The following is a 117,280-nucleotide window of genomic DNA, read 5'->3' as shown; positions in this document are numbered from 1 at the left end:
TATTGTACATAACATATCAATTGTAAAGTGTAAAATAAACATCACTATATGTAGCTGGTTCTTCATTACATCAACCCTTCAGCTACATAATAAATCAGAAGGTTGCGTGTTCAGATCACGTCGGGGTCACCAATTATGTAGCTGAAGGGTTGATGTAATGAAGAACCAGCTACATATAGTGATGTTTATTTTACACTTTACAATTGATATGTTATGTACAATACAGACGGGCTCGCGAGCTTTATATAATACAATGCTAGAAGATGTTGACGTGACGAGCGGATGATAGGGAATGTGGAATCTTGTAACGTGCGTGACCAGGAGGATTCCCCACTGCGTTCCAAATTTGAATATTGTTGTGTGGCAGCTGCGAAGTTTTCCTAATAGCTGCCAGCCAAGTAACGGTAGAGGTTGCACCTCTACACAGTGCAGTGTCGCAATAGGTTTGTTATCTAACTATTTAGCATAAATTGATTATGGTGTACCTATACCTATTTAACTTCACCACCATCACCCCATCACCGGCTCACTACAGAGCACGGGTCTCCTCTCAGAGTGAGAAGGGTTTTGTTTAACTTGTGGTTTTGACCATAGTCTACCACACTGGCCATGTGCGGATTGGTAGACTTCACACACCTTTCAGAAAATTATGGAGAGCTCTCAGGCATGCAAGTTTCCTCACGATGTTTTCCTTCACCGTTAAAGCAAGTGATATTTAGTTAATCAAAACGCACATGACTCCGAAAAGTTAGAGGTGCATGCCCGGGATCGAACCCCCGACCTCCGATTAGAAGGCGGACGTCCTAACTACTAGGCTATCACAGCTTATATAGGATGGCTGGTATAGGATAGGTCTGCTCTCAGAGTAGGGTCTCCGCCATGGTCTACCACGCTGGCCATTTGCGGATTGGTAGACTTCACACTTCCTTTGAGAACATTATGGAGAGCTCTCGGGCATGCAGGTTTGCTCACGATGTTTTCCTTCACCGTTAAAGCAAGCACAAATCGAAGCTCAGCTGGGGGCTTAGCTCTACTAGAGATTTGATAACTGCATTATGAACTTGTGAGTCTTTGAAATGTTTTTGGTGGGGTAATAATTTCAGGAAAGAGAAAATCAGATAGCGCCATCTTTGAGCATTTTCATTAACTATAAATGAAAATTTTTTTAGTCGGCCATAGAAACGCCATCTAACGAGGGAAATTGTAACCATTATTGTTCCAGAAGTTGCGTGTAGATGGCACTGTTAAAAGAAAAAATTATGAAAAGAAAAACATTATTAATTAAATCGTCTAATACTAATTATTCAAATTGAAGTGTCTGTCTGTAATTTCGTAAAAAGTGATCCTGTAAGGGTTCCTTTTTTACGGTTAAAGAACTTTATTCTCACTAAGAATTAAATTCACTTACATGAGAAATTTAACAAATTAACAGTAGGTATCTTATCCACACTTCAACTGCGACTTTATACAAAACAAAGTGGGTAGAAATAAAATTATCACAAAGTAAGCGAGTCGATCGAGTGCGCGAATGGCACGGACATAACATGGATTATTAGAGACTAGATACCGCTGGCATAGTAGTATTTTCTGTACCTATGTGTATGTATTATTTATAGTAAAGGGCTTATAATATGTAAATGTACACAAGTATGTATATTTAAGTATATTTACATGTATAATATGTATTTTATTTTTATTTTTATAGTCGTGTATGTGAGTTTAGTATACAAGTAGATATTAATTATATTTATATATAAATATAAATGTAGCAGAATATGGATTTTTTTATGTTAAAGTTATTTTTGTTAATGTAATTTATGAGTTTTTTATAAGTTTAAAAAGACTGTGTGTTTTATGTCACTGGGGAGCTTATTGTATAATTGTACGCCTTCAAACAAAACATTTTTCATCCCGTAGAAGTGCTGGAATCCCACTTTTCGGTCGTAGTCTTTAGTACTAATTATTGGTTGTAGTTTTTGGCGGCGCAGAAATTATTTTAGGCACACCTCTCACATATTTTATTATGAGATTTGTTTCGCCATTTCTTGTTCGAGCCTCAAGCTCTTCTTTAAGACGTTTCATATATGATTGCTGCTGAGATGTTTGATCGGGGTAAATTTTGTTCACGTCATTCTTCACGCTTGATTTGTTCCGAAGTATATACAGGGCTGTTTTTGGGAGCTCAAAACATACTTTGATTAAATGGTTTTTATCTGGATTGTATTTTCCTATCCGATAAACTTTTTCAGGCTGAGGGCAATCTGTGTATATAGTTTTTAAAATATTCCAGGAAGCGTTTCTATCATGAATTTGTCTCTCTTTCGGGTCAGTACAGGTTGATTCAGCTATGCCTGACACTAATATATTTCGTGATCTCAAGTTTCGCTCGTTTAGTTCTGTAATAATTTCTTCTTGTGCTTTCACTTTCGGGCTTGCGTCCACACTAATCATCTTCAAGTCTATGTTTTGTATTCTAGATTCTAATAACTCAATCTTCTTCCGTGTAGTATTATTCGAACTTTTAATATTCATAATTTCTAATTTCAGTTTGCTTTGTTCTTCAATCAAGAATTCAGCCGTAGATTTTATATCATTGACTTGATTTTTTATGACAGAAACATCTTCACTTATTTTAGAGAAATTGTCTATTTGCATGGTGTTGTTAGATGTGAGGTACGTCATCATTTCTGACATTTGAAGGTGTAGTGCTGTCATTTGTTTACTCAGTTCAATGAACTCATGTTTTACATCCGAAAATTCAGCCTTTAATTCTTCATTTTCTGCAATAAATTTGCGCTTATTTCGAACTGTAACTTGAGACAATTCTGATAGCTGGGAGGCATTAATTTTGCTTGGTAAATTTGGGTAAGATCCGCTTCGCGCAGATGCCAAGTCACTTCTAGTCGGAGATCGGTCGGCGCTCATATTGATCTTTGTTTTTACTCACGTCAGTACAGCGGCGTCGCATGCGCTTGCCAGGTGTGGGAGCGAGACGGTGCAGAGACGGGTCGTACAGAGCCCGTCTTGTTTACTCCAAGTGTCCCCCGCTACAGCTTCGCAGAGCGATTAAGTTGTATGATACTTAAAATATGCACACCAAATACTGCCTTGTTACTGAAGTTTTAGAGATGAAAATTGTTTGTCACCACTTTTCATAATTCATAATTTCATAATTCATAATTTTTTATTGCAAAAAATACACGTGAAGTGGTGTTACAATATTTTTTTGGAAACAGTGTATTACCAAGTATGGCGTGCAATGTTATTAAGTACAATAATGTCAATAATATATACCTAATTTAAATAAGTCATCAATAATTAGTATTTAAAGGAGAATATTGAGTACGAAACAAAATAAAATATTGCGATTACAAAATGTCAATTATTAAAATTAATAAAATATTATTTAAACAGACATCAAAAGTGGAGAAAAGTATGTCAACATGCTGTCATTAAAATTATTATTAGTTATAGTACTTAGATTAGTAATTGTTAACAACAAACACTTTATCCGCCAAATTATCGTTCTTTGAAGTTTAAGAAGTCATTAACCGAGTAAAAACAATGAAATAATAACCACTCGTGTAGCTTCCGTTTAAATTTAGGAAGTGTCATTTCTTTCATGGCCGTTGGTAGATTATTGAATATTTGAATCGCCATACAAAATGCATTTTGTCTATATAAAGTTAGTTTGATTCTGGGTACAAGCAGTCAACTTTGTTTTTGTTTTCGATTAATTTGTAACACGTCCGCACTGTAAGCTGTGTTCGCAGCGAATTTTTAGCTTTTAGGAGTGATTTCCATTCTAAATAATATCGGTCCCGGCTGTATTCACCTGTTTGTGCGCGAACGGACTCCCTTGAAAAAGGACCCCGGATGGGTTCGAAACTAGTCGGGCTAACGTCGACTAAACACTTGAGTACAGCCGGGACCGATATTATTTAGAATGGTTCCTTTTTTCATTTTGAGGTACAGAACCTTAAAAAACCCCTTCTCACTCTGAGGGGAGACCCGTGCTCTGTAGTGGGCTGGGGATGAGTTGCTCATGATGATGATAGTTACAATAGATTATTGTAATGACATTGTAATAAACAAAAATTACAATAATCTTTATTATTGCTACCTAACACCGATGACGGATGGTCGCGAAACTAATGCAAAGAATAAGTAAATCAGACAGATAGTTTTATCTTTTTTAGGGTTCCGTAGCCAAATGGCAAAAAACGGAACCCTTATAGATTCGTCATGCCTGTCTGTCTGTCCGTCCGTATGTCACAGCCACTTTTTTCCGAAACTATAAGAGCTATTCCCGAGAGTCCCGCAAATTGCTATTGTGCTGGAACCATGTCTCATTAACATCAAAATGACGTCAGTTTGACGTCAGCCGAAAATATACCATTCAGCTGACGCTACTACTACTAGTGCTGACGTCACTAAAATGGCGGCCACGCGCATCAGCGATTTGCGGGACTTATATTATTGTGTGATTTATTATTGTGTTGATATGACATCAATTAGTTCTTCTACAGAATTCTTCACTGATGAATATTTGCCTAGTCAAAGTCAAAGTCAAAGTCAAATGATTTATTCAAAATAGGTAATAAGCTACTGTATAATCTGTGGGTATTTCATAATCTATGTCTGATAACTTTATTGGTCTTTATCAACAGCAAAGCAAGAGCAAAGCCGACAATAACAGGAGCTTAGTGATGCGAAAGATATAAGTATATCGATAATAAAAATCGATAAAATCTGGCATACCTACCCAGTTTTTTATTTTTAACCTAGACCATAATATTTTGGAACTGATCTACTACTTAAGTACCTACTTAGTAGATAAGTTTATTAATCTTACTTTGAAAGTTGAAAATACTAATTATTTGTTCATAAACACATTTTTTTGTGATGTAACCACAAATTCACGGGTTTCGAGTTTTCCCCCTTACGTGTGCTATTTGCCAAATTTCATGATAAGTCAACGTGAAGTGCCCTAGTTTCTTGATAGATACGACAGACAGACAGTTAGATAGTGACAGACAAACAGACAGAAACGATATCTAAGCAAAGTGTAACATATTCTATTTATTACATTACATTTGTAATCAGTTGTAAATACCGTAGTAAACTCATGCCCTATAGGTGCTGGACAGGTAGATTATATCGATATTCCAACAATCGATCAATGTACACCAACAAGTAAATCGATATACCACATGTGTCCATCCATCTCTAATCAGTCGTGCCCAGTCGTGCATTCTGTTCGGAAGTAAGAGGACGTGTTATTGTAACGATAAGCAAGAATTTAATTCTACCGGTCAGTTTTAGCATTTTATCGATATTCTAGCAGATTATCGATATATCGCGGGTGCGGTTCGTCGCCTCTATCTAATCAGTCGTGACCTCTGTTCGGTAGTTAGAGGACGTGTCAAGTGGTGTCAATATGCAGGAATTTGAAGCCACTGGTGAGTTTTAATATTTCGCCAACGGCTTCCTGAATGCGAAGCTGTGGTAGCCTAGTGGTTAGGACGTCCGCCTTCCAATCGGAGGTCGGGGGTTCGATACCGGGCACGTAATTAAACTATCACTTGCTTTAACGGTGAAGGAAAACATCGTGAGGAATCTTGCATGCCTGAGAGTTCTCCATAATGTTCTCAAAGGTGTGTGAAGTCTACCAATCCGCACTTGGCCAGCGTGGTAGACTATGGCCAAAACCCTTCTCACTCTGAGAGGAGACCCGTGCTCTGTAGTGAGCCGGCAGATGGGTTGATCATGATGATGATGATGGATTCCTGAATTGAAAAATAGTTTTCACACGCCCGCTTTTTGAAAGCCCTATCAAGCGATACTCCTCACTATGAGACAGACGGGGAAAAAAAACCGACAGTGAGAGTCAGGCTCGCGTACCGAGAGTTCCGTACTACAGTCGTATTTTTTCGACATTTTGCACGATAATTCAAAAACTATGATGCATAAAAATAAATAAAAATCTGTTTTAGAATGCACAGGTAAAGCTATTTCATATGATACCGCATTTTATATAGTTGAAAATTGAAAATACTAATTATTAATTCATGACCACAATTTAATTTTTTTTGTGTGATGTAGCCACAAATTCACGGTTTTCAGATTTTTCCCCCTATAGGGGGAAAAATCTGAAACCTATACCTACCTACCTGCCTCATGAATTTAAGTGTGGATGTTTAGATGTTTGGATGTTTGTTACTCAACCACGCAAAAACGGCTGAACGGATCTGGATGAAATTTAGAATGGAGATAGATTATTGCCTGGACTAACACATAGACTACTTTTTATCCCGGATAATCAAAGAGTTCCCGCAGGATTTTGAAAAATGTAAATCCACGTAACTCTATATTTCTTTCTAGAACACCAGCATACCAGATACAACCCGCTCAAGGACGAATGGATCCTGGTATCCCCACATCGCTGCAAGCGTCCCTGGAGTGGTCAGACCGAGCAGGCTCCTGAGGAACAGCCTCCTGACCCCAATAACCCCTTAAGGGCGGGGGCAGTCCGGTCTAGTGGACAGGTATATAGTAAACTTGGATTCAACACTCTCAAAAGCAGCCGAGAAAGAGGCGACCTAATTGAAACTTACAAAATACTAAATAAATAATTATTTTATTTTATTTATTATAAAGTCCCAAACTTTGAGAGCATGTTTCCGACAATGAGCAATCTTAAGTAGATTAAGGGGACATGGTATGAAGCTACAATATCAATTGTCATCGTCAAACCCATTAAAACACTTTCTGACCAACAGAGTAGTTTCCAAGGGCGGATCCAAGGGGGGGGTCACGGGGGTCATGACCCCCCCCCTGGGCTGCGTCCAGGACCTAGGTGGACCACTAATTAAAATTGTTAAACATAATGTTTTTTTATATTTTTATATACCTAGATATGTAAGTTCCTTCAATACTTAATCAATTTAATATAATATTTTGTATGATGGCAAAAACATTATGTTCTTGCGAACAAACGCATCCAAAATATGAATTTTACCGCGCCACCGCTACCTTTTATCGAGATGTCACATTTCGTGTGTCGTTCTTCAATTATTGAAGAACATCACACGGCACTTGCCCAGGGCCCACGATCGATTGGGGCCCAGTAGTCCCTGCCAGATCACCAAACTATAACAGACCAACCGATATTTTAATACCCAAAAACATATTTATTTCGATAAAATCAACGGTCAAAAAAGCCATCTCAAACAAAGGACCGTAGAGATTGTTAAATAGTCTTATATCCGATCTTTATTGCCTTTACGCAAATGATAGAATATTTCATTCTTTTTCACACTTTTTAAAAAATTTCCGACAGTAAAAACCTCTAAAAGTAAAAAATAATATGTATTATATACCTATAATGTATTGGTCGGATTGGTCCTTTACGTTTATTATTTATTTATTATAAGTATTGATAGTAAAGTTTTTATTATCCAAGCACTCGTTGCATCTGGGGACCCCTAAAGATAATAGAACTATTCTTTATACAACAGATGACTTTATAGTTTTTAGTACAAAATTTTTGGCATTTATCTATATCGTAATACAATATTTCTGACATTTATCTTTTCTTTTTTGTAAATAATGACATAAATTTTGCGCTCGCTTCGCTCGCACGTACGGTTCACTACGATTAAAAATCCCTTCCGAGATGCAAGCTATCACTGAGTAGTACCTACCTACCTACATTTGGCCGTGAAAAAGTACCTAACAAGATGATAGACAGACAGAAAATTTCGCGCTCGCTTCGCTCGCGCTTTTGCTCTGTATTTGTTGTTGCCCGCCCGCAACCTTGTCCGCATTGATTTAGGTTTTCAAAAAACCGTAGGAACTCTTTGATTTTCCGCATAAAAAGTGTATGCAGGTTTCCGGGACGAAAGCTTTCTCTGTGTAGTACCTGGTCAAAAAGATAGACCGTCAAATGGTAACAGATAAGTAGATAGACACGCTTTCTCATTTATAATATTAGTAGCTACCTTATGATTTTTTCGTAAATATATGAAAAATTTCGCGCTCGCTTCGCTCGCGCTTTTACTTTATATTGGTTAATGCCCGCAACTTCGTCCACATAGATTTAGTTTTTTATAATTTCCGTGAGAACCCTTTAATTTTCCGGGATAAAAAGCCGTTTCCGAGTGTAAACTATCTCTGAATAGTACCAAATTTTGATTTAGAATATGGACTTTGAAAAGGTAACAGATAGATAGAAACATTCGCATTTATAATTCGTCTTGAACGTGACTTATCTGCTTTCTTTGCCTATTCCAAGAAAATAGTACCTACTCTGTCAACATCATAGGGGCCCCGTTATTCTAATGTGCCCAGGGCCTCCAATAGGTTAAAGACGGCCCTGCGTGCGGGTGTGCGGGGCGTCCCCCCCCCAACCCCCGCTCGTCATACCCCGATTACCAACTCGACCTGTCGCAAGAGGTCGAGATGTTGTGACTTGACCACGACTATGTGACCCCCCCCTGGCACCAAAGCTGGATCCGCCCTTGGTAGTTTCCATATGGAATAAATTGCCTAAGGATGTGGTTATGTCAAGTTCTGTTAACCAGTTCAAGAATAGATTAGACAATCATTTGGAAAACTCTAAGCACTTCTGCAAGCTGCAGCAAGCAAAGCTGCTTAGTCTATTTTAAAAAAAAACCTTGCAACTCCTGACTCCTGCAACTCTTCAAGTCTATCGACAGTGAATTAATACGGGAACGGACAAAACAGTGAAAAATTCCTTTTTAAGTCGCACTTTATTTTTTGTGATATTCGTATTTATCGTAAACTTTTTTTTTTCAGAAAAATCCAAAATACACATCAACGTACGTGTTTCCGAACGACTTCCCAGCTCTTTTGGAGCGAGTGCCGGAGCCTCCCGCTCCAGAACATCCGCTGTTCCAGGTGGCGCAGGCTAAAGGGACTTGCAGGTATAATATCATCATCATCATCATCATCATCGTCAAATCATCACCGGCTAACCACTGTGCAGTGAGCACGGACCTCGTCTCATCGGCGGGGAACTACAACCGGCTACGGGAATTCGCGCACCATTGGCATAAGAGGCGAAGCAGCTCGGAGCGTACAGGTGCCAGGCCGGCACCACGGAGGAGCAGCAGCGGAGATCACAGCTGTGTTAGTGACGTCTAGCCCCCAAGGGGGGAGAGTGAGCATAAGGGACAAGGAAGAGACAAAAATAATTTGTAGGGTCAAGAAGGCGCCCCGGGAAAATGCCAAGAGCAAGTACCGAACGGGCGCCCTCCCGCGATTCGGCCCATATAACCGAGAGGTTGGTGGGGCCATGGGAGGTGGAGGGTTGACCATGTGCAGTGAGCACGGGTTTTCTCTCAGAATGAGAAGGGTTTGATGGCCATATAAGATTGGTATAATGTACTACTAGCTATTTTCTGCTAATCGTCGAGCTAGGAGACTTATAGGCGAAGATTCACCACTTTTGGGGAAGCCTCAGAGTCTTGATCACCGCCGAAAAGTTGCCTATCGGTGTTTTACAGGATATATTTCGGAGAGTGTGCTCAGGAGCTGTTCGATCTTGTCCCGCCCTCACCTTTCTACCACCGTACCGCAAGACACCGGGCGAGTTTCCACCCCTATGTCGTCAACATTCCATCTTCGCGTACGAAACGCTTTGCGTCGTCATTCCTTATACGCATGGCTAGGGTCTGGAATACTCTTCCTAGATCTGTGTTTCCTGCCAATTATGATCCGGGTATCTTTAAAACAAGAGTGAATAGGCACCTTCTAGGTAAACGCGTTTCATCTTAGGCCACATCATCACTTCCCATCAGGTGTGATCGTGATCAAGCGTGCGCCTATTATGAATTTAAAATAAAAAAACTGGAATGAACGAGCGAACATTCTCTTCAGTTATTGGCTGAGCAGTGCGCATTGTTGTCCATATAAGTAAGCGAGGCAGTACATAGCTTGGCTTGGTATGGTACACTGATTTTGTCAGAACAACTTCCACTGAGGAGCTTTTCAGGCAACGTCCGAGAAAATTTTCATAGATGGCGCTGAAAACTTCCATCACTGAAGATGAAAAATAATACCTATATCTATATCATCTATGCTTTAAATTTTTAAATTTAAATCGGATGCGAAATTAATTAATTACTTCTATTATTATAATTCACAGATTTTGTGGGGAAGAAACGTAAGGAAAATTGCAGTGCACGCTAGCTCTTATTCATCTACATATTATGTCATTGATTGACACGACCCAAACATTAAAGCATAGATCATAGAGATATTGGTATTATTTTTCATCTTTAGTGGTTGTAAAATTCAGCGCCATCTATGAAAATTTTCTCGAACGTTGCCTGGAAACCTCCTCCTTAATCCGTTGTTTTTTTTTTTCATTTCCAGAGTAATGTGCTTCCACCCGGATTCGGCCATGACGATACCACTTATGTCCGTCAAAGAAATACTGGCAGTTATTGAGGAGTAAGTACCTAGGCTAAATATTTGGAGACAGATTGTCGATTTTTTTTTATTTTTTTATTTGATTAAATTTTTGTGAAGGCGAATAAATCGACAATCGATTGTTCGATTCATTCGATTGTTTTTTTGCAACAATCGCCTATTGCTAATGCACGCTAGTTACGTCATGTTACCTTACGTCAAGTTACATATTTCAGATGGATCAATCAGCTTCAAGAGCTAGGTCGTCGCTACACATGGGTGCAAATTTTCGAAAATAAGGGTGCAGTCATGGGGTGTTCCAATCCACACCCTCACTGCCAAATATGGGCGTCCAGTTTCCTACCGAATGAGCCAAGGGTCAAAGAGAGGTAACCTTCTGTTCTCTTCTATGGAGCGTTATTTTTGACCACCTATGAATTATGGTAGGTGGTCAAAAAAGGGACGATGCCTTATTGTCTACTAGTCAAATCGGCTACTTTTTTATCCAAAATTATGTATTTTTTTATCAAACGTCAAACGCTCGCTTAGTAAGGAGAAACATACATTGACAGGGGGCGCTGTTGGAGAACAAAGGCTTACACTACCTTCAAACAAGAACAAAGGGGACATTTGACGACAATGTTAGTTCCAAAGAATTTGTAAGTACTACTTCGTGTTAGTTCCCATTTTGTCCACGCGGCCAATGAGCCTTGTCACACTGTAGATGTGACGTCATACAAATTTGTAAGTACTACTTCGTGTTAGTTCCCATTTTGTCCACGCGGCAAATGAGCCTTGTCACACTGTAGATGTGACGTCATACAAATTTGTAAGTACTACTTCGTGTTAGTTCCCATTTTGTCCACGCGGCAAATGAGCCTTGTCACACTGTAGATGTGACGTCATACAAATTTGAAATAACTAATATGGCGTATTTTTTCAGGAATGTGGTTTTTACGAATTTTCGAAGACCCTCTATTTATTATTTACCTACCCACTCAGAAAGAAATTTATTTTTGACATCCCATTCAAAATCCGTGATAAAGCCGTGATAGCCTAGTGGTTAGGACGTCCGCCTTCTAATCGGAGGTCGGGGTTCGATCTCGGGCACGCACCTCTAACTTTTCGGAGTTATGTGCGTTTTAATTAATTAAATGTCACTTGCTCTAACGGTGAAGGAAAACATCGTGAGGAAACCTGCATGCCTGAGAGTTCTCCATAATGTTCTCAAAGGTGTGTGAAGTCTACCAATCCGCACATGGCCAGCGTGGTAGACTATGGCCAAAACCCTTCTCACGCTGAGAAGGAGACCCGTGCTCTGTAGTGAGCCGGCGATGGGTTGATTATGATGATGATGATTCAAAATCCTTCATGAGATTAGCTCTTGCCTCTTTCAAACAGGCAACTGCAGACTAACTTCATTCTTACCAGAAATCTCCTTGACGACCTCCCTGGCGCAGTGGTGAGCGCTGTGCTGTGGTCTTAATAGTGGGAGGTCCCGGGTTCGATTCCTGGCAGGGGTTTGCAATTTTATAATTTCTAAATTTCTGGCCTGGTCTGGTGGGAGGCTTCAGCCGTGGCTAGTTACCACCCTACCGGCAAAGCCGTGCCGCCAAGCGATTTAGCGTTCCGGTACGATGCCGTGTAGAAACCAAAGGGGTATGGGTTTAATAAAAACTGCCATACCCCTTCTAGGTTAGCCCCCTATCATCTTAGACTGCATCATCACTTACCACCAGGTGAGATTGCAGTCAAGGGCTAACTTGTATCTGAATAAAAAATAAAAATAAAAATAATGAATGTACTTATTGTTTAAGGTGCCAAAAGGAATACTACACAAAGTTCGGAAAACCTTTGCTAGTGGATTATTTGGTACAGGAAATGAAAAAGAAAGTGAGTTTTTTTTTACTTTTTAGGGTTCCGTACCTCAAAAGGATAAAGGAACCCTTATCACTTTGTTGTCTGTCTGTCAGGAACACCTATAGAGTACTTCCCGTTGAACAAGAATCATGAAAGGTAGGTAGATCTTATAGCACAAGTAAAGGAATGAATCCGAAAACCTTGAATAAAATAAAATAAAAATCTTTTTTATACGAATAAACTTTTACAAGTACTTTCGAATAGTCGAATGCATCTACCACTGGTTCGGAATGCCTTTCCTACCGAGAAGAACCAGCAAGAAACTCGGCGGTTGCTCTTTTCAAATATTTGATATAGGTCCAAGATTATGCCATGTATAAAATAGTATTTGCAGTCCTGTGCGTTGCTGGAACGAGCTGCAGGTCAAATCCACACTCTTTTATATCATTTAGATAATCTTCAACTGTGTAATATGCTTTTTTCAGGAGCATATTTTTAATAGATTTTTTAAGCTAGTAATAAGTAAGTACTAACATAGGTTAAGGAATTGTTTCTGTACTAACACACAATTATGGGTGTACTTATGCCTGCAATAAAAGTTTATTTATTTATTTATTTATTTAAACTTGTGCAAAGGTAAGTCCAAAATAGTTGTGGTTTTTTGGGAAATGTGGGAATTTGTGGTAACATCACAAAAAAATGTGTTCATGAAAAAATAATTGGTATTCTCAATTTTCAAAGTAAGATACCAAGTGGGGTATCATATGACTATAGGTACCTGTACATTCTAAAACTGATTTTTATAATATTTTTATGTTTAATAGTTTTTGATTTATCGTGCAAAATACCGAAAAAATACGACTGTAGTACGGAACACTGGGTGCGCGAGTCTGACTCGCACTTGAAATATTTTTTTGCACTTGACCAGTTTTTCTTTCCTTTCCTTTCTTTTATTTCCTTTGACTTAACAATATGTACAGTACGCGGCCGAAAGTAATGTACTTCGGCTTTTAGAATGACTTTTCGGCATTATAGAGCGTTGTCTCTGTCACTCATACCTAGGTATATGACGTTTTGGAGATCTCAACGACCGAGACAGTGCTTTACAAATATATTCTGCTAATCTGCAAATCTGCTAATCTCCTAAAGGTCGATGTACATTACTTTCGGCCGTGTGCTGTAAACAGTTTGTCGTTTTCAGGAGCGCATAGTAATCCAAAACTCTGAATGGGTGGCCTTAGTTCCCTACTGGGCAGCGTGGCCGTACGAAACTATGCTTCTGCCCATAAACAACAGACCACAGCGAATGTCTGACCTGAACGAAGACCAAAAGACGTCGCTGGCTGAGATCATGAGGCAATTGTGCACGAAATATGACAACCTGTTCCACTGCAGCTTCCCTTACAGCATGGGCTGGCATGGTGAGTGTCTATCTGGTGATGGCTATGCGGCCGCGCAATTGGTTCGTCATTCAACGACTCTCTTTCGCGAACGACGCGACTTCCTCCGCGTGGAATTAGGTTTTTAAAAATCCCGTGGGAACTCTTTGATTTTCCGGGATAAAAGTAGCCTATGTCACTCTCCAGGTCTTTATCTATACCCATACAAAAAAATCACGTCAATCCGTTACATTGTTGCGACGTGATTGAAGGAAAAACCAACAAACCAATAAACCAACAAACAAATACACTTTCGCATGTATATTAAGGGTACCTACTGATTTATTTGTTTCAGGTGCCCCCACCGGCCCAACGCGCAAGCCAGGAGACGCCCCCCACTGGCTCTTCCACGGCATCTACCTCCCCCCACTGCTGCGATCTGCCACCGTGAAGAAGTTCATGGTGGGCTATGAGATGCTGGCACAGCCGCAGCGAGACCTGACTCCCGAGCAGGCTGCAGACAAGCTGAGGAAGTGCGATTTGCTGCATTACAAGAACCAATAAATAGCTCGTAATGCAACTCACTCTGTCGTCCCTTCATTCATCTTCACCTTTTATTTTTTCTTCGAGGGGCAAATCTAAAGATACCCAATCGGGTTATGTGGGATTTCTACCCACTAAAACCCCCCTCGGTGGCCCTCTTCAGCACGTTATTGAGAGGCTCCGGGAACTCTAAAGAACGTACGCCGGTGCCTCTCTCGCGCGACGCCCGTTGGACACATCCTGGAGAAAGTGCAGCCACTCGCGACCTCGAAGTCCTAGCGCCAGGGACTATTGGTCAGACGGATCAGGACGTTGATCAACGCCGCCCTGATGTCTCCGCCTTCGAGCAGGATCAGCTCGCTCATCGCTCGGTCATTCATCTTCACCCACTCGACTTTCGTTTTGCTGCAAGCTGGTGACAAGCTAAGGGAGTGCGACCACTTGGTGCATTATAAGAACCAATAAATAGCTCGTAAAGCAGCTCACTCTGTCGTCCCTTCATTCAGCTTCACCTACTCGAGTTTCGTTTTGCTATGGGAGACGCGCGCCGGCTCGCTGCACTCAGGGTCTTCGCGATCTTTCATCGAGAAGATCGCGAAGAAGACCCCACGGTAGAATGACAGCTACAATGTCACGACTAGCTAGTACTTCTTTATTAAATTGGGTATTTTCCTACTTTTGAATTTGATAGATATTATTACTTTATTATAAACTAGGATAAAAATAATGACGTACCTACACTGAAAAAATATTAAAATCCAACAAAGATTTACAAAGTTACAGTCGTTTTAATTTTGGAGTGAGAGGGTCTTCTATCCCTTTCTCGCAAAACGAAAATTTGTATGAAACCGCACGAAGCTACTATGGCATTAGTAGGTGTCACGTCAAACTGCTGTTATCGCTATCTTTGTCTAATCAGAAATATTTAAATGCTTATAACGTTTTTGTTATTTGATCGATTTAATTAGTTTTTTCAGTTTACGTCATTATTTTTATTCTAGTTTACCTATAATAAGGTAATAAAAAATTGGAGTCAAATACCCAATTATCAAAAAACCAACATTGGTAAAGTTCCTGCATTAAATTGTTTTGTAACAGATTATTCTTTTATTCAATGCAACCTTATGACTCGGAGGAACCACTGGTAAAAAAATACTCGTGGTACCTTTTAGGGACTAGTTATGGGAGGAAGCATGGGTAAACAGTTGATTATGACGACATTAAATTAAAATTAAAGCTTCTTCAGAAACCACTGGATTGATGTTGGCCGTTTTTGCATTCACACAGAACTTTATACCTACTTTAAATGACAGTACAAAAAGCTGTAGGCATACAGTTTATATGCACATATAACCATTGACTTATAGTATCATTATCACTGCATATAACGCGTAAAATTAAACTTAACACGTGCTATTTTAACTTTTTGTGTCAAATTTCGTGTCAAAAGTACGATTTTAGGATTTTAGCCCTTATTTTAGCCCCTTGTTTTAAAAATGAACCGTAATTTTGACATGTCAGTTGACTCATAGAAGAGTTAGGTAAAATGGCGCGTGAGGAGTCATTTTTTATGGATTATAAATATTTTTTTGGCTGACATACATAAATGTAAAAGCCTGTTAATATAAGATTTGACAAAAAAAAATTGTATAATTCTTCTCATCTTAGAGCAGGCTCTTGAACAATTTTTATAGTTAGTAGACAGCGGCACAGTTGTGAGTAGCAAGTCGTTCTAGCAGAAATCAAGGAATATTGTCATGGAACAATCTTTCTTACTTTTCCTTCTTTACGTTTGATGTTTTGTAGGTGAGTGGTGACCTTGGATATGGTGGTGACCAACACACAAGGATATGTGCGTTAACCTTTATAAAAGTTATCTATAGTAGATGTCAATGGAACGTCATTTTGGCTACTAACTGTCAAATTCACAATCACCGAATAAAAGTTCACAACTTCACAATCAAAGAGAATATATTCACTACGTTTTTCACAATCAAATAAAATGGCCGAAGGAAAGCCATGAAGTTTCCATTGTTGGTAAAATAATTTGGTGCAAAATGAGTGAAATAAACATAAATATTGAAGGCTACAATGTGAACGGAATATGTGTGGGGTGTCTGAATTACAATAGAAAAATGTTTTATAAGGAAGAAGTAAAACAATGCTACAAAATATTGGCAAACATCGATGTAAGTTAATCAATTTATATATCTTCTTTTGGTAAATAATACTTGTATAAACATCAGAAGTTACGTAATTAGTTGTAAAACTGGAAAATTACGTTTTGCGGTACTAATGAAAGACTTTTCAGTCATGTTTTCGTGTTTTTTTGGTAAAGATAAGAACAAAAATCTTTAGATCGGCCATGATTGGAAAATATTTTTGTACCTTTTTTGACTCTCAAAACTGGTTTATCACCGAGTTTTCAAGGTCTTTGAAAGATGTTTACAATTTTTTATTAAGTAACATACTAAACCATGATGGAATTTTTCTTTTAAGAAGTAGATTATGTAGGTAACTTCAAGGCATCTTCTGAGCAAGCACGCTCCAATATATCCCTAATCTATACCAAGTGGGGCATCATATGAAAGGGCTTTACCTGTGCATTCCAAAACAGATTTATTTTTTATTTTTAGGCATAATTAAGTTTGATTTGAGTCTGACTCAGACTTGGCAGGTTTTTTAAATAATCAAAACTTTTTCAAGGTTCCTGACGGGCTAACAATTCAGGTGTGCTGGGAGTGCCTGGCCATGATCCAGGGTGTTCTGAAGTTCAGACACCAAATAATGAACTCTTTCAACATCCTGATAGCTTATTCTAAAAAGGTATATAGTATCAGTCATTTGACCTATATATAACTAGATGAAGGTTTTAAAAATCCCATGGGTACTCATTGATTTTCCGGGATAAAAAGTAGCTTATGGCACTTTCCAGTTCTTTAACTATACCCATGCAAAAAATCACGTCAATCCATTTGCTCCATTGCGATGTGATTGAAGGACAAACCACCAAACAAACACACTTTCGCATTTATAATATGGGTACTGATGGAAGTTGCCATGTTGACCGCAACTCTGTGCCCATAGGCAAGGCAAGGAAAGATTGTAACGGTTGCTGGAGTCGACCGTGTGTAATGGGTCCTTTTTTCCACGCACATGCAAACTGTGGAATCAACTCCCTTCTGAGGTGTTCCCTTTAGATTACAACATATGCATATTCAAGGAGCGGACCAACAAATTCTTAAAAGGCCGGCAATGCATCGGCGGTTCCTCTGGTGCTGCAAATGTTCATGGGTGGCGGTAATCACTTAACATCAGGTGACCCGCCTACTCATTTGCGAGCAAACAAGCTCTCTATTAAAAAAAAGGGTCTTCATGTTCGGCCATGAGAGTGGTGACATACACTCGACCAGTTATTTCTATTTTCAGCAATCATTTCTCAATTCGCCCACCGATCTGTCTAGTCACGCAATCCAACGGCTCTCAGTGAAGACTTTCGAGGTTTTTTCTGAACTACCCCCCAAATTTGAAACCCCGGTGGAAGAAATCAAATATGAGGTAGAAAAGACTGAAGAGCAAGAGATTGGTAAGTAAAAGGGCCTATTCATGGGAGTCATCATCATGATCAACCCATCGCCGGCTCACTACAGAGCACGGGTCTCGTCTCGGAGCGAGAAGGGTTTGGCCATAGTCTACCACGCTGGCCATGTGCGGATTGGTAGACTTCACACACCTTTGAGAACATTATGGAGAACTCTCAGGCATGCAGGTCTCCTCAAGATGTTTTCCTTCACTGTTAAAGCAAGTGATATTTATGATTCTGAAAATTTATTTTGTACTTTATATTTATTCTTTTAAATAGATTTCCAAAAATTAGATTTAGGTTTTTAAAAAACCCCTGGGAACTCTTTGATTTTCCGGGATAAAAAGTAGCCTATGTCACTTTCCAGAGCTTAAACTATACCCATGCGAAAAATCAAATCAATCCGTTGCTCCATTGCGACGTGATTGAAGGACAAACCAACAAACAAACACACTTTCGCATTTGTAATAGGGGTAGTGCTAGACGTCCACGGCTGGACATCGGTCTCTTGCAGTAGGGCTCCCTGCAGACTCGTTTGCTATTGTCCGTCCAACTTGTGGGGGGGAGGATGGGGGGGTCTTCCAACGCTGCGCTTCCCAGTGATTTTATACATCTTCTTAATATAGAAAATGCAAAAAAAATCTACCGTTGTTCGTTATAGACTTTGAAACCATCCAACCGATGTGTCTCATTAGAAAGGCAATAATGCGAGGGTGCTTTCAGAGGTTTTTGCTTTTTTTGAGTGTAGTAGCACACACTGGGTTACCACTTTTAGATCTTTATTCTTTTATAGGGTTCCCAAAAGATGTTGAAGACCCTGACCTTCTGATAGAAGTAGAAGTAAAGGAGGAGTTGGACGACACACAATCGGACCTAGTACAGTACTGCTTAGAGGATTACCCCCAGGACCAGACCCAGCACAGCTCTGACGATGACCTGGCCCTCTCCCAGTTGAAGACAGAAGATAACAAGAGAAAGAGAGGCAGAAAGAAGAAAGTTAAAAAGAAATCTGATAAGGTTTGTTGAAATTTTATGGGTTCCGGGGTTTTAGGTTTTTTAGCAATTTTGTTTTTATTTTATTTTGTTTATTTGAAAGTAATCAACAGCCTAATTACATAACTATTTTTTAAATCTAAATCTAGTTTTAACAGAAGGCCACAAGAGATTACTTAAAATTATAATGAAAACTATTTTAACAGAATAGACTTACACAATAAATAAAATACAGAATAAATGTATACACAATAATTACAACAGTGTGTGTGTGTGTTTGTGTGGTGTGTGTATGTGTGTGTGTGTGTGCAATTTTAGGGTTATCTGTACTTCAAAAGGAAAAAAGGAACACTTATAAGATCCTATAGGGCAGGGTACTTCCCGTTGACCTAGAATCGTGAGATTTGGCAGGTAACAATATCTTTTAGCACAAATAGAGAAATCCAAAAACTGTGAATTTGTGTTTAATATACAATACTTGTATACTAATATTATAAAGAGGTAAAGTTTGTAAGTTTGTTTGTAGGAAGTAATCTCTGGAACTACTGAACCGATTTTGAAAATTCTTTCACCAATAGAGAGCTACATTATTCCTGAGTGACATAAGCTATTTTATTTTAAATGTAAAAAAAAGATCCCTACAAAATTGTAATAAGCTACCCGTGCGAAGCCGGGGCGAATCGCTAGTATTATATAAAACAGGAATATTTTTAACCTTGTATTATTTCATATATTTCACAGGCAAAAATAAGCAGCAGAAAGCTGAAAAACCTTCCAGAAAACCTAGTTAAACTGCACAATATGGACGAAGAGGAGATGTGGCGCGTCAGACAGACTGACGCGGCGAGCGATGCGTTTTTACGTCTGAAAAACAAGTGTGTGCACTGCCTTATAGGCTTCAATACGACTAAGCAGATGGAGACGCATATGAGCGGCAAACATGCTCCGGTGAGTAAGTTTCGACATTTTATGAATAAAAATTATTTATTACTAGCTTATGCTCGCGACTTCGTCCGCGTGGACTACAAAAACCTCAAACCCCTATTTCACCCCCTTAGGGGTCGAATTTTCAAAAAATCCTTTCTTAGCGAACACCCATGTCATATTATAAGCTATCTGCATGCCAAATTTCAGTCCGATCCGTCTAGTAGTAGTTTGAGCTGTGCGTTGATAGATCAGTCAGTCAGTCACCTTTTCCTTTTATATATTTAGATTTATTTATTTATTATTCTTACTCCCTGAGTAAGTAGAATGGTGAAAATTTTTAGCTGGTAATAAGTAAAGCAGGTGATGCATATGAGGTGTAAACGTGCTCAAGTGAGTAAGTAAGTAATTCTCTCTCCGGTAAATAAAGAACAGCAAATGTGGCGCGTCGGACACACTAGCAATCTATCACAATCACATCATATCTATAGACACAGATAGATAGATTTGGAAAGAAAGAAAGATTTATCTTTTGAGACAGAATATATAATATGCTTTTGACTGAAATTATTTTTTGTTTTTCAGAAATCCGAAAACGACTACCAGTGTGACATTTGCAAAGCGTATTTTATTACTAAGGATAACATTAAAATACACAAAAAACTACATCTAATAGCTTACAAGTTAGTAAAATTGTGTTATACCCCACTTACTCGCCGGAGTATGCATTACTTACTCCGTTGAGTAAGGAAATAGGTTTTGAATAAGTAGAAACGTGCTCCGATGAGTAAGTGTCGACATTTACATGAAAAACTACATCGCAAGGCTTGCAGGTTAGTAAAATTGTGTTATACCCACTTACTCGCCGGAGTATTCATTAATAACTCCGTTGAGTAAGTTATACACACTTTCTCGCCGGATTATTCTATTGTCTGATGCATAAGTAAAAAGATTTTGTAAATAAGTAGATAAAGATGAGTATTAGCGGGACACATGCTCCGTTGAGTAAGTTTGTAATGTACGTACTTTGGCCAGCAAGCGTGCACATTGACTTATGCCTGTGCGTAAGTAAAGATGTTTTTATGAGATGCTTGTGAGTGAGCGACATGCTCCGTTGAGTAAGTGTCGACATTCTTATTTTGCAGATGTCGCGAATGCAATCTACTGACTACGGTGAAAAAGATCATGTTAGCGCACGAGTGCGCAAAATATGCCATTGAAGCCGTTAATGTTTGTCCGGACTGTCCTGACAAAACCTTTAGGTAAGCAAGGATCACTTTCACTACCCATATTATAAATGTGAAAGTGTGTTTGTTTATATTTCAAAAGAATAAGACAGCATTTTCGATAACTACGGTGAAAAAGATTGTTAGCGCACGAGTGCGCAAAATATGCTATTGAAGCGGTTAATGTTTGTCCGGACTGTCCTAAATCTGTTTTAGAATAATATACAGGTTTCATATTATGATACCCCTCTTGGTACAGTTATCTTACTTTGAAAATTGAAAAAACTAATTATTTGTTCATGAACACATTTTTTTGTGACACACACACACACATTTAAGATTTACCGGCGGCATGCGCTTTTCATGTTTATCCAAATATTTAATCTATACTATTATTTGTGTTTCTAGTACAAAAGCCAAGTTACTATACCACAGAAGTGTGACGCATCAAGAGAAACCGCAATGTGATTGCTGCGGGAAGGTCTTTGCCAACAAAATGACCCTGAAGTACCATCTCAAGTAAGTATTCAACTTACATACATTTTAGGGTTCCGTACCTCAAAAGGAAAAACCGGCAAAGTGCTAGTCAGACTGGCCCACCGAGGGTTTCGTACTACAGTGGTATTTTTTCGACATTTTGCACGATAAATCAAAAACGATTATGCACAAAAATAAGTAAAAATCTGTTTGTGTTTTACAGGTAAACCCCTTTCATATGATACCCCACTTGGTATAGCAATCTTACTTTGAAAGTCGAAAATAGCAATATTTGTTCATGAACACATTTTAATTTTTTTCTTGTGATGTAACCACAAATTCACGGATTTCAGATTTTTTCCCCGAATGTCTGTTATAAGACCTACCTACCTACCAAATTTCATGGTTCTAGGTCAACGGGAAGTACCCTGTAGGTTTCTTGACCGACGGACAGGCAGACAACAAAGTGATTCTATAAGAGTTCCGTTTTTCCTTTTGAGGTATGGAACCCTAAAAATTACAGTGTTATTTCTTGTACGAAGATACGGAACCCTTTGTGAGCGAGTCCGAGTCGCACTGGACCGGTTGGTTTGACTTGTTTCAGGATTCTACCACAGAACAAAGACGACAAACCAAAGGAGAAGCTGGTGATTCCTTGCAAGGGATGTGATAAAGTGTTCTACTCCAAGAAAAGCTATAGAGCTCATGTGTGAGTACTAATTAGATTATGTATTTGGAGCCACAGGTAGTATAGATATATAGTAGATCATTATCAACCGATAGACGTCCACTGCTGGACATAGGTCTCTTGTTGGGACTTCCAGACACCACAGTCCAGCGGCTCCCTGCGACTCGTCTGATGTCGTCCGTCCACCTAGTGGAGGGCCTTCCAACACTGCGTCTTTCGGTGCGAGGTCGCCATTCCAGTACCTTGGGATCCCAACGTGTATCGATTGTACGAACTATGTGCCCTGCCCATTGCCACTTCAGCTTCGCAACCCGTTGAGCTATGTCGGTTACTCTAGTTCTCCTACGGATCTCCTCATGTCTGATTTGATCACGTAGAGAAACTCCGCACATAGCTCTCTCCATCGCCCGCTGAGTGACTCTGAGCTTTCTTATGAGGCCCATAGTTAGCGACCATGTCTCGGATCCATGTCATCACTGGCAACACGCACTGTTCTATTGAGCTTCTTTTAAAAGGCAATATTTTGACTTTTTCAAATAGCAATATCTTGGTTATTTCAAATAGCAATATTTGGATTTTTTCAAACGGCAATATTTTCCAGTGTGATCCACGACGGGCTCAGCTACCCGTGTCCAGTCTGCGGCAAGCTGTTCCAGTGGAAACGGAACCTAGCGCGGCACATGCGGAACCACAGAGAGAAGGAGGAGGGCGCCACCCACCAGTGTCGCGAGTGTGGCAAGAGTTTCTCTAGCCGAGACTGCTACAACAACCATATGAAGCTCAGCAAACGACATGCGCAAGAAAACTCCTATATGTAAGTACTAGCGTATACAACCCCCCCCCCCCCCCCCCCCCCCCCCCCCCCCCAAAGACGTTGAATTTTCAAAAATCCTTTGTTTTGCTCATAAAATGGCTCTTTTAGAAAGCTGTCAAAACTAAACTATTACCTCGATGATAATATAACATCGCACTAGTGAAGATCAGTTTGGTATTTTGTTGTTTTCAAATTAAAAACGTTACGTAAGTTTAATTTTCTTCTAATTAAACTACACGCTATTTGAATCCTTTACGATTGGTTAATCCCTTAATTTGCGCATCGACTGTAACTTGCTACTTTGAGCCCTTGTGCGATAAATAACTATTGTTTAATTGTTTGCAGTCACGCTTGTCACTTTTGCGGTAAAAAGTTCGCGACGCGCTGGTGTATGCACGACCATATTGATTGGGAACATCTGAAGGTTATCAAATACCAGTGTACCGTTTGCTTCAAGGTAACACCCTTGTTCCTATTACCCTACTAGCTTATGCTCGCGACTTCGTCCGCGTGGACTACACAAACTTCAAACCCCTATTTCACTCCCTTAGGGGTTGAATTTTAAAAAATCCTTTCTTAGCGGATGCCTACGTCAAAATAGCTATCTGCATGCCAAATTTCAGCCCAATCCGTCTAGTAGTTTGAGCTGTGCGTTGATAGATCAGTCAGTCAGTCAGTCACCTTTTCCTTTTATACATTTAGATTAATTTTGCAGCCTTTCAAAACAGCGAAAATAATGGTGGCGCATATGAACAATATACATGAGGGCAAAAACAAGAGGGAACCCGACGGGGAGCATCTATGCGAGATCTGTGGGAAATCTTATAAGGTATGTCGTAATATTATGAGATGAGATAGTAATCGTCTGAAGTGAGTTGGTAATACATATTGTGAGGGAGGATGAGAATTGTTATTTTATGCGAAGGTGCAGTAATCTTTTGAGTATTGATGCAACTTATACCTACTACTTTTACAAAACTAATACTGATTCTATTATTCGGCGAATACTAAACAAGACAAAACCCGACGGAGAGCGTCAGTTCGAGATCTGTAGAAAATTTTATAAAGTGATTTGGTAATCTTATGAAGTGGTTTGGTAATACTGAAGTTTGACGGTAGTCTTGAAAGGAAATGGTAATTATATTATGACGAAAGCTGTGTTTGTCTTATAAGAGCTATCAAAAATATAAAAAAGTAGATCCTACTTTACCACACATGCGTGCAAAGCTGTGCAATAATCACACTAGTGCGGTAATATTTGAAAATTTGTGCCTCATCTATAATTAATATTAGATCCTCAATAGCTCAACGGGTAAAGGAGTGGACTGAAAACCGAAAGGTCGACGGTTCAAACCCCGCCCGTTGCACTATTGTCGTACCTACTCCTAGCATAAGCTTGACGTTTAGTTGGAGAGGAAAGGGGAATATTAGACATTTAACATGGCTAATATTCTTTAAAAAAAAATCACGCTTCTCATTATGAGAAGAGACCTGTGCTAAGTAGTGGGCCGATCATGGGTTGATCTTCTTGTCCTTTATCCCACGCTATGTGAGATCGGCACAACATGTCTTTCTTTCAGATATATTTAATGTTGGTGATTTGGCATGATGTTTTACAACCAGCTACCTGCATGATGTCAACCCTCCTTTTCTTTTTTTTCTTTTTAAGAATATTACCCATGTTAAATGACTAATATTCCCCTTTCCTTTCCAACTAAGCGTAAAGCTTGTGCTAGGAGTAGGTACGACAATAGTGCAACGGGCGGGGTTTGAACCGTCGACCTTTCGGTTTTCAGTCCACTCCTTTACCCGTTGAGCTATTGAGGCTCAAAGGCTTTCTTCCAGACTTATAGGTGGCATTTGGCATAATGTTTTACAGCCGGCCGCCTGACGTCAACCCTCCTTGGGAATGCTTTTGTTGGTGAATACATTCAGAACCGCCCCCATACGGCTTATCCATTCGTCGCCTTTTACGATTTCCACTGGAAGATATGGGGCTATCACATTCTTAAACCGGGACCGTGCTCTCATGGTGATAATATTCAACTTTCCGCACTTGCCACATAAACAACTATTTGATTTTTTTTTGTGTTTCCCAGACTGTAAAGCGGCTGAAGGGCCACGTGTGGGCGATGCACACCAACCGCTCCGAGGCGAAAAGCTTCAAGTGTCCACTGTGTGCGGCCACCTTTAGCTGGCAGACCAGCATATACAAGCACATCAAGATGATGCACTACACTAAACGATTCAAGGTAAAAGTCAAAAGGTTTTTTGAAAAAAAAAAAATGAGAATCGGTCCAGAAACCAGGAAAAAATCGAAAAAGAAATAAATTTAATGTTAACATTTTAAAAAAAACCGGCCAAGTGCGAGTCAGGCTCGCGCAATGAGGGTTCCGTACTACAGTCGTATTTTTTTCACATTTTCCACGATAATTCAAAAACTATAATGCATAAAAATAAATAAAAATCTGTTTTAGAATGCACAGGTGAAGACCTTTCATATGATACCCCACTTGATATAGTTATCTCACTTCGAAAGTTGAAAATACTAATTATTAGTTCAGGACCACAATTTAATTTTTTTTGTGTGATCTAACCCTAAATTCACGGTTTTCAGATTTTTCCCCAAATGTTAGCTATAAGATTTACCTTCCTGCCAAATTTCATGATTCTAGGTCAACGGGAAGTACCCTGTAGGTTTCTTGACAGACAGACAGACAACAAAGTGATCATATAAGGGTTCCGTTTTTCCTTTTGAGGTACGAAACCCTAAAAAGTCGAAAAAAAAAACGGGCCGAATTGAGAACCACCTCCTTTTTGGAAGTCGGTTAAAAATCTATACTATAATATTATAAAGAGGTAATGTTTGTAAGTTTGTTTGTAGGGGGTAATCTCCGGAACTACTGAACCGATTATGAAAAATCTTTCACCAGTAGAAAGCTACATTATTCCTGAGTGACATAGGCTATATTTTATTTTCAAAAAATTAGAGATCCTTACGAAAACAATGTTCTGATAATGTGAAAAAAGTCTCATCTGTGAGCTTCTGCGTAAATAGTTAAACTTACACGAAAACAATGTTCTGTGCAATTGTTCCTCTTAAACAGCACTAAAAAAAAGTCCGCGCTAGCATATATCTATCTTTTACGGTTGGCTCACAATAACCATTTTCATGATTTTCAAATGTGGTCTAAAACAAAGCTTTACTTTCGAAGGTGTTTTTACTATCATAGTATATTAATCGTTATCAAAATAAAATGGTTCGTCATCTCAAGTATTTCATTTAGACCAAAATTGCCCTTTGTAAGTTTGTATCATTTCATTTAGAATAATATCTTTAAGAGATTTCACGAAATTAAAATAAAATGGCGACGGCAGCCGTGCATGCAGCGGGATCACGTCGCAGTACGACGTATTTTCCGACTGCGGGACCGGAGTGTAGAAGGCGGGTAGAGAGGCGCGAGGGGTGCAACGGATCGACGTGATTTTAGTTAAAGACCTGGACAGTAACGTAGGCTACTTTTATCCCGGAAAATCAAAGAGTACCTACCCACGGGATTTTTAAAAATGTTAATCTATAAAACCAACAAACCAATAAACCAACAAACAAACACACTTTCGCATTTATAATATGTGTTTATCTTAACAAACTAGGGTGACAATGATTCAACATTTTTTGGAAATTTCCTGGTTTTCTAATATTATTTTTTCTCTTCAACAGCAGCCACGCGTAACCACGAAGAAGCCGGAGCCCTACCCGGGAATCGAACTGGCGAACCGAGTGCAGTACTTCCAACAGAATGTAGCTAATAACCTAACACCAAATGTACCACCGCCTATAGATATTGTACATAACTGAATGAAATATACAACTTTTTATATACAAGTTATAGTTTTTTTATTTTATTTATTTATTCGTAATCAACTGTGTACAAAATTTTTTTTACAATTCAAATCTAGGTTTTACATAAAGCCACAAAAGATAACTTAAAAATAAATAAAAATATATAAAAATACGGAAATAAAATTCCAAAGCTTGCAACACTATGAATAAAATAAAAATATTTTTTCAACACACTTGCTCATAAAGTGGCTCTAATTTCACTGCAGTTAGTTACTACTACACTAAATATATAAAAGGATTGACTGACTGACTGATCTATCAACGCACAGCTCAAACTACTGGTCGAATCGGGCTAAAATTTGGCATGCAGATAGCTATTAAAACATAGGCATCCGCTAAGAAAGGATTTTTGAAAATTAAACCCCTAAGGGAGTGAAATAGGGTTTGAAATTTGTGTAGTCCACGCGGACGAAGTCGCGAGCATAAGCTAGTGACACCTATAATCAAACTGACTTTTTCATTGCTATTATTCACAAGTGAGTTATAGAGATTTTATTTTATTGGTTGAGTTGTTTGTTTTAAAAAAAGTTTCGATACAAAAAAGATCGTGTATAAATTCATGTACAGTGCGACAAGGCTATCTTGGCGCGTGGCGAAAATCGGAACTAACGTTACCGTCAAAATGTCCCCTTTGTTCTTGTTTGAATATTCCATAGGAGTATTCTATGCCTTTGTTCTCCAACAGCGCCCCCCTGCCAATGTCATTCAAGTGCCAAGAGAGCCTTGTCGCACTGTACCCTGCGGCAATTTGCGGGTCATATCTCGCGCAGTTCCAAAAGCGTGGCTTGAACTATCGTCGACTTGTTGAAGATTGGATTGTAATTCTATCTATTTTCAGAAATTAAAATAAATAAAATAAACACTCGTTTAGCAAAAATATGTTTATTATAAAGTTCATTCATGCATTCACTTCACAAATCACAATACAAAAGTTTAGAACATGCTTCACAAAGGATCTAGAGCTTTACAATATTATTAAAAAAAACCAGCCAAGTGCGAGTCAGGCTCGCACACTGAGGGTTCCGTACTACAGTCGTATTTTTTCGACATTTTGCACGATAATTCAAAAACTATGATGCATAAAAATAAATAAAAATCTGTTTTAGATTGCACAGGTGAAGCCCTTTCATATGATACCCCACTTGATATAGTTATCTTACTTCGAATATTGAAAATACTAATTATTAGTTCATGACCACAATTTAATTTTTTTTGTGTGATCTAACTCTAAATTCACGGTTTTCAGATTTTTTCCCAAATGTCAGCTATAAGATCTACCTACCTGCCAAACTTCATGATTCTAGGTCAACGGGAAGTACCCTGTAGGTTTCTTGACAGACAGACAGACAACAAAGTGATCCTATAAGGGTTCCGATTTTCCTTTTGAGGTACGGAACCCTAAAAATAGGAGAACTTTTAATCATCGGTAATAACTCTTGTTGTACTAAGAAACTTTAAATTTCTTTGCCGATTCTTTAGAAAGAATGCAAGTTTATCAACAAACTCATCCTAAATCAAAAGAAGAAAAAATTGTATTGTATTTCATCACTACCCCTATTACAAATGCGAAAGTGTGTTTGTTTGTTGGTTTGTCCTTCAATCACGCCGCAACAGAGGAACGGATCGACGTGATAATTTGCATGCGTATAGTTTAAGACCTGGAAAGTGACATAAGCTACTTTTTATACCTACGGGATTTTTAAAAAAATCCACGCGTACGAAGGCGGGGGCATCAGCTAGTTATAAATAATTCACACTAGCTGACGCACGCGTCTTCGTCTGCGGGCATTTAGGTTTTTAAAAATGCCGTGGGAACTCTTTGATTTTCTAGGATAAAAAGTAGCCTATGTCACTCTCCAGGTCTTATAATATACCCATGCAAAAAATCATGTCGATTGAAGGCCAACCAACAAACAAACCCACTTTCGGATTTATCATTTGTACCCAGAACATAAGAATTAAAAAAAATGTTTTGTAGAACTTATAAATAAAAAATGCAGCTTTTAAAAGTCCCGCAAATTTGCTTACGCGCGTGGCCGCCGTTTTAGTGACGTCAGCACTAGACTGAAGTTTCGAGCTTGGTATATTTTATATTTAATACGTCAGTCAATTGACGTCATTTCGATGTTAATGAGACATGGTTCTTCATGGGACTTATAGAACACTGAATCAACGACATCTCAAATATTAGGCTATGGTGAATCAAATCAAAGAAAAGTAGGCGACTAACTCATAGAACACCTAGCGTCAAATGTTCGTGCATCTGACGCATTTAACTCGAAGACTCGACGTTACTAGCAAGAATGTAACATTTGACACAGGTAGCCCTAAAGTAGTCCTAATTTTCTTTGATTTTACGTCGCTGATCGCCGTCAGGATCAAACTGAGAGTTTTCTAACTTAGTTCACTCTGTCGACGTTTTGTAAAAGTTCCCTAACAGTCGTGAACTGTGACCTGGTGTCCTGCGTGAGCGATGATTACTACGCGACGCGACGCTGCGAACGCGATCAACTCAACGGCATACCGTTCTTGCAGCCTACATGGCAGTCTGCGGCGTATACGCATTACGTCGCGTCGTCGTGTCGCGTCGCGTCGCGTAGTATTCGTCGCTCACGCTGGACACCGCGTAAAACAGTTTTGTTTAACTAAGACTCCACAAACTTTCTGCTGTAGCCTCTCTTCTCACTGAGCGCTTGCTCCCAGGTCTTACACACGGTGCAGTACAGCTGCATCACAGCTTTGGCGTCTTCAACTGAGCTGTGTTCGCCGTGCTGGATCTCTATGCCTAGGATTTCTTTTGCTAGCCGTTTGAGGGATGGGGTGCTGCCTTTTGTTACCTGAAAAAACCGGCCAAGTGTGAGTCAGACTCGCGCACTGAGGGTTCCATAATACAATCGTATTTTATCGTCATTTTGCATGATAAATCAAAAACTATTATACCTAAAAATAAATAAAAATCTGTTTTAGAATGTACAAGTGTAGCCCTTTCATATGATACCCCACTAACGCACAACAGACGGAAACGTTTAAGTGCGGAAACCAGCCCAGAGCGAAGAAGAAGAAGATGATACCCCACTTGATATAATTATCTTACTTCGAAAATTGAAAATACTAATTATTAGTTTATGACCACAATTTAATTTTTTTTGTGTGATGTGACCACAAATTCACGGTTTTCAGATTTTTCCCCTAAAGCCAGCTATAAGACCCACCTACCTGCCAAATTTCATGATTCTAGGTCAACAGGAAGTACCCTGTAGGTTTCTTGACAGACAGACAACAAAGTGATCCTATAAGGGTTCCTTTTTCCTTTTGTGAAACTAGCTCATGAAAAAAGCAATTGAAGACTATTTAAATAAAATATCCAACAATGATACAATTTAATAATTTGGACAAAGAAATCTTACTTTTCTAAATGGTTTGTATTTTGATGTGTCCCTTATACTCTTCTTGGGATGGGAAAGGAACAGTACACTCAAATCGTTCTTCAAGGAGTGGCCGACTAGTATCCTTCCCCTCAATATTTCTGCTACCTCGTTCTGTACTGTGGCGAAGTCTTCGCCTTTCAGTAAATCCTCTTTCCTAATACCACTGGAATTCAAATTAAACAAATTAATACTTGTATCAAGACTGATAGCCTAATGGTTATCTTTATATATAAAAATGAATCGCTGAATGTGTTGCTGATCGCAAATCTCGAGAACAGCTGAACCGATTTTGCTAATTCTTTTTCATAATATTCCTTGAAGTACGAGGATGGTTCTTACAGAGAGAAAAATTAAAAAACAATCCTGAAAAAGAATGGACCGCAGGCGGTACGGAGTTCACCAGGGCAGCTACTGATATATATAATAGGTTCGCCTCTTATTCGAGAGATTGGGGATTGCTGTTTGCCAGTCAAATCATCATCCTCAACCCATTGCTGGCGCACTACTGAGCACAGGTCTCCTCTTAGAATGAGCAGGTATAGGTATTGTGTACGGAATTGCAGATTGGCAGACTTCACACACCTTTGAGAATAATATGGAGAACTCAGGCATGCAGATTTCCTCACGATGTTTTCTGTCACCGTTAAAGTAAGTGATATTTAATTCGCACATAACTCTGAAAAATTAATGCTTGCCCAAAATTGAACCCCCCACCTCCGATTAGGATGCGGACGGGCTGTGATTAGGCCGTCCAATCACAGTATCAGGTCATAGGGTATGGAATAGGATTATATATTTCACCTAATTTTTGTTCTATAATCTACAACTTCCTCCCGAGGCTTGACAAACTTGTCGTATATGCAGTCGCCGAATTTGTTGACTAAAGACACTCTCGCCAGCATGTGGTCACCACCTTCAAACCCTACGCCGACCATCTCGCAATCCATCGCTATGAATTTAGTCAGTTTATTAGTCTTGTTATTATCATTATTTTGGTTTTTACTACTAGATTGTTGCTTTTTATGTTGAGTTTCACATTTGGAGACGCCGTTCTGCGTTTCTGTATTATTATTTATCGATTTATTGCTAATATTTAAACTTTTCAAATTTTTTTCGTTATTCGAAACGTCATTATTTTTTTTACGAGCCCTTCGAAAAATACCGGTGAAATGGTCTTTTTTATCTTCAACTTTCTCGGATTTCGCTTCCATGAGGTTGCTGGACAGTAATTTTTGCCAATTTTCGTCGATAACTCGTTTTATAAATGTTTGGTTAGGTTGGTTTGGCGTGTTCCTCTTCCGCTTTTTCGGCTTTTCCGTCATATTTACATGGAAGGTTTGTTGTAATATAACTTTTAAAATGTATAGCGAGTAACTGAGTGTACTGTAAACGATATTTAGCACAAAGTTTACGATAATTAATAGAAAATAACACAGTTCGCTGAACAAAAATATACCATTGCCCATTTGACACACACAGACAAATAACCCAAATAACCTAAAAACTGACTTGATAATGAAACTGACATTTTATAACGAACTATTCAGCTCTAGATACGTAACATGCCATAGACAACGGTAACTTTAAAGAAATCCTACCTATAGAAAGGTTTAAAGATATGTGCAACTCTGATTACTATATTGGTTATTTGAACATCATTAAAAGCACTAACAATTCATCAGACCATTCTACTATATCAAACTTACAACTCATACTTATATTCTACCAAAGTGGTAGGATTTAGAGAGCAATTTATGGTAATACCGGAAGTCATTGACCTTGTCATAGACAGACCAGAGATTAGACCATTTTTTTTATAAAACTTATCGCGCATGTTGATAGTGGTTGATAGTGACTGTTGATTAATAGAGCAAAGTAATGACATAATATAAGCTCATGTAAACTCGCCTTAAAAAATATGTAAATAAACATGCGAGCTGTCATTTAGGAAACCAGCCGACGTGTTTTATTCAATTCGTGGTGGGAGAATGGTGAAAATGAACAACAGTGGGACGGCCGCGAGTTACCGCCAGTGTATACTTTCTAATCGTCGCGATCGGTCTCGATATCACACCGATTAGTTACTCGCAAGTTTCCGATAGCGAGCTATGTCTTACGAGGACCTCTACTCCCGCCTGGCGGCCCATGGCCAGGAACACTTGGTCAAATATTGGCCGGAACTTACACAGGATGAGCGGGAACAGCTGGCCAGTGAAATTAATAAGTTAGATTTAGCGGAAATGACCGATATCTTTCATCGGGCGATGGAATCCACTAAAGTTATTTTGGAAAAAATCGATGATGATTTGAAGCCTATTCCTCAAACGCATTACGAATCTGTACCCGGTCTGACAGAGTCTAAGATCCAGGACTACGAAAGCATAGGGTTTAAAGAGATTTCTGATAGCAAAGTTGGTGTGCTGCTGCTAGCTGGTGGTCAGGCGACAAGATTAGGTTTCGGACACCCGAAAGGCATGTACGATGTTGGATTACCATCTAGAAAAACCCTGTTCCAAATTCAAGCTGAAAGAATTTTTCGTGTCCAACAAATGGCTGAAGAACACACTGGAAAGGCAGGTAACATCACCTGGTATATCATGACGTCAGAACATACTCGCGCACCTACAGCAGACTTCTTCAAAAACCATAATTATTTTGGTTTGAACGAAGAAAATATAGTTTTCTTCGAACAAGGACGTCTACCGTGCTTCGATTTCGATGGGAAAATATTCCTAGACGAGAAACACCACTTGTCGTCCGCACCAGATGGTAACGGAGGGATTTACAGATCGCTTAAAAGCCAAGGAGTTTTGGACGATATCGTTAAACGGGGTATCAAACATTTACATGCACATTCCGTTGACAATATCTTAATTAAGGTTGCAGATCCAGTATTCATCGGTTACTGTAAGACGAAAAATGCGGATTGTGCTGCTAAGGTTGTGAGGAAATCGATGCCAAGCGAACCTGTAGGAGTCGTTTGTCGAGTTAACGGTTTTTATAAAGTCGTTGAATACTCGGAGCTTACTGACGAAGCAGCAGAACGGCGCAACCCGGATGGTCAGCTCACATTTTCCGCTGGCAACATCTGTAACCACTATTTCTCATCCGAATTCTTACTAAAAATATGCGATTACGAATCGAAACTAAAACTCCATGTTGCCAAGAAAAAAATACCCTATGTAGATTCAGATGGTATTAAACAGAAACCGTTTGAACCAAACGGTATTAAAATGGAGAAGTTTATTTTCGATGTGTTCGAATTCGCTAAAAACTTTATATGTTTAGAAGTAGCGAGAGACGTTGAGTTTTCTGCATTGAAGAACGCTGATTCGGCTAAGAAAGACTGTCCGTCGACAACTCGGGAGGATCTGTTGAGGCTTCACAGGAAGTATGTCCGTCAAGCAGGCGGAATTATTGAGGATAACATTGATGTGGAGATTTCTCCGTTACTTTCGTACGGTGGTGAAAATTTGAAGGATATCGTTGAGAACGTAGAATTCACGATCTCTCCATTCCATTTGAAGAGTATGCACGAGTCAGTCACGAACGGTGTCAATGGAAAACATTAGTTGTACATGTAGGTAAGTTGCTTTATAGTGTAGAGGTAAAACTAAATAACTGACACTAAAAAGTTCTTCTTCTCTTCTGTATGGAATGGATCTCTTCTGTACGCGCATATTGATAAACTATGTGGCAAAATGTCTACAGCATGCTTCGCTCTGAAGCGCGTGGCATCAACTTTATCAACAGAAGCAACTCGCGCGTGCTACTTTGCTTCTGTTCAAAGTCTGCTGCAGTATGGAGTTGAAATATGGGGACGTGGCGCAGACTGGGAGCGCGCCTTTAGACTTCAAAAGCGGGCTGTCCGAATACTAGCCCACGTACCGCAAGATACCCCAGCTCGGCCATATTTTAAGAAATTAGGCATATTAACCCTACCCAGCTTACTCATTTTGCATGTGGCTATTTATGTGGCGCAACATAAAGATGAGTTTGTGAATAGGGGCAGTAAAAAACTTTTTAACCTACGGCATCCTAATCGCCTAGTTGCAAAATACCACAGGCTTGAGAAAGCCTCGCGGACAGTGGTTGGAATGGGTCCCGAGGTCTATAATCGGATTCCCCACGACATAAAAAATGCGCAAAATATTAAGATTTTCAAAAGAAAAATGAAAAGCTGGCTTGTCGAGGAGTCTTTCTATAGTTATAATGAATTTCTACTTGGGAAGATCCAAGACTAAATTGTTTAAAACATTTATTTTATTTTATATTTTTAAAAAATCTATTCTTGAAACAAGAATATGTTATTAAATATTAAGAAAAAGAATTTAAATTATTGTAATTGACGTATAATGTGTATTTATGAATAAATGACTATGACTATGACTATGACTATGGCTCTTTGTACTGCGGTTTTGTTGTCCGCAATAATTCCGCCACTATCAATTCAGTGGAGAAAACATCGTTGTAATTTGGTTCTTGAATTCCTTTCGTGAGAGACTTTTCTTTCTATCCTTTGTTAGACCTAGACATCTCAAAGACAGCCCAAGTTGTTAGTTTATACATTGGACAATTAGTATGGTTTTAGTTTGACCGTAGCGAAACCAATAATAAATTGTTAATCTCTGGTGTCCCTTCAAAATGTATAAATCTTTCATCTTTTACTAAAAAGTTTCATTAGAAAAATGTTTTTTTATTCAGAAATAGTTCTGTAAGAGTGGAAAAATCAAAGTCAAAGTCAAATACATTTTACACTTTTTGATTGAAATTCGTCAAATATACATAAATGATGTAAGATAGATATAATTAGTAACGTAAACATAAAATTAACTCTATGAGGGTTCCAAACTCACCCTGGTCTAAGAAGAAACCTGCAATAATTCATAAATTATTATTATTATGTAATCTAAAATTTACATCTGAAACATACAAACTTAAATAAACCTTACCTACTTAAAATTAAACGTCGTCAAAAAGTCCGCCCCTGGTTGCCCCGGGGCCAAAGGTGCCCATTAAACTGGCACTATTGCCACGCTGAATGGCGATGGACAACCTTTGGACCAGGTAGGCCCCAGAAATGTATTCTAATTTTACAGTTAAATATCAAAGTGAAATTTAAAAAAAAACATTTTCTTCCGTATACAAACATAGAATTTTTCCCCCCATAATATGTTAGTTACTTTTCGCAAAAAGTGTCAGTTATTTAGTTTTCGCTCTACACTGTTGAGTTGTGTACAGTCTTATCATTTCCGTTAATGAATGCATAATATCAATTATACATATTTTTTTTGGGCAATAATCAATTAATGAATATTATCTTGCCTAATGTAACTAAATTAACATGTTTTGTTATCATCACAATTTTACATACATATTTACAAGAATTTGGTATATTAGATATTTCTATTATTTTTGTGTAAATATTTTTCTAGTATCAACTGTGAACTGGCAACGGACTATCTCAGTTTTAAAGTAGCAACGACCTCCCTGGCGTAGTGGTCTTATAGGCGAGAGGTCCCGGGTTCGATTCCCGCCAGCGGTAATTTGGGAATTGGAATTCCTAAATTGTCTTTGGTTTGGTTGCCGCCAAGCGATTCAGCGTTCCGGTACGATGCCAGGTAGAAACCGATAAGGAACTGTCATACCCCTTCCAAGTAAACCTGCTTCCATCTTAGACTGCATCATCACTTACCAGCAGATGAGATTGCAGTCAACTTGTAATGGAATAAAAAGTACTTCTCAGTTTTAAACGATTTCAAATCATAGACAGGTCGAGATGGCAATCGGGGTATGAGGCGGGGGGCGCTCCCCGCACCGGGTTAGCGCGGAGGCTGTGCTATATGTAGGTAACTGTCTTGAACTGTGACACTACTGAGTACTGAGTATGAAGTAGCAGTGAAATCGTCAAAACTTGACATAGGACATGTTGCCAGTTCACAGTTGATATTATGGATTATTGTATATTTTAGGTCTCATAATCTATAAATTTCTATTATTGAAATAAAATTGTATATAATATTTTCGTAAACGTACCTGAGTTCGCAAAAAAAAAGACATTTTGTAAAAAAATTGCAGACATTTTGTAAAAATTGTAACAAGCTAATAATACAATTAAAATTTTTTCATTTTTAAATTTTAGTTCAATTAATTACATACTTAGTAATATCTAAATATTTGTTTTAAATTTAGAGGTGCTAATTCTATTGTGACATTCATTCAACAGATTGGTATATTATGTAATATTATTATGAAATTAAAAATCAAATTAAGTTTTTATTTGAAATGAATTAGTGCCAATTATGAATTTTGAAATCAAATTGTATCTCATTCTTTAGGGTTCCGTACCCAAAGAGTGCCAACGGGACCCTATTACTAAGCCTCCGCTATCCGTCCGTCCATCCGTCTGTCTGTCTGTCTGGGAGCTGTATCTCGTAAACCGTGATTAAAATATAACACAGTAAATTATTGATCCCCTGATTCTTGCAATTCCAATAAGTCGTTATTCGACTTTACCAAAAGTCCGTATACCATTTGAAAATGCACAGAAATCGCATAATTTGCGCCTATTTTGTAACTACAAACATACTTATATCACAGTATTGTATAAAATTTTATTTAGAATAGACCCTAAAGCTAGAAAACTAGGACCCTTTAGAATTGTAAATAATATAGTTATGAGTAATTTTGTTGTACGCAATCTCTAAATCAAAATTAAGTACAAGCTTATTAGCCAGCCGCCTGATAAACTTTATCTAACGGATAAATTTGACATTTTGACAGTAAAAAAACCAATACAAAAACTGTCACAACGTCTATTCGTTAAATAAAGTTCATCTGGAGGTTGTAAAACAGGTCCTAAATGTATCCCTTTCATAATGCTCCCTGCAGATTTAAATCTGTCAATTTAGTTTAGATTACAGATTATGTACAACAGAATTGGCCCCATCTGTGCTTATTTGGTTGTATACAATCTCTAAACGGATATATATTTTAAATATGTATAATGCGTAAAATTTAACTCACGCGCCATTTTAAATTTTGTGTCAAATTTCATGTCAAAAGTACGATTTTAGTCCTCATTTTAAAGGTGAACTTTTAACATGACAGTTGTATTAAAAGTTCATGTAGTATGCCATAGAGTTCAAATGGCGCGTGAGGTGTCACTTTATACGTACTATACTGCTATCCATTTCACAATGTTTCCTGTAGAAATTGATAGTAATATCTACATTTTATGTCCTGTTTCTATAATATTCAACCTATCTGATAAGTTAGTAAATAGTGGCTCATTGCGTTGTACACAATCTCTAAACCAAACTAAAATGACACGTCTAAATCTATTGCTATCCCTTTCATAATTTTGCCTGCAGAAAAGGATATCACTAGATTTAGACCTGTTAATTTAGTTTAGTTTAGAGATTGTGTACAAGAGAATTGGCCCCAATAAGTAACTAAGCATCACTGTCATTTAAGAAATGTATTTTTTTGATAAATTAAAAAATTGCTGAATGTTCATGGGCGGCGGTAATCACTTAACATCAGGTGCCTACTCGTTTGCTCGCTATTTTTATTTAAAAAAACTTATTGATATATTACATTGATCGATATCGATAGATTGAACATAGAAACCCGACGTTAGAGGTGTCTATTTAGTTTAGAGACTGTACATCCGAATTAGCACCATTATTGCTAAAGAAATTATAATGATAATCAAGTCATTAAATTTTGGTTTACATATTATATTTTTAATGAAATTGTTTTAAGAATTATATACAAATAGAAATATTATTATAAGTTATGTAAAATGAATTGTACTTAAATTTTTAGTCATATTAGTTACTAAATGAGATTTTTTAAATAAATAATTACGTTCCTTATATTATAAATAAAATATAATTTTAATTATGTTTAATTCTGTTGTTTTATTTAACTTCTTAGCTAATGTCAGAAACCTTCCCGGGAGTGTCAACAACAACTGTACAACGCATTTAAGCAAGAAACAGACAAACAAACATTTATTTTTATATATAAGACTAGCTGATGCCCGCGACTTCGTCCGCATGGATTTAGGTTTTTCTAGGAATTTTGTTTTTCTGGGATGAAAACTAAAAAGTAGCCTATTCTATTGGTCCGTTGCGGTACGATTGCAGAACAAACAAACATACTTTCGCATTTTATTATCAACCGATAGGCGTCCATTGCTGCTGTACCTACAGGGAGGTCTTCTAACGCTGCGCTTTCCGGTGCGAGGTCGACATATTCTAGCACCTTGGGAGCTTGGGACCCCAACAACGTCTATTGGCATTTATAATAATTATTATAGTCCGAACAGAATCCTCACGCGCTATTTTAACTCTATGGGTCAACTGTCATGTCAGAGTTAAAATTGCGCGTGAGGAGTCATTTTGTAAGGATTATTTTATAAAAAAACCAGCCAAGTGCGAGTCAGACTCGCGCACTGAGGGTTCTGTTATACAATCGTATTTTATCGATATTTTGCACGATAAATCAAAAACTATTATGCCTAAAAATAAATAAAAATCTGTTTTAGAATGTACAAGTAAAGCCCTTTCATATGATACCCCACTTGGTATAGTAATCCTACTTTGAAAGTTGAAAATAACAATATTTGTTCCTGAAAACATTTTAATTTTTTTGTTGATGTCGATGTAACCACAAATTCACGGTTTTCAAATTTTTCCCCTAATGTCAGCTATAAGACCTACCTTTCTGCCAAATTTCATGATTCTAGGTCAACGGGAAGTACCCTGTAGGTTTCTTGACAGACACACAGACAGACAACAAAGTGATCCTATAAGGGTTCCGTTTTTCCTTTTGAGGTACGGAACCCTAAAAACTATTTTAACCCGACTTCCAAAAAGGAGGTGGTTCTCAATTCAGCCCGTTTTTTTTTTTGAATATTGAATATTCCACTATTGCAGTGCAATAATTGTCTATGATTCATAATTTGGCGCCATCTTTTTGCAGTGACTTTTAGTCTATTCGACTACAATACGACATTGCTGTTATATGTATGATGATGATTAATTTAAAAAATAAACGACTGATGACGTGAGACGTTTTAACCTAATATTATTGTCTACTAGCTGATGCCCGCGACTTCGTCTGCGTGGAATTAGGTTTTTAAAAATCCAGTAGGAACTATTTGATTTGCCGGGATAAAAAGTAGCCTATGTCACTCTCCAGGTCTTTATCCTATACCCATGCAAAAAATCACGTCAATACGTTGCAGCGTTACGACGTGATTGAAGGACAAACCAACAAACAAACACACTTTCGCATTTATAATAAAGGTACCTACTGATAAGGGTACCTACTGATTATAAGTGGTTTTTTCTGTTCCGTGATAAAAATGCATTAGAATATGCCCTTAAGATGGAAGCGGGCTAACTTAGAAGGGATATGACTACACATATACTCCAGCGGGGCGATTGTCTAAAACCTGCATCAATCATTATTACAATCTCAATTGTTGTGATTGGCTGAATTTGTGCGATTCTTGTTGCAACAATGCATTGTGGCCAATAGTGAGCGAGCATTAATCAATCAGAGATGATTGCGATCGTGACATTGTAGCTGTCAAACAACCGCGGTAGGGCCACTGATCGGTTGCTACGCGAGTATTCTAATGTGATCGTCCATTATAAAAATGCATATTACAATGATTACAACATGGCCGCCGCAGGAACGTAGTCGAACCGGTTCCGCAACACACCGCAACGTTACGATTATTACAACAACCAAAATTATTACCACATCCCAAAATCACTTTCGGATAACATAAATATTTGCTCACAGATTTTCGCGTATCATTAGGTTGGAATTAAGTATGTTTTTTTTTATTTTTATTTTCTAATAGCCTTTGCCCGCTTTGTCTGAGTAGAATTAGATTTTCAAAAAGAATTGGTTCAAAAATTTCAAAATTGAAATACCTAATTTATTCAAAACAGGTGATAAAATACTGTTTTTGATGGTCGGTTGTTGATATAGTGGTAAGCTGAGCTAAGATCATCATCATCAACCAATAGACGTCCGCTGCTGGACATAGGTCTCTTGTAGGGACTTCCACACGCCACGGTCTTGCGTCGCCACCATTCAGCGGCTCCCTGCGACTCGTCTGATGTCGTCCGTCCACCTAGTGGGGGGTCTTCCAACGCTGCGTCTTCCGGTGCGAGGTCGCCATTCCAGCACCTTGGGACCCCAACGTCTATCGGTTGTACGAACTATGTGCCCTGCCCATTGCCACTTCGGCTTCGCAACCCGTTCAGCTGTGTCGGTTACTCTAGTTCTCCTACGGGTCTCCTCAAGTCTAATTTGATCACGTAGAGAAACTCTGCACATAGCTCTCTCCATCGCCCGCTGAGTGACTCTGAGCTTTCTTATGAGGCCCATAGTTAGCGACCATGTCTCGGATCCATATGTCATCACTGGCAACACGCACTGTTCGAAGCTAAGATATAGTGGTGATATTTTTATTACGCGAACTTAAAACTATAAAGCTACGGTAGGGTTCTAAAGGGTACGAGGGTTTGCTGGGTTATTTTATCCTTTATCCTTAACTGCTTGGATAAAACAGACAGGATTAATTTTATGTCGTGAAAATAAAAGAGATTTAAAAAAACCTAAACCGAAGTTTTAGGGAAAAGATAGTTTTGGCGCCTTGACACCTTTGTGGCACCCATGCCCCTTTGGTTTCTACACGGCATTTTATCGGAACGCTAAATCGCTTGGCGGCACGGCTTTGCCGGTAGGGTGGTAACTAGCCACGGCCGAAGCCTCCCACTAGACAAAACTACCAGACCTAAAGGTTGACAATGCCGACGATTAAAGTCCTGCGGGCTGTAAAATATAAATCAATCGACCAAAATAATAAGTAGGTACTAAGTAGGTATGCAGATTTCCTCATTAATCAGTTTTCAAATATGCTAATTTAACGCCTCATTCGTTAAACGGTTGATTTCATAATAATTACCTAATTAAATTAAATAATTAAACAGGTATCAAATTAAATTTACTAGAGTACCTACATCTTATTGGCATAGTTCACGACAGATATGAGAACTTCTTACGAAAACTCCTTACAGAAAAAATACGAATCGAATGTACGTATTTATATGATGGCTACTTCGAAGAATCACGGAATCGTATTCGGTTCGTATTCGTGTTTTTATGTAAGCAAAAAAACGGATCGCCGTATTTTTGCTTACATAAAAAACACGAATACGAACCGAATACGGATGTGTGCACAAATGCCCACAAGCGTACGAATTTATCTTCACTTTTAAAAATATAATCGTATGAGTTTTGCCTATCTAGAGGTTTATAGTATCCTTGATCCTAAGACAACTTAGTGACTAAATATTTTGTACAGTAATTTGACCTTTATGAACCTTTCACTTTCCTAATAATAGGTGCACCTACCTACCTATATTCTGACATTTCAATTGTACAATAGGTGCCTGTAATGTGCCTGTATTTCATGCCCACGATTCTATTAAAAATAATTTATTTTGCAATTTAACTTTAATAAAATAATTTTTGTACGACAAAACATTCACAGTTACAATAAAATCGGTGATTTTCACGATAGGCAAACTAGAAACCGAAATAAGCTAGCTACTCCTGCGCTCCGCCTCTGGAAGGTGGGAAAGTCATTTGTGGGAATGAGTGTAATATTTTATAATAAAATTCCACAAGCAATTTTAGACTTGCCTTTACACAAGTTTAAAAAATGTGTTAAAAGTATGCTCCTAAAAAAAGCATATTATACAGTCGCAGACTATGTAAACGATAAAAAAGCTTGGATTTGACTCGCTCCAGCAATGCATGGGGCTGCAATGGCTTGTATAGTACGGTATAATAACATTGTAAATTGAAAAATTAAAAAGAGCAACCGCCGAGTTTCTTGCTGGTTCTTCTCGGTAGGAACGGCACTCCGAACCAGTGGTAAATTAAAACTGCCTGACTATTCATAAGTACTGGTAAAAAGTTTACATGAATAAAAAAACATTCTATTCTATTCTATTCTAACAGTGATTAGATAAGGCTAGCTTTAAGTTTTATTGTAATATTTTTATATAATAGACTAAGCAGCTTCGCTGATGCGTCTATATCAGAAGTGCTTGGAGTTTTCCAAATGTTTGTCTAATCTATTCTTGGTTAACAGAACTTCACATAACACATCCTTAGGCAATGTATTCCATATGTGAACAACTCTGTTGGTCAGAAAGTGTTTTAATGGATTTGACGATGGCAATTGATATTGTAGCTTCTTATCATGTCCCCTAAATCTAGGATTGCTCCTTCTCGGAAACATGCTCTCAAAATTTGGGACATAATAAAAAAAAAAGTTAATAAATATACCTATTCATCATCATCATCATGATCAACCCATGACCGGCTCAATACAGAGCACGGGTCTCCTCTCAGAATGAGAAGGGTTTTGGCTATAGTCTACCACGCTGGCCAAGTGCGGATTGGTAGACTTTTTGAGAACACTATGGAGAACTCTCAGGCATGCAGTGTGACGTTGTAAATTTTGAACTACTAACTAGCGTTTCGCTTTTAATAAAAATCAATTTTGTTCAAAGTATGTTGGTGCCACCTAGCATCAAGGTGCAGAACTACGCGTGGGTCGATGTTCAGAGTTCATTCGAGCCACAATAGATGGCGTTTGCTTCGTTGTCAATGGTCGTAAAAATAAAACAAAATAATTAAATAAAACCATAATATCATTTGTTTATTGTTAAGTCATTAACAAAACGGTTCTTATAATATATCCTTAGGTTCCGCAAATATTCAAAAATGAATTGGCTTCATGATCAAACTAAATGAGAGCGGCCACACTCGGGTTGCGTCTGGCAACACCGATTGGTGAGATTTAGAATTTTTCTGGAGTCAACATGTGAAGACGAATTTTTTCGTTCCAGGAAAATCTCACTCCTTTTCGCCCATGGCTTCGCCTGGGAAAATACAATAGTTATAAATTTAGTCATCCTAACGTATTTCAATGTTTCATCAATTATGGTGAGTGAAAAATCAAGTAATGTGGATTCGACAAAATGGCGGTTTGGTTAGAGAAAATCCTAATTTCATGATTTTCCCTTTCAGTTCCAGTTATTTTACCTTCCCAAATAAATGAGGATAATGGGTTGTGGGTGGACTCCTGAAAACCATTGGTGGCCAGGAGTTCAATAGGTGAGTTGTGTTTGATCGGGAAAATTCCACGTGTCGAAATTTTCACACAGCACAAATTATAATCTTGTTTTTCTTTGTTACAGGGTTTTCCGTTTGCGTTTTCCGTTTGCGTTTCCGTTTTTAGTTTTCGTTTTCCGTATTTATTTCTTTTGCACATTCACGTTGGCAACTTAATTTCTATGGATAAGACTTGGTGAAAATCTTTGTAATGAAACATTTCGGTTGTGAAGAATCAAATAAATTGAGTTTTGGATCTTGGCCGATGCCGTCCAGCTACCTTGCAGTCTTCGCACCTACAAGTAAGCAAATGTTTGTATCCTGGAACAGTTTAGTGAACCTTCTTAGTGTATGTGTACAGTAAGAACCCTGTCTTTACTACTGAGCTTTTATTTTGAAACAATTTTATGAATTTTACTGTGTCATTGTCTATTCCATGCCAATGGCATCTTAAATTTAAAACATAGATTTTATGTACTATCTACCTAAGGCATTCTAATGTATCTAAATTAAGTCTTGGCATTAAGCTAGAATAACTAAGCATTATTAGCCATCACTATGTATTAAGCGACCCCGGTAAAAGTTACATTAAAAACAATTTTGCCTAACATCTAGCAAATTTCATTTATAACACCTCATATACATTACAAGGGAGTCGACGGCTAGCTTCTATTCTTTACTAGGTAGATAGATCAAGTAAAGTAAATTATTATTTTCCTCTAATCTTTGTAAGGTGGTAGATTATTCCGTATCCGGGTATATTTCTATTCCGCCCAATTTACCACCCTTACAAATGGCGCCCGAACGTTTTTTTTATATAGTTATTTCTGTATATTTTGAGAAATTTTGTGAATTTTATGAAATGTACTCCGCTGATTGTACAATTTTCTAAGTAGTGACACATTGCAAAGAGCACTAAGCTGTTTTTATGGTTAACTAACTAAATAATAACTAATAGTTAGAAATTTTGTTTGATAGTTTAAGTAATTTTCTGAGTATAGTCCAACATTTTTTTTCTTACTTAATCAACACTTTATAAATGGTGCTTATGCCGTTTAATTATGTTATCGACTTACCTTGGAGGTGTATAAGTGAATGTTTGCCTTCAGTTTAGTAATAAACATTGCTTAACTGAGTTGTTGTTGGGTATTGCTTTCAATAGTAAGTACATCTTATGTTTGAAAATTCCGGTAACTTAGTATAATTAAAGTTTTGAAACGCTATGTGCCGTTAACTAGTTACACACATACATTTATAAATACTAAGAGTTACAACTTGTGAAACTAAATATATAAACTATATTCAGAGATTACATTAAGTTCAAGTATGAAGTTATGAACAATTTTTTTTCAGTGACTTGATACTTCATTATTTTGTTGAAATTTTGTTTAGAGCTGTGTTAAGGTTATGATAAAAGCTACTTCACACACAAAACATGTTAAGTTTAATTGAATGCTGGTAGTTTAAAGTGACATTTAGAAACAGATTTTGTTGTATTTTAGGTTATGTGTTAAAAGTGTAAAGTAACAGCCATCAAACCATTGCACAATCTCTTTGTTTTTTTGAAAGATAATATGCTAGTCAGAGTTCATTGCAACTTTGTTGCCTGTTTACTTTTGTAATTGTAAAGGTTGTAACACACTGTGTACTCATAAAGGTGATACTGCACCTTACAATCATTTATTCAATTTTGGGAAGTTTTATTTTGTTATATTTTGTTTACTATAGTAATAATATGTGCTTGTATTATTAACGATATTTTGGAATAGGAACATAATTGATAAAATAGTTAGGATAGACTTAAGAATATTGTTTTTGTTGTGTATTTTGCTTGTGTATATTTAATAGTTTAAATAACTTCTTTTGTGTTTGTGTTTAACCAATTTGTATAAGGCTAAACATAGACAGTTACACAAGCTCGATATTTTGTTAAATGTGTTTTGACTTAACACAATGGAACAGACTTTTGCCCAGTTTCATTCACTTTTGAAGGACGAATTGTGTTATGAGGTATCCATTCGTTCCGAAACTCCAGCACCTACAGTGCTAGGTTTAAAGAAACAGTTAAAACAATTAATTCAGGAAATTCCTTCTGAATCAATTTTAGAGACGGATTTCACTTCTGAAAGTGAGTTAGGGGTTATTACTAAAAAACTTCAAGACTTAGAAGATTTATTAAAAAAGTGTTCTGACACTAAAGATAGACATGCCCTCTGTAGGTCTAAAGCTTTAGCTTCACATTTGTACTTTAGAATTTTGAGAATACAGTGTTCCGAACTCAGCTTAATAAGTAGGAAGAGTGAATTACATACAAAGTTGCAGAGTTTGATTTCCAGATTAGATGCTGACAATGAGTCGTCTCACGACGAATCACTGGATTCCGAGAGTACCGCCGTTGACTGCACTGGTGATAAAAATGTTGCCAAGTGGAAGTTACATTTCAACGGACAGGGTGATCCGCGCAGTTTCATCGAACGCGTTGAGGAATATAAAAGATCTTATGGCGTTTCAGATGGAAAATTATTTGTTTCTGCATTTCATCTTTTTACAGGCCGAGCATTGTTATGGTACAGAGGCAACAAATGTCAAGTTTCGTCTTGGTCAGAATTGAAAACTTTATTTTTAGAGGAATTTGATGCAGTAGATTATGACTACAGGTTGCTAGGTGAAATTCGAGCAAGAACACAAGGCTCTGAAGAACCTGTGTCTATCTATTTCGCTATAATGTTTTGCATGTTTTCAAGGTTGTCAACACCACTTTCCGAAGAACAAAAGTTACAAATTTTATTACATAATATTCGCCCTTTTTACTCAGAACAATTAGCTCTTGTTGACATTAAGTCTGTCGCAATGTTGAAGGAAAAGTGTCGCAAACTAGAGGCTGCGAGGCAGCGTTCCGCCTTATTTTCTGAGCCTACTAACAGTAAGGCAACTTTAAGTTCAGAGTTTGCTTACAAACAAGTGACAAAACAGATAAACACACTTTCAGTCACACCTGCACCTAAGGTTGATACAAGTAAAGGCACTGATTTTTCGAAAACAAATAAACAACTATGTTACAAGTGCGGCAAGGGTAACCATTCCTTTAAATTTTGCAGGACAGTTCCGAAATTTATTAGATGTTTTTCGTGTGGACGTCAGAACTTTACAGTAAAGACATGTCCAAGTTGTAGTAAAAAGGCGATTAGTAAACCCGCTCCGGACAAAAATTCAAAAAACTAATTAGTAAGAACTGTGCAGAGACACAAGTAAAGAACTTGGTCATTAACAACAAAACATCCCTTTTACCTGACACAGTTCTGTATTCAGTGGATAAACGAGACTTTAGGCCACATTTAAAGGTTTTTGTTGACGGTTTTGAGATTACAGGTTTACTAGATTCCGGTGCTTGCGCGTCAATTTTGGGTAACCAGGCGCACAAGGTTTTTTTGAGATTCGGTTATAAATTGCATAGCAGTATTGATACCACATTTTCAGAGGCAAATGGAGACTGGAGATTTTGCCTAGATTGCAGGAAATTAAATTCAGTGACAAAGGGGGATTCATACTCAATACCGTACATTCCACAAATTCTAGATAGCTTGAAAGAGGCAAGGTTTTTATCATCGATTGATTTAAGTTCAAGTTTCTGGCAAATTCCATTAGCTAACGACTCTCAGGAAAAAACCAGTTTTACAGTTCCTGGTAGAGGGTTATTCAAATTTAAAGTCATGCCGTTTGGCCTATGCGGTGCACCAGCACGACAGCAGAGGTTAATGGACCAGTTATTTAATCAAAATTTTTGTAGTGATATTGAAAATGGAATAGTATTTTGTTATATAGATGATATTGTTATTTGTTCTGCTGATTTTGAAACCCATTTAATTTTATTAAACAGAGTTCTGGATAAACTAAAAATGGCTCAACTATCCATAAATTTTGATAAATGTAATTTTTTTCGAAACTCTTTGAAATATTTAGGGTATATAGTGGATGAATTTGGTTTACGCACAGATCCTGGAAAAGTTGCCGCAGTTTTGAACTTTCCGACCCCAAAAACTGCACAGGAGGTAAAGATTTTCCTAGGCACTTGTTCTTGGTACAGGCGCTTTATTAGGAATTTTTCAACCATCGCTGCACCACTCAATAGACTAACGAGTAAAGGAAAGAACGCACCTAAATTTGAGTGGAGCGAACAGGCAGAGGTAGCATTTAATACATTGAAGAATGCGTTGGTAACCGCACCTGTTCTTGCGGTACCGAATTTTGAAAAACCATTCAAAATACATTGTGATGCTTCTGCATATGGTGTTGGTGGTATGCTGACGCAAGAAACCGATGGTTGCGATCATCCCATTGCGTATGTCAGTAGGAGCCTAAATAAAAACGAAAGGAATTACAGCGCGACGGAACGCGAGGCTCTAGCTGTGATTTTTGCAGTGGAGAAATTTCAGGCTTATTTTGGTTCCAAGCCAGTCACAATTATCACAGACCATGCATCCCTAAAGTGGTTCTTAAATTTAGAAAATCCCTCAGGACGACTCGCCAGATGGGGTTGTAGATTATCACAGTATAATTTTGTTATCGAACATAGGAAGGGTTGTGATAATGTAGTTCCGGATACCTTGTCGAGACTCATACACGTAGATGTAGTTGGTGATCGTAATGATAACTCTAGTCAACAAGTTTTGGTAGATGACTGGTATGACAAAACATTTAATGGCTGTAAAATCAATCCAGCAAATTTTCCGAATTTTAGTATTTTGAACGATAAACTATATCGTTACAGTAAATGTAAATACCAGCTTCTCAGTGAGTTCGACTGGAAAGAGGTAGTCCACAAGAACGACATCCTTAGAATTATGCAACAAAACCATGCAGATGCAACTGCAGGTCATTTTGGTGTGTTCAAAACTCATCGCAGATTATCCCTCAGATATTTTTGGCGTGGTATGTATAAGGACGTGGTTGAGTACGTTAAGAATTGTGATACTTGCTCTGCGTATAAACACACGACATCAGCCACTCCAGGTCTGCTAGGGAAGCCTAAAGTCTGCGAGAGACCTTTTCAGGTCATTTCGGCTGATTTAGTCGGACCTTTGCCTAGGTCTAAATCAGGATTTACATTTCTTTTTGTGGTGACGTGTTGTTTTTCGAAATATACAATGTTGTTTCCGTTACGGCGTGCCACAGGTGCCGCTGTTGTTAAAGCGCTAGAGAATTTTGTATTTTTGAACCATAGTGTTCCAGAGACTGTGATTGTGGACAATGGGTCCCAATTTACAGGATCTGAATTCCGTAATCTCATTAAGCGTTATAATATTCCGAAATTACACTACACACCACTGTACACTCCGCAAGTTAACCTTGTTGAGAGGTACAATAAGGTTGTTATGACTGCTGTAGCCGCTTTTGTGAAAGATAACCACAGGTCCTGGGACGAAAACCTGTACAAGGTCCAGTTCGCCATAAACAGTGCGGTTAATGAATCCACTGGATTCTCCCCGTTCTTCCTTGTCCACGCTAGAGAACCGGTTTTAAATGGTTCCTTCTATAAGGACACGGATAAGGAGTACGAGGCCGGAATTCCAAGGGAGGAATACGCAGGAAAGTTTGGAACTTTGGAGGACATATTTGGTCAGGTTAGGAGAAATTTGTTTCAGGCTCATGCAGAGTATGCAACGCATTACAACTTAAGGCGTAGGTCTGCAAGCTATTCTGTTGGGGATATAGTGTGGAAAAAGACCTATCCACAAAGCGACGCTACAAATTTTTTCACAGCTAAGCTGGCACCTAAGTATGAAAAGTGCAGGGTTGTCAAGGTTTTGTCACCTTTGGTTTACGAACTAGTTAGAGTAGCTGACAACCACCCAATAGGCACTTGGCATATTAAGGATATTAAGAAGTAGATATTTGCCATTACTTAGTTTGGTCTAAACTGTTTGAATATTTAAGTTATCAATATTCAATTAGGAATTTGTATGAGTGTAGTGATGTTCTGAATTAACAGTTACATTACCATGGTTCAGTTGAGGATGAATGTAGTGGATGTATGTAGGGATGAATATGTGATGATTGGAATGCTTGTGGTAGACCAACCGGTTGAGAAAGTAAAAATGCAAATATCGTACTTTGGGGATAACGAAAAGGGGGGGGTTTTGTGTTTTGTTTTCGTTTTCCTTCTAGATAATGGATCATTTCTGTTATTTTTCCGATTCTGTTCCGAGATCTATTTTCTAGGAGAGTTATTTCGTTTTTTTTTCTCATATTCCGATTTTGATTCGGTTTTATTTTTCCGAATGGGATAGAGAACGGTTGCCATATCAGATGGACCCGTTCACAACCAGTTTTTCCGTATTTGTTGAGTAACAAATATTAAGATGGTAGTTTAAAAGAGTGAACCACCGTAGGCCTAGACGCATTCTATCAGTCAGCTGAAGAATGATGCCAAGATGTTTCCACTCAAGTGTCTTAGACACCATGAAGTTTTTTGTATATATTCTTTTTAGAAGTTAGGGTTGTGTAGTTAAGTATAATGTATAAAACCTTACACTGTTTTCAGTATATTTATTTTGTTAGACAATTTTCCTTGTTAGTAGTAGATGTGCGTTCACGCGTAACTTCTGTGTTTTTCTTGTTTGTTTCAGGCAAATTGTTAGTAGTTGTTGGATGACGCTGAGGGCAGCGTGGTTCAACCTGTTGAACCTTTTCGTAGGAGGGGAAGTATTGTGACGTTGTAAATTTTGAACTACTAACTAGCGTTTCGCTTTTAATAAAAATCAATTTTGTTCAAAGTATGTTGGTGCCACCTAGCATCAAGGTGCAGAACTACGCGTGGGTCGATGTTCAGAGTTCATTCGAGCCACAATAGATGGCGTTTGCTTCGTTGTCAATGGTCGTAAAAATAAAACAAAATAATTAAATAAAACCATAATATCATTTGTTTATTGTTAAGTCATTAACAAAACGGTTCTTATAATATATCCTTAGGTTCCGCAAATATTCAAAAATGAATTGGCTTCATGATCAAACTAAATGAGAGCGGCCACACTCGGGTTGCGTCTGGCAACACCGATTGGTGAGATTTAGAATTTTTCTGGAGTCAACATGTGAAGACGAATTTTTTCGTTCCAGGAAAATCTCACTCCTTTTCGCCCATGGCTTCGCCTGGGAAAATACAATAGTTATAAATTTAGTCATCCTAACGTATTTCAATGTTTCATCAATTATGGTGAGTGAAAAATCAAGTAATGTGGATTCGACAAAATGGCGGTTTGGTTAGAGAAAATCCTAATTTCATGATTTTCCCTTTCAGTTCCAGTTATTTTACCTTCCCAAATAAATGAGGATAATGGGTTGTGGGTGGACTCCTGAAAACCATTGGTGGCCAGGAGTTCAATAGGTGAGTTGTGTTTGATCGGGAAAATTCCACGTGTCGAAATTTTCACACAGCACAAATTATAATCTTGTTTTTCTTTGTTACAGGGTTTTCCGTTTGCGTTTTCCGTTTGCGTTTCCGTTTTTAGTTTTCGTTTTCCGTATTTATTTCTTTTGCACATTCACGTTGGCAACTTAATTTCTATGGATAAGACTTGGTGAAAATCTTTGTAATGAAACATTTCGGTTGTGAAGAATCAAATAAATTGAGTTTTGGATCTTGGCCGATGCCGTCCAGCTACCTTGCAGTCTTCGCACCTACAAGTAAGCAAATGTTTGTATCCTGGAACAGTTTAGTGAACCTTCTTAGTGTATGTGTACAGTAAGAACCCTGTCTTTACTACTGAGCTTTTATTTTGAAACAATTTTATGAATTTTACTGTGTCATTGTCTATTCCATGCCAATGGCATCTTAAATTTAAAACATAGATTTTATGTACTATCTACCTAAGGCATTCTAATGTATCTAAATTAAGTCTTGGCATTAAGCTAGAATAACTAAGCATTATTAGCCATCACTATGTATTAAGCGACCCCGGTAAAAGTTACATTAAAAACAATTTTGCCTAACATCTAGCAAATTTCATTTATAACACCTCATATACATTACAAGGGAGTCGACGGCTAGCTTCTATTCTTTACTAGGTAGATAGATCAAGTAAAGTAAATTATTATTTTCCTCTAATCTTTGTAAGGTGGTAGATTATTCCGTATCCGGGTATATTTCTATTCCGCCCAATTTACCACCCTTACAGCAGGTTTCCTCACGGTGTTTTCCTTCACAGTTAAAGCAAGTAAATTGAATTGAATTATTGAATACTTACTTAAAACGCACATAACTCGTTATGTGCGTGTCCTGGGATCGAACCCCGACCTCCGATTAGGAGGCGGACGTCTTAACCAGAAAAACAATTATTTTCGCATTAATAAATAATTATATACTTTAATAATTAATAAATAATTTTTAATTAATAATTATGGAATAAGTTCAATTAAAAAACCTCCTTAGTAACTTATAGTTACTTACAAATACAAATCATTTATTTGCTGATCGTAGGTAGGTACCTATATAATAAGTTGTTAATTACAATTGATTTAGTTTGTAATAATACTTGTGTACTTATAACTAAGTACTTGTGTATATTTTTCATATAATCCTCCACACCACTAGGACTAAATCGATCAGGCAGGCTGAAATTTGGAATAAAGATTGCTTAAAGGTATCTACTTACCCTGACTTAACTCGTAAAGTTATAAAGTATGAATAACTGTAATTTCACTTCTCACAAAACATTGTATATTGCATAAAAATGCAAAAAATTTAATAAGTAGGTACAAATTATTATTTGCTTTGTTAAATAACAAAAAAAAACAATAGGAAAAAACGTACACTCTAAAAAACTTAAAAAGAACAAAATTGTTTATGGTTCAAAATAACTTTCCCGCTCTTTTGAAATGTCAACATTGCGGAACGTCTGCGTTTAAATGTCAAGGTCAAATGACGATCTTTTGACATTTTATCGCAAAACGCGGCATTTCAATACGAAACTAAACTAAACTTGCGATATCTTCATAGAATGTTAATTTATGTATTTTCAAAATAAAAATAGGTATACAATGTTATAAGTCCCGCAAATTGCTATTGCGCTGGAACCATGTCTCATTAACATCGAAATGACGTCTGCCGAAATAAAAATATGCCATCAGCTCGAAACTTCAATCTAGTGCTGACGTCACTAAAATGGCGACCACGCGCATTAACTAATTTAAATAGTTATAAATATTATAGTTATAGATTTTTTACTAACAAATAGGTTTAAGTTTCGTGTAATTACTAACACCAATATTAATAATTACTAACAATTAGGTTTAAGTTTCGTGTAATTACTAACACCAATATGATCCTTGTTGGTCGAAATAAAAACATTTTATTTTTATTATTTATTTATTAACAATTTGCGTGACTTATGTACACGCTGCACCCCACGAGGCCTAAGTCAACGGAAAGTACCCTGTAGGTAGGTTTTCAATTTTCATTCATTTGACGAATCTTGACGACAGACAACGAAGTAATCCTATTAATTTTTCTCTACAGCTACGATAGATAGCCTTGTAAAATACAAAAGTAAACACTTATAGACCGTTAGATGGTTTCGAGACGTCTAAAAGTTGTAAATTATATTATTACTAGCGACTTGGTCCGTGTGGATTTAGGTTTTAAAAAAACCCCATGGGAACTCTGATTTTCCGTGATAAAAAGTACTTAGGTCCATTTAATTATACCCATTGCATAAAATGACGCCGATCGTTGCTCCGTAAACCAAGTTGCAAACAAACACACTTTCGCATTTATAATATGGACTATTGATCACTTTTGATAACTTGTTGTTTTATCGAAAAGATAATTTATTTCGTAACTGGTTTATCAGGATGTAGACCGCGCGATAGTGTAATACAAAATGATACAGTGTCGGTCAGTCAAGGACACTCTGAGAAAGGACTCAGTTTTTAGGGTTCCGTACCTCAAAAGGAAAAACGGAACCCTTATAGGATCACTTTGTTGTCTGTCTGACTGTCAAGAAACCTACAGGGTACTTCCCGTTGACCTAGAATCATGAAATTTGGCAGGTGGGTCTTATAGTAGACATAAGAAGAAAAATCTGGAAATCGTGAATTTAGGGTTAGATCACACAAAAAAAATTGTGGTCATGAACTAATAATTAGTATTTTCAATTTTCTAAGTAAGATAACTATACCTATCAAGTGGGTTATCATATGAAAGGTATTCACTTTTTTTTATGGATTCACCTGATGGGAAGTGATGATGTGGCCTAAGATGGGACACGTTTATCTAGAAGATGCCTATTCACTCTTGTTTTAAAGATACCCGGGTTGTAATTGGTAGGAAACACATATCGTGGAAGAGTATTCCAAACCTTAGCCATGTGTATGAGGAATGATGACGCAAAACGTTTCGTGCGTGTAGATGGGATGTCGACGACATAAGGATGGAAACTTGCGGTTCGGTGGTAAAATGGGATAAAGGGGGGACAAGATCGACAAGTTTAGCTATAGTACAGCGACAAGTCGAGATGGCAACCGGGGCAGGAGGCGGGGGACGCCCCCCCCCACCCCCTCCCCGCCTCATACCCCGATTGCCAGTTCAACCTGTCGCGTACTTGTGCTTATAATTTGATCTAAGTATATATCATCATGATCAACCCATCGCCGGCTCACTACAGAGCACGGCGGCGCGACAGGCGTAAATCACGCGAACATTGCTGTCAAACGTCTAGAGAGAGACAGGCCACAAAGCAAAATAAGAAGAAAAAGAGAGACAGTCAATGAACTGTCGCATTGATACTGCTGTCGCGTTGCTGTCGCTACTGCAACGTTCCCGGGTCCCCTCTCATAGTGAGAAGGGTTTTGGCCATTGTCTACCACGCTGGTCATGTGCGGATTGGTAGACTTCACCATTGAGAACATTATGGAGGCATGCAGGTTTCCTCACGATGTTTTCCTTCACCGTTAGCAAGTGATATTTAATTACTTAAAACGCACACTTAAAAAGTTAGAGGTGCGTGCCCGGGATCGAACCCCCGACCTCCGATTAGAAGGCGGACGTCCTAACCACTAGGCTATCACAGCTAGATCTATATACCTATAGTTATTTGCGATAAACAAAATCGAATTGATTTCGCAACACTATCTAGTATCTTATCGCCTCCACTAATAAACTTACCATAATAATACTTAGGTAGTACGGGACAGGTCGAGATGGCAATCGGGTTAAGAGGCGGGGGGACGCCCCGTACACCCGCACGTCATCCGCTCTCGCCCGCACTAAGTCAGCGCGGGGGCTGTACGGGTGTGCGGGGCGTTCCCACCCCGATCGCCATCTCGACCTGTCGCGTACTATGCCTATTGTTATTGCGAAAGCGCAATTTCAAGTACGTGCTCTAGTGATAGCCTAGTTTTTAACACGTCGGTCTTCTATTCAGGAGTCCAGGGTTCGATCCCGTAACCTGTAACTTTCAGAATTATTTTAATGTAGATAACGGGTATCATACCACAATTAATTTGAATTGATTAGTTTTTATCTATTCAGGAACTAGCTGGATGCCCGCGACTTCGTCCGCGTGGAATTAGGTTTTTGAAAATCCCGTGGGAACTCTTTGATTTCCCGGGATAAAAGTAGCCTATGTCACTCTCCAGGTCTTTATCTATACCCATGCAAAAAAATCAAATCAATCCGTTGCACCGTTGCGACGTGATTGAAGGACAAACCCACAAACCAACAAACAAACACGCTTTCGCATTTATAATAAGGGTACCTACTGAGGAATAATGCAGCTTTCTACTGGTGAAAGAGTTTTTAAAATCGATTCACTAGTACCAAAGATTTTCCTCTACAAACAAACTTACAAAATTTATCTCTTTATAATATTAATATTAGATGTATCACTACCCATATTATAAAGCGTGTTTGTTTGTTGGTTTGTCCTTCAATCACGTCGCAACGGATCGAGGTGGTTTTTTGCATGGATATAGATAGTTAGAGACCTGGAGAGTGACATAGGTCACTTTTTATCCCGAGAAATCAAAGAGTTCCCATGGGATTTTTGAAATCCTAAATCCACGCGTACGAAGTCGTGGGCATCAGCTAGTATTGCTTATATATTATCTTCTAGGTATATTTGTTTGAACCAATTTTCTTCGAGTGCTATAAAAACATATCTACAATGTTAGGTAATCTTTTAAGAGCACTCATCAAAGATATAGATATCATTCAATTACTAATGTTAAAGTCAAGTTGATATCGATTTATAAATCGACTAGCTTATGCTCGCGACTTCGTCCGTGTGGACTACACAAATTTCAAACCCCTTTTTCATCCCCTTAGAGGTAGAATTTCAGTTCGGTCCGTCCAGTAGTTTCAGCTGTGCGTTGATAGATCAGTCAGTCAATCCTTTTATATACTTACAGTTAATATAGTTAAATAGTTAATATTTAATTATTTAAAGAAGTGAAGAAGTGATTTTTACATGAAAATAAATATAATAAGAAATTGGATTTTGAATTGAGGCTTCGGTATAGGTATATGCAGGTAGGTACCTACTTATAAATAAAAGTGGGTGCCTACCTAAAGTCATAAAGTTGGAAGTTACAGAAGGGATTGATCATTTATTACATAAAGTTATGTTTAGATAAATAACATTCCTGCATTCAAATGTTAAAAAGTGTTGTGCAAAGAATAAATTACTACAACAGAAGCTACGTGAAGTGAAACTTCGTGCTTTGTTATTAAGTACCTAAGTACCTACTACCTACTGCCTAAGACGTGCTGTCAACAACATCAGGGTGCAATATACAGTGCGACAAGGCTCTCATTGGCACTTCAATGACATTGACAGGGGGGCGCTGTTGGAGAACAAAGGCTTAGAATATTCAAACAAGAACAAAGGGGACACTTGACGGCAACGTTAGTTCCGATTTTCACCTCGCGCCAAGACAGCGCGATCCTGCGTACGTCCCATTCTTCGCCTCGTCCACTGTGCCCTCTGCTAGTCAGAGGGACACGTGGAGAAGCCTCCCCCCTGCCAGGTCTTTAGCCATAGCCAACAATATCCCCGAAGAGAGATTATTAGCCATGTTACCGGGGTGCAACGGCCGGAATCTCTTCCCCTTGGACGTATCCAAAAGGGACCAGCATCACCCAGACACACTGGGAGGTTACCACGCTGGCACCTCAAGCTGTCCCATCTGCGTTAACGCAGTCCTACTCTATGACAAGTGCATTGACAAGGAAAAGGCCGGCCTCGGGAGCGCGGTTTGAAAGTAAATGACCTTAGATCATAAACACGGAATCGATATTTTCGTTGCATTCACTTTTCTTTGTTTAAAAATCAAAACAATATGGTGGTTTTGGTCTATTATTAATATTATATCGAATTTTTAAGGCTTGTAACCTATTTTGATTGACAATCACACAATTTCTTTATCATCATCATCATCAACCGATAGACGTCCACCGCTAGACATAGGTATCTTCTCTTGTTACTTGTAGGGAACTTCCACTAATATTATAGGTAACTAACTACTTAGATAACAACTAATTACGTAAATAATACACTTTACTTTGTCCGGTAGACCCGGAAGAACCCAAAACGTGATATGAATTATAAACCTACCATACGGTCATACCTATCTACCTAGTAAGTAAATAACTTCAAAAATTTGTACAGTTACTAATAGTACTGTAGGTGTAGGTAGGTATTACGAAAAGGAAATAGACCGTGTAAGAAGTAGATTCAACGTAAATAACACTATATTTGGGCTAATAATACCTAGCAATAGTTTGAGAATGTCAAGGCTAAAAGTGAACGTTTTTATATTCATTTTATGATAATAATTTATTGAACTGAAATCATGATTAATTTGTTTGTAGTGCTGCCATCTCTTTTCATACACTGGAACTACTGTCTCTACAGTCATATTTTAGTTTAAAAAAAATATTCAAATGTGTTTATTAATATAAGAAAAAAAAACTGATTTTTAAATAAGAATTGTGATAAATTCAAGTGTTTTAATTTAATACTAAATTTCCTTGATCTAAAAATAGCAGAAAGCGCTCAATAAAGTCGTTAACACATGCGCTATCGAACTTCGAGTGCACATCGGCGAAATTAAGAGGAGCACTTAAGAAATTGGCGCACTAACAATTTCGCTGCCATATCATTTAGTCGAGTTAAAACATTACAACTTCCATCTTTTTCTATTGCCTAGAAACTATTATTGCCATCTCTTTTCAATAGAGCAACATGAAAAAAATATTAATGGCTGTCGTACTTTGACATTTCGATACATTTCTTCGATGTATTATTTTTTGGGTTTTATTACAATTTTATGAATAAAATTTTAGAATACAATGTAGTTAATAACAAATTTTAACTAATTTAACTCCTTTCGGTGCGCTGTGTGACCACAAACCAAAGATACAATGTATTTTCTTTAGTAACTAGTCCAAAATCTATCGCCCTAATTTTTTTTCATTTGTTTTTCTCATATTATTATCGAAGTGTAGTGTTTATCAACTGTTTTTATAATTGAATACCCTCTTTGTGCTAAAGTAGCATTTATATGCGATTTGAGTGCACTAGTGATTTACAAAGTGTTAAAAAAGTGACTGGAAAAGTTAGTGAAAAATGTGTAAATAATTTTGATTTTCTATAATAAGTGCTAAGGTCCTATAAATAATCAGTATCACTAAAACAAACTGTAATCCAATGTTACTGTACAGTTAAAACCTTGAATTCATTATAAAATTGTCACTATCGACTATGGTGTTAAGATAATTTTTGGATATTTTGAGTGTTCTTGGAGTGAATTTTTAAATTAAAATGGTTACGATGAACTCATCTGAGAAGGCTGCGCAGAAAGCGTGTCAGCAAGGTCCATCAAGGTAAATAAATATTTGTTTTCAACCTTTAAATATTTAATACTAGATGATGCCCGCGACTTCATCCGCGTGACAGACAGACAGACACACTTTCGCATTTATAATATTAGTATGGATAGATTTTTTTAAAGTTCGCTCTAATCTCCTCACATGACTGTAGCAGAACTCGCTGAGACAACACTACAAAGCCGAAATCTCATTCTAAAGGTTGATGTACATTTGCTGCATACTGTAATAGTAAACAGTTTTGATTGACCATACTATTTTTTCCTTTTTTGTCATTCCAGGGAGAACACAAAATGTGTAAAAGATGACAAAGAAAAAGATAAAGAAAAAGATAAAAAAGATATGGTAGCCAGTCTCCCACCCAGTGTCCAAGCTTTGATGTCAACTATACCATCACCAGAGGAGTCTCCCAACTATCTTGTCTATAAAAAGGTAATTAATAATTATCTATCTTTATTTATAAAAGAAAAGATTACGTTGGAATTGCCTAGCACCTACTTGTACTTCCTACTATTGTTTTATTGCTAACCAGTTATCCAAAAAGTATACTATTTTCTTTTACAAAAACTCTTTATAACGCACTATAAACTACCCGGTCTCTTCAATTTCGCTATATAAAGTGCACACATATGGAGTTTCTCTACGTGATCAAATCAGAAATGAGGAAATCCGTAGGAGAACTAGGGTAACCGACATAGCTCAACGGGTTGCGAAGCTGAAGTGGCAATGGGCAGGGCACATTGTTCGTACAACCAATAGATGTTGGGGTCCCAAGGAATGGAATAGCGACCTCGCACCGGAAGACGCGGCGTTGGAAGACCCCCCACTAGGTGGACGGACGACATCAGACGAGTTGCAGGGAGCCACTGGATGGCGGTGGCGCAAGACCGTAGTGTGTGGAAGTCACAATAGACCTATGTCCAGCAATGGACGTCTATTGGTTGATGATAATGACGATGATGATGAGTGTACACAGTATTATCTCCTCTTCTAGATGGAGGCCATAATAGACAAGATGCAGGATGAAAGCACTGGCGTACCAGTGAGGACAGTCAAGAGCTTCATGACCAAGATACCCTCCGTGAGTTTACAACTTTAACTTAATGTTCACTCAGTACTGAAGTGACTGTTTAGGCCATCTAGTAGCGACACTTTTGCAGTTATCGAAGCTACTAGATGGAATAAAAAGTCGTTTCAGTACTGAGTGAACATACACATCACAAATTTCGTCACTGGCAGCAAGAGAGCCGTAGCTTAGTGGTCAGAGCATCGGGCGTGATCCCAGGAGACGCAGGTTCGATTCCTGCCGGTCAGCAACTAGTTTTAAATACATATCAAATATGTATTTAAAACTAGCTGCCTTGGCGAACTTCGTACCGCCTAACAGTCGATTCTTTTTCAGGGTTTTTTTTAATTTTTCTCTCCGTAAGAACCATCCTCGTACTTCAAGGACTATTATGAAAAAAGAATAAGCGAAATCGGCTCAGCTGTTCTCGAGATTCGCGATCAGCAACACATTCAGCGATTCATCCATACTAATATTATAAATGCGAAAGTGTGTCTGTCTGTCTGTCTGTCTGCTAGCCTTTCACAGCCCATCCGTTCAACCGATTTTGACGAGACTTGGTACAGCGATAGCTTGCATCCCGGGGAAGGACATAGGCTACTTTTTATCCCGGAAAATCAAAGAGTTCCCACGGGATTTTTAAAAACCTAAATCCACGCGGATAAAATCGCGGGCATCCTCTAGTTTTATATATAGAGATTATTTTGAAATTATTTAGAAGTGTTGGTAAAACACTATAAAACTTATATATTTTTTTACATCTATTTGGTCCGTTTCTAGGTGTTCACAGGTACAGACCTGGTGGCGTGGCTGAACCGCCACCTAAACCTGGAAGATACCTGGGAGGCTCTGCACATTGGCCACCATTTAGCTGCACACGGATACCTCTTCCCTATAGATGACCACTGTCTTACTGTTAAGAATGACAACACTTATTACAGGTTCTTCATTCATTCATTCATTAATAACTTTATGAATTCATCAAGTTATGCCAAGACTATCAATTAATGGATCCTACTTAAATGTTAGAATAGGTATAAGGTCTTCTAGGTCAATTGAATAAGGGTTGTGCGGGGTTGCATGTTAGGTCCTTTTCTATTTCACATTTATATTAATGACCTACCTTCCTAAGTCAAGAAACTTGGGTGCATATTTTGTTAGCCTCTTTAGAGCATGGTTCTTTCCTCTCAGAGTGAGAAGGGTTTGGCCCTGTGCAGATTGGCAGACTTGACAGGCATGCAGACTACGAAAAGCCAGAGATGCATTCCCGGGATCGAATCCCCGACCTCCGATTATCAGATGCACGTCCTAACCAGTACGCTATCACAGCTTACTCCTCCTCTTTACTGGAATATAAGCCAAAAATCTGCTTACTTAACATTGTTTATAACAGGAAAAAATTTGCGCTCGTTTCGCTCATGCTGTAGATATGTGCTACTTTAAGAATTCATTTTTGTTATAGATTTCAAACACCATACTTTTGGCCATCTAACCAATGGGAACCAGAAAATACAGATTACGGTAAGTTTTTTAAAAGTCAACTTTTTTGTGATTATAGGTTTTCTTTGTTTATATAGGTTTGATTTAATGACTTTTTAAATTTCCAGCTGTGTATCTCTGCAAACGGACTATGCAGAACAAAGCTCGGCTAGAACTAGCCGACTACGAAGCTGAATCTCTAGCCCGACTGCAGAAGATGTTCAGCCGGAAATGGGAGTTTATATTTATGCAGGCTGAGGCGCAAAGCAAGGTATGTAATAGTAATTTATGTTGCAAGTGTGTAAAGTAGCAAATTATAGTAGACTATGAAGTGGAATCACTAGCTCTCGGCTACAGAAGATGTTCAGCCGGAAATGGGAGTTTATATTTATGCAGGCTGAGGCACAAAGCAAGGTATGTAATAGTAATTTATGTCGCAAGTGCGCAAAGTAGCGAATGATAGTCAAGCCACAAAATTTTAATGCCAGAGCCGATGCGCACGTTTAAATATTTAAATATACTGTGAGAACTCTTTGATTTTCCGGGATAAAAGTAGCCTATGTATGTGTAACGAACCAGTGGTAAATTAAACTAGTCGACGATTCAAAAGCACTTGTAAAAGTTTACTTGAATAAAAATATATTCTATTCTATTCTTATCTATGTACATCTCCAGAATGGAAGCTGTCTCTGTACCAAATTTCGGCATAAATAACACCTACTTTCAATGCAGACATTTTGTGTAGCAATCTATGTGTCTATTTATGTTTTAGGTGGACAAAAAACGAGATAAGCTAGAAAGGAAAGTTCTAGATAGTCAAGAAAGAGCATTTTGGGATGTCCACAGACCGATGCCCGGGTGTGTCAACACCACAGAAGTGGATCCCAAGAAGCAGTCCAAAATAAATGCTTTGAAGGCGAAGAGGCTGCGGCAATGCCAGGAGTTGATACTGCAGCACAACTTGAAGGTAAGTGGTCACCCGACTACTTAGGTAGTGTTAGTTTCAGCACCGGGTGCAATTGGTGCCATGTAAAAGAGCTCTGGACGTCTATGAAGAGGTACGAACCTTGATTGATGAACCTATCGTGCGGCGGCATAGAGATTCACGCCATACCTCGCCAAATAGATAAAAAATCACCCACTGCACAGGTTCTTAAACCAAGTAAAAAGAACTCTAATTGATTTATCCGGCCTTATTTATTACGACATACACTAACTACAATATAGTTCGTACAAAATGAGTTCTCACGTGCCATTTAACTCTGTGTGTCAACTGTCATGTCAAAAATACGGTTCATCTTTAAAATAATGAATGTTAAACTAAAATCATACTAATTGTCCAATGTATAAACTAACAACTTGTGTTGTCCTTGTGATGTCTAGGTCTAACAAAGGTTAGAAAGAAAAGTCTCTCATGAAAGGAATTCAAGAACCAAATTACAACGAAGTTTTCTCCACTGAATTGACATTGGCGGAATTATTGCGGACAACAAAACCGCAGTACATAGAGCCACAGACAAGAAAAGAAGAAGAAGAAGAAAATAATGACTACGATTCAAAGAATTTTTAAGTACTACTAAAATTATACTTGGACGTGACAGTTGACACACAATGTAAAAATGGCGCGTGAAAACTCATTTTATTTTATTTTATTTTATTTGGAAAACCAACAGCTTAAATTAACCTATTATAATCTTAAAAATTAAATAACTAATCAAATCAAATCAAATCAAATCAAATCATTTATTTGCACGATTGCAGGTACAATGATGGTGTTACAGTGGTTTATTTACAGCTACAATCCGCCATACAGTGGGCATGCAAAATTTATTTTCTTATTATCTATTATTAATAAGCTATTTTTTTAACTTTTTTTTTTTTAGAATTATAATGTTCAACAGTCACATATCACCATAATATAATATAATATCACATGTCACATAATAATTATCTACCTGTAATATATTAACCAAGAAATAATAAAATAAAAAATAGTCAATATAATATAATCACATCAAGTCAACTCTAATTAAATTATCTTAAGAGTACTATTATTATTACTACATAATTATAAATTGTATAATATTTTATTCCTTGTATTCAAAAAACTAGAAGCTAATAATAGGTTCTCCACAGGTAGAAGTTTTGTACGCATTATACCTATAGTTTTCTCAACTTTCAGAGTAATCCAATAGTCACTATAACCAACGCGCAGGAGAGTGAAGAGGCAATCCAGAAGAACACAGAAGGAAGCGCCAAAGACAGTGGCATAAAGGAGAATGGTTAGTAGTTATAGTACGCGACAGGTTGAGATGCCAATCGGGGGTATGAGGCGGGGGAGGCCCCGTACACCTTCTTCTTCTTCTTCTTCATTCTGGGCTGGTTTCCGCACTTAAACGTTTCCGTCTGTTGTGCGTGCATCGCCCCTCCCCGCCGAAGTCTTCACTCCAGCCATCCAAGCTCGCTCCAGAAGCCAAACAGACCGCCCAGGTTGCCGAGGGCTTCATGGAGTGAGGTCGGGGAACCTAAATGGCGTTCGCGTTGTTCTGCTACGCCCGTGCAGTCTAGGACCACGTGCGTCGGTGTTTCATCGACCTCCATGCAAGCCCTGCACAAAGGACTGTCGGTGACACCTATAACGAAAAGGTGTTTGTTTAGTGGGCTGTGCCCTGTTATGAGTCCCACCACCTTCCTAAGTTTACCTCTGTCCAGGCGGAGTAGTTTGTTAGTTTGTCGTTTGTCTATGTTGGGGAAAGCCTCTTTTGCTTGCCTGCAGTCTGTTGTGTTAGCCCATAGTTTCGAATGTTCTTTTAGTGTTAGTTCATGCAACCAGGTTTTATACTCACTGAAGGGTATGGGAACGATAGGTTGCCCCGTACACCTGTATGGGGATCTTTCACACACTTTCAAGCAAACATACTATCATACATACATACTAAAATTCACATACACAAACTACAAACAAACACACCTTTCATATATAGACCGCAGGTCGCGTGCAGAGCTAGTATGCGCGCCGCCGCCGCTCTGTAGGAAATTAACTACATAAACCGGTTCGTGTGACGTCCCGCCTGCACCCGCCTGCGCCCGCGCATCGAATATCGATGCCGACCTAATAAATTGCAACCCGCCAGTCTGTTCCAACGCGCCACTGCGCCACTGCGACACCGTGCCCACGCATGTTCAGTGGCCGCACGCCAGACACGCGTTATAATAATTTAATTTTGTTTTTATCGAACCGCGGGCCTTTTGCTATTCTTCAAGTTTGTTGTATATATAGTTACGTTGTAAATAGTAGAATATCTTTGTGTGTATATACAAATTCGCAAGAAATACAGATCGGTGGTTAGAAGAAGAATACGGGATTTCATTTACCCACACCTCGCGCACCACCATACCTGCACGTCACCCGTGCTCGCCCGCACCGAGTTAGCGCGTGGGCTGTGCGGTTGTGCGGGGCGTTCCCTCCCCGATGGCCATCTCGACCTGTCGCGTACTATAGTACCTCTTGCCTTATCTTGTGTTAAAAGTCCCGCAAATTGCTAATGCGCGTGGCCGTTTTAGTGACGTCAGCACTAGACTGAAGTTTCGAGCTGATGGTATATGTTTACTTGAAGACGTCAAAATGACGTCATTTCGATGTTAATTAGACATGGTTCCAGCGCAATAGCAAACTGCCGGACTTATATCTATCATCATGATCAACCCATCACCGGCTCACTACAGAGCACAGGTCTCCTCTCAGAGTGAGAAGGGTTTTGGCCATAGTCTACCACGCTGGCCAAGTTTCATTTTGATTGGCAGACTTCACACACCTTTGAGAACATTATGGAGAACTCTCAGGCATGCAGGTTTCCTCACGATGTTTTCCTTCACCGTTAAAGCAGTGATATTTTAATTACCTACTTAAAAACGCACATAACTCCGAAAAGTTAGTGGTGCGCGCCCGGGATCGAACCCCCGACCTCCGATTGGAAGGCGGACGTCCTAACCACTAGGCTACCACAGCTTATATCTATACTAATATTATAAAGTGGTAAAGTTTACTTACAATGGGCCTACAAATGTCAGCTAGTTTGTAATAACCTACTTACCGCCCTCGTATCACAATGTACTATTTACCATCGTTATAGAGGTATTTTAAAATACCATGCATTAAATAGATGTAGTGTAAAACCTTTCCTTTTTTATACTTTAGGCGAGACCTCCCAAGAGTTGGCAGATACCATAGACACCAAAGAGAAGACCATAGAGCAACAAATAGAGGCGGCGAAGAGACAGCTGTCCGTGCTGAAGGCGCGCCTGGAACGAAGGAACGTGCGAGTCAGTAAAGTTGCCGAGATGTAAGTTATTTTTTAATAAACTTTTACTAGTGTTACAGTCGACGCATTTTAAACTGAGTCGTCGAGTTATCTGTCTGTTTCGCTCGCACTTACCTACGACCTGTAAGTGCGAGCGAAACAGATAGATAACTCGACGACTCAGTTTAAAATGCGTCGGCTATAACTTTTTCGATTATAATTAATGGTACCGATTCTGAGCACACCTAAATTCTAGTGTGTTCGCATCCTCTTCTTGCTAATGTAATATGAAAAAGAAAAACGCACAGCTGGACAGTTTCAACTTTTAAATTTAATTGGGTATTTTCCTACTTTTGAATTTGATAAATATTATTACTTTATCATAAACTAGGATAAAAATAATGACGTACGCTGAAAAAAATATTAAAATCCAACAAAGATTTACAAAGTTACAGGCATTTTAATTTTGCAGTGGGAGGGTCTTCTATCCCTTTCTCGCAAAACGAAAATTTGTATGAAACCGCACGAAGCTACTATGACATAAGTATCTCTGTCCAATCAGAAATATTTAAATGTTTATAACTTTTTTGTTATTTGATTGATTTAATTAGTTTTTTCAGTTTACGTCATTATTTTTATCCTAGTTTATAATAAAGTAACAAAAAAATTGGAGTCGAATTGCAAATACAATACCCAATTTAGTGCTGTCAAACCGCGTGACATCTGCCAGTCGCGGGCCTATTGTTTATTTATTACTTAAAAATAACGAAATACCTATTTTAAAGGTAACTTTTTCTAGAGTGGCAACTCTGGTAATGTTTTGTCATTATAACCAACACCGGATATGAATTTAATCAAATAATAATTTATTAATTTAATAATTTAATCTACGATAAAGTCTTACAAACTTATTTTGTATAAAAAACTAACTAATTAAATTACTAAGTTTTGCATAGGTCACATTTCTAGACGCTTCCTAAAACATTCAGGTAATCACATGCCGATGTTCTTTGTAGCGTGCACTAAAAGCGAGTCTTTAAATGTAAAATTCATGTTCTGTCAACGATATGATGATATAGCATCATCATCATCAACCTATAGCATCATAAATACGTACTTTTATCACATTTTTCAGGTTTATATCATACTGCGAGCAGTATGCAGAGTACGATGCCTTCCTGACGCCACCGGAATGGCCGAATCCTTGGATTAGTGATACTACCGAGCTATGGGATCAAGAAAAACAGTGGTAAGTTTAAGTTAACTTAGGTTAAATACGGTTAATCATGATTAAACTAATTAAATATAGGTTAATATAGCTTCATATCTTACTGCGAGTTCGGTTAGCCGGGATTAACTTAGGTTAACGGACGTTAACTATAATATTAACTATCATGACTTTACCTAGATTATTCACAGACTACAAGCAGTATGTAGAATACAGTGGTGAGTTAAGGGTAACTTTGATTAACTTAGGTTAAAATAAATTATTTTTATTTTAAAGCCAGGTTAACCTAGGTTAAACTCTGTGTAATGAAGTTAATCTAGCTTAAACATCAAGTTCTACTAGATATTTACTAGATTTAACTTGATATTACTTTGTTTAACCCAGCTTGACGCAGGTTAACCTAGATTAAATATGAGTTTGATTGGATTATACTGCGGATTAACTATGGTTAATGTAGGTTAAGCAAGTTTAATCTAAGTTAATGCATTAATTTTGCCCCACAGCATGGAACCCCTGCCATTACGGCGTGTACGTCGTTGGTCGTTCGGGTTGCATGACTTACTACGCGACCCCCCAGAATATTTTTCCAAAATCCTTAGTAATGGTTTAATTTACGTTAAATCGGTTAAACCCAGTTTAACGTAGGTTAACTTAGATTAAATACGAGTTTAATTGGGTTATGCTGCGGATTAACGATGTTTAACGTAGGTTAACCAAGTTTAACCTAAGTTAACTTATCACAACTTTTGTACCACAGTAAGGAACCCCTTCCACTGCGGCGTGTACGTCGTTGGTCGTTCGGTTTGCGTGAATTACTCCGCGACCCGCCAGGGAGGGAACATTTTGCCAAATTCCTTAGTAAGGAGTTTAGTGGAGAGAATCTGAAGTAAGGATCTTCTTTATATCATACTAGCTTATTCCCGCGACTTCGTCCGCGTGGATTTTGTTTCTTTAAATTCCGTGGAAACTCTTTGATTTCCCGGAATAAAAAGTAGCCTACGTCACTCTCTAGGTCTTTAACTATACGCAATGCATGAAATTTTCACAGAATAAGTATTTCATTTGCCGCTATAAGAACAAAAAATAAAAATTACAAAATGGCCGTTTTAAAATAAAAAAAGTTGAAACGTGTTATTTCTTTAATGGTACCGAGCCCATTGTGTGCGATGGTGTGTGTGTGATATTTTGGACGAGGTAATGTTCGCGAAGGATGGATGGATGGATGGAGGGATGGATGGATGGATGGATGGATGTTCTTAAGTATGGGTTGCCTGAAAGAGGTCACTTTAGTGATAAGGTCGTCCGTAGAGCGGAGCAAAACCAATAATTAATCTATGGGTCGTCCTATGTTTTTTGAAAGTGTATCCTGTATTCTTACTCTCTGTAATTTTGTTAACAATAAAGTTTATATTAGTACCCTTATTATAAATGCGGAAGTGTGTTTGTTTCTTGGTTTGTTGGTTTGTCATTCAATCACGTCGTAACGGAGCAACCGATTGACGTGATTTTTTACATGGGTAGGTGTAGATAAAGACCTGGAGAGTGACATAGGCTACTTTTTATCCCGGAAAATCAAAGTGTTCCCACGGGATTTTTAAAAACCTAAATCTACGCGGACGAAGTCGCGGGCATCAGCTAGTAAATAAATAAATAAATAACTCAGGATCAAATGTATCAGATTTAAAAAAAAAATATGTTTTTCTAGATTCTGGCTAGCCGTGCAGGAATTGAAGGCGCTACCCATCCGCCGCGTGGCGACGCGAGCTAAAGAGATATGGAAGGAGTTCTTAGCTGCGGACGCTCCCTCCCCCATCAATATAGACGCCGCTAGCAGGTTCGTAGTATAATAGCTTATGCTCGCGAGTTCGTTCGCGGGGACTACACAAATTTAAAACTTAGGGGTTGAATTTTCAAAAATCCTTTCTTAGCGGATGCCTACGTCATAATAGCTATGTGCATGCCTTTCAGCCCGATCCGTCCAGTAGTTTGAGCTGTGCGTTGATAGATCAGTCAGTCAGTCACCTTTTAGACTAAGGCCATTACGAACGCGTGAACTGGGTCATGATCATTTTTATCAGACCTCTCGCTCGCACTTACAGGTCTTATGGAACTGGAACCTGATGCTCTGGTATTGTGTGTAAAAAAAAAGGATTTGTCGATAGTTGGTAACTCGTTATAAAAAGAGAATATACTGGTGCTGATTCTGACCACAACTAAATTTTAGAGTATTCCCATCTTTTTTTTATAAATGTAATACGAAAAGGACAGACACAGTTTAACAGGAATACACCCAAAACCTTAAATTTGTGGTTACATCACAAAAAAAATACAAATTGTTATTTCTTGTACAATGGTACGGAACCGTTCGTGTGCGAGCCCGACTCGCAGTTGACCGGTTTTGTAATCTTTGAGAATATTTTTTTAATACAGTTGCTCAAAAAGTGGCGTATTGCAGGGACGTATAGCGTTCGGGATGTGGGCTATTACATACTCGTGCTTTTTTTTACCTTTCCCGAACTCGTGCGTTCAAGAGAACGCACGAAAGACGTTGGGAAAGATCCCAACTGTCAAAATAATGTCTATTAAAAAGAAAAACCAACCATGAAGTTTTTACTAAAAAAATTCATAGAAGTAAACTTATGGTTCATGCAAACACGTATATTTCTAAAAAGAAGCTACTAATTTGTTTCAATATCAGATTTAATGATTTGATTGAATGAGTTTGGTTAGGTTTCATTTCATTTCATCTCATTAAATTTCATTTTCATTTCAGATCATGTTAAGTTAGTTGAGTTTATTGTGTTTTTATTATTTTATTAAATTGCTTCATTTTTTAACCGACTTCAAAAAAAGGAGGAGGTTCTCAATAGGCTACTTGACAATTTTTTTAAGTTGGTCTTAAATGGTTAATATTTGTCCTATTATATCAAAAAAATTAACACTATATTTTTTTGCGCCCTAAAAACCGTAAAACTTTAATTTAAAAAAATATTTTTCTTAGACAGGTGAAAACACTGTCGGCCATGTTTGGCCGATAGATTATCTGTGCTCTGACGTCATGCATTTGTAAACAACAGTATAACCCTGGTTATACTGTTGTTTACAAATGCATGACGTCAGAGCACAGATAATCTATCGGCCAAACATGGCCGACAGTGTTTTCACCTGTCTAAGAAAAATATTTTTTTAAATTAAAGTTTTACGGTTTTTAGGGCGCAAAAAAATATAGTGTTAATTTTTTTGATATAATAGGACAAATATTAACCATTTAAGACCAACTTAAAAAAATTGTCAAGTAGCCTATTCGTCAGAATCTTTTTTTATTTTTTATTTTTTATTTTTTATGTATGTTCCCCGATTACTCGAAAACGCCTGGACCGATTTTGAAAATTCTTTTTTTGTTTGAAAGGGTATACTTCAAAGTTGGTCTCATTTTAATTTGGTGAAGATCTGATGAACATCTTCGAAGATAGATACTGGAACTCCTCAACGGATAAGAGTAAATTGCTCGCGATCAGTGTAATAGCTTAGTAAACAATAGATTTTTAACCAGTCATAGCATAATTCCATGGGGCCACTAAAAATTGTGAAATAAATTTTTTTTACAAAAAAAATAAAAACCGACTTCGTTACACAAACACTAAAAATTGAATAATATAATAATATAATAAATAATAATTTAATTTATTACCGAATATATTATGTATACAAGAGTTAATATAGTTCCATAATAATATTTTTTGGGGTCGGTGCCAATTAGCTTCAGCTGCGCGAATCGTCTAGACTTCATATTTCAGAGCCTCGGCTCGGGTAGACATTTGTCGGAACTCTTTGCAATGGCAGCCTTTCCACACTTGTAATGAAATATACTATTTTTGTTCCAGGGAACTAACTCGAGTGAAGGTGGAATCTGGGACGGCTGATAGATATTGTTTCGATCAAGCGCAGGTATTATCTTTATCATCATCATCATCATCATCAACAACTATACAAGGAACCTAACGCCTAAAATAATAATGATTAATAAAATAATAATTTCAGGCGCACGTATACCATCTGATGAAATCGGATAGCTATTCAAGATATCTACGCTCCGAAATGTATAAGGATTATTTGAACGGATCCAAAAAAAAGGTGAGACTAATCCATATTAATATTGCTGATGCTGCTGCAGCTGATGCCCGCGACTTTGTCCGCGTGGATTTAGGTTTTTAAATATCCCGTGGGTACCTCTTTGGTTTTCCGGGATAAAAAGTGCCTATGTCACTCTCCAGGTCTTGCAAAAAATCACGTCGATCCGTTGCTCCGTTGCGACGTGATTGAAGGACAAACCAACAAACAAATACACTTTCGCATTTATAATATGGGTGATAAAGAAATACAGTACACGGTATAAAATAATGTACATCGACCTTTAGAAGGAGATAGTGTATTTGTAGAGCATTGTACAATATGTACAATACAGTTTTCTATCTATCTATCTATCTATCTCTATATATAAAAATGAATCGCTGAATGTGTTGCTGATCGCAAATCTCGAGAACAGCTGAACCGATTTCGCTAATTCTTTTTTTATAAAATTCCTTGAAGTACGGGGATGGTTCTTACGGAGGGAAAAATTTTAAAAATTTGAATCAACTGTTAGGCGGAACGAAGTTCGCCAGGGCAGCTAGTGATATATAAAATTGTATGTATATCAAATATTTGAAAAGAGCAACCGCCGAGTTTCTTGCTGGTTCTTCTTGGTAGGAAAGGCATTCCGAACCAGTGGTAGATGCATCCGACTATTCGAAAGTACTTGTAAAAGTTTATTTGAATAAAAAAGATTTATTTTATTGCATCAAAGATTTTTTTCTTTACAGACTTCAGTCAAAGGGATTCGATCCATCGTATCTTTCACTGGCAGGAAAGAAACAACTTCTAATTAATACACAGACATACATATTTCTATATATCGAGTGACCGATATGCTCTCTAGAATAATAGAAGAATGAAAGAGAAGAGAGAAGAAGGGTATGAGAAGAAAAACAAGAGAACAGAGACGTTTTAATTTAATAGAAGAAAGAAAGAAGTGACAAGAGTGAGTATTGTTATAAGATCTCTTTTTAAAAACCTTAGTTGTATTGAAAATTAAATTAAAATAGTTTTTTTTATTAAAATTACCTGAAAATTGCTTAAATGTTAAAACTAAGAACTTATTTTAATTTTTTTCATTTACTATTAAAAAATACTTTAGGGATCTGCTTAGTTAAAAAAACGTGTTTTAAAAAATAGTGACAGACTATTTTTTTTTCAATCAGAACGTTTTTTTAAAATAATTGATTAATTTATTTTTACATAATCTGTATGTATTAGATAGTATTTAACCATTTTCGATTTGAGATATTAGAGCTAATTTGGAAAAAAATACTAATTTTAAACAACTGGGTCTGAAAAAAGATATTTCGTCGATTAAATCGATGTTTTTTGTTGTCTATAAATTAGTTGAAAAAATATTAGATAATAGATTTGAAAAAAAATAATCATCAGTGGCGTGCATAGGGTTCCAAGATAGGGTAGGCATTAGTCAGTTAGGTTACCTATTTAGAGGCTGTCATGATGAAAAATGACCATTGAGCCATTTCAACTTCGGTAAGCAGTCTTTTTATGCCTCTATGCCCTGCACGCCACTGTCACAGTATTATTAAAATACTGTGGCATAATAAACTCCTGTATATTTAAAAAATAAAAAATCTTTTTCAAAATACTTTTTATCATGTAAAATCTTTGTCAAATTGCATTTATATTAAGTACATCTACTTTTTTCGTATTACCTTAAAAATAATCGCAAATTATTTAGAAGACTTGTTCGGAAACGCACACTTTTCCATTTTTATTCGATTGAATCAAACCACGGATATTATATTTTTATAATAACTCTACTTTGTATACGTACATAATACATACTTACTTTTTAAATGGTTTAGTACTATGCCCTTTAAATGTGAGGACTTCATAACATTTCAAATATGCCGATGCTCTTCATATTTGAAACGCATAGAAACATTGCCTGTGTTATAAAATAAGAGCCCGGTTCACGTTGGCCCTGTGCACTCGGCCAACGCATTCGGCGTACGTGAAAGGCCCTCTTTACCCGATCGGTTCTAATCCTGCACGCCTAACATGCGCCCCACGAGAAAATTTTGTCTACGCACTTACTCGTCTTATCTCTATGAATGAACACGAGAAAATGCGTAGACGAAATTTTCTCGTGCGGCACATGTCAGGCTCTCTGGCCGGTTTGCTGACTTTTGTGGGTTTTCATAGATCTTGTCGCACTTTGTAGAGTGTGTTTACTTGTTATAAACCCAGCATTCCCTATATTATTCTTTCTATTCTATATTATTCTTTTTAAGTTCGCGTGTATTAATGTTAACAAAAATGCCAAAGTTTATTTTCTCTATAAATTAACAAGACTGTTCAAGAGAACTGCCTGTTTTAAGTCAAAGGGGTACACTTTTTTTTTCGATGAGTGTAAAGTGAATTGAAACAATTCATAGTACAGTACGCGGCCGAAAGTAATGTTCATCGACGTTTAGAAGGATATATTAGCAGATTTGTAGAGAACTGTCTCGGTGGTGGAGATTGATAAAACGTCATATGGGTACAAGTGACAGAGACAACGCTCTATAAAGCCGAAACGACATTCTAAAGGCCGACGTACATTACTTTCGGCTGCGTATTGTACACTTTTTGATTGTGAAATTGTGGAATTTGTAAAATTGTTGATAATTCTTTTTTCATTCGATGACTGAGATCTCACCTGATAAGGAGTGATGCCGTAATGAAAGAAGATAGCTTGATAACCTGGTAGGGTCAGTTATATTGAACCGATACCCATAATCTGTTACTACGCGGTGTCGTACCGAAAGGCTAAATTGCTTGGTGGCATTTTTATCACGAATTTGATAATAGGCTACTTGACAATTATTTTAAGTTGGTCTTAAATGGTTAATATTTGTCCTATTATATCAAAAAAATTAACACTATATTTTTTTGCGCCCTAAAAACCGTAAAACTTTAATTTAAAAAAATATTTTTCTTAGACAGGTGAAAACACTGTCGGCCATGTTTGGCCGATAGATTATCTGTGCTCTGACGTCATGCATTTGTAAACAACAGTATAACCACAGGGTTACCGTAAAACTTTAATTTAAAAAAATATTTTTCTTAGACAGGTGAAAACACTGTCGGCCATGTTTGGCCGATAGATTATCTGTGCTCTGACGTCATGCATTTGTAAACAACAGTATAACCCTGTGGTTATACTGTTGTTTACAAATGCATGACGTCAGAGCACAGATAATCTATCGGCCAAACATGGCCGACAGTGTTTTCACCTGTCTAAGAAAAATATTTTTTTAAATTAAAGTTTTACGGTTTTTAGGGCGCAAAAAAATATAGTGTTAATTTTTTTGATATAATAGGACAAATATTAACCATTTAAGACCAACTTAAAAAAATTGTCAAGTAGCCTATTGGTTGAAATAAAACATAGAGCCTAGTACATATTGCCCAACGCATTCGGCAAACGTGTACAAGACCACGTGGCGTAGATTAGCCGCGTGTGATTAGACTTTTGTATATTTTCATACAAATATTGAAGGATCCCTAGTAGGGTATACCGCTCATTTCTCCAAAAGTTTTTTCCCCACCGGGCCCACTCTTGTATAATCACATGCCCAGATATATAATTGAGAAGAGTGAACTTCCTTTATTTAAGAGAAAATTGACAAAACTATTGTTAGAAAATACATATTACTCGATTAATGGTTACCTTTTAGAAAAGTTTTATTTTAATTATTTAATTTTTTTATTTAAATTTTTGACATTGTAATACTATTTTTTCTTCTTTGTGACTAGGTATTTAATGTGACTAACTTTATCAAAACTATGTGCACGTTGTTAGGTATATCATAACATATTGCATGCTAATAGGCAGAATTTGGTTGTACCTTTTTGTTTTTGTAACATCTCCACTGTTGACCCAGATTCGCAATAAAGAAATTTGTATTTGTATTTGATCTTAGCGCAATTATTCGCAAACGTTGAATTAAATCAAATTCTACACTGCCGATACTCGCCGAAAGTATTGGGCTATTGTGTACTTAGTGTCATAATATTCTTTGATTTTGAAAATTTTCAATTCACTTTACCTATTTAAAAATTGCCAAAAGGACATTTTTTAATCAAAAAAAATATGTAAATATTTCGTAAAATAATTTCGAATTTAGACAATACTTTACCTTCGTAAAATTGGGTATTTAGGTTAATAGAAAAGAAAATCCTAGGCATTATATTCAGTATTTAAACTTTGAAACATTATTATCGACATAGACCCAAAAACCATTTTTTTTTTTTGGAATTTTTGTCTGTCTGTCTACCGAACTTTAGTTCTACTTCTAAAACGCCATTCAAAGCATGTCGCTACGCGTTTTCTCCAAGAAATTTTCTGCGATTTATTTACCTTTTATGTCAGTTAAGGAAAAATTGAATAAGCAATATGGACCCCAAAAAAATATACCTACATCCAGTAGTTGCAATTAGGAATTGAATATCATTGTAATTACGTCTAGTATAAATAATAAATAACTATTAGATATATATATCAAATTATGTAGGTAAATATATCTGTATAAACATTAATGGACATAGGCCTTCCCTAAAGAGCGCCACCACACCCGGTCCTCAGCCTTCCTCATCCAGCCACTTCCCGCCAGCCTCTTTATATCGTCGGTCCATCGTGCTGGAGGGCGTCCCACACTACGCTTGCTTAAACGCGGTCTCCACTCAAGGACTTTCCGGCTCCAACGGCCATCGCCTCTACGACAGCCATGACCTGCCCACTGCCACTTCAGCTTGATAATAGTTTGGGCTATGTCAGTGACCTTGGTTCTCCTGCGGATCTCCTCATTTCGGATCTTATCCCTCAAGGAAACTCCTAACATAGCCCTCTCCATAGCTCGCTGAGCGACTTTGAGTTTGTGGACAAGGCCGTTTGTTAGTGTCCACGTTTCAGCACCATAGGCTGTTAAATTGCTATAAAAATATTAGTGACTAGATGATGCCCGCGACTTCGTCCGCGTGGATTTAGGTTTTTTAAAAATCCCGTGGGAACTCTTTGATTTTCCGGGATAAAAAGTGGCATATGTCCTTCCCCGGGATGAAAGCTACCTCTGTACCAAATTTCATCAAAATCGGTTAAACCGTTGGGCCGTGAAAAGCTAGCAGACAGACAGACAGACAGACACACTTTCACATTTATAATAATATTAGTATGGATTATCACACAAAGGGTCACTTATAGAGACTACATTAATACATTATTATTGCACAAGTGCGGTAATGTAACCTTTTTTTAATCTGTCAAATTTTATAGAGGTAAGTTAATAAATATTAAAACCTGGTGATAATGGAGATCATCATCATCATCATCATCAACCAATCAACTGGAGATCATATTTTATTAAATTACTTCCAAAAAGGAGGTGGTACTCAATTCGGCTCGTTTTTTTATGTATGTATAGTACGCGACAGGTCGAGATGGCAATTGGGGAGGTAACGCCCCGCACACCAGCACAGCCCTCGCGGTAACCCGGTGCGGGCGAGCGCGGGTGACGAGCGGAGGTGCGGGCGTCCCCCCGCCTCATACCCCGATTACCATCTCAACCTGTCGCGGATTATACACCGATTTCTCTAAGATTTTTATCACTTACAAATGTATTGAAAAACGCTATATGATAATGATGACATGCGTATTGAAAATTAAACTCGGCGTTACTTAAAACCCTTGCCTGCGGCTCGGGTATTTGATTTGCGCCTCGACTGTAATTTTCTATTTTGCGCACGCAACAGTTATGTTGCAACTTTGATGACGCGTACTATATTGTATTTGTAAAGTCCGTACAAAATGAGTTCTCACGCGCCATTTTAACTATATGTGTCAACTGTCATATCAAAGTACGGCTAACCTTTAAAATAGGAACTAAAATCGCACTTTTAACATGACAGTTGACACATAAAGTTAAAATTGCGCGTAAGAACTCATTTTGTACGCATTATGTTATTCCATATAACTTAAACTAGTCTAGATATTCTTCCATCCTAGTCTGTAAGCAAAGAATTTACCACCTTTATTCCTAAAGCCTATCGCAGACAACCGATATCATAGTCGGCCTGATAAAAGTCGGCGAAAATAGGACATTTCTATTACTTTACCACAAACGTTCAAAGGCGACGTAAATTCGGACACCAAATGTGAAAAATCGGTTGTCTGCGTTATATTTTAAAACCTTCTATAAACCTCCTGTAAATTGTCACATTTTAAGGACAGAAATTAATAATATGTAATGCGGTATTTTACACCAAGCAAGAAAAAATCTAAGCAATAAGCAATCACAAAATGTTAATTTCAGTTTATCCATAAGTACTAATATTATAAATGCGAAAGTGTGTCTGTCTGTCTGTCTGCTAGCCTTTCACGACCCAGCCGTTCAACTGATTTTGACGAAATTTGGTACAGAGATAGCTTACATCCTGGGGAAGGACATACGCTACCTTTATCCCGGAAAATCAAAGAGTTCCCACGGGATTTTTAAAAACCTAAATCCACGCGTACGAAGTCGCGGGCATCATCTAGTAAAGTTATATAATTAAGATTTCATTTTTTAATCTGTTCTACAAAATAATATCCAACACGCATTATCGTAGCCGCCATGTCCGACTGTGACGTCACATGGATTGAAATTGTAATGAACAAAATGTCGTTGTTTATCAATCGGTGTGACGTCATCACAGTTCATGAACCTAAAAAGATGGCGGGGTAGCGTTTTCGCGGCGAAATTTGAAATGAAAATTTTTGGTATATTATCGCTTTACGATCAAATTAAGACTAACAGCCGTACTCAGAGTCGCTAATCGTTACTTGAGATTGAGTTAAAACGAGACTGATTTATGTGAGAGATATAGCTGTCTCGTTTTAACTAAACTTAAGTAACGATTAAGCGACTGAGTACGGCTGTAAGTCAATCAATAGTTTGTCTCTTTTTAACATGTAACATACTTCCTATGTGAGAGTAGGACAAAATAATGTACTGGAGGTTTGTAGGTAAATGTAGATATATATGTAAACCTAGCAAAATCTGTTTCAATTGAAGTTTCCATATAGAAGAAAATCGGTCAAGTGCGAGTCGGACTCGCACACGAAGGGTTCCGTACCATCTTCAAGAAAATACACTTTAAATTTTTTGTAAACACAAAATCCACAGTTTTCGGATTTCATTATTGATGTTTCATTAGTACATCTATGTACAGACAATCAGCTGCGATAGCCTAGTGGTTAGGACGTCCGCCTTCTAATCGGAGGTCGGGGTTCGATCCCGGGCACGCACCTCTAACTTTTCGGAGTTATGTGCGTTTAAATTAATTAAATATCACTTGCTTTAACGGTGAAGGAAAACATCGTGAGGAAACCTGCATGCCTGAGAGTTCTCCATAATGTTCTCAAAGGTGTGTGAAGTCTACCAATCCGCACATGGCCAGCGTGGTAGACTATGGTCAAAACCATATTTGGCCATAGTCTACCACGCTATGACCAAATAGCGTGGTAGACAATGGCCACGCTACCATAGTGGTAACGTAACCTAACCTAACATAACCTAACTCATCAATCAATCAATCAATCTTCACTCTAACGGCCGATGTTCATCACTTTCGGCCGCGTACTTTAGTCAAACTTCTATCGAAACAGATTTCAATCTAATAATCTCAAATGAGTGATCCAAAAAAAAAGAACTCAATCCCAAACCAAAAATATGCAGAGACTGTTTTTAATTGTTTACGATCCTTTTTTTCGTATACTTATTCCTATTTTACTAATTTTTCGATATGTTTTTTTTTTGGAATTAATATCTCCTAATATTTAGTAGGTAATAGCAATAAATTAAATTAATAAATAATTAATTATTTTTAAACGTGAACTCGAAATTATGTTGAAAATATACAACTATGTAAACAAATGTAAAAGAGCGGTCACGTGCGAGTCAGGCTCGCGCAATGAGGGTTCCGTACTACAGTCGTATTTTTTCGACATTTTGCACGATAATTCAAAAACTATGATACATAAAAATGAATAAAAATCTGTTTCAGAATGCACAGGCCTTTCATTTGATACCCCATTTGATATAGTTATCTTACTTCGAAAATTGAAAATACTAATTATTAGTTCATGACCACAATTTGTTTTTTTTTTGTTTGATGCAACGTTATTTCAACGTTAGTTCACGTTATTCAGATTTTTCCTGCTATAAGACCTACCTACCTGCCAAATTTCATGATTCTAGGTCAACGGGAAGTACCCTGTAGGATTCTTGACAGACCGACAGACAGACAGACAACAAAGTGATCCTATAAGGGTTCCGTTTTTCCTTTTGAGGTACGGAACCCTAAAAAGTGACCAAGTGCAAGTCAGACTCGCGTACGAAGGATTCCGTACCATCGTATAAGATTACATAATATATACTTTAATTTACATGGCGGCCATTTTGCATGTTTATTATTTGTTGTTAATTTAAGAAATAATTTAAAACAATTTAATTTTAAAATATATAAAAGGAAGAGTGACTGACTGACTGACTGATCTATCAACGCACATATCAAACTACTGGCCGAATCGGCCTGAAATTTGGCATGCTGATAGTTATTATGACGTAGACATCCGCTAAGAAAGGATTTTTCAAGATCCAACCCCTAAGGGGGTGAAATAGGGGTTTGAAATTTGTGTAGTCCACGCGGACGAAGTCGCGAGCTTAAGCCAGTTTAAGAAATAAACGTTTTTCTTACTTTTTATAGCCGCAACAGAAATGCACACTGAAAATTTCAACTCTTTACCTATTACGGTACCATGAGATATAGACAGACAGACAGACGGATAGCGGAGGCTTAGTAATATGTTATCGTTGGCACCTTTCGCTTACGGAACCCTAAAAACACGCGTTAGAATTTTGACCACCATCATTAATTTTATCATTTGTATACATAGTTGAATTCCTAAATCAATATTATTATTATTATTATGTATTACTATAATATTTCATAAATAATGCATATAAATAAATCATACTGTATACTGTAAACGGCGGTAACATACTAATAACGCATATCTATCTACCTATACATATATAACCCGTCGGAAATATCTGAGAATCTGTTTTAATGACGTCATGCAACGCGCTCGCGTTGGCACCGGTACTGGATAGACGGAAACGGGCGATCTGCGGGGAAGCGCATACCAGCGAGGTGCGCAGATATTTCCTACGAGTTCACTAATATCACTTTTACAAGTCGCATCAGCAAAATTCGTTTGCGCAGAAAATCGTAATAATAATAAAAATAATCGAATCAGGTGTTGTAAGTATGATACCGCCCTTATGTGTTATGTATTTATAATAAAGAAATCTTCTTAGGCGCAACGCACACCGGCAGAGTGGAAGCGAGACAGGCCGTCTTGATAACAATCAAAATATATATTGGCCTTAAGGCCTCCTCCGTGTTCTGTCTTTAGTATGACGGTTCAAACCCCGCCTGTTACACTATTGTCGTACCTACTCCTAGCACAAGCTTGACGCTTAGTTGGAGAGGAAAGGGGAATATTAGTCATTTAACGTGGCTTATATTCTTTAAAAAAAATTAAAACAAAAATTGGAGAGTGTTTAGTGCAACTGCACTAAATCAGGGCGTGCGAGGCATCAGACGCGCAGGCGGGAGCAGTCACCTGTGGTCGTATTCTATGTAATTTGTAATTACATCAATAAACCAGTGCCTAGAGAGTGACAGCATACTTTTATCCCGGATAATCAAAGAGATCCCACGGGATTTTTCAAAACTAATCCCACGTGGGCGTCAGTAAACGAATAAAGCCGAGTTCAAGTTATTATCAAACAGACTGCTCCACTCCATTCCGTCTGTATGCGTTGGCCCTTACTGTATTATACCATAAACCCATTTTATGTCTATTTTACCTGTGGACTAGAATGATTCGCGCGATTTCGAAGATTCTATTCAAAATGGCGGCAAATTCTCATAGGTAATTTTATTTTTAATTTAATTGGCTTTTTGATATAATAATTATAGTTATTAATTTTAGAGACGGCTTGTGAGGTTTTTTTTAATAGAGATAGATTACAACATGGGGTTATTCAAGGGGCGGACCAATAAATTCCTAAAAGGCCAGCAACGCATCGGCGGTTCCTCTGGTGCTGCAAATGTTCATGGGCGGCGGTAATCACTTAACATCAGGTGACCCGCCTGCTCGTTTGCTCGCTATCTCTATTTAAAAAAAATAGTTTTTTCTTTTAAATTATTATTTGATTCGTTTGTTTAATACCTTACCTTTCATTGATATATTCAATTAAATCTACAGTAGAAACTCGATTATCCGACCCTCAGTTATACGGATTCGCGATTATCCGGACTAGCAACCGAAAATTGTTCGGCCAAGTGCGAGTCAGACTCGCGCACCGAGGGTTCCATACTCGGGCATTTTTTCCGCCATTTTGTACGATAAATCAAAAACTATTCAAATTTTTAGAATGTACAGGCAAAACCCTTTCATAATATGATATCACACTTGGTATAGTTATCTTACTTTGAAAATTGAAAATACTATTATGGTGAACTACATAATATGCACAAAACCCGCTTTCTTCATACATTCGATTATCCGAATCCCTATCGACAATAATTAGTCCGGTTCATCGAGTTTCCACTGTATTTTCTTCGAAGTGGTTAATTCGAAAAGACTTGTTTGTTTTCGAGCGAATCGCCGCCATTTTGAATGTGTTTTTTTCCGTGTTTTTATCTGTCTATAATTCTAGAATGTGTTATAGATTACGTGTATAGAAATTAGTTGTACCAAAGGATTTAAAGTACTCAATAAATTATTTTAAACTGTCATTTGTTTTTTATTACTTACAAAAATCTATTATGTTCTTTTCATGAATAATTTTCTATCTTTGTTGTACCCTTTTAAATCCCGCAAATTGCTAATGTGCGTGGCCGCCATTTTAGTAACGTCAGCACTAGACTGAAGTTTCGAGCTGATGGTATATTTTTACGTGATTTTTACTTAAATATACGTCAAAATGACGTCATTTCGATCTTACTGAGACATGGTTCCAGCGCAATAGCAATTTGCGGGACTTTTACAACCTTTTGCACTGCCAAGGGTCACTGGTAGAGATCTCTCATAGAGATAAGTGCTTCCCTGTCCACTTTTACTCTGTTTTTAGGGTTCCGTACCTCAAAAGGAAAAACGGAACCCTTATAGGATCACTTTGTTGTCTGTGTCTGTCTGTCTGTCGGTCTGTCAAGAAACCTACAGGGTACTTCCCGTTGACCTAGAATCATGAAATTTGGCAAATAGGTCTTATAGCTGATATTCGGGGAAAAATCTGAAAACCGTGAATTTGTGGTTACATCACACAAAAAAATTACATTATGGTCATTAACTAATCATTAGTATTTTCAATTTTCTAAGTAAGATAACTATATCAAGTGGGGGTATCACATAAAAGGTCTTCACCTGTACATTCTAAAACAGATTTTTATTTATTTTTATGCGTCATAGTTTTTGAATTATCCTGCAAAATGTCGTAAAATACGACTGTAGTACGGAACCCTCATTGCGCGAGCCTGACTCGCACTTGGCCGGTTTTTTTTTAAAGAATATTAGCCATGCCCTTGACTAACCTTCCCATTTCCCCTCCAATTAAGCGTAAAGCTTGTGCTAGGAGTAGGTACGACAATGATGCAACGGGCGGGGTTTGAACCGGCGGCCTTTCGGATTTTAGTCCGCACCAAGTAATACTATTTGTAGTCTTTGGCCCGCACCTCTAACCGTTGAGCTATTGAGGCTTTGACATGACAGTTGACAAATATGGCGAGTGAGATCTTTTAATGTTCGCGTGATACGAACTTCGGGAAGTACTTATCGCTTAAATCGAACCGGGTATATTAATATTGGTAGTACTTATTTGCACAAATGTTACGGCATTTACCTACGTAATCCATACTAATATTATAAATGCGAAAGTGTGTTTGTCTGTCTGTCTGCTAGCTTTTCACGGCTCATCCGTTTCACTGATTTGGATGAAATTTGGTACAGAGATAGCTTGCATCCCGGGGAAGGACATAGGCTACTTTTGATCCCCGAAAATCCAGGAGTTCCCACGGGATTTTTAAAAACTTAATCCACGCGGACGAAGTCGCGGGCATTATCTAGTTAAGTATAAGTCCCACAAATTGCTAATGCGTGTGGCCGCCATTTTAGTGACGTCAGCACCAGACTGAAGTTTCGAGCTGATGGTAGGTATATTTTTACTTAGGTAAAATGTTGTCGATATTAAATGCATGGTTTAGGTTTTTAAAAATCCCGTGGGAACTCTTTGATTTTCCGTGTTAAAAAGCAGTGTTTGTCCCTTTCCAGGTCTTAAACTATACCCATGCAAATTATCACGTCGTTCCGTTTTTAGTCTATTCGACTACAATACGACATTGCTGTTATATGTATGATGATGATTAATTTAAAAAATAAACGACTGATGACGTGAGACGTTTTAACCTAATATTATTGTCTACTAGCTGATGCCCGCGACTTGCGTCTGCTACTGCTGAATTACTGCGTGGAATTAGGTTTTTAAAAATCCAGTAGGAACTATTTGATTTGCCGGGATAAAAAGTAGCCTATGTCACTCTCCAGGTCTTTATCCTATACCCATGCAAAAAATCACGTCAATACGTTGCAGCGTTACGACGTGATTGAAGGACAAACCAACAAACAAACACACTTTCACATTTATAAATGAGGCAGGGGGTGATACACCGTCGACTTCCTAACTTTACTTTGGTCCGGCCCAGAAATCGAACCCAGGACCGAAACGAGATAACAAATAGCTGTTATAGGTAAGTATATGTTTCAAAAGGCACACGTTTGGATATTTGTACAGCTGTAACTTGAAACAGAAGTAAAAATAATATATTTAATTATACATGGAAACTGCGCACATTTAATTTAGTGGTAAAAGGACTCGAGTCTGGCCACGTACATAATCATAGTTTAAATTATTGTAAATGAATTTACATTTATTAATTTTATTTGTGGGATTACTGCACGTGAGTACCTACCTATCTCTTAATTTTTTCCCATCGAGTCACACCCACAGTAAAATGTCACTCGTTGGGAATTCGAATTGATAAAAATTTGCATTTAGTAACAGTGTGACTCGATGGGGAAAAAATCGATGTAAATAGTACCTAGTACCTACCGAAACATCCAATGCATAATGAAAATCTCACCAAAATTGCACACAAAATAATATTTGTTTCCGCGCCATACAAATATTTAATCATGCAATCGCGCCTAGTCCTTTGAGTACTAATCACAAGCTCATTAGAGAAGCGCCAAGGTACAGGGGATGTCAAATTGAATATCTAAGCGGTTGCCGTTGCAAACATTTAAAAAAAACCGGCTAAGTGCGAGTCGGACTCGCACTTGACTGGTTTTTTAAATATAGGCCTATAGGTATGTTTTAAAAGGCACACGTTTAGATATTTGTACAGCTGTTCGAAATTTGAAACAAAGAAGTAAATAATATACTTAATTATACATGGAAAGTGCGCACATTTAATTTAGTGGTAAAAGGACTCGAGTCTGGCCACGTACATAATCATAGTTTAATTTATAAATGAATTTATATTTATTAATTTTATTTGTGGGGTTATTGCACGTGAGTATCTCTTAATTTATTGTTTTGCAATTGTTAATAGATGGCTAGTTTGTGAACGCGTAAGGAAAAACTCCACAATGGAGTAATCAAAGTCAAAACGTTTATTCAAAGTAGGTAAAAAATTACGCTTTTTAGAAAAGAATAGAATAATGTTTATTCGAGGTATATAGGTGGTACATGGTGTAGGCACTTTTTGATAGTCGGTTTGCATTTGTAAGATGATGATTTGTAAGTGGTAATAATTTTTAGGCAAACTTAAAACAGAAGCTACGAGGGTTCCAAACGCGCCCAGGTCTGAGAAGAGCCCACAACAAACTCAGCCGGGTATTCTTTTTATTATCACCACTTTACAAAATTACTTGGAGATGACACAATAATGGAGGATGGACACTAATGGAGTCAATGCCCCGTCTACGACGCGGCATTGACTCCGAGTGGCCTACTTATGCAACATTCGTTGATCTCTAGCGTCGGTCAGATGTTCTATTTGCAATATATTGTAAACTTTTACAAAATTATAGAATTTTTCATATTTTTTTCGCGTTTTTTTTTTGTGGTATCATATCCGTGGCCCTACCGCGGTTGTTTGACAGCTACAATGTCACGATCGCAATCATTTCTGATTGGTTAATGCTCGCTCACTATTGGCCACAATGCATTGTTGCAACAAGAATCGCACAAATTCGGCCAATCAGAACAATTGAGATTGTAATAATGATTGATGCAGGTTTTAGACAATCGCCCTACATTACTATCACCTGTCTTCATTTTTGCCAGAGTTCTGGTTGCACCTTGTATTAATTAGTAGGCACATAGTTTGAATGTAGTACAGTACATTAGTATATACTTACTACTTGACGATCTCCCTGGCGCAGTGGTCTTGCTAGTAGGAGGCCCCGCAGAGGCGTCTTTACCTATGGTGCAGGGTGTGCGGCGCACACGGGCGCCGGATCTAAGCGACATCTCTAATGCGACACCTCCAAAGATGCGTCGATGCCGGCGCTCTCAAAGACCCTGCGCTCGTGTTATGGCCGACGCCGTCATCATTTAAAATGGCACCATTTGCATCCGAATTTCCGTTTGAAAATATAACTGTTAGTATTCCATTTTGACCCTGCTCCTACTAGACTAGAGGGCGCCAGGGTACTGGTTGCACACGGGCGCCACAATGGCTAGAGATGCCTCTGAGGCCCCGGGTTTGATTCCCGGCAGGGGTTTGGGATTTTAGCCCGCATCCATCTTAGATTGCATCATCACTTACCACTTTTACAGGTGAGATTGCAGTCCAGGGCTAGCTTGTATCTGAATAAATAAATACTATCGTAACTCTCGTATCTCTCGTCAATCGTCTCGTCGATCGTCTCGTATCGTATGGGGAGTGCTCTGAAGAGCTTTTTGACCTCATTCCACCCTCTTTTTTCTACAACCGCACCGCGCGCCACCGTGCACCGTAAGGAATTTCACCCTCACCATCTGCGTGTCTGGTGCACTTCGACCGTCCGCTGTGCCAGATCCTTCTTTCCACGCACGTGCAAACTGTGGAACCAACTCCCATCGGCGGTGTTCCCACTAGATTATAACATGGGGTTATTCAAGGGGCTATCAAATTCCTAAAAGGCCGGCAACGCATCGGCGGCTCCTCTGGTGCTGCAAATGTTCATGGGCGGCGGTAATCACTTAACATCAGGTGACCCGCCTGCTTTGCCTGCGTTTGCTCGCTATATCTATTAAAAAAAAAAACTATGGATGTATTGTGAATTTTTCAATTTTAGGTCTACACGACGTCTGCAGCCCCAGAACCTCGTAAGTATGTTAGATCATCATCATTATCAAGCCAAAGGTTTGGCCATAGTCTACCACGCTGGCCAAGTGCGGATTGGCAGACTTCACAGATCTTTAGATCTTTGAGAACATTATGAAGAACTCTTAAGCATGCAGGTTTCCTCATGATGTTTCCCATCACCGATAAAGCAAGTGATATTTAATTGCTTATAACGCATGTAACTCAGAAAAGTTGGAGATGCGTGCCCGGGATCGAACCTCCGACCCTCCGAATATGAGGACAACATCTAACTACTGTGTATTACCGCTAATTTAAATTTTACTAAGCTATTATTTACAGCCCCAAACTTTCATCTGATCTGACTGATCTATAAACGCACAGCTCAAACTACTGGACGGATCGGGCTGAAATTTGGCATGCAGATAGCTATTATGACGTAGGCAACGTAACCACCGTTAGGGATTGAATTTTCAAAAATCCTAGCGGATGTCTACGTCATAATAGATATCTGCATGCCAAGTAATGTGAGCCGAGCGTTGATAGATCAGTCAGCCAGTCAGCGTCACCTTTTCCTTTATACTAATGTAAAGGCAGTGGTCCGACCGCCGGCGAGAAAACGAGTAACGACAATTTTCTCTCTCAAGAAAGGCACAATAAATGAAGATTCCGTGTAAACGAAAGAGATGCACATATCAACAGTTGCTCTCTGACAGTTCACACTGCCAGCGACGACTCGATTTACTTGTTTTGTCGACGAGCTTTCAAAAATCAACTCGCTCAGCGATATTCGTTCAGCGATGCTCGCTCGCTTGAACACGTGCAAAGTGCGAACAGGTTTGCACAGGACTGAGCGACCGCGGGCGAATGGCGCGAGTAATCGCTCGTCGCACTTGCACACTTGCTTATATTTAGCCCGGCGACAAAACTGTCGAAACTACACACTCGCGTTCCGCTGATTGCCAACTCGTTTAAAGTTTGTAGTTCTACTCGTTTCGCTTTACGCTAATTGCCAACTTCGCGTTCATCGTCAGCGGTCGGACCACTGCCTTAATAAAATTAAAAAATCATAATTTTCTCAGATAAACGTGAAAATGCCGAGAAAAGCACGAAATACGAACAAGAACAGAAGCAGGCCGCATACCATTCGAGTTCCAGTCAACAGCAAAAGCAATCCAGTAGCTTTGCACGCAGTTACAGGTAAAGTTGACCTCCCTGGCGCAGTGGTAAGCGCTGTGGTCTTATTAGTGGGAGGCCCCGGGTTCGATTCCTGGTAGGTGTTTGGAATTTTATAATTTCTAAATTTCTGGTCTGGTTTGATGGAAGGCTTCAGCCGTGGCTTGTTACCACCCTACCGGCAAAGCCGTGCCGCCAAGCGATTTAGCATTTCGGTACGATGCCGTGTAGAAACAAAAGGGGTATGGGTTTAATAAAAACTGCCATACCCTTTCCAGCTTAGCCCGCTACCATCTTAGACTGCATCATCACTTACCACCAGGTGAGATTGCAGTCAAGAGCTAACTGGTATCTGAAAAAAAGTTGCCATCAAGTGATAGACGTCCACAGCTGGACACAGGTCTCTTGTATTGACGGTCTTGCGCCGCCTGAATCCAGCGGCTGCTTGCGACGCGTCTGATGTCGTCCGTCCACCTAGTGGGGGTCTTTCAACACTGCGACTTCTGGTGCGAGGTCGCCATTCCAGCACCTTGGGACCACAACGTCTATCGGTTTTACGAACTATGTGCCCTGCCCATTGCCACTTCAGTTTCACAACCCGTTGAGCTATGTCGGTTACTCTAGTTCTCCTACGGATCTCCTCATGTCTGATTTGATCACGTAGAGAAACTCCGCACATAGCTCTCTCCATCGCCCGCTGAGTGACTCTGAGCTTTCCTAAGAGGCCCATAGTTAGTGACCATATATCTCGGATAGTATAAGCCCCGCAAATTGCTAACGAGCGTGGCCCCATTTTGGTGTCATCAGCACTAGGCTGAAGTTTTGAGCCGATGGTTTATTTTTATTTCGGCTGACGTCAAAATGACGTCATTTCGATGTTAATGAGACATGGTTTAATACATAATTTATACAATTCATTGACTTAAATCTAAATCTTCTCTATCCAGCGCAAAAGAAGACAAAAATAGCAATGCATTCAAAACTGAAGCCGACAGAACATCTTATGAAAAGAAAGCATCAGCATATTCTCACCAAGAAGGAAAATACAAAAATAATCATTATGAAGAAGAAAGAGATGAATGGTCTTCTGAGGAAAGTGATGAAGGCAATGAAGACGAAAGTGGAGAAAGTGATGAAAGTGATGAAAGTCAAGAAGATGGAGAATTAGAACCGAGAAAGAAAGATAACTCGCCTGTAATGTATCGTAAGTTACTTCTATAGTACCTACGCGGCAGAAAATAATGTACGTATCGTACACCTTTAGAATGTGATTTCGACTTTGTAGAGCGTTGTCTCTGTCACTCATACCTATGTGACGTTTTGTCGGTCTCAACGACAGAGACCGACAAAACGTCACGTTAAAAGGCTCTGACCTTGTACCTGCGCAGTGGGTGATTTATCGATGTTTGGCTAGAGCATACGCAATGACGAGAGTGAGCTCACCTACAGGTGGCGGTCGCGTAAATTGGGTCTTCTTCACTCTGGGCTGGTTTCCGCACATAAACGTTTCCGTCTGTTGTGCGTTGCGTAAATTGGGTATTTGACTCTAATTTAATTTAAATAATGACGTAAACTGAAAAACTAATTAAATCGATCAAATAACAAAAAAGTTATAAGCATTTAAATATTTCTGATTAGACAGAGATAGCGATATAGTATTTTGACGTCACGCCTTACTTATGCCATAGTAGCTTCGTGCGGTTTCATACAAATTTTCGTTTTGCGAGAAAGGGATAGAAGACCCAGCTCTCACTCGAAAATTAAAATGCCTGGAACTTTGTAAATTTTAGTTGGATTTTAATATTTTTTCAGCGTACGACATTATTTTTATCCTAGTTTCTAATAAAGTAATAATATTTATCAAATTCAAAAGTAGGAAAATACCCAATTACTGTTTCTTCCCTCGCAATCGAAGTGAAAAGCAGAGAAAATAACTCGGTCATAAAACCCATTTTATCCTTGATTTAAATCTCTCGCCTTCGGCTCGGGTAGATAAACGTCTTGGTTAAAGGGTCTTGTCTTATGCTCTTGTTGTATAATCTACTTTTTTCTAAAACATAATTTTTTAATTTTGCTTTCAGGCCAGAAATTTGCACCTATATCATCGATGATGCAAGACGTTCTCAATATGACGGGTAAATAATAAATTATTATATAGAATAGAATAGAATATAATATAATATTTTTATTCAAGTACACTTTTACAAGTGCTTTTGAATCGTCAACTAAGTAGTTTAATTTACCACTGGTTCGGAATGTCGAAGAAATTCATCATCATCATCATCGCCGGTCCACTACTGAGCACGGCTCTCGTCTCGTCGTCGTCGAGAAAGCTTTAGGCCGTAAGCCACCATGCTGATCAACTGCGGATTGGCAAAAGGCAAGCGTGTCATCGCCTCTATAATGGGTACTTAGTGCTCTGAAGAGTTGTTTGATCTCATTCCACCCATATTTGTCTACAACCGCACCGCACACCACCGCAAACAATTCCACCCTCCCCACTTGGGTGTCTGGTGCACTTCGACTGCTCGTTGTGCCAGATGCTTTTTTCCACGCATTAATAAGTAGGTTTTTTTTTAATTTGAACTTTTTTTCAGATCAAAATGAAATAAGGGAAGTGTTATATCAACTAACTGGATTCGATGGTAACTATATTTATTTGTTTTAAATACGTAGCTTAATATAATAACAGTAACACCTGCACAAATATTAATTTTATTATATATGAATATTAATTAGTAGGTACCTACCTATTATAAATTATTTACAATACGCGGCAAAAAGTAACGCATAGTGCGACAAGACTCTCTTGGCACTTGAATAACATTGTCAGGGGGGCGCTGTTGGAGAACAGAGGCTTAGTGTATTTTTTATTTATTAAATTAACTAACGGCTACTTTACATTACATACATTTAAAAAAAAAAAACTTAATTCTGAAAATATTACTTACTGAATGTAGTCGCCAATTATAAGTTAATACAACATTTACAAACATATGTGACAAAATTAAAATACAAACATCAATAAGATTACAGATAATACTTCCTACTCAAGACTTCCAATAGGCATTCCACCAAAAACCACGAGTATTCAAACAAAAAAAAAAGGGGACACTTGACGGCAACATTAGTTCCGATTTTCGCCACGCGCTAAGATAGCCTTGTCGCACTTAGGGTTGCCAGATCGCCAAACCGAATAGCCGGACAGACCAGCCAGTTTGGCCGGACATTTGAGTAGAAAGGCCGGACACCCTACATTATTGAGGATTTTGTGTCTTAGTATTAATAGGTAGGTCATAAATCTTGTTGTCAGGCAGCAGTGCCGCCGGGAGCGACCGACGGTCGACTCGCCTGCGCTCGGCCACGCTCGTTTGCGAAATGTAAAAAGCCTAACTTTTGTTAGGCTTTTTACATTTCGCAAACGGTTATTTTCGCAATTTAGCAAAATAAACGGTGTCCGGCTTGTCCGGCTTTTGCCGGACTTGCCGGACACTGTTTATTTTGGCCGGACACGCAATCAAAAAGCCTACCTATGTCCGGCTTTATCTGGACGCCTGGCAACCCTAGTCGCACTGTACCTACCTCGGCCTTTAGAATGACATTTCGGCTTTGTAGAGCGTTGTCTCTGTCACTCATACCTATATGAGTTCCCGTGAGATTTTGAAAATGTAAATCCACGCAGACGAAGTCACGGGCATCAGCTAGTAGATACATAACTAAAACAGTGTATTTTATTTTACAGACGAAAATATGGCGGTCGCGTATTGTAAGAGAGTGACTGGTCTACACAGTAAGTTGAAAACATAGATTAAATACCTACGAGAAATATACCATCATCATCATCATCAACCAATAGACGTCCACTGCTGGACATAGGTCTCTTGTAGGGACTTGCACACGCGACGGTCTTGCGCCGCCGCCATCCAGCGGCTCCCTGCGACTCGTCTCATGTCGTCCGTCCACCTAGTGGGGGGTCTTCCAAGGCTGCGTCTTCCGGTGCGAGGTCACCATTCCAGCACCTTGGGAAAACCGCGAGAAATATACCATCAGCTCGAAACTTCAGTCTAGTGCTGACGTCACTAATATGGCGGCTACGCGCATTAGCGATTTGCGGGACTTATAAACTATAATGTTTTTAGGGTTCCGTACCTCAAAAGGAAAAACGGAACTCTTATAGGATCACTTTGTTGTCTGTCTGTCGGTCTGTCAAGAAACCTACAGGGTATACTTCCCGTTCACCTAGAATCATGAAATTTGGCAGGTAGGTCTTATAGCAGACATTCGGGGAAAAAACTGAAAACCGTGAATGTGGTTACATCACACAAAAAAAAAATTGTGGTCATGAACTAATAATTAGTATTTTCAACTTTCAAAGTAAGATAACTATACCAAGTGGGGTATCATATGAAAGGGCTTTACTTGTAGATTCTAAAACAGATTTTTATTTATTTTTAGGCATTTTGATTCATCGTGCAAAATGTCGATAAAATATGATTGTAGTACGGAACCCTCAGTGCGCGAGGCCGGTTTTTTTTTCAGATAATAAGGAAGTGTATGAATACCTTCGATGCTGTCGTGGAAAAAGAGGAATTTCTTTCTTCATGCGATTCTTCACATTATTGGAAGGAAATTCGAGTGAGTAATACCTTATCAACAGTGCGTTACAGTATTTTTCATTCATTCATTAAATTTTCATGAACTTTATTTACTTAATTTAGAATGTAATTCATTTTAAAGAACCCGCGATTTTGGTACTTGTAGATAGAGGTTCTAGTATGTGACAGGTCGAGATGGCAATCGGGGTGGGGACACCCGCACAGCCGCCGCGCTTACCCGGTGCGGGATATCGCGGGTAATGTGCGGGTGTGTGGGGCGTCCCCCGCCTCATACCCTCATTGCCATCTCGACCTGTCGCAATCTAGGACCTCTATCTACAAGTACCAAAATCGCGGATTCTTTAGAATGTATTAAATTTTAGATCAAATGAATAAAAATTCAAAAAAAATTTAATGATTGAATGAATGAATGAAAAATACTTTAAAGTTCAATTAAACAAATAAATTGATGACTGAAGATTGAATGATTAAATATACTGTGAACGAATAAATGAAATGAATGAATGGTGAATGAAGGTTTTTCATAAGCTTTAATCTTATCTAAATATATAAAAGGAAAAGATGACTGACTGATTGTTCGATCAAACTCGAACTACTGGACGGACCTGCCTGAAATTCGGCATGCAGGTAGCCATTAAGACGTAGGCATCCGCTAAGAAAGGATTTTTGAAAATTCAACCTCTAAGTGGGTGAAATGGGGTTTGAAATTTTTGTAGTCCACGCGGACGAAGTTACGAGCATGAGCTAGTTATGAACAAAATAAAATAAAAACATAATTTAAGTAGGTATCTAAATTATTAAAAAAAAAACAAAGTTAAATTATTTTTTCTATTTTACTTACCTAATTAATACAATATTTTGTTTGCAGATATCACAGTCATGAACCGGCTATTAGAAGTGTTAACAAATGAAAAACGTAAGTAACTGTCATAGTGAGTATAATGATCTAACAAAGGTAAGAAGACACGGTCTACCCGCGAAATTCAAATTTAATTTGGTTTATCGCAATTTGTAAACTAATTACGACAAAGTAGGCTTATAGCATTAAAATTGAGCCCCTAGCACATCATCTTCAAAGGTTTATATAAAAATCTTTACTTGAAAGTGTCCAGTTTAAGAAATTAGTCAAAATAATGACTAATTATTTGTGAGTATAAATTATTTATTAATAAAATGTATTATTAAATTCACTAATTTGTACCTACTTAGTTTTTGAGGCCAAAACTTGATTTTTGAACATCGAAATGTATCTCAAGAACGCTTTTGGTACACATTTTCTTCTTTCTTCATTCTTTTTTTGGTACACATATCGCCCAAACAGATTTTTCAGTAGGCACATGACGTCATCCAACTTTCTAAAGCGCGTCCTATGCGGTCGACGAGTTTTAGTGACCAGTCACGTGATTTGACATTTTCAGCATTGTAGAGATTTAGAAGTAAATTTTTTATTTAGTTTTTGGTAATTTGAAAAAATCTACTTATCTCCGTCATATACTTATTATACATTTTTCGATTTGATTAATTTTATAGTACGCGGCAGAAAGTAATGTACATCGGCCTTTAGAATGACATTTCGGCTTTGTAGAGCGTTGTCTCTGTCACTCATACCTATATGACGTTTCGTCGGTCTCAACGACAGAGACAGTGCTCTACAAATCTGCTATCATTAGCGTAATAGCTTCATGAGATTTTAAATATGTTTCGTCAACGACCCGGCAGGAAAGGTTGCACATCGAACTTTAGAAAGATATAATGGTTTAGAACGTTGTCTCTGTCTTTGAGACCGACGAAATGTCACATAGAGGTATGCGTGACAGAGACGACGCTCTACGAAGAATCTCTTTCTAAAGTTCGATTTGCAAATTTTATGCCGGATACTGGTTGCTTTTAACATGTGGTTGGATCAACTGATAAAATTCATTCATTCATTCATTCATTCTATTGTGTTTTTATATATATTCAGGAGTTTTCGCGGCTTTGAAGGTCATAAAAGACTTGACCGAGCATTTCAGTATCGATGGAGTGATTGAGGTGCTGCAGAAGATGTCCGGAAGAAAGAGTAAGTAAAGCATAAATCTAAATAAGTACATAAAAGGAAAAGGTGACTGACTGACTGACTGATCTATCAACGCACAGTTCAAACTACTGGATGTATCGGGCTGAAATTTGGCATGCAGATAGGTATTATGACGTAAGCATCCTCTAAAAAAGGATTTTTGAAAATTCAACCTCTATGGGGGTGAAATAGGGTTTGAAATTTGTGTACCTAGTAATAGTCAGTCACCTTTTCCTTTTATATGTTTAGAAGAAAAGGTGACTAACTGACTGACCAAGCAACGCACAGCTCAAACTACTGGACGGATCGAGCTGGGTATTCAGATAGCTATTATCGTAGGCATCCTGTTGACCTAGAATCATTGAATTTGGCCGGCAGGTAGGTCTAGTAGCACAAGCAAAGGAAAAAATTCCTAAAAAATAAAAAATAAATTGTAATTGTATCACAAAGAAAAAATGTGTTCACGAAAAAAATACTAAATCACACTAGATGGCGCAGTCCGTTATTAACTTGCAATGTTCTACATAAAAGTGCTAGGTATGTTATAAGTCCCGCAAATTGCTATTGCGCTGGAACCATGTCTCATAAACATCAAAATGACGTCATTTTGACGTCAGCCGAAATAAAAATATACCATCAGCTCGAAATTTCAGTCTAGTGCTGACGTCACTAAACGCCACGCCACCACATTAGAAACCACGCGCACGCCACGTGCATTAGAAATTTGCGGGACTTATATATGATGAAACGGAACCCTTTGTATACGAGTCCGACTCGCACTTGCTCGGTTTTTGTATTCCTAACATGTTGTAAAAATTTTCAGGCTTGTCAGATGTTATAGACTATTGGGATCACGGACACGACGATGCAAAAGGTAAAAAAATCTACTTTAATTATTTTTCATCATCATCATCATGATCAACCCATCGCCGGTTCACTACAGAGCACGGGTCTGCTCTCAGAGAAGGGTCTCCGCCATAGTCTACCACGTTGGCCATGTCCGGATTGGTAGACCTTCACACACCTTTGAGAACATTATGGAGAACTCTCAGGCATGCAGGTTTCCTCACGATGTTTTCCTTCACCGTTAAAACAAGTGATATTAATTAATTAAAACGCACATAACTCCGAAAAGTTAGATGTGCGTGCCCCGACCTCCGACTAGAAGGCGGACGTCCTAACCACTGGGCTATCACAGCTTCATTAACATAATCATCAGTTTACATAATCATCACTATAATATCTTACAAATAAAATAAATAAAAAATGATTTGACTTTGACTTTGACTTTGACTTTCCTTGTTTTCAGGTGTCGAAGGCATCAGACGTCAAGTATACAAATTGACTGGTGGGGTGGGACCCGCGGCATTCCCGAGCGTGTGTAAGGCTTTAGACTCGGAATTAGGTATGTCAGCTTAACCATGTAGTCCCGTTGTCCCCGTTAACGGGGACATCGGGATTTGAATAAAATTATTAAAAACTTATCCCGTTGTCCCCGTTGTCTGTCCCGTTTAACGTGGACAACGGTATTTGAATAAAATTATTGAAAATCTATCTCGTTGTCCCCGTTCTCTATTTCCCTTTAACGGAGACTGCGTAAATGAATAAAATTGTTAAAAACTCGTCCCGTTGTTCGTATACTCTGGCCTCGTTGACACCATCAAATCCCGATGTCCCCGTTAACGGGACACGGCTAATAGGGACAACGGGACCACACCAGTTCAACTGCTAGATTAGGGTATTTGACAGCGTGTAAATTATAGGATCTCTTGATGGTATCCGTATTGAATATGAATTTTGGGAACCAACTAATTAGTTAAAGCTAGCGGACAGACACTTTCGCATTTATAATATTAGTATGGATTTAATCATGATATGTAAACGTTAGGCGTACCTACCAAATACTACTCTATGGTACCTATTATTGTAATTGTTTGTTTCAGATTGGACGGCAACATTAAACGTTCTCACCTCTGCGATGAGGTGCAATGGTATGATATATTATTTTAATTTGAAAATTACAAAATCTAAATAAAATAGTGTATAGATATTCCATAGTTATCTTTCGATTTCAGATGTCGATGAAGCAATACCGCAATTCAAGAAGTTGCTCGGAAAGTCAACTTTCTATGAAGCTGTGGTTTTGATAAAACACGTTACAGGAATACCGAGTAAGTAACTAAAAATGAAGCATAATTAGTGAATAAATTAATTATTCATTCATTTCTTATTTGGTTCATTTGAGAATTACGTCAGTTACAAACCAAACAATAATTGGAAATTTTTACATTCATCATTCGTTCTTATTTCATTCAATCATTCACTCGAATAAAATATAATTATTAAAATTTATAGTCTTCTGTACCATAAATCTTTGGGCGCGGTAATAAAGCAAAATATTACACATGTGTTTAACGTAAATTTAGATATTGTTTAATTTTTTTGTGGTGAGACTGAAAATATTTAAAGAAGATTGCCCATTTTCTTAGGAGCTTTGGGCCCCCCTAATATAATTGTTATGTCACCATGGTTTTACTTTTATTTTGTAGATAAATAATTACCTTTTTATATTCTGCAAACGATTTCCATTTATTCACCTTGGTTATAAAGGAATCTTATTTTTTATGTTTTTTTTTTCCGTTTTGTTGCATCCAACGTAACAGATTCTTGAGGCTGACTTTTATTTACCTCTTAATTTTTATTTTTTTTATGTTGCTGATATTGAGCTTATATTTAATTAATACTTCTTCAAAATAAATGGATGTTTACGATTCTAACTGTAATTGTGGATATTTTCAATGATAGAGTGGAAGAAAAGTAATAAAACATATTAATTGTAAAAATAACACATTTTTAAAAAAATAATTTAGGTAAGTTTTGACACAGCGCCACAAAAGAGGGCCTGTTCACGGGCAATCTCCTTTAACTAATAAGTAATATGAATTCCAGCATTACTTAAATGATGACTTTTGACATACTTAATGTCGAAATTACTCAAAAGTCATACGACCATTGACTTATATATTACTTCGTATGGACAGGGTTATTGAACAAACAAAACGGCACCGACTCATTGGTGCTATAGCACAATGCAACCTCAGTGACGTCTGGATTTCAAACGGATCGTTCATTAGTATCTAAGAGGTGGCGCTGATTTATTTGGTTTCTAAACCGTGAAAAATTTTGTTCGCTTGACCATATCTTGTCATTTATATCGATGCATCATCATCATCATCATCATCAACCAATAGACGTCCACTGCTGGACATAGGTCTCTTGTAGGGACTTCCACACGCCACGGTCTTGCGCCGCCTGGATCCAGCGGCTCCCTGCGACTCGTCTGATGTCGTCCGTATACCTAGTGGGGGGTCTTCCAACGTTGCGTCTTCCGGTGCGAGGTCGTCATTCTAGCAATATCGATGCATACGACAGAAAATATAAGCTTACTCTATTTTTCCAGAACTCAAATATGCCATTGAGGAACTACTTGAAGAAACTGCTAGAGTCAGTAAGTTTCGTTACATATTTCTTATGCCGAGACAACTTGCTGCATTTTATACACTGTACAGCCAGGCCGATTCTTCGCACAAAAACCGGCCAAGTGCGATTCAGACTCGCGCATTGAGAGTTCTGTATTACAGTCGTATTTTTTCAACATTTTGCGTGATAAATCTTTCGGATAAGTTTTCGGATTTATTCCTTTACTTGTGCTATAAGACCTACGTACCTACCCAATATCATGATTCTAGGTCAACCCAAAGGTTTTTTTTGACAGACACGACGGACAGACGGACAGACAGACAGACAACAAGGTGATCCTATAAGGGTTACTTTTTCGTTTTGAGGTACGTAACCCTCAGAATGAGCTCTTTTGCCATCAAACAAGGCACTATTTCTTTTAAATTGTTAATAGCTACCCACCTATATAAATTTTTAATTAGTATTAATTAACTTGCAGGTCTGAAAGTCATAGTAGAAACGTTATACAAGATCACAGGAAAGACAGATTTGGAACACGTACAGCGGGAGATGCTCAGACTTTTCCATATCGAAAGTAAGAAATTTTAAGAAGAGGGTAGTCCTAATAATATGTATTATAAATGTGGAAGTGTGGATGTTTGTATGTTTGTTACTCAATCACGCAAAAACTACGTGAAACCAAGTGCGAGCGTAACAGACAGATAACTCGACGACTCAGTTTAAAATGCGTCGACTATTAGTGGCAGTGACGTCTGTTTAAGGTGAATGTAAACACAAAATCTGTGCTGGTGTTAGTATTAATTAATATTTTTAATGAAAAATTGCTTACATATGACTTACATAGAATCCTGGCCCCTAAACTAAGAGATCCCGTATCTTAGGGGCCCGTGCCTTCCCATACATTCCCATGCAGAATACCTATAACTTTCTTTATTTGGGATACCTGTAACAATACTACAATAAATATTTCAACAATTGGGTGCTTTAATCTCAGTGTATCTATGAATGTTGCCACAGATCTCTAATATAAATAAATAAATTTGCAGATATAGTGAAGGTGATGGAAACGGTGAACAGAATAACAAAGAAGCGCGACCCGCTCCTCGTCCTCACCTCTCTGCTGGACATCACACAGACGGACAACCTGAGCGACTGTAGCGCCGCCATCACTGGACTCACTTTCAGACATAGTAAGTACAGTAACTTACTTTCTGACAGAGTAAGTATAGTAACAGGATAACAAGCGCGACCCACTCCTCATCCTCACCTCTCTGCTGGACATCACACAGACGAATAACCTAAGCGATTGTAGCGCAGCCATCACTGGACTCACTTTCAGACAGAGTAAGTAAGTACAGTACCTTACTTTCAAATAGAGTAATTACAGTGACTTACTTTCTGACAGAGTAAGTACAGTAACTTACTTCCCGACAGAGTGATAACGAGTTCTAACTTAGAACTAAAAATAGGGCTAAATTTCCGTCATTTTGTGACGTTATAACTGGATGTCTGGTGTGGATATAAAATTGAAATACGCAAACTGAAAAAACTATATTAATGAAAGATATGGGAAATCTTATTAAAATGTAAATAACAGGTACGCTAACCGATTTATACGATGATTTTGAATCATCGATATTTTACCCTGTTGTTATAATAATATCATAAAACCACGAAATAAATCTACAATCATAGAAAAGCTTGTTTGCTTCTTCATAGCTATTCTACCGACTGCGCCAAAATCTTGACACAGAATTTATTGATTTTTTTTTATTTCAGTGACTGCTCTCGATGTGATGGAGGGGATACAGATTCAGACCGGAAGCAGTGAAATTTTGGAATTCTTCCGAAACATGTTGAATTACACGAGAACAAAAAGTGAGTGTACATTTCAATTAAAAAATATAGATTTACTGTTTATTGGATATCACAACTTAAATATAAAAGAAAACTATGTATAATATACCTATACTAACGTGTAGATTTAAAAAAATAATAATTAGCAGATGACGAATATATGACTTAGGATTTTAAAATTCCCGTAAGAGCTCTTTGATATTACGGGACAAAAAATAGCAAATGCCCGTCTTTGGGTCATGTGACATATCATATGCATTACCAAATTTCATCAAAATTAGTTTAGCGGATCCACTGTGGAAAGGTAACAGACATACAGACGCATTTATAAGATAAGTAAACGGATTATCTTAACCGAATCAACAAATTCGAAACATTAGTTCTTTTAATACAGTTTTTTTAAAGATTATTTAATGAAAAAATGTTTGTTATTTACACTATGCGTGCCAAAATTTCGTTTTATGTTTTTATATTTCTAGCCCTTCGCCATGCCTGGAACGTCATGGTAACAGTGACGAAGAAAAATGGTAAATAAACTAAACTTTAAGAAGTGTATATAAAAACTTTGAGTTTTGTATTAATTCAGTAGTTCATTCACCCACTCATTCGTTTATTATGTAAGTAGGTAGGTACGTATTATATTGACTCACTCATACACTGATTCACTCATAAGCTTTTCCTGGATTATTCATTCATTCATGCGTACATACATTCATTCATTCATAAGTTTTCCATTATTATTTATTTATGACATTTGCAGATATGTTCGTGCTATTCGAAGCCATGAAGGCATACACCTCAGTAGACCTGATGTACTTCTTCCAAATGCTTCAACGAATAACTAATACGACGAATATTCGACTGGCTATACTGAAGATTGGTGAACTGCTCAAAACTCATGGTAAGATCTCCTGATTTTGAAATTATTATTAACTAGCTGACCCGGCGAACTTCGAATCGCCTGACAGTCAATTCTTTAATTTTTGCAATTTGCAAATTCTTTAACACGTGCAATGTTTAAAATTTTTGTCTCCGTAAGAACCATCCATAAAAAAATTATTAGCGAAATCGGTTCAGCTGTTCTCGAGATTTGCGATCAGCAACACATTTAGCGACTCATTTTTATATATAGATTACCAAAATCCAAATTATTGGGTTTTGGTACTTATTAATAACTAGATGATTCCCGCGACTTCGTCCGCGCGGATTTATGTTTTTGTAAAATCACGTGGGAACTCTTTGATTTTCCCGGATAAAAAGTAGCCTATGTCCTTTCCCGGGATGCAAGCTATATATGTACCAAATTTCGTCAAAATCGGTTGAACGGATGGGCCGTGAAAGGCTAGCAGACAGACAAACAGACAGACAGACACACTTTCGCATTTATAATATTAGTATGGATGGTCCAAGCTGTGATAGCCTAGTGGTTAGGACGTCCGCCTTCTAATCAGAGGTCGGGGGTTCGATCCCGGGCACGCACCTCTAACTTTTCGGAGTTATGTGCGTTTTAATTAATTAAATATCACTTGCTTTAACGGTGAAGGAAAACATCATGAGGAAACCTGCATGCCTGAGAGTTCTCCATAATGTTCTCAAAGGTGTGTGAAGTCTACCAACCCGCACATGGCCAGCGTGGTAGACTGTGGCCAAAACCCTTCTCACTCTGAGAGGAGACCCGTGCTCTGTAGTGAGTGAGGACTGTGAGTGATAGGTTGATCATGATATTAATAATGAATAAATAAATAAATAAATAAAAATCTTTTTTATTCGAATAAACTTTTACAAGTACTTACGAATAGTCGGAATGAAATAAATGTCTACTTTATTTTTCAGGTTTCTTTGAATGGATGGACACTATTCATCGAATTGTGCATTGTGGTAAGTTTCTTCTTAAATTAGGTAGGTATTTTTCGATTTAAAAGCAACACTGGTACAGATTCTGTGCACACCTAAATTTTAGAGTATTCGCATCCTCATCTTACTAATGCATTTAGAAAAGGACAGATACAGTTTGACAGTTTTAAGTTTAATTTAGAGCTGTCAAACCTCGTGACTTTAGCTGTCAGTCGCGAGCGTATCGTTTAGATTTTAGTTTAGTTTAGAGAGAGACTAGAGAATCGGGGCCAGTGGCGCCGATTCTCTTGTCTTTCTCTAAACTAAATTTAGACTATCTGCATCTTTTTCTTTTTAATATTGCTAAAAAGGGACGGAACATGAATTTTACATTTACTTAAAGACTCTAAGCGCCCCACCGAGCGTACCGGGAATTAAAATTGACACTTTGTATCAAATGGTCTTGCTTAGTGGCCTTTGGTAGTGCCACCACGGCACTATTTACTTCGCCAATGGCCCCAATTCTCTAGTCTCTCTCTAAACTAAATTTAGAGTATCTGCATCCTTTTCTTTTTACTAATGCTAAAAAAGGAACGGAACATGACTTTCACATTAAAGGCTCTAAATTTTAGTGCACGCTACAAATTTAAACAGTAGGTTCGCGTGTGCGTGCTAAAATCACGGGTTTTATCATCTAAAAATTAAATTTAGAAATGTCAAACTGCTTCTGTCCTTTTCATATTACAATAGTAAGAAGAGGGTGCGAATACTCTAAAATTAGGTTGTGCTTAGAATCGGTGCCACTGTAGCACTAAGGATGCTCCAGTATCGGAGTGAAACGTTTTAGTAGGTGGTGTGTATTGCTCGCTTTTCCCGCTTCTTTAGTAGTGGGAGGACGAACGGTGCACAGGACATGTTGCACGCCGCACCATACAGATTTGCCTGTTTTGGTGGATTATAGCAAATTAAACTTCATTAGTTCCTTGTATATCATGACGCCTGTTTCTGATCCAATGAATCCAATAATAGAATAGAATAGAATAGATTTTTATTCAAGTAAACTTTTACAAGTGCTTTTGAATCGTCAACTAGTTTAATTTACCTACCACTGGTTCGGAATGCCGTTCCTAGCGAGAAGAACCAGCAAGAAACTCGGCGGTTGCTCATTTCAAGTGATCAATTTACAATATTACTATACCATACTGTACAAGCTATTGCAGCCCAGCGCATTGCTGGAGCGAGTCAAATCCAAGCTTTCTTATCATTTACATAGTCTTCCACTGTATAATATGCTTTTTTAAGAGCACACTTTTAATAGATTTTTTAAACTTGTGTAAATATATGTAACTAGCTTACGCTCGCGACTTCGTCCGCGTGGACTACACAAATTTCAAACCCCTATTTCACCCCCTTAGGGGTCGAATTTTCAAAAATCCTTTCTTAGCGGATGTCTACGTCATAATAGCTATCTGCATGCCAAATTTCAGCCCGATCCGTGCAGTAGATTGAGCTGTGCGTTGATAGATCAGTCAGTCAGTCAGTCAGTCACCTTTTCCTTTTATATATTTAGATTATACCTATATGCGGTACCTATGTAATTTCTGACATGTTTTTTCTTTTTTTCTAGACATGGTTAAGTTCTTCGAAGCGTATACAAGTATGAGTTCTAGCTTTTGTAAGTACCTATTACAATCTAACTCTAGATTTTAATAATATACAGGATGTAACCAGAGCGCTGGCAAAAACGAAGACAGGTGATCGTACTGATGATTACTGATATGATACCACAAAAAAACGCAAAAAAATATTTGAAACTCCCTTAATTTTGTTTAAGTTTACGATATATTACAAATAAAACATCTGACTAAAGAGGTCAACGAACGTTGCGTAAGTAGGCCACTCGGAGGCAATGCCGCGTCGTTGGCGGAGCATTGATCCGAGTTTTGCACGATATACATTGCGGGGTTTGAAAAATCCTAAATCACTAAAACTACAAAATGAGGCAAACGGTTATTGGTATTGGATTGTGTTTAGGTAGTATAACAATAACGCTAAGTTTTTGCTAGCGTTCTGGTTACACCCGGTATTTGAGACCTTCAAAAGTTCAAACATAACGAACTATTTTTTTGTTTTCAGTATTGGAAGACGCTATTATTATCAATCAGCAATTTGCTAAAGTTGAAGGTTAGTATGAAAACCTACTTTCTTAATTTTTTTTTATTTAGACCCAGACTAGCTTATGCTCGCCACTTTGTCCGCAATTTCAAACCCCTATTTCACCCCCTTAGAGGTTGAATTTTCAAAAATCCTTTCTTAGCGGATGCCTACGTCAAAATAGCTATATGCATCCCAAATTTCAGCCCGATCCGTCCAGTAGTTTAAGCTGTGCGTTGATAGATCAGTCAGTCACCTTTTCCCTTTATATATTTAGATTAAAGCTACCGAGTACCTACTTACCGTGGTAATTAATGGTTTGAACCAGGGGTCTCCGAACTTCCAGGAAACACGGTGTACTGACGTTCCGGATGACACAATGTTTCACAGGACACGGGGTGTTTATGCAGTACACAGAGCGTTTAAAAAAAAGGGTCAGCAGTTAATGTATGTACTGCATTGAACCAATAGACGATGCGGAACATACATTGTTCCGGTGTCCTCAGTTTGAGGTAGAAAGAAAGAATGTCGTGGACGAGCTGGGAGACGAGTTTGGGGTGGAGAGCGTCGTAAATACTATTCTGGAAGAGAAAAAGAAGTGGGTGATAATCCAGAGATATATAAAAACCATAATAAAAGAGAAAGACGAAAGAGAAGGAAGATGAGTCAGACCGCAGCAGTAATGGTAGGCCAACAAGGCGGGAACGTTATTGCTTAAAGAAAGGAGGGGTTTTTAGTCGGTAGGAGTCCGGCACTATGTCCATGAGGATTTTCCCCTCCTACGAAAAAAAAAAAAAAAGAAGGGTCTCGGAACTACGGCCCGCGGGCCAAATCTGGCCCGCCAGTCTCATCCATCTGGCCCGCGACAGCCACTTTCTTATTGTTGTTACCTACTATTGCTGTGATGAGTTAAAGAAGAAAACACATAATGATAATTACTCGGTTTGCAAAAAGAGCGTATATTTGCTAAGGTCGCGCACTTTGAATGAATAAAAAAAAAAACTTTTTTATTCGAACAAACTTTTACAGGTACTTACGAATAGTCGGATGCATCTACCACTGGTTCGGAATGCCTTTCCTACCGAGAAGAACCAGCAAGAAACTCGGCGGTTGCTCTTTTCAAATATTTGATATAGGTACAAGATTATGCCATGTATAAAAAATTATTTGCAGTGTTGTGCGTTGCTGGAACGAGCTGCAGGTCAAATCCACGCTCTTTTATCATTTAGATAATCTTCAATTGTGTAATATGGTTTTTTCAGCAGCATATTTTTAATAGATTTTTTAAACTTGTGAATGAATGAAAAGAAAAGAAAAATTTAAACTGTTTGGCCCTTGGAACATACTGACAAAATCATTATGGCCCTAAGACTTCAAAGTTTGGAAACCCCTGGGTTAAATCACTAAAGAAAACTTATGTTTATTACAATCAAAACTACTTACTTACTTACCTACTTATTTATTTTAATTTTAAAGCAAAGGTATCGTTCTTTTTTCTATTCAACATACTAAGTAATTTTTTAGGGTTCCGTACCTCAAAAGGAAAAACGGAACCCTTATAGGATCACTTTGTTGTCTGTTTGTCTGTCTGTCAAGAAACCTATAGGGTACTTCCCGTTGACCTAGAATCATGAAATTTGGCAGGAAGGTACCTAGGTCTTATAGCAGACATGAGGGAAAAATCTAAAAACCTATCGTGCAAAATTCTGATAAAATACGATTGTAGTACGGAACCCTCAGTGCGCAAGTCTGACTCGCACTTGGCAGGTTTTTTTCTTCTTAATACTCAATCATTAGTAAGGACTATGTAGTCGCGGCGCTTGCGTTTGAGACTCTGGGCCCATGGTATGGAACACGAAAGCTTTTATAAACGTCGTGTCCCAAAAGCTGATCCACGCGTCTGGTGACCCAAGAGCTGGTGCTTATTTCGCTCAACGGTTTAAGTCTTGCCATTCAGCGAGGTAATAGCGCTAGTGTTTTGGGCACGATGCCCATAAGTGACCATTTAGACGGCGTATATTTTTTGTAATTATAAATTTTTTAGTAATAAGTTTTTTTCTACATGTTACTTTTATTTTTTATTGTAATCTTTTTCGCTTTTCAGATCCTCTGCAAGCCATTATCATAATGAGACAAAAGACTAAAGAACAAGGTATGAATTTATCTTATATCTATCGAATATCCCGATTACCTGTTTATTAACCGTTTCAGCTGGCGCCAAGATTCAACAAATTTCTGCACCTACCTGAATATTTATTATTTTTTGTTTCCAGATATCCTCAAAGCCATAGAACACGTCAAACAAACAAGACTTAAACAAAACGTTTCAAACGACCCTCCCTCTACCCCTACAACAATAGACGAACCTACAAAAACACAAGAGAAACCGTCAAGAACCAAACCACAACCATCACCAAGGAAACCAAAACCAATCAAACAATCACCTACTGGTCCTTACCAACAGAATCCTTCTAATAAGCGATCTCCTAGTACTCATCAACACATTCCTTCTACTAAACAATCTCCTCCTAGTCCTCCGCAACAGACTCCTTCTTATACGCAATCTCCCAATAAGCATTCCAATCCTAGAGCAGAAGCTACCACACGTCCATACAATCAGCCTGGTAAGCATGTTTCGCCAGATAAGCATGCTCATCCTAGTAAGAAAGCTCTTTCTGATAAGCGAGCTCCTAATAAGCAAGCTCATCCTGGTAAACAATCTCCTGACAAACATGCTCCATCTGGTAAGGAAACTCCAACTTATGCGCAAGGTCATCCCAAAGAGCAAGCTCAACCTAGAGAGCAAGTACCATCTGATAAGCAAGCTTATCCTAGTAAGCAAGCATCTGGTAAAAAAGGTTCATATGATAAGAATGCTCCGCCTAGAAAAGAAACCCCAACTTCAGAGCGAGGTCATCCCAAAAAGCAAGACCACCCCAGAAATCATCCATCTGATAAGCAAACTTATCCTAGTAAGCAAGCAACTTCTGAAAAGCGAGTTCATTCTGATAAGCCAGCTCCATATAATAAACAACCTCATCCTACTAAACAAGCACCTTCAGTTAAAGGAACACCCACTTCTGAGCAAGGTCACCACAAAACGCAAGCTCATCCTAGTAAGCAAACTACTAATGATAAAGCTCTTAATCCTAAACAAGCTCCTAATAAGCACGACCAAGCTCCTAAACAAAGCCCCTATAATAAGCATGTTCTTCCTATCAAAAAAGTTTCCATAAAAGAAATTCATAATAAGCATACTCCTTTTAAAAATATAAAAACTGCCGAGCCAGTTCCATCCAAACATGTAAAATCTGCGAAGGAAAGTCCTACCAAACATGCTGACCTTGACAAAACAGCTCCACCCAAACAAGACAAACCTGCAAAAGAAAGTCCTACTAAACATGCTGACCCTGACAAAACAGCTCAACCCAAACAAAACAAGCCCAAACAAGACAAACCTGCAAAAGAAAGTCCTACCAAACATGCTGATCCTAACAAAACAGCTCAACCCAAACAAGACAAACCCAAACAAAACAAACCTGCAAAAGAAAGTCGTACCAAACATGCCGACCCTAACAAAACAGCTCCACCCAAACAAGACAAACGTGCAAAAGAAAGTCCTACTAAACAAGATCCTAACAAAACAGCTCCAGCCAAACAAGACAAACCTGCAAAAGAAAGTCCTACCAAACATGCTGACCCTAACAAAACAGCTCAACCCAAACAAAACAAGCCCAAACAAGACAAACCTGCAAAAGAAAGTCCTACCAAACATGCTGATCCTAACAAAACAGCTCAACCCAAACAAGACAAACCCAAACAAAACAAACCTGCAAAAGAAAGTCGTACCAAACATGCCGACCCTAACAAAACAGCTCCACCCAAACAAGACAAACCTGCAAAAGAAAGTACTACCAAACATGCTGACCCTGACAAAGCAGCGTCACCCAAACAAGACAAACCTGCAAAAGAAAGTCCTACCAAACATGCTGACCCTAACAAAACAGCTCAACCCAAACAAGACAAACCCCAACAAGACAAACCTGAAAAAGAAAGTCCTACTAAACATGCTGACCCTGACAAAGCAGCTCCAGCCAAACAAGACAAACCTGCAAAAGAAAGTCCCACCAAACAAGACAAACCCAAAAAACACAAACCTGCAAAAGAAAGTCCTACCAAACATGCTGACCCTGACAAAGCAGCTTCACCCAAACAAGACAAACCTGCAAAAGGAAGTCCTACCAAACATGCTGACCCTAACGAAACAGCTCCACCAAAACAAGACAAACCCAAACAGGACAAACCTGCAAAAGAAAGTCCTAACAAACATGCTGACCCTAACAAAACAGCTCCACCAAAACAAGACAAACCCAAACAGGACAAACCTGCAAAAGAAAGTCCTAACAAACATGCTGACCCTAACAAAACAGCTCCACCCAAACAAGACAAACCCAAACAAGACAAACCTGCAAAAGAAAGTCCTACCAAACATGCTGACCCTGACAAAGCAGCTCCACCCAAACAAGACAAACCCAAACAAGAAAAACCTGCAAAACAAAGTCCTACAGAACATGCTGACCCTAACAAAACAGCTCTACCCAAACAAGACAAACCTACAAAAGAAAGTTCTACCAAACATGCTGACCCTAATAAAACAGCTCCATCCAAACAAGACGAACCTGCAAAAGAAAGTCCTACCAAACATGCTGACCCTAACAAAACAACTCCACCCAAACAAGACAAACCTGCAAAAGAAAGTCCTACCAAACATGCTGACCCTAACAAAACAGCTCCACCAAAACAAGACAAACCTGTAAAAGAAAGTCCTGCCAAACACGCTGACCCTAACAAAACAGCTCCACCCAAACAAGACATACCTGCAAAAGAAAGTCCTACCAAACAGGCTGACCCTGACCAAGCAGCTCCACCCAAACAAAACAAACCCAAACAAGACAAACCTGCAAAAGAAAGTCCTACCAAACATGCTGACCCTGACAAAGTAGCTCCACCAAAACAAGACAAACCCAAACAGGACAAACCTGCAAAAGAAAGTCCTAACAAACATGCTGACCCTAACAAAACAGCTCCACCCAAACAAGACAAACCCAAACAAGACAAACCTGCAAAAGAAAGTCCTACCAAACATGCTGACCCTGACAAAGCAGCTTCACCCAAACAAGACAAACCTGCAAAAGGAAGTCCTACCAAACATGCTGACCCTAACAAAACAGCTCCACCAAAACAAGACAAACCTGTAAAAGAAAGTCCTACCAAACAAGACAAACCTGCAAAAGAAAGTCCCACCAAACAAGACAAACCTGCAAAAGGAAGTCCTACCAAACAAGACAAACCTTCAAAAGGAAGTCCTACCAAACATGCTGACCCTGACAAAACAGCCCCACCCAAACAAGACAAACCTGCAAAAGAAAGTCCCACCAAACAAGACAAACCTGCAAAAGAAAGTCCCACCAAACAAGACAAACCTGCAAAAGGAAGTCCTACCAAACAAGACAAACCTTCAAAAGGAAGTCCTACCAAACATGCTGACCCTGACAAAACAGCCCCACCCAAACAAGACAAACCTGCAAAAGAAAGTCCCACCAAACAAGACAAACCTGCAAAAGAAAGTCCCACCAAACAAGACAAACCTGCAAAAGAAAGTCCTATCAAACATGCTGACCCTGACAAAGGAGCTCCACCCAAACAAGACGAACCTGCAAAAGAAAGTCCTATCAAACATGCTGACCCTGACAAAGGAGCTCCACCCAAACAAGACAAACCTGCAAAAGAAAGTCCTACTAAACATGCTGACCCTGACAAAGCAGCTCCACCCAAACAAGACAAACCTGCAAAAGGAAGTCCTACCAAACATGCTGACCCTGACAAAACAGCCCCACCCAAACAAGACAAACCTGCAAAAGAAAGTCCTACCAAACATGCTGACCCTGACAAAACAGCCCCACCCAAACAAGACAAACCTGCAAAAGAAAGTCCCACCAAACAAGACAAACCTGCAAAAGAAAGTCTCACCAAACAAGACAAACCTGCAAAAGGAAGTCCTACCAAACGTGCTGACCTTGACAAAGCAGCTCCACCCAAACAAGACAAACCTGCAAAAGAAAGTCCCACCAAACAAGACAAACCTGCAAAAGAAAGTCCTACCAAACATGCTGACCCTAACAAAACAGCTCAACCCAAACAAGACAAACCCCAACAAGACAACCCTGAAAAAGAAAGTCCTACCAAACATGCTGACCCTAACAAAACAGCTCCACCCAAACAAGACAAACCTGCAAAAGAAAGTACTATCAAACATGCTGACCCTGACAAAGGAGCTCCACCCAAACAAGACAAACCTGCAAAAGAAAGTCCTACCAAACATGCTGACCCTGACAAAACAGCCCCACCCAAACAAGACAAACCTGCAAAAGAAAGTCCTACCAAACATGCTGACCCTGACAAAACAGCCCCACCCAAACAAGACAAACCTGCAAAAGAAAGTCCCACCAAACAAGACAAACCTGCAAAAGAAAGTCCCACCAAACAAGACAAACCTGCAAAAGGAAGTCCTACCAAACGTGCTGACCCTGACAAAGCAGCTCCACCCAAACAAGACAAACCTGCAAAAGAAAGTCCCACCAAACAAGACAAACCTGCAAAAGAAAGTCCCACCAAACAAGACAAACCTGCAAAAGGAAGTCCTACCAAACATGCTGACCCTAACAAAACAGCTCCACCCAAACAAGACAAACCTGCAAAAGAAAGTCCTACCAAACATGCTGACCCTGACAAAACAGCCCCACCCAAACAAGACAAACCTGCAAAAGAAAGTCCCACCAAACAAGACAAACCTGCAAAAGAAAGTCCCACCAAACAAGACAAACCTGCAAAAGGAAGTCCTACCAAACGTGCTGACCCTGACAAAGCAGCTCCACCCAAACAAGACAAACCTGCAAAAGAAAGTCCCACCAAACAAGACAACCCTGAAAAAGAAAGTCCTACCAAACATGCTGACCCTAACAAAACAGCTCCACCCAAACAAGACAAACCTGCAAAAGAAAGTCCTATCAAACATGCTGACCCTGACAAAGGAGCTCCACCCAAACAAGACAAACCTGCAAAAGAAAGTCCTACCAAACATGCTGACCCTGACAAAACAGCCCCACCCAAACAAGACAAACCTGCAAAAGAAAGTCCTACCAAACATGCTGACCCTGACAAAACAGCCCCACCCAAACAAGACAAACCTGCAAAAGAAAGTCCCACCAAACAAGACAAACCTGCAAAAGAAAGTCCCACCAAACAAGACAAACCTGCAAAAGGAAGTCCTACCAAACGTGCTGACCCTGACAAAGCAGCTCCACCCAAACAAGACAAACCTGCAAAAGAAAGTCCCACCAAACAAGACAAACCTGCAAAAGAAAGTCCCACCAAACAAGACAAACCTGCAAAAGGAAGTCCTACCAAACAAGACAAACCTGAAAAAGAAAGTCCTACCAAACATGCTGACCCTAACAAAACAGCTCCACCCAAACAAGACAAACCTGCAAAAGAAAGTCCTATCAAACATGCTGACCCTGACAAAGGAGCTCCACCCAAACAAGACAAACCTGCAAAAGAAAGTCCCACCAAACAAGACAAACCTGAAAAAGAAAGTCCTACCAAACATGCTGACCCTAACAAAACAGCTCCACCCAAACAAGACAAACCTGCAAAAGAAAGTCCTATCAAACATGCTGACCCTGACAAAGGAGCTCCACCCAAACAAGACAAACCTGCAAAAGGAAGTCCTACCAAACATGCTGACCCTGACAAAACAGCCCCACCCAAACAAGACAAACCTGCAAAAGAAAGTCCTACCAAACATGCTGACCCTGACAAAACAGCCCCACCCAAACAAGACAAACCTGCAAAAGAAAGTCCCACCAAACAAGACAAACCTGCAAAAGAAAGTCCCACCAAACAAGACAAACCTGCAAAAGAAAGTCCCACCAAACAAGACAAACCTGCAAAAGGAAGTCCCACCAAACAAGACAAACCTGCAAAAGAAAGTCCTATCAAACATGCTGACCCTGACAAAGGAGCTCCACCCAAACAAGACAAACCTGCAAAAGAAAGTCCTACTAAATATGCTGACCCTGACAAAACAGCTCCACCCAAACAAGACAAACCCAAACAAGACAAACCTGCAAAAGAAAGTCCCACCAAACAAGACAAACCTGCAAAAGAAAGTCCTATCAAACATGCTGACCCTGACAAAGGAGCTCCACCCAAACAAGACAAACCTGCAAAAGAAAGTCCTATCAAACATGCTGACCCTGACAAAGGAGCTCCACCCAAACAAGACAAACCTGCAAAAGAAAGTCCTACTAAACATGCTGACCCTAACAAAACAGCTCCACCCAAACAAGACAAACCCAAACAAGACAAACCTGCAAAAGAAAGTCCCACCAAACAAGACAAACCTGCAAAAGAAAGTCCCACCAAACAAGACAAACCTGCAAAAGAAAGTCCTACCAAACATGCTGACCCTGACAAAACAGCCCCACCCAAACAAGACAAACCTGCAAAAGAAAGTCCCACCAAACAAGACAAACCTGCAAAAGAAAGTCCCACCAAACAAGACAAACCTGCAAAAGGAAGTCCTACCAAACATGCTGACCCTAACAAAACAGCTCAACCCAAACAAGACAAACCCCAACAAGACAACCCTGAAAAAGAAAGTCCTACCAAACATGCTGACCCTAACAAAACAGCTCCACCCAAACAAGACAAACCTGCAAAAGAAAGTCCTATCAAACATGCTGACCCTGACAAAGGAGCTCCACCCAAACAAGACAAACCTGCAAAAGAAAGTCCTACCAAACATGCTGACCCTGACAAAACAGCCCCACCCAAACAAGACAAACCTGCAAAAGAAAGTCCTACCAAACATGCTGACCCTGACAAAACAGCCCCACCCAAACAAGACAAACCTGCAAAAGAAAGTCCCACCAAACAAGACAAACCTGCAAAAGAAAGTCCCACCAAACAAGACAAACCTGCAAAAGGAAGTCCTACCAAACGTGCTGACCCTGACAAAGCAGCTCCACCCAAACAAGACAAACCTGCAAAAGAAAGTCCCACCAAACAAGACAAACCTGCAAAAGAAAGTCCTACCAAACATGCTGACCCTAACAAAACAGCTCAACCCAAACAAGACAAACCCCAACAAGACAACCCTGAAAAAGAAAGTCCTACCAAACATGCTGACCCTAACAAAACAGCTCCACCCAAACAAGACAAACCTGCAAAAGAAAGTCCTACCAAACATGCTGACCCTGACAAAACAGCCCCACTCAAACAAGACAAACCTGCAAAAGAAAGTCCCACCAAACAAGACAAACCTGCAAAAGAAAGTCCCACCAAACAAGACAAACCTGCAAAAGAAAGTCCCACCAAACAAGACAAACCTGCAAAAGGAAGTCCCACCAAACAAGACAAACCTGCAAAAGGAAGTCCTACCAAACGTGCTGACCCTGACAAAGCAGCTCCACCCAAACAAGACAAACCTGCAAAAGAAAGTCCCACCAAACAAGACAAACCTGCAAAAGAAAGTCCTATCAAACATGCTGACCCTGACAAAGGAGCTCCACCCAAACAAGACAAACCTGCAAAAGAAAGTCCTATCAAACATGCTGACCCTGACAAAGGAGCTCCACCCAAACAAGACAAACCTGCAAAAGAAAGTCCTACTAAACATGCTGACCCTGACAAAACAGCTCCACCCAAACAAGACAAACCCAAACAAGACAAACCTGCAAAAGAAAGTCCCACCAAACAAGACAAACCTGCAAAAGAAAGTCCTATCAAACATGCTGACCCTGACAAAGGAGCTCCACCCAAACAAGACAAACCTGCAAAAGAAAGTCCTACCAAACATGCTGACCCTGACAAAACAGCCCCACCCAAACAAGACAAACCTGCAAAAGAAAGTCCTACCAAACATGCTGACCCTGACAAAACAGCCCCACCCAAACAAGACAAACCTGCAAAAGAAAGTCCCACCAAACAAGACAAACCTGCAAAAGAAAGTCCCACCAAACAAGACAAACCTGCAAAAGGAAGTCCTACCAAACGTGCTGACCCTGACAAAGCAGCTCCACCCAAACAAGACAAACCTGCAAAAGAAAGTCCCACCAAACAAGACAAACCTGCAAAAGAAAGTCCTACCAAACATGCTGACCCTAACAAAACAGCTCAACCCAAACAAGACAAACCCCAACAAGACAACCCTGAAAAAGAAAGTCCTACCAAACATGCTGACCCTAACAAAACAGCTCAACCCAAACAAGACAAACCCCAACAAGACAACCCTGAAAAAGAAAGTCCTACCAAACATGCTGACCCTGACAAAGCAGCTCCAGCCAAACAAGACAAACCTGCAAAAGAAAGTTCCACCAAACAAGACAATCCCAAACAACACAAACCTGCAAAAGAAAGTCCTACCAAACATGCTGACCCTGACAAAGCAGCTCCAGCCAAACAAGACAAACCTGCAAAAGAAAGTCCCACCAAACAAGACAATCCCAAACAACACAAACCTGCAAAAGAAAGTCCTACCAAACATGCTGACCCTGACAAACCAGTTCGAGACGAGAGTGAAAAAGTAGTCAACAATCCTAAATTTTATCCAATAATCAAACAAAAGGCGAAAGAATCGAAACAGAAACCAGCAAAAGATCAACAAACATCCATAAATATACCTGAAGATAAAAACACAAAACCACAGAAAGTAGATGCTAAGGGAAACACAAATGAAAAAATGAAAGATTCTAAAAAATGTGATTCAACTAAAGAAGTATCGTCCAATATAAAGAAAGGCACTACAACTGAGGAAAATGAAACCAACACTTACGTAGCTTCATACACAAGTGCAGAAATAAAAACACAAAACGCTGCCGAAGTTAATACGGAAAATATAACTGAGATAAAAACACAGAATATCACCGAAGTATCAGGTTCGGGACCACAACCAACCGCTCCTGGAGGTCCAGCTGATGCATCCAATGAATCTACGGCTCCTAATGGTAAGATAAACGTAAATATTGTAATTTAATTTAAAGAAGAAATGTTGTCGTACTTACATTGATGTAGTTGTTACATAGAGTCGCCGTCATCCAGCGGCTCCCTGCGACTCGTCTGATGTCGTCCGTCCACATAGTGGGGGGTAAAGCTGCGCCTTCCGGTGCGAGTTCGCGATTCCAGCACCGTGGGACCCCAACGTCTATCGGTTTTACGAACTATGTGCCCTGCCCATTGCCACTTCAGCTTCGCAACCCGTTGAGCTATGTCGGTTACTCTAGTTCTCCTACGAATCTCCTCATGTCTGAGTTGATCATGTAGAGAAACTCCAAGCATAGGAGAGAGCTATGCTTGGAGTTTCTCTGGAGAGATGGAGATGGAGATAGACGGTCAGTGTTCATTTATTTTTTCAGACGGCAAAGCCCTTCAGGTGGACGTGAACTTCAAGTTGCTGATCCTGCCCTCCGGTCCGGGGAACACCAAGAACTGCTACTGCGCGTGCGACAACACGGGCCCGCCCAAACTTATACCGTTGAGGGAGCTACCCGTCGGAGTCAATTAGTTTCATTTCAATAACTGGTTTTCTTGACAGATACGACAGACGTACAGACAGACAACAAAGCATTCTATAAGGGGTCCTTTTTTCCTTTTAAGGTACGAAACCCTAAAAAATTTAAAAGTAATTCACGTTACGATTTTAGCCAGTGGAAAAAGATTGTAAGTTAGCATCCACTAAAGATAGGTAATAAAAAGGCTAGGTAAGAATTAGTTCGTCTGTGACTGCCAGCAATAGTAGGTAGGTACCTACACGCAGTCGCGTGCAGTTCATAGAGGCATAAATGCACTGCTTACCCCAGTAGCTTAATGCATATTTTTCATTATGACCTGCCAGTGAACAGGCTCCTACTTAACTAATGCCTACCCTGGCTTCAAACTCTGTGCACGCCACTGCCTACACGGTAACTGAAATTGTATTGTATCTTAAAAATGTTAAGTATTATTTAACATACCTACCTACCGATTTAGGAAAAACAAAAACTAAATCAGATGATTGAAAAATTGGCCCTAAATAACATTTATATAAATCATACATAATAACAGTGAAAAAAAAACTTATCTAAGTACTTTTATTAAGTTGTCTAAGTATAAGCATACGAAAGTTGTAATTATTTGCATTTAAATAGGTAGATACCTACCTACTTTTTGTTAAAGTTACCTTTACCTACCTTTGTTAAGTTACGTTTAGTTACCTTTGATAAAGAGTAGGAACATTTAATTTTTTTTATATAAGAAAATCTTTTATTTTTAAATCAATTAATATATATAAGTATATCCAATCAATTGTGCATAATAACAATTAATTGTTATTTTTAAACAAGCGTTTATTGTTAAAGAGAAAATATATTTTTATTTATACTATTTTGTGCAGTTTCATTTATTTTCATATTTATAAATATCGATTTCGATATATATCGACAATCTTTTGCACTTCCTACATCCCTATAGTAATTTATTAAATCTTTGGATATGGGTTTTTGAGAAATAAAAAACAAAATACTTTTAAACTTTTCGTTTTAATACAAATTTGTTTCTTCGCTTATTGATCTAGGCTTTCAATTCACACTTATTATAGAATATAATATACTGTATGCCATTTTATTAATATATTCCGTGCATTTAGAAATTACCGACTATTTAAAGGACCACAAAACACAAGTAACAGCTCAACCAAGGAAGACTGTGTTGCTTGCTAGTAATGACATGGATCTGAGACATGGTCGTTAACTATGGGCCTCATGAGAAAGTTCAGAGTCACTCAGCGGGCGATGGAGAGAGCTATGTGCGGAGTTTCTCTACGTGATCAAATCAGACATGAGGAGATCCGTAGGAGAACAAGAGTAACCGACATAGCTCAACGGGTTGCGAAGCTGAAGTGGCAATGGGCAGGGCACATAGTTCGTACAACCGATAGACGTTGGGGTCCCAAGGTGCTGGAATGGCGACCTCGCACCGGAAGACGCAATGTTGATAGACCACCACTATAAGTGGACAGATATCAAACGAGTCTGTGGGAGCTGCTGGATAACGGCGGCGTAAGACCGTGGGGTGTGGAAGTCCCTACAAGAGACCTATGTCCAGCAGTGGACGAGAACAATTTAAATTTAGAGCTCAACGGTTAAAGGAGCGGACTGAAATCCGAAAGTTCGCCGGTTCAAATCTCACCCGTTGCACTATAGTTGGAGGGGAATGGGGAATATTAGTCAGCATAATAAACTTGGCTAATATTCTTTAAAAAAATACCAGTAACTTAACAAAATTAAAGTATTCGAAGTATTTGGAAAGTATGTGGACGGATGATATCAAACGAGTCGCAGAAAGCCGCTGGATTCAGGCGGCACAAGACCGTGCCGTGTGGGGATCACTACAAGAAACCTTTGTCCAACAGTGGGCACCCATCGTCCGTGGATCAGGATATATAGAAGGGGTGAAGTGTGCCTATTTTACTAAAGGAGTAATATAGTTGGTAATTTCTAAATGGTAAGAGTTTACAATTGTATTTTATTTTGTGTGAAAATTTGACATTTTTCTATAGTTATTTATCTAAATTAATAAAGAAGTTCTTCACGTCACACAACGAAATGATAAATTTACAGACCAAATTCAAATAATTACCGCTTTAAAATAAAAACGGCAAAATAATTTATTTTAGAAAAACCATTAAAACTAAACGAGTTCTAGTCGAGTATCAAAATATTCTAAATTATGTATAAAGAAAAATATCAAACCTTCACAATTTTAAAATATATTGACTAGTTATTTATTTATTACTAACTTTTGTTGTACACTTAACTTTAAACTGAACCATAGATAATACATAATATACTGGTATAGAGCCTTAAAACTGTACTAGATGTCACTATTGTGCACTTAAATCTCACTATTGTGCATTTAAATCTATAAGCAAAAAACCAGAAAACGATAGATTCTTTTCACGTTGTGGTTTTCTGTTTTA

General features: G+C 38.3%; 6 protein-coding genes across 8 annotated transcripts; 5 read left to right on the top strand and 1 right to left on the bottom strand.

Moving 5' to 3' along the window:
- Positions 1-5,261: 5,261 nt before the first annotated feature.
- Positions 5,262-15,316, top strand: Galt (Galactose-1-phosphate uridylyltransferase). The gene is made up of 8 exons (XM_034983101.2): positions 5,262-5,462; positions 6,385-6,548; positions 8,821-8,948; positions 10,402-10,479; positions 10,674-10,826; positions 12,255-12,330; positions 13,499-13,718; positions 14,032-15,316. Exons 1-8 carry the CDS (start codon positions 5,441-5,443, stop codon positions 14,238-14,240), a joined length of 1,050 nt encoding a protein of 349 aa, XP_034838992.1. The 5' UTR covers positions 5,262-5,440; the 3' UTR covers positions 14,241-15,316.
- An 840-nt stretch (positions 15,317-16,156) lies between these two features.
- LOC117994919 (zinc finger protein 83-like) lies at positions 16,157-26,814 on the top strand. The gene is made up of 14 exons (XM_034982895.2): positions 16,157-16,408; positions 16,926-17,045; positions 17,649-17,805; positions 18,596-18,819; positions 19,537-19,743; positions 20,305-20,402; positions 20,865-20,981; positions 21,354-21,464; positions 22,027-22,131; positions 22,712-22,924; positions 23,270-23,381; positions 23,640-23,753; positions 25,024-25,176; positions 26,646-26,814. Exons 1-14 carry the CDS (start codon positions 16,277-16,279, stop codon positions 26,781-26,783), a joined length of 2,001 nt encoding a protein of 666 aa, XP_034838786.1. The 5' UTR covers positions 16,157-16,276; the 3' UTR covers positions 26,784-26,814.
- An 880-nt stretch (positions 26,815-27,694) lies between these two features.
- Positions 27,695-31,732, bottom strand: LOC117995099 (uncharacterized). The gene is made up of 3 exons (XM_034983102.2): positions 31,058-31,732; positions 30,236-30,419; positions 27,695-29,665 (listed from the first exon to the last, which is right to left on the bottom strand). Exons 1-3 carry the CDS (start codon positions 31,720-31,722, stop codon positions 29,474-29,476), a joined length of 1,041 nt encoding a protein of 346 aa, XP_034838993.1. The 5' UTR covers positions 31,723-31,732; the 3' UTR covers positions 27,695-29,473.
- A 414-nt stretch (positions 31,733-32,146) lies between these two features.
- mmy (UDP-N-acetylglucosamine pyrophosphorylase mmy) lies at positions 32,147-38,164 on the top strand. 2 transcript variants are annotated; one of them, XM_069508408.1, is made up of 3 exons: positions 32,147-33,901; positions 34,647-37,540; positions 37,671-38,164. In XM_069508408.1, the coding sequence occupies exon 1, from the start codon at positions 32,365-32,367 to the stop codon at positions 33,826-33,828; it is 1,464 nt and encodes a 487-aa protein (XP_069364509.1). In that variant the 5' UTR covers positions 32,147-32,364; the 3' UTR covers positions 33,829-33,901; positions 34,647-37,540; positions 37,671-38,164. The 2 variants fall into 2 exon arrangements, with proteins under 2 accessions (XP_069364509.1, XP_034838984.1); XM_034983093.2 differs by having other exon boundaries at positions 34,647-38,164.
- A 19,588-nt stretch (positions 38,165-57,752) lies between these two features.
- On the top strand, positions 57,753-88,292 carry LOC117995091 (regulator of G-protein signaling 7-like). 2 transcript variants are annotated; one of them, XR_011238382.1, is made up of 17 exons: positions 57,753-58,352; positions 58,637-58,787; positions 59,350-59,436; positions 60,202-60,362; positions 60,884-60,942; positions 61,029-61,171; positions 61,673-61,867; positions 63,083-63,182; positions 65,099-65,243; positions 66,337-66,450; positions 67,187-67,315; positions 68,135-68,263; positions 70,314-70,377; positions 70,471-70,563; positions 71,292-71,509; positions 87,114-87,231; positions 88,155-88,292. XR_011238382.1 is itself a non-coding variant. In XM_034983090.2 (15 exons), the coding sequence occupies exons 1-15, from the start codon at positions 58,291-58,293 to the stop codon at positions 71,355-71,357; spliced, it is 1,698 nt and encodes a 565-aa protein (XP_034838981.1). In that variant the 5' UTR covers positions 57,753-58,290; the 3' UTR covers positions 71,358-73,378. The 2 variants fall into 2 exon arrangements, 1 of the variants encoding a protein (XP_034838981.1); XM_034983090.2 differs by lacking the exons at positions 87,114-87,231; positions 88,155-88,292 and having other exon boundaries at positions 71,292-73,378.
- A 6,102-nt stretch (positions 88,293-94,394) lies between these two features.
- LOC138404375 (serine/arginine repetitive matrix protein 2-like) lies at positions 94,395-115,686 on the top strand. The gene is made up of 20 exons (XM_069508101.1): positions 94,395-94,416; positions 94,703-94,753; positions 95,189-95,284; positions 95,823-95,870; positions 95,955-96,050; positions 97,340-97,387; positions 97,838-97,933; positions 98,406-98,549; positions 99,139-99,237; positions 99,696-99,743; positions 99,977-100,117; positions 101,050-101,094; positions 102,677-102,724; positions 103,186-103,233; positions 105,308-105,355; positions 105,477-109,868; positions 109,935-111,155; positions 111,219-112,601; positions 112,665-114,272; positions 114,681-115,686. Exons 1-20 carry the CDS (start codon positions 94,395-94,397, stop codon positions 114,827-114,829), a joined length of 9,831 nt encoding a protein of 3,276 aa, XP_069364202.1. The 3' UTR covers positions 114,830-115,686.
- The last annotated feature ends 1,594 nt before the right edge of the window (positions 115,687-117,280 follow it).

This window comes from Maniola hyperantus, chromosome 28 (genome assembly GCF_902806685.2).
Source record: "Maniola hyperantus chromosome 28, iAphHyp1.2, whole genome shotgun sequence".
Classification (NCBI taxonomy): Eukaryota; Metazoa; Arthropoda; class Insecta; order Lepidoptera; family Nymphalidae; genus Maniola; species Maniola hyperantus.
The sequence above is the reverse complement of the archived record's forward strand: the minus strand, read 5'-3'. Positions and strand labels throughout refer to the sequence as shown.

Coding starts and splice junctions, on each gene's coding strand:
- Galt (XM_034983101.2), top strand. CDS start 5,441: ATGCAGGAATTTGAAGCCACTG. Junction 10,480..10,673: donor ATACTGGCAGTTATTGAGGA/GTAAGTACCTAG, acceptor TACATATTTCAG/ATGGATCAATCAGCTTCAAG. Junction 13,719..14,031: donor TTACAGCATGGGCTGGCATG/GTGAGTGTCTAT, acceptor TATTTGTTTCAG/GTGCCCCCACCGGCCCAACG.
- LOC117994919 (XM_034982895.2), top strand. CDS start 16,277: ATGAGTGAAATAAACATAAATATTGAAGGCTACAATGTGAACGGAATA. Junction 18,820..19,536: donor TTAAAAAGAAATCTGATAAG/GTTTGTTGAAAT, acceptor TATATTTCACAG/GCAAAAATAAGCAGCAGAAA. Junction 23,754..25,023: donor TCTGTGGGAAATCTTATAAG/GTATGTCGTAAT, acceptor TGTGTTTCCCAG/ACTGTAAAGCGGCTGAAGGG.
- LOC117995099 (XM_034983102.2), bottom strand. CDS start 31,722: ATGGGCAATGGTATATTTTTGTTCAGCGAACTGTGTTATTTTCTATTA. Junction 30,420..31,057: donor GATTATAGAACAAAAATTAG/GTGAAATATATA, acceptor TTTGAATTCCAG/TGGTATTAGGAAAGAGGATT. Junction 29,666..30,235: donor AATACAAACCATTTAGAAAA/GTAAGATTTCTT, acceptor CGGTTTTTTCAG/GTAACAAAAGGCAGCACCCC.
- mmy (XM_069508408.1), top strand. CDS start 32,365: ATGTCTTACGAGGACCTCTACTCCCGCCTGGCGGCCCATGGCCAGGAA.
- LOC117995091 (XM_034983090.2), top strand. CDS start 58,291: ATGGTTACGATGAACTCATCTGAGAAGGCTGCGCAGAAAGCGTGTCAG. Junction 60,363..60,883: donor AATGACAACACTTATTACAG/GTTCTTCATTCA, acceptor TTTTTGTTATAG/ATTTCAAACACCATACTTTT. Junction 60,943..61,028: donor ACCAGAAAATACAGATTACG/GTAAGTTTTTTA, acceptor TTAAATTTCCAG/CTGTGTATCTCTGCAAACGG.
- LOC138404375 (XM_069508101.1), top strand. CDS start 94,395: ATGTTCTACATAAAAGTGCTAG. Junction 95,871..95,954: donor CTCTGCGATGAGGTGCAATG/GTATGATATATT, acceptor TTTCGATTTCAG/ATGTCGATGAAGCAATACCG. Junction 99,238..99,695: donor GAATTACACGAGAACAAAAA/GTGAGTGTACAT, acceptor TTATATTTCTAG/CCCTTCGCCATGCCTGGAAC.